The following is a 141,675-nucleotide window of genomic DNA, read 5'->3' as shown; positions in this document are numbered from 1 at the left end:
TCCACGGCCTCAGGTCGAATGCAGTGTTTTCCTGGGGGTCAGTGCCTGCCAGCACAGAAAGTCTGAAATTCTCATCAGCCAGGGTTCCAGCAGTACCCCACATGGGGTTATAATCTCTTGTACTCCTTTGGGTTTCTCCCACCTGATATTGTATGGATTGTTTTTCCATGTCCTGACAGCCAGGCTTGTTCCTCTGGGCACTCAGGGCTCTGCTGTGAACTTGTCTCTTGCAAGGACATCACCAGAAGCTGGTTTAGTGCTTCTGGAATCTCTAAAATAGAACATGAGCTGATTGAGGGGGAAAACACTTTCCCTGCAGGCTGTGAGCACAGCTCTTGGGTGGTTAAAGCAGTTCCTGTGTGGTGAGAAGATTACTGAGAGGCCTTAATGACAATTCTGGTTCCAAAGCAGCTCGTTTGGGGCCCTGTTGCCAAAGGGAAGAATGTGCAGAGATGCTGGAGGAGAGCTGCTTGAAGAGGCTGGCCTGGGAAGGGTTGCTCCAGGGAGTAATTCAGGTTGGAAGGGACATCTGGATGTCACCTCTCCCACTGCCTGCACAAAGCAGGCCCAGTTCTGGCAGGTGGCTCAGGGCCCTGTGCTGCCAAATTTACAGCTGCCTTGTGGTTTTGATGCCTTAAGTTTCATCTTTCCTATTTTCCAGATTCTGTAGTGCATTAGTATATAACTCTGAACTTCATATAAAGTGTTAGCACAGTTCAGTCACACAGAACAATCCTTTTCCAGCCCCAGAACCAAGGACACCGCTGCAGCTTCAGGCCCAAAAAGCGCAAACAACAGGGAATTGAGGAGAGCAGACTGGGAGGATGGGACTGCACAACCTGGAGCTGGAACTGGACAATTAACCCCAAAATGGAAATGGACCAAAACTTATAAAAGTGTGAAAACTCCTGACCCAGGGTCTATCTTGGGTGTAGCCTCAGCCGGGCTCTTGCACTGGCCAAGGTGAATCCTGTGAAGGCCTTTTAATAAATCCCTGCTTTATTCCTTTAACTCCGTCCAGCCTCTGTTCCAGGAGCCTCTCAAGGCATCATTTGGAAATGCTGGAATTCTCTCCTCAGGCCCTGGTGGGCCCTGGGCTGTGTGGATGGCCCATGGCTGTGTGACGTGGGACATGGAGCTGTGACCTCCCTGTGGAGCAGCCCCAGAGGGGCTGGCAGGAGCAGCCCCCTCAGCTGTCCCTTGGCCAGGCCGAATTCCTGCTGGGGCCTGTGTTCGCCCATGGAGGAGGCGGCACAGCCAGAGGCAGGTGCCTGGTGCTTTTTTCCCTGCTCGCAGCAGAGATTTTTCGGAGCCGTGCAGTGCTCCTTGGTTCTTCTGCCATCGTGTGGCTGCCAGGGGCATGCCGGCCTGTGCGCTCCGTGCGGGGCGGGCGTTTGTCCCCTCACAGCCTCATGAACCCGAGCTCTGCTAACCACGGTCGGCTGCCGGCTTCCCCCCTCGCCTCAGCCCTCCACCAGGAAAGGGATTTACAGGACTCAGGCAGCTCCCACTCCTCGCCAGCACAGAGGAACTCTGGAGAGGACCCCTCAGCTTGGGCTGGAGGCGTCTGGGAGCCTTGTCCCCACAGAGTCTGGGGTGCAGGGCACAGCCGGCCTCCAGGTGCTGTTTTCAGCCACCCCAGCCTGTGTCCAGCTCTGGGGCCCTCAGCAAAAGGCGGACATGGACCTGTCTGTGCCAATCCTAAAGGAGGCCATCAAGGTGGGGATGGAGGGAGCACTTATCCTATGGGGAAAGTCGGAGGGAGTTGGGAGTTCAGCCTGGAGGAAAGATAGGATGACCTTATTGCAGCTTTCTGGTGCCTAAAGGGGCTCCAGGAGAGCTGGAGAGGGACTTTGGACAAGGGCCTGGAGTGACAGGACAAGGGGGAATGGCCTTAAACTGAAAGAGGTAGGTTTAGACTGGATATTGGGAAGAAATTCTCCCCTGTGAGGGCGGTGAGGCCCTGGCACAGGTGCCCAGAGCAGCTGTGGCTGCCCCTGGGTCCCTGGAAGTGTCCCAGGCCAGGTTGGACAGGGCTTGGAGCAACTTGGGACAGTGGAAGGTGTCCCTGCCATGGCAGGGGTGGGACTGGATCATGTTTAAAGCCTGTTCCAACTGAAAGAGTTCCGTAATTCAGCTGTGCCCTGCCTAGCAAAGCTGAGTCCCCACTGGGATTGTTACTGAGCATTTATTAGAGGCCAAGGAAAGTGACTGGGAGATGCAGAGCAAAAAAGGCAAAGCTGTTCCCAATCTTCTGATTCTTTCCAGCAATATTAGGGTGGGAAATTGTCTCTTCACACTTTTCCCTACCTTTTCCTACTTTCCTGTTAGAAAAGGGAAACAGCAAAAAACCTCAGAGCCAGCTCCTTTCCTTCAGCAGTGATCCAGCATGACAGGACAGCTGGTATTCAGTGGGGTGCAGCTCTGAGCCCAGGTTAAACCCTAAAACCACAAGGTACAACACACAGGGAATTCATGACATTGTCCCCTACACGTGCAGAGACGTGCCTGTTTAACTTGTGCCTTCTTTTATGGTTTTCTGACAAAGCTGTGCTGCTGACAGGGCAGCACATCTCAGCAGCTGCTCAGTGACTCACACCTGGCTGTGGCTTCTTGGGGTGTCCTGTGCAGGATGAGGAGTTGGACCCAATGATCCTGACGGGTCCCCTCCAACTCAGCACATTCCATGGCTCTGGATGTCCCTTCACAGCTCGAGGCTTTCGCCTTATTCCCAACCCTCTGCCAGCCTCAGGGCAGACACAGAGCCACTCGGAGAGTACAGCACTCACTGCAGAGCTGGCTGGGAAAGCTCATTCCCCTGCCTGGCAGCCACAACTGCAAGCAATAAAAAAGATTCACGTCCTCCCCACACCTGTCATCTCACCTCCAGGACATTTCTGGATAGGTCCATTTTCCTGACAATCTCTCCCTCTTCAGAACAGGAGACACAGTCCTCCAAACCACACTCCAAACCATGAGTTTCTAAGCTCAAACATTTAAGTGTTTACACATTCAAGCACTAAAAGCTGCTTCATAACTTCTCCACTCCAGAAGGTGAAGGGCAGGGAGGTTGCAGACCATGACTTAGCTTAAAAGCAGCTGAACACTTCACTCCAAGGGCACTGCAGCTCCAGAGCCTGTGCCCAGCATTGCACAGACATCCATCCACACATCCCAGAGCTCTTGGCAGACCACATGCTCCACTGTGCTGCAGACAAAAGGCTCAGAGCATTCAGCAAATGAAGATTTCAGAGAACACTTAATTTAAAAGCTAAATATAATATCAGAATGATGCTTGACAGTGCTCCTCTAATAAAAAAAAAGCTATTTGCACAAAGATTCCTACCTTTCAAACAAGAATTTGATACCTGATGAGAACTATTTTTCAAGCACCTTGTTTTCCATTCCTAGAGTTGTCATTGTACCCACTATAAAACCCCAAATGCTGTATTGACTTGAAATAAACTGAAAACCTTTAAATGTCCGTGCCAAAGTTCAGGCCCCTGAGGCAAAACCCCAGTGCTTTTGCCCACCATCAGCATCCTTGTGGAGGCAGCAGTAATTCAGTCACTCAAGATGAGACATGATAACCCCCTCCTGTGACACGTTGAGGGACACAGAGCAGAGCTAAGGGGCTGCTCTGGGCTCTGCCCCACAACACCTCACAGAGCACTTTGTGATTCAGCTGCTCAGAGCAGGGCAGGGCAGTGCCACAGGCTGGGCTAAAGGCAAGCAGGGCTCTCCCACTGCTCTGGGTAAACTGAGCCCTCTCCCATTTGGGAGGGCACAGGGTGATGCCATTTTGGTTTCTACATTTTTTTTTCTTTTATCGATTCTCTGAACTCTTTACACATACATTTGTAGCCTATTGTATTACTGGCTTATTTTCCCAATAATTTTCCATGCCCTTTTTCTAGGCAGCAAGACAAAGCAGATTCCAAAGGCCCCTATCCCATCTTGGTTCTCCCTGGCTACCGAGGATGAAAACAGCTCCTCCAGACACATTTTCACCAACACAGTACAGCTTGTACTGAGGGGTGGCTCCAGAGAAGGGGCTTGACCTGGGGGGGAATTGCATCACCACTTGTCCTCCTAATTGGTGATTTTTGTCAATTATGTTAAATTCTTAAAACCTATCAAACTGTATTCACCTCTGTGGGAGTGGGCTTTTTTAGATATTTTTCCATAACTGCCCCTGGATGCCTTCAGTAAATATCCACTTTTATATTACCTCCTATGTTAATATTAACTCGAAAGTGTGTGTTGTTTCATTTCTAGGTTGAAAAAGGCATCAAAGGTCCAACCATCAGGGCCATCACTCCAGATGGCTTCTTTGTCCTGTCAGTCTGTCACCTTTCCTCCCTGCTGCATGGCCCTGTTGATGCCTTTTGGGGCTACCTGAAACAGAGGCCAGACAAAATTAAGACAACAAAAAGCAGTTCTGTTTATTGAAGGGCCTTCAGGTGCATTCAGGACAGATGAAGCCCCTTCAAGGGCTACACCCAAAATGGACCATGGGTCACAGGTTTTCACACTTTTATAAGTTTAGTCCGTTTGCATACTGGGGTTTATCTTCCAATTACAGCTTCAGGTAATGAAATCATTTACCCCAGTTTGCTGCCCCCAACTCACTTTTGTTTGCATTTCTCAGGGCCTGAGGCAGTGAGGTGTTCTTGATTGCCAGGTCTGGAGAGGAATTGCTGTGTCTGCCCCAAATGGGAAAGCAGCAGCTCACACTGTACATGGAGTTTGGAGTTACACACTAAAGAATTGCAGGGTTACAAATAGATGAAAATATAAAAGCCAAAATCCTAAGGCATCACGGAGTCCCCACGATGCCCACAGACTCTAAAGGGAAGCCAAGCAGACACACATCCATGAAATTTCCTCAATCTCCCACCCCAGCTGACCTCAGTAACTGCTTTGCTTTGCTTCTGAATACCTGCCTCTGTCATGGCCAAGAGAAGCCCTTGCCCTACAACAGCACATCTGGTGCCTTGTGCTGCTGCATTACACTTTGTGACATGGGTTTTGAAAGCAGCCCAAGGTTATCAGCTGTAAAAGCAGCTAATTTGACAGGGGAGGTTTATCCAAGCATTGCTCCCAGCCCTGGGACTGACAGCTCGTCAATAGGGAAGAGACACAGATCAAACAGCACATCCTTAGAGAGGAGGACAAAAATAGGAGAGCAAACCTGCTCTTTCCAAGATGCACAGCTGCCCCAGGGCACGCTCAGCAGCGCTGTCCCCAAAGCCACACAACATCCCAAGTCAAGCACAGAAGGGTGTGTGCCTCTTCCCCGCTTCCTGAGCAGTTCCTCAGCAGTGATTTTAGCAGAGAAAATACCCTGGACCAAAGAAAACCCTTCCAGAGACTCCCACGTTCCTCCTGGGGACCAGTGTTCCAAAAGGAAATGTCCCTGAGCCTCAGCAGCATTGGTATGGCACCCCAGCAGGGGAGCTGAGGGCCACAAAAAGCAGGAGGGGGTCTCTCACAGGGCACTGCCATTCCTGACAATTCCCTTCCTTCCAGAGGATGTGGAACGGAGAAGCAAAGCTCAGTTCTGCTCTGGACTTACCCAGCTCAGTGCCAAAAGTACAAGCCAAGCATGTCTGAAAACCTCAGCCAACCATTCCCATGTGCCCTTTGCTGCTGGTCTTTCCTGCTTCCTAAGATTTCCCTCATCTCCTCTTGTCCTTGCTGCTCCTGCCCAAACCTGGCTTTAGGAGCACCTCACTCTGCTGCCCACAGAGCTGGGGAGGCTGAGCAACACCTGCAGTGCCACAAAACCAGGTCTCCATGGGGTTCCCACCTGCCCCACAGGACACGTCTGCATAAACCATGCTACAAGTGTGATGCACAGACCCACAGAGGATGAGGGAGAACAGTTAATGGGTAAAAACTTCACGTTGTTTTTCAGATGAAAAAGAAGTCTGGGAATTTGGAAGGCTGTTTTTTCTCTTTTTACATTTTTTTAACTGCCTAGTATGTCGGGGGAAAAAAAGTAGAAAAGAAAAAGAGAATCAGCCTTTGCATGTGATTCATGTCTAAAAACACCCACGCAGCTCATTGCACTGACCTCAAAAGGCAGAAATGCTGCAGCAAGACACTTCCAGAGAGAGAATCCATGGGCACTAAACCATGGTGAACAAAGAGCTCATGAATTACCAGCTCCTCAGAGCTAATCTGCCAGAAAAATATTAATACAACCACTGCTGATCCCCAAGTCTCATTGTTTCCAAGTTATACAGAATTTTTTCAAGGATGGGAACTTGTCACTGCCTTCAGCAGATCTGAGCTGGGAGAGAAAAAAAACTATAAGAGAAAAACCTAATAAAGCAAGGAAATCCTTTTTTCCCTACGGTGTGAGCAAACAGCAGCTGGGCATGGCCAGGATGGCAGAAATGCTCCTGGGTGTTATTTCCATCAGGTTGCTCAGGAGCACTGCTCCCCAGCTCTCCAAAGGTGGCACTGCCAGGACTGCCAGCTCTGCTGACCCAGCCTGTCACACATCAATCTGCTCTAGATTCACTGGCAAGGGCAGGTCTGCAGGGGCTGTCAGTGCCCTGTGCTCTGGCTGCCAGCACAGTGAAACTCGTTTCTGAGGGATTTCACAGCTCAGCCCAGCGCTGGCAGGATGTTGCTGACACCCTGGAAGTGAAGAGGATCTTTATCAAGGCATGACCCAAGGCCAGGCACTGGCTCATCCCTGCAACAAATCCAAAGTAAAATCCATCCTTTTCTCATCCCAAGTGAAGCAGTAAAGGAGGAGCTCACTGTGTGGATATCTCCAGATGATTCTGCACAAACGATTACAAACTTATCTTCTGTGGTTTAGAGGGCTCTCAGATCCCAGAACTTGGTTTCCAACCCCTTTTCCCTCTGCTCCATGTGCTCTCCAGCCAGTTTCTGACTTCTCCATGAATTTTTGGACTCCTGGCAAAGCAAACCTCTCCATGGAGATGGAATCACTGGGGAGTTTGCACAGAGACCCTCGTTTGCTCAGTGCACCTCCAGGTTTGGAATTGTAGCCCTCAATGCTCACCCCAACCAATTCCCCCTCAGAAACAAGGAGCAGGCTGCAGCTCTCTGTGGTGTTGAGCACCTCTGTCCAGAGACAGTGAGAAACCTGGAACACCTTTTCCAGGAGAAATTCACAGCAAGAACATCCAAACATCAGCCACAGATTCTGCCCTTTGAAGACAGGGAAGCCTCTGCAGCCTCAGGCTAGCAGAGTCACAAGATATTCCTAACTAAAAAGAGAAATCCCTCCTGTGACAGTCTGAGCACTGAGCCTCCCAGTCCAAACCCCTCTGAAAAATTCCCTTCTTGCAGTTATTTTGGAATGAGATGACCTGGACATCAGAATAACAAGCTCTTACAATTCATTAAAGCCTTACCTGCATCCAGGACAGTTTTTCACATTGTTAAACATTGTTCTGGGAAATTCATGAGCTAAAGATGATTGTGCTTCAAAAATGTTGTATGCCTGAGGGCAGAACATCTTGTGAAAATACAGAACAATCTCAACAAGCAAACCTGACGTTTTATCCTAAAAGATGAATGAAAAACAGTTCCTAATGCTCTAACATACAGTTTAAGACTTTTACAAGAATTTGCCTTTCATTTTCCAGATAGAAATAATTTTTACAGTGAAAAAAGCTCGTTTAGTATAAAAAAAAACGTAAAAGGGCATAAAATTCTGAGTTTGAGTGATCATGAGTCACATGCCTGTACATCAGTTCCTGTGTCACTTCTTACAGAAGCTGAAAGCAAAGGCAAGGAAGGTAAAGAGCAGGACAAAGCTGAGCTACTGATTGTCTCTAACACCTCAAACCTCTTCCAGCTCCTGGGACTCTGAGCAGATGCAATCCCTCTGTCTCTCAGCAGCACTTTAGGGATGTCTTTCACAGACTGGCCATTTCCCCATATAAAGCTTTGCTACCCACGATGTCCCTATGCAGGAAGATCTCCAGATCAGCCACAGGCTGAGTGAACAACCACAGCCTTTTTCTTGCCTCCAAACTGCTCCTATCAGTTCTCTTGGGTGGCTCCAAGATGTTTGTGGTGGGAAAGAGGTCAGCAGTGAGTGCCCAGCCACTGCCTCCACTCTGCTCATGTCCTGTGTACGTGATGTGGGCAGAGGGATGAGATATTGGAGGTGCTGGAGGGTGCAGCAGAACAGATACAGGAATTGAGTACAATAATATAAAGCCTTTCCAGAGACTGATAGGTTCCCTCCCAAGTTGTCACAAGGCAAAAAAAAAAAAAAAAAAAAAAAAAAAATTCAAAGGCTTCATTGTCAACCTTTCTGCATGAATAAACAATTCTAAAATAGCAGAATTCCCTTTGATACAAAAAACCTGGCTTCTGCTAAGCGGTGCTGTTGAACAAGCAGCTTCTGTGGCACTTCTCCTCTATTGTTTCTTCCCAGAGACAAGCTCTGTGCTGTCCCCATTGCAGGTGATGCCTGTGAGTGGTGAGAGGGTGAGACAGGCACTTCAGAAGTTTCTTTTTTCACCTGTTCAGGGAAGCAGAGCTCTGAAGCTCGCAGCCATGAAGTGATTTCTTGCCATTTTCTCTCTTTGTGCTTCGCTGCAGGTTTCCACCTCTGGTCTGCAGCACCCCAGGGAAAATACATACTACTTGTAAGCTGTCAAGGCAAGGTAGCTCACTGAAGGAAGTCATAATCAGGAGGCTAAAATTAGCTGTAGAGCAGGCTGCATCTTCACTGGGAAATACTTGGATGCTGCATACTGATCGAGGTGGAAAACAGGGAGAGCAGCCCTGGATGCAGTGGTTAGCAGAGAAATGACAGAAGTAGCATTTCCCTTCTCCCTCCTCTGCCCTGAAATATTGCTTCTTTTTTAATTTCTGTACACTCTTGGTTTCTATCCATTTTAACCACAGCAGTGCAGAGGCTCTCCTTTCTCCGATGCTTTGCATTGTTTATTTTTGTTTGGATTGGTTTTTTTTTTCCTTTACCTCTCCTCATTTGCCCCTTTTCCTTCCCTCCAAAGAGCTTTCTTGCATGGAAAATGGCAGCCACCTGCTCCTATTGTGAAGCTGCTGCAAATGGGAACAGCCACTTTACTGAGCACAACTGCCTTTGGGCAGGAGCAGGCCCAGCTGGGACTAAGATCTACAAGTGGACAATTAGCAGCCAAGTAGTGGACTGAAGCTGGTTATTTTTATTGCTGCCCCGAGGAGATAGGTCAGGCAAGGCAAAACATTAGGATAACCAGCAATCTGTGAGCATCTGAAGCTCCTGCAAGCCCTGAAATGCCTCATTTCTGCTCAGCACCGGGAGCAGGGAGATGTTTTTCTCATCCTCGTGTTTGTAGCATGCAAGCTGTTGAAAAGAGGAGTTCAAGTTCAATGATAATTTTTCATGTTTTTTCATTTTTAAAAGCCAATTCTGCATTTTTTTTTCTTTGCTCATCACATCATGATCTGTCACTGCTGGCTGCCACTGGTCACTGGTGGTGTCAGAGTGGCATTTTCCACTCAGGTGTGCGTGAGGTGAGACCCTCTGTGCCAAACCCATATCTCCAGAACCAGCCCAGAGGCCAGGACAGCCTCCAATGGACCCATTTGCCCAGTCCTGCTGCCAAAGGAACCAAAAAGGAGGTGGCAGCAGTTTTGTCATCATTCTTTGTGCATCTCTGCCATCGACCAGCACTGCCCTGTGAGGGCAGGATGTGGATCAGATGTGGAGATCAGGAAAAATTTCTTCATGGAAAGGGTTGTAAAGCACTAGCACAGGCTGCTCAGAGAAATGGTGAAGTCACCATCCCTGGAAATGCTGAAAACCCATGTGGATGTGGCACTTGAGGACATGGTGGTGGTGCTGGGTTGATGGCTGGACTTGTTGATCTCAGAAGTCTTTTCCAGCCTGAGTAATTCCAAGATGGAGAAGCTGCCTAAAGCTGTGGTGTGTGCACCAGCACAAAACTGCAAAGCCTGCCAGGAATGACCTCCCTCATCACAGACATTTGGCTGGACTTTGCTTCTTTCCAATTTTCAGGTGTGTTTTATTGCAGGAAAAGCAGAGACAGAACTGAAACCTGCTTGTCTGAATCCTGCCCGTGCTGCTACGGCTGCTTTTCCAGCCACAGTGACACCCCATGTAGTGCCAACCTGGCAGCTGAGTTCCCAGAATAGCTGCACAGGACTTTTTTTAAATCTGTTATGATGTCAGAAAACTTCCCTTTTTAGCTTTTGCCTCATCTATCAGCTATAACTTGCTGGTGGCTGCTGAGCCATAAATAGAGGCAAGCAGTTAATGTAGGCTAAGGTTCACAAAATAATTTCAGGGAGTTAAAGATCATTAGGAGAGAGCCAAAATCTCCCACAGGATATTTATTGCCTTAACCTTATGGCAGGATGAGAGGCACAAAAATGGGATGAAAATGTGCAATGCTTTATTGTAATGCGGGAAAGCATTTTAACATATTTTTTATCTATCATCATGAAAGACTTAAGGCACCAGACAGATAAAAGGTTTTGTTTGACCTAAAAAAGTCAAAGGTTGAGAAGAGGGGGACAGACAGAGGGACTTGTGTTCAATTTCCAGAGCTTAATTCATCTCTCCCTGCAGTGACTGAAGGAATTATCTTCTACAAGTGGACTCTGAATGCAGCTCTGGGTGAAAATTTGGTGTGGAGACATCTGAGCACACATTAGAAGTGAAACAAGGAACCAGAGCCAGCCCATGGGTGGGTGCCTGCAGCTCCCCAGCAGCTGGGAGCAAGCACAAAACTGGTGGGCACCCACCCAGCAGGGTGAATCCAGACTTCTCTCCCCTCAGTCCTAAACCCCTCTGGGATCTTCTGAGGTTTTTCCCATTGGCAGAGCAATGATCATTATTCATCCCAGGCAGACCAAACCCCACCTCAGCTCTAACAGCTCTTCAGTCAAAGCATTGAGCATTTCTGCCACAGCCAGAGAATCAGAAACATCACAGAGTCCAAACAGCAACATGAATGTAGCTGAAAATCCACTAGAGATGGACATTTAAACCAGAAACATGTGCTGTTCTTTGTTCCTGGTTGTTTACCACAAAGCAGGAACGTGCAATGACACAACTCATGTGCATGCACTCCTTCAGGAGTTCATGAGCACACCCAGGGATCACCCACTGCTCTGGCATTTCAGAAAACCTCGCTTTGCAGTGTCACATCCTGGGAAGAGAAAGACCAAAACTTTAGGGGCAGAGTGAAACATGACAAAAACTTCTCCCCTCCAAACCAACCATGAAGCACCCTATTTTTATTATCTCCATTCACTTCCTCCTATTTCCCAGTTCACAGAGGGCAGCAGTGCTTAAATACTCAAAAAGAAAACCCTAAATGGTGAATTTTGGGAAGCAGGGAGATTGCTCCTTTAGGGAGTACAGTGTGCCTTATAAATCTCAAATGCTGCAGGACAGAAGGCTTCCTCCACTTCCTTCACTGAATTCCTCTTCTTGAACAGATGTGCCAGGACTCTGCCACCCCCCTGCTCCACTCCAGCCTCAGCCACACTTCATTCATCTCCTTCTTTCCCCTGAAACCCGAGTTATGCAATCCCAGATCATTCATTACAGCCTGGCAACCCTGAGCCAAGTGGAGCGTGACAGAAACACGGAAAAATTGGAGCCAAGGAGCGAACCTTGATGCAGCCCATGGGAAAACTCCTGCACATGGCACTCACATCCCTTCAGCACGGAGCAACAGAGCTGTGCTGCAGCACAAGGAGCAGCAAAGGTCACAGGCAGGAGGGGCTGCTATCTAAGACAGGATTTTTATTTTCTTTTAAAAACAGTTTGTCAACAGCTGAGATAATTTCCCGTTTCTTTTTTTTTCTGTTTGAGCTGGAATCTTTGCCTTTTTGTATCTCTGGTTAAGGACAGATTTACTATTCTGCCACATCTTTAGCAGCAAGACTTTTTTTTTTTTTTTTTTTTTTTTTTTTTTTTTTTTTTTTTTTTGTTTCTTCCTATTTTTTCCTCGCTGGGGTTGCCAAGGCATCACTGTCTCCTTTACCTGGGAGCCTTTTGTAAGAGCTCAGTCATGGACCAGCCACCTCAGTTACTTGCATCTACTTGTTATGAAGGTATTTCGTTGATTTTCATCAACAAACCCCTCTAACAGATAAATCAATCTGTATTGCATCAATCAGTACTTTTTTGGTGGATGGCTGAGGCAGCCATAAGAGAAGAGTGTTCAGCCCCAGAATGCCCTTTGCATGAAAACTAGGACCCCCAAATAGTATCTACAATCATGAGAAAAAGATCCCCAGACTTTGCCCCCAAACCCTGAAAGAATGGGTTTACAATTATTTTGGGAATACAGTCATAACCACTCTTTTCCATTAGTGTGGGACAAGCAGCAGGAACACCGCCCCTCTGCCTCGAATTATTTCTCCAAGAGAACTGCAGGGACGTACGGAAGATCCTACAGAGTTTAGGAAAGTATAACTCTAGGATTATTTATCTCTGTGGTAGAAGTTGAGGTCTCTGCCTGCTGACTTTCATGTTGTTTCAGATAGGGATTCTTGGAAGATTTCAATTTCAGATTTAAGATTTATGAACTTCATGTTAGTGACAGCATAGCAAGCCTGCAGGTGATCTGTCCAAAGGCAGATGGTATTTGAGGACAGCACTATTTAATCCAAAAGGGTTTCTTTTGGGGTTTAGCTAATCATGGGCAAACAGAGAAGACTTGCACCTTAGAGACGCTTAGATACCTACCCAGACTGGCAATCCAGTTAAAAACAAAGTTCAGTACAGTTGGGTATCTGTTACACTTCAGTACTGGCTCTCCTAATTGCAGATTCAGTGCTTTTCACTCAAACCAGCACAGAGCCTTCAACAGGGACAAAGAGGGAACATTCCTGTGCCCTGTGCAACTGCTGTCACTGCCAGGATTTTGCTGTCTTAAAGCTACATTTTGCCGGAGAGCCAAACACTGAGGGAGATATGGGCTGTAAAAGAAGTTTATTTTCACATGGAGATTCAGGGCTGCATTTGTGGGAAGGCACCTATTAATTTGAAATATAGTCCCAACTGAAAGACAAAACTGGTGGGGGCAAAATATTAAAGGGAGAGCAAGGGGCTATGAGATTACATCATGCAACCTTTGGGGCAGCGTTCACTTTGATTTAAACGTTCAGTTCCCAAGGCCTGCCACTAGATGGGAATAAAAACCAAAATAAGGGTCAAGAGAGGCTTGGCTTTAGCATCGCTGCCAAGTGTAGCCGCAGGAGTTTCCCAGCTCCACGCCACGGCCCCGTGAGCACAGAAGAAAGGTGATGCCTTTTGGGGCTACCTGAAACAGAGGCCAGACAAATTAGAGAATAAAAAGCAGTTCTATTTATTGAAGGGCCTTCAGGTGCATTCAGGACAGATGAAGCCCCCTCAAGGGCTACACCCAAAATGGATGACAGGTCAGGGGTTTTCATATTTCTATGTTTGCATATTGGGATTTATCTTCCAATTACAGCTTCAGGTAATGAAGTCATTTACCCCCAGTTTGCTGCCCCCAACTCACTTTTGTTTGCATTTCTCTGGGCCTGAGGCAGTGAGGTGTCCTTGATTGCCAGGTCTGGAGAGGAATTGCTGTGTCTGCCCCAAATGGGAAAGCAGCAGCTCACACTGTACATGGAGTTTGGAGTTACACACTAAAGAATCGCAGGGTTACAAATAGATGAAAATATAAAAGCCAAAATCCTAAATCATCAAAGGCTCTGTCCCTTGAACGGCCAGCAGAATGACATGATGTGACCACAGCAGCCAGCACCAGCTGGGTCTCCATTTCACAGTGGCACCTGATGGCTGCTTGGGCACAGGGCAGAGCCAGCCCGAGGCACAGTGCCCCCAGGGCCCTGGCTATGAGCCACGCTGGAGCTTTAGGCATCTCTGCTCCACATTCTTGCAGACATGCACCTTCCCAGGAGCTATCCATGGGATAGCTACACCCTACACCCTGCTCCCAACAAAGCTGGGCTTCCCTGAGTGCTGTTCAGAGAGAAAAACAATTTTTTTCCTGGGCATGTCACAGAAAAGCTTTGTGTCACATCAGTCCCTTACCAGCTTGCCTGTGGATCAGATATCCCACTCCTCCACTGCATTTAGGGTAAAGGGGAAATAAGCCATCTTCACTTTCTGATCCCAATTTATCTCAGATTGCTCAAATCTTCTGAAAAATGCTGAGTAAATCAGAGAATAATTGTAGCCTTCAGCTTGTCTGGAGCAGACACCATATGAGACATGGAGGCAGATCTGGTTGGCATCATTCTGGGGACCAGGATCACCTGGGATAGCCTGGGCTTCAGCAGAAAGGATCATTGCTAAGCTTAGGATGCCTATGGATGGCAAGGGTGTTCTAGCAAAACAGTCTCCTCCTAAACAGAGCTTTTAAAAACACCAGGGACTCATGGAAAAGTACTGGATTTGGGGTAAAAAAAACCCAGCATGAGCTCAAAGCCAGTTCAGAGCTCTTCTTTCATCATCTAGCCCCACTAAAACCAGTGCTTTAGTAGAGAAAACCAAGTGGATGCACCTGCTTCATCACTTTCCCTCAAAGATAATCTTTCCACCAGGTTAATTACCCTGTGTTATCCAAATTAGCTCAGCGTTATCTCATGTGATTCTTCCCTTCCCTTCCCTTCCCTTCCCTTCCCTTCCCTTCCCTTCCCTTCCCTTCCCTTCCCTTCCCTTCCCTTCCCTTCCCTTCCCTTCCTTCCCTTCCCTTCCCTTCCCTTCCCTCTTGGTCTGTATTTTATGAGGTGGTCACACAGCTCCAGGAGCTCAGCTTCTCCTCAGATGCAGGGTGATATTTAGATGAGATATTAGGAAAAATTCCTGCATGGAAACACTGGAACAGGCTGCCCAGGGAAGCGGTGGAGTCACCATCCCTGAGAGTGTTCAGAAAAGGTGTGGATGTGGCACACGAGGATGTGGTTTAGAGGTGAAGATTGGGTACTGCTGGGTTGATAATGGAATAGTTATGGTTGGAAAAGACCTCTGTGACAGACATAAGGAATGGGAAAGATTTCTGTGGCCAAACAGGGTCATGAACAGCATTTCCTGCAGTGAGGCAAAGCCAGGGTAACCGGGTGCCAGCTGCAGAAGGCTCCCACGAGGGGACAGTCACCTTTCCTCTCCCACAGGGACTGCCAGCTCCCTCTAGCAGGGCTGTGTGGTCTGGAGGGAGACTCAAGTAGGACATTTAGAACACTGGAATAAGCAGCACTGCTCGGAGCACCACAGCACCCCCAAGGTGTCAGGAGCTCAATTATTCCAGAAGCACCCGAGCATGTGCTGTCAGGAGCATTGCTGCTTTGGCAGAGAGGATGGACAGAACAGCCTGATGGATCCCTTCTTTCCATCCTGGCATCCCTAATTTCTCTGTTAGTGACTTGTAATTGCATCCTACGTGTCAGGACACATTTTGGTTCCTTGCTTGAGAAAGCACTGGGGCCAGTAAGATCGTTCAATTAACTGCAGAGTCCAATACCTCCCCCAGCACCAAACCCTTCCATCCCAGATCAGCTGGGATCATCTTCCTGTACCTCTGCAAGGCCCCAAGGGAGAGGGGAGCAGAGCACAGAGAAACATTCATTCCCCTCATTTAAAAATGTAAAGCACATTCAGGACTGCGTGTAATAGTGTTGTAAATCTTATTTCCATAAAGTACCTCCAGGGCTAATTCACAAGACATTAATCATATTCCAGCTTCTCCCAGCTGTTAACTCATCTGCAGGGTTTTTAATAAAAGATTTTGTGTGCATTTTCAAGAGACAAAATTGTACCAATGAGGGCTGGTCTACTTGGAGATGATATTTCCATGGTCTGGAACTGAAGCCACCTTAGAGGCTCCCAGGCTCTACCCAGAAGGTTTCACTCCCCAGCTCCAGCCAGGGTGACCTCACGCTCCATTCAATGACACCCCATGGTGAGGAAGTTTGGCTAAGGGACAGGCAATAATATGTTTCCAGGTCACTTCCTTCAAGTGAAATCTGATTTATTCCCAGCCAGTTCATCAGTGTTGTTCAGTGGCAGAACCCTTAATTACTCCTTTAAATCTCATTTTAATTTCCAAGCTCTGCTTCCTTCTAGCCTCCTGGAATTATAATCTGAGTTATGGATAAACACACTTTTTCCTTTCACCACAGGATCACAGATGCCTCCCCAGTCCACCCCTGTGCTCTTGCTCCAGGTGAGGCTGGGACAGCAGGGGAGGGATGATGGTGCCAGCCAGGCAGCAGGCCTGCCCTCAGCCCCTTCTTCCTCGAGCTCCTTTTCCATATGCAAAGGCAGATTTGGGAGGATTGCATTGTCTGACTCCATCCTCTGAATCAGCTTCTTGGCTAATCCTGTTTTAAGTGCACTCCACATTTGAGGGAGCATCACCACTTGCAGAAGCCCCTCTCGCTCCACTTAATTACACACAATAACACTAGACCCAGCCTCAAAGTACAGGAGCCTCGTTGTCACAGAGCAGATGATTTCCAAAAGCAGTTTTCTCTCCACTGTGAAGTCTATAAAAATTGAAAAGCAGGAGATACCTGCATTCATCACAAAGGGAGAAAGCTGGGCAGCTTCCCATTATCAGAAGAGCAATTTGCAATATCAGCACTCACTCAGGGTAGTATTCCTATCTGATAACTCGTTTTTTTTTTTTTCTGAGTTTCTTAACCACTTAAAAAAAGCCAATTTTTTATAAAAGCGACACTTCACACTGAAGTGTCCAGGTGTTCACATCTGCTGTTTGCCAAGGGAAGCCTTTCAACTTTTCCTTTCCTTTCCTCAGCTGAAATTTATCAGCAAATTTGCATCAGTTCCTCAGGCTGTTTCTTTAGACAAAGAAATCAGTAATACTAAATTTAGGTATTTATTTCTTTTTGAAACAGGACATGGGTAATAAAAAGCCAAAGTAAGCATAGGTGGGACTACATTAGATTTAGACAGAGCCACAATGAAAGGAGAAAGCTTATGGTGGGCAAATAAAGCCTCCATATTTCACCTTGTGCAGCTTTATCTGCATTTTTTCCTTGAAGACAACTTCAACCTCCTACTCTTACCATAATCACCTGTGCTGTCAGTGTCCTACAGTGATCTCAGATGTAGAATGGGACCAGGTTTTTGGCACCATCAATCCCAGCTGTTTTGCCAGCTTGAAGGACCCCCATGGTTGGGTTAAGGCTGACAGGAGGTCTCAAACTGCCCACAAAAAATGAGCATTCCCCACTCAGAGGTGGACTTTCAGCCAGCTGCATCACAAGGAGTGCAGAGGCAGGCAACATCTGGACAGGCCAGCAGCCAGGAGGCTGTGCCTGCACATCTGGCAGAGCTGCTCCCAGTTTGAAGCTGCTGCTGTACAGCAGAGATGGGCAGCCAGCATTTCCTGGGAATGGGGACCCGGCTCTGAGCACACAGAGCAGGGGAGGTACAACCTCACCAAAAGTCATGCAAGTGTTTGTAAAGATAAAGCAAAAAAGAAAAAACCCAACCCCCCCAAAAAAGCCCTGAGCAAACTGAAGTCAAAATGCTGATTGCTGCTGTGTTTTGGGTAGGAAAGTACAGCCTGTGCTCCTGGGGTTTGGCTGTTGACATCTACAAAACTCCTCTCCCCTGGCTCAGCACAGGCACGAATGGTCCCCTTGGGACTGCACCCTTGGTTCTTGCTCTGTCTGCAGCTCTCTGCTCAGAACATTTGTGCTGCCCTCTCCCCCCTTCTCTTTGCCTTTGATTCTGCCTTTCCAGGAGCCTTCCTTCAGAGGTGACAGTCCAATACTGCAGCTGTGCCAGATATGTCTCTCTCCAAAGAAAAGGGAACATTTTTCCTGGGATTAGGATCCTCTCTCCTGCTAATCCACTGCCCACCATGCTGCATGCAACCTCCTGTTGCATCTCAGCTGGGTCTTTAACACCGTAAGTCAGAAATACCTCGTTGAAGGCAGTAATATTTAGGAAAAACTATCAGCACTTTGACTGTGTCATGGCTACAACTACGGACACAGTCAGCAAAAAAAAACCTCAAACAACAAAAGGAACCCTACCACCACAACTCTGATTTTTTTTCTCACCTTTCCTTTGTTTTCCTTCCTAAAGAATGCTGTGTTTTTTCTAGGTTTCTGTAGGTTCCCCACTGCCCCATACAGCCAGAAAAAAGAGACTTTCCACATTGTTGCCAGACAAAATTATTCACAAACTGAATTTGCTTTGCTTCTTCCCAAGGTGAAATGCAGATTTTAATCACTGCTATCATCTACATGCTTCTTTGGAAGAGGAAAAAAAGCCAATTCCAAATATTATTACACCTCTGGGTTACCAGCAGCTACCTTCATGTTTTCCATTCTGTGGGGTGTTTGTACTTCCCTTCCCACAGCCCCCACTGAAAACCCAACTCTCCCCCCACAAAGACCCAACCCATCACACATTTTGTTGGTGGCAGTAATTATTTTGGAGTCACGCAGCTGCAACTGAGCAGAAACACCACCAGTTCTGTGAGCAGCTTAATTTGATGATCTGGATAATCTATCTGTTTTCTTAGTGTTAGGTAGTTTAGATTGATTTCGCTACTATTTTCAGCTCCATGAGAAAGAAAATACATAAATAACTTCTTTTCTTAAAACAAAATTATAACAATCATTGACTGTCAACAGAGCATCAGCAGCAGCACTGCTTTACTGCCTGTGTCCCCTCAGCAACACATCCTGAACACCAGGGGGAAATTTAAACCATCCAAATCAAACTTTCCTGTTTCAGAAGTCCCTTGTTATTTTGGCTTTTCTTACCTGATTTTTTCTTGTTCCTCCTCCTCATCAAAGTCTCAGGCAAATCTTCAGCAGCAGATCCACATCTCCAGATCCTTCACACCGAATTCCCCTGCTTCACCCAACCTCTAACCAGCAATACCACAGAGCACCCCTCACAACTTACAACAAAAAACTTCCCTCCCAACTCCACCACCAGGCTAAAAATCCTCCCAAGCCAGCCCTCTCCTGCTGGGCTTTGCCCCTTTCAGCTCTCACCCTAAACAGCTGTGGCAGGCAGGGCTGGCTGAGCTGGGGATGAGCAGCTCTGCCGTGTGTGAACACCAATTCTTCTGAGGTAATGCACTCCATAGGAATGGAGGGTAAGCAATCAAACATCACCCCTTTTCGCCCTCCAAATTTAAGATTTCAGGAAGTCAGGAAGAAGTTCCTGCCTGTTTAGAAAGTATTGTTCATATAGCAGCACTACAGGACTTGATGCTCCTCTGCAATATGTTCTGGGACAGAAAAAATGGCCTCAAGTTATCTCAGGGGCAGATTGGATTGAATACTAGGAAAAAATTCTTCGTGGAAAGGATTGTCAAACTTCAGAACAGTGAAGTGGTGGACTCACCATCCCTGGGAGTGTTCAAAGGACATGTGGATGTGGCACCTGGGGACATGGTTCAGTGGTGGTGCCAAGCTGGACTTGATGATCTTTTCCAACCTTAACAACTCCATGATTATTCTGTGATCTGCAGGTAACACAAACCAAAGCTCCTCCTGCTGCTTGCTCCCAGGATTAAAATCATGTGGGGTCTGGGACATAGTCCTAGCAACAATAGTTCCTAATTTGTGAGATGTCAAAGCTCTCTGCCATCCTATCCCTAAGGAGCAATCCACCCTCCATTTCCCCCACCCAATCTGCGATTCTGCAGCTCAGAAAACCACACATCCCTCCACAAACAGCAGCACAGCTGCACCAAGGGCAACACTTCATTTCCAGAGCAATCACATGAAGTCTTTAGCAAGGCCAAATACTTTAAATAAACACTTGAAGACATGTTCACATTCTGGGAATTCTTCAACATTAACAGGTTGATTGGTAGGTGCAGTGAATTAATCTGGGTACAATATAATCCAATGTGATACCCAAGTGATTCAAGTAAGGGAACCACATGCAATGTGGGTTTTTTTTAAAGAAAAATAATATGTTTTCTGGTCAAGGGCATCAAGACGTTCTGGTACTGACCCTCCTCCTGCATACCCTGCCCATAAAAATATGCCCTGCTATCCTTCGTGGCCAGATGGCCACAGGTTTCTCTAAGTGAGCAGCATCATTCCCACACACCCTGGATTACAATGACTCCAGGGAAGACTCCAGTGGAGAATTTCCAGTCAGGCCAGTTAAGGACAAGTGGTACAACCAGTTTTGTCCAAGCAGAGATTTGGACACCTGGCAGGGAGGAGAAGCAGCAAACACACAGGCTTAATTTTATGCCCAGTCAGGCCTTGACACCCTCTCACTCAGCTCCATAAATTAGGCTGCTCTTTTCCTAAATTTTTGCTTGGAACATCTCCTGACCTTATCCTGGAAGCTGAAAGATAAACTCTGAGGTTCCTGTATTGGGCCAGGCTGCAGCAGCCCAGCTGTCTGAAGGAATCCTCCCTGTCCCCAGGCAGACCTTTGCAGAGCTGTCTGTCCTTGGATGCCAGCCTGTCACCCTTTGTGTTTCATTTCCCTGACAGAGCAAGGAAAGTGCTGCAGGAACTGCAGGGCTGGGCTGCCCTAACCCCCTGCAGAGGGGAACGATGGCATGGTGGCAGCCAGGTGACCACTGGTGGCTTTGGCCCCTTTCTTCCTTGGCACAAGGGTCATGTTCTGGCTCGGGGCTGACCCTGACACCTCAGTTCTCCTCATTCCCAGATTTTCTCCAAACCTTCCCCTTCCTGAGTGGTTCCTGGAGTGTGGGTGGAGGTGGGACTTGCTTCACCCAAATACCTGTGTGGTTTCTCCACTTGGAGCACTGTCAGCATCCTTGCTTTTCCCTTGGTACTGTCTTTTCTTGTAGCATTTATCTCTCTTGGGAGGACAATTAATGTGTGTGATGATCAGACAGTCTGATAAAGGAAAAATGACACGTACTACACCAGAAAGAGAAATGAAAGGGCTTTTTCATGCCTCTGTGTTCATTAATAGGCTTTAATTGCCTGGATCAGCCTCATCTGGGACCCCCCCATGTCAACCATCAGTTGAAGAGCTACACTTCAGCTCTGATATGGTTTCTAGCTTTGTCCTCAACTGTTCCTGACTTAACTGGCAACATTTTTCTTTTCCTGATGGTGACACAGGCTCACCTTTTTCAATGTGGTGAGATTGGCACCCTGGCCGGTCAGGGTAGTGCTGCCACTGTGATCATTCTCTGTTCACAGCTTGGTTTTCCTTTCCTTGGCTTTCCTCTCCTGCTAGATTTCCCAGGTAGACAAGATGGGAAAGGGAGGGTGAAAGGAGAAAAACCTGCCCCCGTGCTCAGACTGTCACTACAAAGGCTGTTGGTAGTTTGCAGCGGGCAAATCTAGAAATTAAAGAAATAGGTCAGCTTTGCAGGAGGGGAATACAATGAACCACAGTTTCTATTGACCCTTGCCCAGCCCTTGAGGAAGAGGGAGACCCCACAGCTCCTGTGCTTGGCTGTGAGCAGAAGATGATCTTGTGGAGAGCTGCATTTCCAAGGTGCAGCTCAGCTCTGGTGAAAGCCTCTGGCAAACTCCTACTGCTTTGCAGGGAGAGATCCAGAAACACCAGGCTCTGCCGCTGTAACTCGATGGATTTGTCAAACACATTTCTGCATGTTTTGATGTGGTGCAGAACCATGAAGTCTTACTGTGTTTGATACAGTTTAAATGCCTTGAATTGCTCAGAATGGAAAGCTGGCCTGTCGTGTGCTGGGGCTGTCCCACGCCACGCTGGGGCAGGAGCTGTGCAGGCAGCACGTGCCAGGGCTGGGCAGGAGCAGTTTGCCATGGTGGGGCCAAGTCCTGCCTCAGGGACGTGTGGGGCATGCTGTGCTGGTGGCACTGCCACCTCTGGGAGGGTGGGAGCATCTCTGGGGCTTGCAGGTTGGCACAGGAAATGTGTGGGATCCTCAGCTTAACTGGGGGTCAGGTCCCTCTTACAGGGAATTTCTCCTATGAGCTCCCTGGTTTGGAGACTTGGTTTAAGAAACTCCCTTTCTTTCAGCCCATCTTCAGAAGAGTCCCTCTTGGAGCAATTTAAACTTTTTTCCCTTTAAGTGAGGGTTTGGCTGACGGCAGCTGCTCCACTGTCAGTGATGACAAGGGAAGGAGTGTGGAGCCAAAGGTGAAGGAGGAGCAGGAGGAGCAGCAATGGAGAGGGGCGGCACTGCAGTGGCTTGTCAGCTTTGGCAGCAGCCAAACTGGAAACGGGGACATGTGAAAAGCAGGGTCAGGGGGAAGTCAAGAGCAGAGAAGCTGCTGAACAACTCAGCTCTGTCTGGTTGCTCAGCACTTGCACTGCTGGTGCTGTTGTGAGGATATTTCAAGCTGTTATTAGTCCCGGACCCTTATAAGTCTGGCTGCAGCAGTGGAGGTGGGGTGGGAGCAGGGTTTTCCAAGACGTGGGGCTGATTCTGACTGCTGCCTTCAGGAGCTGGTGGTGCTGGGTTCTCCCTGCCTGTGGCTGAGGTTGGAGCCTGACCAAGCTCCTTTCCAGGCCATACTCAGAATCTGTGCTGTATTGCACCTCTGGTTCTCACAGATGTGACAAAATGCAAGGGCTGAGCTGGGAGTTGGGGTCTCAGCCACACCTAGAGCCCACCTGGGATAGAGCAGGGCTCTGCCTGCTTGTCAGGGAGCACGGGAGGGCTCTGCTGGACACATGTGGGGTCCATCCTCACCACCCCAGCAGAGCCTGTGGACTCCAGAGGGACATCCCCCCTGTTCCCATGGGCAGGAATTGTTAACTGGGCACAGCCAGTGGCACTCAGGGAGATGAAGTAGCTTCATTCTGGATACTCCTTTCCCATCACATCCCTCTGGCTGGTCCCAGCCAGAGTCCATCCGTGGCTTTGCTAATGCTCAGTGGAAAAGGGAGGAGGTGGAGGAGGCGTGGGTGCTCCCTGGATGGCAGCACAGGCACGGGGGGCTGTGGGAACCACTCCTGCTCACGCCCAAGGCCAGTGCAGCCTCTTGGACTCGGTGCAAAGAGCCTCAGCCATCGGCTACAGTAACAAGTGGGCTTTAATGGTCCCCAGCAGGCAGCCCTGGCCCTGCCAGGCTTCCCACAGCACGGCTGGGAAGATCAAAGCTGTCATGTGTGAGTGCCAGCCTGACTGATGGGGACACGGGCAACAAATGCCATTAAGCAGGAGGGATAAGGCCCTGCCCGGGACCTTCCTGGCAGCAGGGGCAGTTTGGAGAAGAGCTGGTGTTGATCTGATGGCCTGTCCTGGGCCGGGAGGATGAGGAGGAGGCAGGGGAGGAACTGATGCCCTGCCCAGTTTCACACAGTGCCATGTGGGACTAACTCAGCTCCTGGCTCTGCTGTTCCCAGCCCTTGCCTCTGCTCTGAGAGCACAGGGACGGCGTCTCCTCCTCCCCCAGACCCTCCCTGGGTGTCGTGGGAGGCACCTTGGCTCAGGTCTCATCCATCCTCTCCTCGGGAGCCCCAGAGGGGGATGGGGAACTGCCCTGTGCCGATCCCACTCCTGATGCTGACACTGCAACACGCACTTAGGGTGAATTAATTGTGCCTTATTAGCAGCCATTATTCATTCCTGTGATGTGTACGTACATTTGTGGTGCTGGATAAGAGGGAATTATGCCAAACAATTAAATGGCCCTCCACAGAGGAACAGCCTTGAGAGAAGGGGATGGATCCCAAAACAAGGGGGGGATTTAGTGGGGTCTGGCACCAAACCAGGTGGGGAAAGGAGGCAACAGACCTTGCAGGAGGAAAGCCAGGGCAGAAGGCAAGAAACCAGCAGAGATGTGTGAAGTACAGCTGGCTGAACAGACTATTTTTCATGTGAGTGGCTGAACCCAAAGAAAGCAGAGGGAATTTAGGTCAACCATTTTGGCAAAACGAAGTCAGGCCTAAGTGGTTGCTTCAACAGGAAGAGAAAAATATCCTTTATCATCTACTCTGGTTTTTAATGTTAGGCTAAACAAAATTTGCCTCAGTGTTGAAATTTTAAAAAAAGGCCATTTCAAAACATTTCAGCTTGACGTCAAAACTAATCCTGCATACATTTGGCTGAAGCTGTTTGTGAAATTAGACAAAAACTTGCACATAGGTTGGGTTAACTGGAAAAAGGGAAATTTACATCAATTTGGCATAGTTTTTTATATATATGGCATGGTGGGGAGGGGAGAGGAAGGAATCCCTCAGTGCTCAAGGGAGAAAAGCAGATCAACCAGCACAGCTCAGAGCTGCAGCAGGTGTGTGAAAGCTCAGAGCTGCTGCAAAGCTGGAGAGGGGAAGCTCAGGTTTTCAGAATCCATCTCAATTGACAGAGATAATTACAGGTGCCATGTTCCCAATTTCTTCTTCTGAGGACTCTCTTCTTTAATAAACTCATTCTAACAAATTGATCACAGCCTCTCTGCTACTCAGCACATATCAAAGCCATTTTTAAGATTGAAGAGAACACTTTGGGTGAAAAATAGGAACCAGTGCCAGACTTTGTAGAGATCTAAATCTACCTCAGCTGTAATACAACTGAATTAACTTGCTGTCTTCACATGCCCACTGCTTAATATGTTCATGGATGTCTGAGGGTCTGAGGTTTGGTCAGTGCTGAAGCCAGGATCCAAAGAGACCCCCGGAACTGCTCGTGGTGTTCTCTGGAGGTTGTACCCCAGCTGGGGACACCAGGTGAGGATCACACTGTGTTTTCCCAACACAGCTTGGACACCCCTGTGCTGTTTTGGGCAGACTTCAGGGAACCAGAAAATCACAGAGAGTTTTGGGTTGGAAACAACCTCGTTCCACCCCCTGCCATGGGCAGGGACACCTTCCACTATCCCAGGTTTCTCCAAGCCCTGTCCAGCCTGGCCTTGGACACTCCCAAGGATGAGCCACAGCTTCTCTGGGCACCCTGTGCCAGGGCCACCCCACCCTTGCCCAGCAGGACAAGTGCATTCATATAAACAATATAGAAATAATAAAAATAGATTCATAAATTCTGGAGGAGTTTGAGTAGACGATTGCTTGATTGGGTCTAGGTTGCTTCTCTTGGTCGTGTCCTGTTCTTTTTTCCTATATTCTCAGTGGAGTGTTTGTACCAGCAGAATTCTAGTGAAATAACTAGACAATGAGTAACTTTCTCACAGAAGCATCCAACATGCTGAAGACCTTGCTTTCTAAACCAATATAATTAAACCAATCCCCCCCAAAAATCAACAAGTGATTTAAACCCAGGCTTTTAAGTGCATTTCATCAGACACAGACAAATGCCACAAGGATGCCGTAATTCCCTTTGTTGAGTTAGTCTGAGGAAAACATCATAATTAACTCCAAAATAAATGCTTCCTAACTGTCTTAGGTTACAAATTCAAGATGTGGCTGGGGGTGTGTATTCTATTTCCATCTGTCAGAGCTGGGGCAGTTCTCTGCTGTTCCTTGGGCAGTTTTCTTTATCTCTCCCACAGCCAATCCTCCCTCCAGGAGATCTCTTCTCTTCATGGGCCATTAATTATTAATTATCTCCTGTTCGTGGCCAGTGAGTGTCCCTGCATGGCTGAGAAAATTCCATCATCCCACTGGGAGAGGCTCTGCCCAGGGGAGGAGCCAAACATTCCTACCTGGATACAATCTGACCTGGGAACACCACAGCAGCCTTTCTTCCCCACTGCATTCCCAGAGGAGCAGCTTTCTTCCCCACTGCATTCCCAGAGGAGCAGCTTTCTTCTCCACTGCATTCCCAGAGGAGCAGCTTTCTGCCCCACTGCATTCCCAGAGGAAGCCCAGGCCCATCTCCAGCAGCCCTGGAGCTCCAGAGGAAAACTCCAGCCTTGTCCAGGATCCTGCTCCAGCAGAAGCACAGCTGGCACTGCAGGAGGGCTGAGCCACCATGGAATGGCACTGCTGCCCACACCCTGACCCACAGGCTGCCAGAGCCTGCTCTCACTCTGGCAGTGCTATTTTATATTACTGCATTTTAAATTTTTTTTTCCCTAGTAAAGAACTGTTATTCCTACTCCTATATCTTTGCCTGGGAGCCCCTTAATTTCAAAATTATAGTAATTCAGAGGGAGGGTGTTTGAGTCCAGAGCATCCCTTTGGCTGCCCCAGATGCCTCCCTGGCAGGGAGCTCAGGGACCTTGGCAAGAAGTCAAAAACACCTGTGGCTTCGATTTTAGCCCATGGGAGAGGCTGCCAACTTTGTATGAGGAATTACAAGCCAAAAGGGTTCGAGTAGTGTAATAAGGGAATTGACACAGGGTGAAAAAGTAGAATTTTGGGGTTTTTAGAATGTACTTCAGGGGTGCAAGATGGAGGAATCTGGGCGTGCCCTAGCCTTTTCCTCCTTCTTCTTGTCCTCCATGTCTCGGTGTGATGGTGACACTTTTCTATTGGTCTAGGATAGGGACACCCTGTCCAACACAGATTTTAGGTATTGGTATGGGAACTGTAAACATGGTACACGTCATTTTGAGTATATAATGTGGGAGACGCCCGGGGCTCGCAGCAGACTGCCATGGCTTCTGTACTAGGTGGACCTCGGCAGGTCACAGAGAAACTGTTATAGATAAGAAAAAATAAACAGCCTTGAAAACTCGGCTTCACGCATTCCAGACTTTTCTTCGGCTACCGGGCTAGGGAAAAAAGGACTTTCACACGGTTGGGGTCTTGCCAGCAGACCCTGACAGGAGGGGGTTTACATTTTCCATTTCAAGAGAGGCTCCTGCCCTCCATAGCAGACACCTGTGTTTTCAAACCAAGACCCTGACCCAAACTGAGGGCACCATTGCTCACCCAGAGCACCAGTGCTGCCATTGTTCATGTGAATAAGCTGCAAGTTCCGTGCAGCCACGTGGAGATGCTTTGCTCTCCACAGTGACCCATTCAGCTGTTTCATCTGGCCCAAAAATCTTCCACAATCCTGATTATCAGCTGTCTACAGGGAAAAGCTTATCCAGGACTGCCCTCCTGGTGTCCAGTTGGACAGTGCTCAATCTAAGCTGGGCTTCACCTTCTGCTCTGTAAGGAAAGCAGGGGGCGAGGAAATGGTTTGCTTTCCTCAGGGAGGATGGCAAGGAGCAGCTGAGGTTGGGATTAAGAGAAACACATCCCAAGGGAGAGAGGGATGTCCAGGGCTCAGAACAGCACATTTGCTGCAGCTACAGCTGGGAATTGTCCTAGTGGCTGTGGGGAGTTTTAAGTCACTGCTCTACAAGATTCAGGAGCTTTCTGCAGCTGCTCAAATTCCCAGAGTGACGAGGACTGAATCAGAGATGCCAACCCTCCCCTTCCTGTCCCTGGTGCTCTCCCAAACCTGCATCTCTCATCTGCCCTTTCTAGCCAGGAAAGGCTTTTTCTGCACAGAAAACTGCATCATTTTATGGAACACAGAGTTACAGGCAAGACAGACACCTGCACAAAGCCTCTTTTGGTGCACCCCTTGTGCCAACTTTCAGCATCTAAAGCACCTCCTCCTGCTCCTGAGGGACAGCACTGGCAGTGCCAAGGCTTCACAGCCAGCCCCAGGACAGGGAATGGCTGCTCTGTGTCTCTGCTTCACACTCCTTGGTCAGCAGGTCACAGACACGAGTCCTGAGTGAATCTTTTTCCTTTCAGCCTTGGGGGAAGCGCTCCAGGAGCTTTCCCTGGTGTGCTCTGCCGGGTGGCCAAAGTGCCTCAATCTCTTTCTTGCCCCAGACTGACCCCAGCACTGGAGGAGTGGCCTCGCCAGTGCCCAGCCAGGGGACAGTCACTGTCCTGGTCCTGCTGGCCACGCCATGGCTGGGACAGGCCGGGTGCCATTGGCCTCTTGCCCACCTGGGCACACCTGGCTCCTGTTGAGCTGCTGTTGAGCAGCACCCCCAGGGCCTTTCCCACCAGGCACTTTCCAGCCCCTCTGCCCCAGCCTGGAGCTGCAGGGGGTTGTTGTGACCCAAGGCAGGACCTGGCAGACCTTCACACAACTGGCCTCAGCCCATGGACCCAGCCTGTGCAGATCCCTCTGCAGAGCCTTCCTGCCCTGCAGCCAACAGTGCTTTATCAGCAAGGAGCTTCTTGGGGCATCCCACTGTGAGATCAGGCCTTGGTGGAACAGCAGCTGCATTTTGCAGGGCTGGGAATGCAGAAGTGAGCGGCTGGCAGACTGCTCGTGCCCAAAGGGACTTAGCAAAGAGCTGGGTGGGTGGCTGGCAGCCTGGGAAAGGAGCCATTCAAAAGCAGAGGGAAATATTTTCCAGTACAGGTGTGGTTTCCATGTTCCATATGCATTTTTTTCAGCCCAGAAGAGGAAGAAAATTTCAGCCGGAAAAATAAGTCCTGAAAGGGACCAAAGAAGAACATTTGAGCTGCTGAAACCTTGCCCTGCTAAATTTTGTGTTTTGTTTCGCTGCTGATCACTTAAATGCCATGTATTTTGAGCTAAAAGTGGACATAAATTTATGGAAAAAAGATTGATCAAGATTGACTGACTGCTGCCAGTGTCTCTCTCGTGCCCTGCTCTCCTCCTTCCCCATCCCTGAGAGACAGGACTGGGCAGACTGGGGAGGAAACTCCCTGAGAGGCAGGACTGGGCAGACTGGGGAGGAAACTCCCTGAGAGGCAGCCAGCTCATGGCTCTGCTGAAGGCAGGCAGGCAGGACACCCAGCTGGGCCATGCCCCTCCAGCCTTGCTGTACTTTTCATTTTTGGCTGGGGATGGGGGCTGTGGGGAGCTTAATTCTGCTGCTTTACACATGCAGGCTGCTCTGCTGTGGTCATTAAAAGCTGGCTCCCAGCTTTGGTATTGTGCAGAGGGACAAGGGGACAGCTGGCAGCCCTCCAGGGAGTCCCAGGCCCTCCTCAAGTGGGGACAATTGGCCTGTTTGGATCGAGGTGAAGACTCCAGACCAAACTCCAGGTAAGGAGTGCAGCATAGTCTGGAGACAAGGGAAAGAGCAGTCCTTGAAACAGAAATAAACAGTGCAAGACCCTCAGCTGGAGGAAAAGCACATGAGCTCTCTAGAACTCCCTGGAAGGAGGTTTCAGTGTGTTGCATCGCTCTGGGGAATGGTTTTTCCACCCCCAGAGACCCCTGTAGCTGTAACCATGTTAGTTTAACCCTTCCTTCCTTTCTGGACCCAATTGGCTGGGAGCCAATTGTCCTTTCCTGGACAGGAGGGTAGAAAAGGCCATGCTCTTCCATTGTTGGCTCTCTTTCCCTCTTTCCCTCTTCCTCCCATGGAATAAACATCTTGGACCACATCGGAGGTTAGAGCCTTTTTTGGAACCTTTTGCCTTAACCCTGTAATATTTCCCCCCAAGCTCTCTCAGATCAGCCTTGTAACTCCAGGGGGCTGCGGGGGTATTTCAGCAGTGAGGGGGGTGTCAGTCTCTTCTCCCAGGTAAGCAAACGACAGGACAAGAGAAAACAGCCTCAAGTTGTGCCAGGACAGGTCTAGATTTTAGATATTAGGGAAAATTCTTTAACTGAAAGGGTTGTAAAGCACTGGAACAGGCTGCCCAGGGCAGTGGTGGAGTCACTACCCTTGATGGATGTGGCACTTGAGGACATGGTGAATATGGTGGTGGTGCTGGGTTGACAGCTGACAGCAAGAAAGGTCAAATCTGTTACATCAACTTCTATTTTGGCTGGAAAAGTATTTGCTTTCAGCACTGAAAAAAAAAAAGCTTCTCCTGGGGTTACTATTTTTGTGACATTTATGGTTAAAGCAGACCCCTGCTGTCTTGCTTTTCAGGAATATTTTTGGATTTGTCGGTGCTCCTGCGGTGTCCAAGGCTAAAAATATTATTTGAGTTTTTGTTGTTCCTGCTTCCAGAAATAAACCAAACCCAAATCCCCAAACGGAATCTCCTTAGGGGTTGTTTAAAGGTCAGTTTAAAGAGTTTTTACAAGGTGGATTATTGTGTTAAGGACACCTGGTCTGGAGCTTGACATGGGTTTGGAGAGGCACAAGCGCCCAGCAGAGCAGAGAGCAGCAGCAAGAGAAAATAACAAAATAATTTACAAACCTCAGTGCCCCCAGAGCTGCTGGTGTCCCTCTGGGGTGCTGTCAGGGCTGGCATTTGGGATCAGGATGAGCACAGGGAGAGGGAGCTGGGCAGGGAGGGAGGGGAGGAAACGCTGCAGCAGGAGCCGTGGTGGGGCACGGCGAGTTCCCCCGAACAATCTGTGCACAGAAACTCCCTGGGATGAATTCCCAGCCCCAGATTTACAGCCTCGAAACCCGCATCGTAAGGGAAAAGGTTGGGCTATTTTTTGTTTCTTTGCTCATTTTCTGAAGTGGCAGCTCGGATTAGAGCTGACACCAGGAGGATAAGCACTGAATCCCGGGCTAAATATTTCATTTCCACAGATGCTGACATCAATTTGGTTACAAAGGCACTCTTTTGCTTTTTTGCTTTTGTTTTGTTTTGTGTTGCTTGCAGGCTTTCATTTAGGGCTATTTGTTTATTCTTTTATACAAACTTCTGCTAAATTTTGGGGTGGACAAGGGAAAATACAATTCAGCTCAAAAAAAAAAAATCAACTTGGAAGCAGAATGAGGTACATTACAAGGAAAAAAAAAAGCTGAAGAAGAAAAACCACATTACCTCCTCTTTCTTACAATTTTCATGGGCTTCATGCAAAGCTCTTTGGAGATCTTTGCCCTAATTCATGGCAAAGAAGAGATTTGCTCCAGTAAATCCAGAGATGGGGTTCAAATTTGGGCAGAAGGGAGTGGGTCAGGGTAGGTGTCTCAGCTTGCTGTTCCCTGCTCCATGAGAGGCATCCCTGCTGTCAGAGAGCCCACGTGGGACACGCTGGGCTCCAGCAATCCCAAAGATGTGCTCCTCTGCCCCTCAGCACACAGGTGATGCTGCTGCTGCTGGCACAGCAAGCAAAGGGCAGCTAAACACAGGAATGATGCTGAGCAGCCACAGCTCCCTTTGCTACATTCCAGAGCATCGCTGGAAGACTTCACAAGGGAAATTATGTTTATGCTCCAATGCAGTGAGCAAAAAGCATCTCATTTCCCTGCTCTGCCATTCAGGCTAAATCCGTCTCTCCCTGACACGGGTCCATTTGGAATTCATCCACGGAACTTATTCTGGATTTCTGCAGCAGCATCTGGGAGCGGAGCATGGAACCCTATTGACTTATTTATCAAGGCTTCTGTGGGTTTGGGATTTGTTCCTGCAAGGAGGAACCTTCCTGCCCGTGGTTTATGCTGGGCTGGGGAGGCCTCGATGCCCATCCAGGGGGACAGAGCCATCGAGCGGTGACAGGGCTGTCCTGTCCTGTGGCACTGCCAGCCTCCCGTGGCACTGCCATCCTCCTGTGGCACTGCCATCCTCCTGTGGCACTGCCATCCTCCTGTGGCACTGCCATCTTCTCGTGGCACTGCCATCCTCTTGTGGCACTGCCATCTTCCCGTGGCACTGCCATCCTCCTGTGGCACTGCCATCCTCCCGTGGCACTGCCAGCCTCCTGTGGCACTGCTATCCTCCTGTGGCACTGCCATCTTCCTGTGGCACTGCCATCCTCCCGTGGCACTGCCATCCTCCTGTGGCACTGCCATCCTCCTGTGGCACTGCCATCTTCCCGTGGCACTGCCATCCTCTTGTGGCACTGCCATCTTCCCGTGGCACTGCCATCCTCCTGTGGCACTGCTATCCTCCCGTGGCACTGCCATCCTCCTGTGGCACTGCTATCCTCCTGTGGCACTGCCATCCTCCCATGGCACTGCCATCCTCCCATGGCACTGCCATCCTCCCGTGGCACTGCCATCTTCCCATGGCACTGCCATCCTCCCGTGCCACTGCCATCCTCCCATGGCACTGCCATCTTCCCATGGCACTGCCATCCTCTTGTGGCACTGCCATCTTCCCGTGGCACTGCCATCCTCCTGTGGCACTGCCATCCTCCCGTGGCACTGCTATCCTCCTGTGGCACTGCCATCTTCTCGTGGCACTGCCATCTTCCCGTGGCACTGCCATCCTCCTGTGGCACTGCCATCCTCCTGTGGCACTGCCATCCTCCCGTGGCACTGCCAGCTCCCAGAGCCCTTCCCAGGGTCTTTCCTGCCTGGGCTGCCTCTGATGTCGGCGCTGGTGCCGAGGCGAGGGAGACACGCAGGGATGAAAATAGCACAGCTATTACCAGCTCTGCTCCGAGTTCTGCTTCCATTGAAACCTTTGTCAGGAGAACAAGAGCACAAACCTTTGCTCTGAGCAGCTCTTTTACCTCCTGGCTGCAGAAACTTCTCGGTGCCAGCAATAACAGAGCCCAAGGCCTCACAACAGAGGCACTGTTTGGCTCCTGGGGATGCTCCTGAATTCTTTCCAAGCACAGCCCAGTGCTGGTGGCTCAGTTTGAAGGTTTCACTGGACAGCAGTGAGATCAGAGAGGCCAACCCCATCCTTCTGCCCCAATTATTTTGGGGTAAGGACCAGCCTAGACAAGGAGAAGTCTCATCAGCCTGCTGTGTTCAGAAGACAGTCTCTGCATCTCAGTCTCTGAGTTCCAGTCTCACCTTCTTTTTGGGGCCAGTGGCTCCCTCTCTTTTCTCCTTACCTCACTTAGGGAAACAGCCATAAATGGTCCTTCCTACTTCACAAAAAGTGTCATCTCTGAATGCAGTTTTCTCTGCTTTTCTGCAAGCTGGGATCTTATCAGGCTGGCCTTTAGGAGCTGCCATATCAGGTTTTCCCTTACAAGCACATTTAGGAGCGTGGTGCTCCAGAGCTTGGGCACATTCAGGTGAACAGCCCAGCTTCACATTGCTCTAGACCTTGAGAGTGCCCCCAGTGTCTCCTCCTCATCCCAGCTCTATCCTCCTGCCTTCCCACATTATACACACAGAATTCCCACAGAACCTGGGGTGATCCTACACTGGGTTTGTTCCCTAATCTCCCTGTGATTTCTGGAAAGTCCCTTTGCCACCCACAGCTGTTTTCAAGCAGGTGACCTGATAATGCTGCCAAGCTTTCCTTCTGTGCTTCCATTTGGGTGCTTGAAGTGGGAAAAAAAAAAATCCAGGGCTTTTAGGCAAGCATGGTTTGCTTCTCTCTGCCTCTGAGTTTTCCTTCAGGAAGACAGGTTGGAAACCCTCTCGCCCTTTAGTTTAGAGTTTGCCTCAGCACCACCTCGTTTTACAGCACTTTGAATTGAGCTGTTACCAAAAAATTCCTTCTCTGCCAGTCCAAGCACATTTCCATTAAATATCTGCCTCCTGCTCTGGGGACTGTAGGAAAGTGAGAGCTGTTTGTACCATAGTCTCTCCCCCACACCACACTGAATGTGCTTTCTTGCTCCAGCTCTTCCCACAGCTTTTTTGGCACCACCCTGAACGCATCTGCACCCCCAAAGGGAGCCAGGCCGGGGAAGCTCCAGCTGAGACACCCACCCCGGTGGAAACTGCTGCTCACAACTGCTGCTCACACGCCTGTGTGACTGGGCAGCTGTCCCCAGCAGCCCCTGGGGACAAGCCTGCAGCTCAGGTCACACCTGCAGCAGCACAGGAGGCGGCTTTTGGGCTTCCCAGTGAGGGAAACGTGCTGCAAGGACTCGCACATCAAACTCTGGCTCTTGCTTCAAGCCAGATCTCCAGCTCCTTGGGAAGCTTTTGCAGCAACAGAAAGCTCAGGCCTCGCCCAGCCTGCCCCCAAGCCTGAATTGGGGTCTGCTGGGTGGCAGCAGCGAGGGGAGAGCTGGGACTGGGTTCACTGTGAGGTACAGGGATGATGCCTTTAGGGGCTACCTAAAAACAGAGGCCAAAGAAAATGAGGAGAATAAAAAGCAGTTGTATTTATTGGAGGGCCTTCAGGTGCATTTCAGGCAGACAAAGCCCCCCCAGGGGCTACACCCAAAATGGATGACAGGTCACGAGTTTTCACACTTTTATAAGTTTAGTCCGTTTGCATACTGGGGTTTATCTTCCAATTACAGCTTCAGGTAATGAAGTCATTCACCCCCAGTTTGCTGCCCCCAACTCACTTTGTTTGCATTTCTCAGGGCCTGAGGCAGTGAGGTGTCCTCGATTGCCAGATCTGGAGAGGAATTGCTGTGTCTGCCCCAAATGGGAAAGCAGCAGCTCACACTGTACATGGAGTTTGGAGTTACACACTAAAGAATTGCAGGGCTACAAGTAGATGAAAATATAAAAGCTCAAATCCTAAGGCATCATGGACAACCACTACTGTCCCCAGCTCACATGGGCTGTGCTGACAGACAGAGCCCAGCCAAGGAGGGGAATAGGGAGAGAGACACCTGGACCTGGCTCTGGAAATGGTCCCTGTGCTCTCCCAGGGAGCCTCACCCACGGAGCCAGCCCCTGCCCCAGCTCCCTCTGGGCTCAGGGTTTGGGGGATGAGCTCCCGTGTCCCACTGTGAGGGAAGCTCTGCCTGTGGGGGAACGGGGAGAAGCTCGGGCAGTGGGAGGATAAACCATCCCAACAACAGGCAGTGCATTCCCAGCACCTCTGCTCCAACACCTGCAGGCTTCCTCACTGCCCCCTCTCTCCTCTGCCTCCTCAACGCCACGTCCCTGCACTCTCCACTAGGATCAGAAACTATTTTCCTGTCTCCTTCCCCTCCTTCTTGCTGAATTTATGAAAAAACCCATAAAAGTTGAGCGCATTTCACACGTAGCTGCCCATCTCTGGAGAGCACTGGAGCGAGAGCAGGAGCTGCATCACGGGGTGCTCTGTGGCAGAGCCCCTGGGACCCCTCCTCCCCTTCCCCGGGGATGGGGCTGCTCTGCTGACGTGCTTGGCTGGGCATGAGAAGGTTCATTAGAGGCCTCCTGCAGGCCCTGGCCATGGTGGAGGCAGCTCACCCTTCACTCGCTCCCCTCTGTGTGTCTGGGGAGGGCTTCACCTCCTCTCAACCCTGCCAGAGCCATCCCTGGGCTCCAGATGGAGGTGACACTTCCCTGTCACCCACGGCAGCCCTGCAGCACCCTGGCAGTCTGTCCTGGGAAGGGGCATTCAGGATGGACAGCCTGAGTTTCTGTTTAATTGAGGTGAGGAGCTGTGCAATGCCTGCCCTCCTCCAGCTCCTGCCGTGGAGTTTGCAGGGAATTACTGTCCCACTTCCCTCTCAGGAAGGTTTTCCAGGTCCTTTTACCCTCCTGTGACTCTCTGCACCCCTGCCCCCTGCTCATCTGCTCCTCCCTGTGCTCTGCAAACCCCTCTGACACCATTATCCAGGCTTTTGGCAGCTCTGCTCCCTGCTGGCGTCAGCTGGATGGATTTCAGCTCTGGGCCTGAGCTCTCCATCAAAAAGGAAGGGGCAACACATCACCTTGTCAACAGCCTGGGCTAGGCACAAGCACAGGGAACACTCAGCTGCTTAAAAGATGATTTCAGCAGATGGAAGTGATTCTGCCCAGCTGCCCATCACTGCTGACCACAGCTCTCTGTGAAGCAGAGCTGACAGTGTAAATTTTGGGTGGGAACAGCAACATTTGCTCATCGTGGCAGTCGATGCTTTTCTCTTTGTGGTGCTATTGCCTCGGTGCCCCTGAATCCTGATCCCACCACTGAGCTGCTCCCTGCTGGGTGCTGACAAAGCAGAGCTGGCACCAGGAGCAGGAATACTCTGGCTGGAATTGCAGCCTGGCCCCACCACCATGTTCAAGACTCTTCTCCAAACACTATTTGTGTGTGAAGAAATCTCCATTCTGATGTTTTGCATGTTGGAGGCCTTAGATTGTTCCCTTTCAGTGTTAACTCAAGAAATCCAAGTGGGATTTTCCCTTTGCAGGCACAAGAAGCATCGTGCTGATGGGGGCAGCCTCGTGGGTGTGATAATTGCTGCCCACATCTGCCTCAGGACTGCAAACCCTGCAGTTGCTGGGATGGGGGTGTGGAAAGGCTGCTGTGATATTCCTTCCGCTGCCCTCTCCAAAAAGCAGGCCTCTCCCTGGAAAAGCACCCACTGGTGAAGGAAAGGGCTGCTCTGAGTCACAATTCTTTCACCACACAAAAACAAGCTGCAAAACCAAGCAAACTCCTGAGCAACCATTTCATTCAATTAATCCCCACCAGGGGAGAGGAAAGCAGGATGATCATATCCCTTTGCAAAGGTTTGGTCCCCATCAGGAAAGGCTCCTGCTCCCCTCCCTCTCCAGCTTTGGAGGAATTGCCCACACAGGTTTTATTTGGTGTTTTCCACCTCTCTCCCTCATTTCAAATCCCTGGGGTTGCCACACCTTCTGCGCTGGAAACAAAGCCATAAAAGAAATTGGAAGAGAAAGGGAAAAGACAGCCCACTGATCCCCCAATTAGCACGGAGTGCTTAAACAGTCAGAACTTTGCATTTTAATTGTAATCAGTCCAAACACAAAAAGCTGAAGTGACAAAGCCCACAGCTAATTCCAGCTGATTAAATAACTCCCCATCCCAACGCTTGTGTGTGTTTCTGGTTTAATTCCTGGCCTCTGGACACAGCCCCACTGATAAAGGCGGTGCTTTATTTTTACTCCCCTCCACCCAAATCAGTTTGCTTCACTGAATCCTATTCCAGAGCCATGTCTGCACGTCTGAGCTCTTTGCCCTGGTCTGGACCACGTCCTCGGGTGCCAGGGGCATCCCCAGCACTGAAGCTGTGACCATCTTTGACGTTAACTTAGTTCTTCAGGTCCGTTTTGTCAAATAATGAGTAGCTCCAATTAGAGAGATCCCACTGCTGACCTGGGCCTGTGATTTGCTGGCTGACTGCTTTTGCTATGGAAATTTTCTCCTTTTCTCTAATAGAACTTCTTCTGTTGCAATTCTGCCTCCCATCTCCTTACTGTGACAATTAATTAGGAACAAATTAAATGAGAAAGCAACTACATGGACCCAAGAAGAGCTCTCAATCCTTTGTGAAAAGCAGGACACGCTGCAGAGCCTCAGCTTGGAGCACAACAGATCCAAACCAAGCCACTGTCTTGGTTTGGAAGGACAGCTGTCTGCTAAGGAAGGCAGGAGCCTCCTCTGAAATGGAAAAACATAGATCCCCCTCTCTCCGAATTGTTATAAATTTTAAATTAAGGGGGGCTCTCAGGTAAAAAAATGAGAGCAGGAATAACAGTTCTTTATTAGGGAAGAAAATAAAAAGATAAAATAAACAATGCAGTGAACCAAAACAACACTGACAGAGTCAGAATACAGCCTGACACCCTGTTAGTCAGGGTGTTGGTGGCAGTCCAATGGGAATTGTGGCTGCAGTCCTCCTGGAGTGTCAGGTGTGCTTCTGTTGGAGCAGTGATCCTCTAGGAAAGGGTGTAATCTTCCTTTGAAGACCCAGTGGAAGAGGCAGCTGTTCCTCTGGGAAATTCAGTGCAGGAAAAGCCGTGCTGGTGTTCCAGAAACTCAGGATTATACCCAGGTAGGAATGCTTGGCTCCTCCCTCTGGGCAGAGCATCTCCCAGTGGGATGTTCCAGTTCTTATCAGTCCTGCAGTGACATTCAGTAGCCCATTATCAGCAGATGTCTCCCCTGAGAGAGGATGGGCTGTGGAAGAGATAAGGGAAACTGCCCACTTACCAGAAGACAACTGCCACACAGATGGCAAATGGAAACATCTTGCCTTGCCATCTGGGACAGCCCCAAAACCAAACTTCCTGGGAGCTGAGCTCTAGGTCCAGATGTGTGGAGAGAGTTCACCAAGAGAGAAGATTCTCAAGAAGCAGCTGTCCCCAAAAGAGGGGAAAGCTTCTCTTTCCAGTATTCAGTGTGGACACTTCAGTGTTAGATTTTCTGAGAAGCTCAGTCCACTCTTCCCACACCCCGCACAATAGAATGCCACCTTTAAACCCCTGTCAAAACAGTGACTCTTCCACCAGATCAGATTGCTCAGAGCCCCATCCCACCTGGCTGTGAGCACTTCCAGGCATCCACAACTTCCCTGGCCAACAAGCTGTCAGGGGACATCACGTCTAAGAGCAGGATCAAGGTGTGAACCTCTAATTGTGAGGCTGGCAGTTCTTTTTGTAGGTCCTGACTGAGAAAGCTGGGACAGGCACTGGGAGGAAAAAGAGCTGTGAACACTGTGTGAGGCCAGCACAGAGCCCTGGAACATATTTATTAAATTAAACAGCAGAGAAGCAGGCAGGAGGTGTAAGTCTGACGCGACATTACGCAGAAAACTCCTCCTGAAGTGGAATCTGAGGGGCAGAATGCCTGGGACCCCAAAATGTTGCTTTGGGGTAATCATGAGCCTGCAGAGGAGGAGCTGGCTGCTGAAGGAGGCAGAGGAGTGAGGGTTTGATGACCTCTCTGGTGCCCATTGTCCCTGCTGCTTCCGACAGGAGCTGGAACGAAATGTCAAGTTGGTCTTTAGAGCTTAGAAGCAACAAGGTGCTGTGGCTGCTGCAGAGAACTCACACAAGGATTTTCTTTGCTTATTGTTGCTTTGTAAATTAGTTCCTCTAATCAAAGTGCTCCTTACCAAAGATCAATTCTTGGAAGCAAAAGTACAAGTGGGTGTGAGGGCTGTACTCTCCCCTAGCACACATCCCTGTCTGCTGCTGCAGCTGAGGGAGAGGCAGATTCCTGCTCTGTGCTCCTCAGGAGGACAAGGGATGCCCAATGTCACCTCGGGGCTGCCACTTCCCATCCTGCAGGTGCTCAACATCCTCAGGAATAGGCCTGGCACAGTCAAACACGCACTTCAAACACGTCCCATTTCTGGATGTGGGCTATCTGGAACTCTTCTGGTTTAGGACAATGTGTTCAAGGATATCAAAGCCCCAAACTGTGGGCAGTGCTGAACTTTCATTTCCTCCTGTAAGTAGGGCTGTGCTCACGCAAACACTCTATTTTTTGTTAGTCAAAGTGAAGAAGCAATTCTCACAGAAGGGTGGGAGATGAGGAGTGTATGGATTTACACTGAATCAGATATTTCATATAGAAGGCTTAATTCTTTTTTTAGCCCCATAGGAAGAAAAGAAATTAAGAAATGAAGTAGTCTCAGAGAACTGGGGCGGAAGGAAAAATCTTGATCCCAACACAGGCTCTGCAGTTAGTCACACTCAGCTCCCTCTTCTGCCCCAAGGGGCTGGGAGCAGCAGGTCCCACATCTCTGGGGTGGGCAGGGCACAGCAGACTGCTCCACCCCTCCATTGCCATGGCTCTCCAGTTTCCATGAGTGCCAGAATGGTCACAAGAGGCAGGGCTGCATGCCCAGAGCAAGTTCTCCAGCAGCAGGCGGGGAGTGGGTTTGACCCTGTGCCTAGGAAAAGACTGGGAAATGGTAGGAGGCAGACAGGCTCCACACCCCCTCTGCTGTCTCCAGACATTTTGGCCTCGTTCAGGGGAATTCCTCACCTCTGGGAACATCATGAGACAGCGCCGTGCACCTTATGGAAAAGTGCTGGCCAAGGGAACTTGCTGATCGAGGAGGAAAGGAGAGCACCTGCACAGCTCTCCCTTCTCCCTGTACGTGCAGTGAGGGACCAGGGTGCTCAGGAAAAGGCTCCATCTCCTGCTCAGACCTCTCCCTCCCCAGAGCAGCACAGCTCATGCGTCATGCACACTTTCACTACAAAGCCACCACACCCGGGGACAGCTCAAGCCTCTCTGCCAAGGTCCCCAGAAAGAGCTGTTATCTACAAAGAGCTGACACTTGGCAATATTGATCCCTCAGCTGCTGATCAAGCAGGAGGACAGGAGTCCCCTGGGCACAGCTGGGGTGAGGAAATCAGGCAGCCTCTGGCCACTGAAGGGAACCCACTCTGCTTGTTTCAGTCCCCTTCCTAGTCTCCTGCTCTGTATTTACAGCAATAAATCATTTCATTAATCAGCCTGAAAGGGGAAATAGAAACCCCAGTGTAGGCAATGGATTTCTAGGGACAGAAACCCAAACCCATTCCTGGAGCTCCCCATTCATTCATCTCCAATAGCAAATGCCTTTGCCTGCCATTCCAGGCCCTGGCCCCCCAGCTGCAGTGCCCGCAGGAGTCGTGTGGGGCATTTAACAAAGTCCTATTTTCCACCAGCTCCTGAGGAGGAAGGCAACAGAGCTCACCCATCTCGCCATTACCCTGTGCAAAGCTGAGCCCTGAAGTCCTGGGTACCACGGAGCACGTTTACCTCACCTGAGCAGCCCTGGAACGAGCTCATGGCTCAGCCCCTGCAGCTGAAATGGGGAGAGCTGGCGCTGAGTTCACAAGAACTTCCACACCCCAGGGACACGGAAGAGCAAAGACAAATCTCCATGGGCAAGTTTGGGGTGTGAGTACAGCACAGTATTGAAAAAATGACAGAACATTCAACAAAACAAAGGTGTTCAACCCACCGAGGACCCTGGCTCCTGTGACCTGGTTGGCTGCCATTGGTACCAAGTTCTTCCAGCTCCAGTCTTACTCCTATTTATTTATTTTCTATCCATAGCTGATAACTCTGCATGTCCTTTATTCCATCCAGGCTCTCAGGAGCATTTTCCCCTCTCACTTTTATTTCTGCTCTGTACTTTGCCTTTGTACTATGCATCCATCCTGTCTTCTCTGTTTGCCTTCTGGCTGAAACACTTATCCAGCTGAGGTTTCCCCCTCCTAAGACTTTCCCATCCTCCTGGAAAGCTTACAGAAGTGCTGAGGCTGCAAGCTCTGTGCCTCTCAAGAAGATGCATGGAGCAGGTGGGGTGGCTGTCCTGGGACTGTGGGCTGCTCTCAGGTTAATTTGTGAAATTACCTTCAGACTCAGCAGCTGCTGGGGCTGTTAGTACTTCAAGAGAGAAGAAAAATGCTGATGGGAACAGCTGCCTCTATGATTTATAAGCACACAAGAACATCTAAGCTCTGGAGAGAGCTGCATATGGAAGGGGATTTTCTTGTGAATGACCTTCTTTAAGAAAAGGTACCAGGCACAGGTTTGAGGGGAAATTGCAAAAGACTCTCTCGGTGGTGAGAATTTCATCTTCCTTTTGCCTGTCTACACATCAATCCCCTCCTTGCCATGAGGCACGATGATGAAGTGCTCATCTAATGTTCCCAATCCTCTTCTGTAAGACACAGTCCACTCACGTCTGAGGTCTGCCAAGATGCTTTTCACTATCCCAGCACCTCAGCATGAGCTGGGAACTTTGTGTAGTGGCAAGTAGGACAATGTGTGTGCAAATGTGTAGGGAGGTGAGGTGATGGTGAAACATCCTCTTCTGTTTGATCATAGAATCCCAGGATGGTTTATGTTGGAAGGGACCATCTTGTTCCACCCCCTGCCATGGCAGGGACACCTTCCACCACCCCAGGTTGCTCCAAGCCCCATCCAGCCTGGCCTTGGACACTTCCAGGGACCCAGGGGCAGCCACAGCTTCTCTGGGCACGCTGTGCCAGGGCCTCACCACCCTCACAGAGAAGAATTTCCTAAAGTTTAAACTTTAAATCCATTATCCTTCCTGACACCCTCCTGTGGACATCCTTTCCATACAATTAGGGTGACCTAAGGTGCACAACAGCTTCTGCCAGTGCAGCACTCACACTGCCTAAATTATGGGCTGTGGGAGTTTCTCCCTGACATGCCCAGCAGGTACCTTCTCCTGCCTCCAAGGAGTCCAAGGAGCTCCATGTGGACAGTAAATAATGTTGTCTCATAGGGATGACAATCCTATCTCCTCTTTTTGAACCCTTACCAGAGCAGGAGCAAACTCTTCCTGCCAGCAGGAATCTGGCTACCTTCCCCACCAAGACCACAAACACTCTGATTCTGCCATGCTCCAGTGGAACAGGATCTGCACAGGGGGTCTGCAGACCTGAGCTCTACATTTCTCTTCTTCTGTTTATGCCATCCTTGGCTGGTCACTCTTGCTCTGTCCTGAGGCATCCACGTGCTCCAGGAATGTGAATCATCTTTGCTGTTTCGGAACGTGAAGCCAGGTGGAAAATTTACCCAACAAAAATGTAAACATGAGCAGCCCTGAGCTTCTGCGCCACCCTGGCTTGTACTGCATTAATGACACTTTTTTCCTTTGTCCAGCAAAGCTGGTCAGAAATGCTGTGCTGAGAGAGTCCAAGAGGAGACAGTTATATTCTCCTGTGAGGATTTGGGGGTGGACACTTATATTTATGTTGCAGGGAAAGGGACCTCAGGAGGTTTTGGACTGGGTACAGAAATCTGTTAGACACAAATATTCAGTAGTCATGAGTTATTTGCCTTTCTGCTTCTCCAAAATCTTCTTTTTGACTTGAAACCTATTACCTCAGTAATAATCATTTAATGACAGATTCTTTTAATTTATCTTCTGGTAGCAGGCTCCAGCAGTCACTTTTATGAGAGTTTGTCTCCATGACAGAAACTTACTTTTTGTTTATAAGTGCAAACACAGCCCTGGATATATTCCCATGAATCTAAGAACATCTTGTTGTGGTTTTTTTTTGAAAAAGGACTTAGAACTAGGCTCATGATTAATTCACCAAATTAAATTAAACCAGTTGGCAACTCTGATTTAAAGCTGGCTCATTTTCACCCATCTGACTTCAAAATGGCAGAATGGATTTTGCTCAAAGTTTCAAAAAAAAAAAAAAATTTGCCTTGGGAAAAGGAGTAAAAATACGAACTAATAATAGTGTGTATCCTCCAGCGTTAAGCAGAAGCACCTTGCCAGCAGGTGCACAGCAGGTGAGGGATGTCTCTGCCAGCCCACGGAGGTGTCCAGGTGCAGATTCGAGATGCCACAGCAGTTCCTGCCCCAGCAGGAGCGAGGCCGGCGCTGCTCAGCACCGTGCCGACCTCCTGCCTGCCCTGCACAAACTGCAGCCAGCCTTTACCCCAGCCCCTGGCCGAGGCCAGCAGCAGCAGCCCCGGGGAGGGTTCCTCTGTCTCCCCATGGCAACGGGGAGAGGATTCCAGCTGAAAATGCGCTCATCCTTCCCCGGCAAAGCGCGCAGCGGGAGCGTGCACAGCCGGAGCCCGTGGGCGGGTGAGGACGGATCTGCCCCCTGGCACCAGGCATTGGTGCCTGGGCCCTTTCCAAGCTCCCAGCTCTGGATCGCAGCACCGAGAGGCTGGATTTTCTGCACGCACACAGCTCTTCCCGCAGGGCTTGTGCTGCACAGGTTTTGGACGTGGCGGGTGAAGAACAGTCTCGTGTCTGCCTTGACTGCTGGTATTTATTTCAGTGGCTTGCACTTTCTAGTTGTTCTTGCATGTTTACCTGACACCTCGCACCGCAGAGACTGCTGCAGATGAGCTCTTCTGTTGTCCCACACGTGCAAGGACAGGGGAAAGGGGTGGATGGACCTTTTTTCCACAGAGTATAGGATCCTGGCTGAAGTCATTATACCTTCCTTGACAAGGTATAATGAATTTCAAGGAGCTCTTCTAAATCCTGGTCTAGGACCTGCCCTGTAAATACACAACACACAAATGAGAATAATATTTCACATATCGGCCACAGAGGTGAAGTTTTGATCCTAGAGCTGAGATGACCATCCAAAACCGCTGCCATAAATCACATTTTTAACCAGGAACTTCTCTGGAGACTCTTTTTTCCAGCTAGAGACTTTGCTTTTATAATTTGTGCCTTCACTGTTGCAAGGCCAGACTCCTTCGCTGTGCCCAGTGTGCTGTCAAGACTTAAGCAAGCCCATTTTCCAAGGCTGGTGCAGAGCCTGACAGGATGCTTGTCAGCAATGTCTGTTGCAGGGTTGTTTGTCCCTGAGCACATTAACTTTGTTTGAAGCAGGGTTTTGGGGGATTTTGGCCACATTTTGGAGGTATTAGTTCTTCAGTTTGATGGGGAAGGAGCCTTCCTCCCTTCAGCAGACACACCCTGGGATGCTGGGTGTGTTTGGAGCCGCCTGCCCAAGCAGACCCTGGAGCCGTGGAAAAGCCCTGTCTTCCCACACAGCCTTTTGGTGTGAGAACTGGAATATCAGAGCTGGCTTTGTGGGCTCTCTCCAGGCTGCTTCTGACTGCACAGCTCTGTCTGGGGGGAAAAATCCACGACTGGGATTGGAGGTGAAATCCCCTGGCTGGTCCTGCATTTCCCCGAGTGGCAGGAACACGTGGAACTGCTAATATTTCAACTGTTGACACAGTGCCTGGTGGAGGCAGCAGCTTCAGCACCACCCTCCTTTGGAGAAATCTGTTGTCTGGGGGAAAGCTGCAGGATCCAAAGCAAACTGCCAGCATGGGAATGCCCAGGCTCCCCCAAAGCAGGCACTGGGGCTGCAGCTGGGTTGAATTTCTGTTCTCCAGGCTGAGAGTGGCTTGCAAGGAGTTTGCAGCACAGAGTCTGTCAGATGACATTTCACAAGACAACTGGCTGGATAATGTTTGCTGTTCTTTATTTCTCCCTTCAAAAATCTGCATTTTGTCAAAAAACTGTAAAAAAACATCAAGTTGTGGTGATTCAAATGAAATGCTCTTCAGCTGCATTGAAATAACAGACTTTATTTCATTTAAGTTTCAGTATCAACTCTGCTCTCAATTTGTCTCTTTCTGAATTTCCATTCTTCTGCCTTTGCCTGCCTGAAATTAGACAATGAAAATGGTGCTGATACAGATAAAAACATAATTTATTCTTGAAGACAAAATGCTCCAAAGACATACCAACAAAAAAAAAAAAAAAAAAAAAAAAAAAAAGAAATCTTTTTGACATCAAAGATTTCACATGCATTAAAGATATCACTTTTAAATTTCCAAATAACTTCTCCTTTCTTTTTAGAATCTCTCGTCTCTCCCATATTGAAGAGGCCTTGTATTTGCTTTAATGCATGGTATCTGGCAGGGCAATGCACTAAACTCTGCCTTGTTGCTCCCTTCCAAACTCTTGGAGGTTGATCTGCAGAGGCATTTCCTGCAAATGGAGTTAGGAGAGTTTGGACTGACATTCTTCCATGCTGTTATACAAAGTGATCTTGAGGATTTCTTCTTTCCAGCCTCAAGAGAATTCCCAGGATAAACCAGTCTGAATGTGCTTTAATGTGGCAAGCACATTTCTCTCTCTCTCAGGACTTTTTTATTGAGGTGCACAGAGAGAAATGAAAGAGAAAACAATTTCTATTTCTGCTCCTTGTTTTTCTCTTGTGGAATGTGTTTGGAGAATTGTTTACCCAGAGTGAGTGCTTGGTTGGACCATGGTGGATTGTTTGGTCCTGACAGCCAGTCGGATCCACCTGTGTCTGGGCTCTGGAGAACAGGGGCACGAGTTGTGAGTTAGTGAGATATGAGAGGGAAAGTAGCATCTAGTATTTAGTATCCTCTTTTATATAGCATATTAATGTATTATAACATAATTATCATAAAGAAATCATTCAGCCTTCTGAAATGGAGTTAGACATCATCATTCTTCCCATTGGGTTCGCCGACATCTACAACACTTTAATGTTTTTACAAACTCTGCATGTCACTTTGGATATTATTATTGTGCAACGTAAATGCCCAAACCATTGAAAAGCCAGAGGAACCCGGCTGCTTTAATCACTTAAGGACTTGTGAAAACATGGAGCTCTATCACTGTTTGAATATTCAATAAGTTTCCTAGCACCATTAATGATCATTAATAATTGCCTTTTGTTGGGGAGCACAGTCTCTTTAGCTTCCATCTATGCTTTTGGGGAGGATGAGACCCTCAGGAGTTTGGACACACAGGACTGAGGACCAGATGTCCAACTCCCATGTCAGGTTTCAAATAACTTCACCTTTAAGCAAGCATGGAGTCAGTGCTTCCTGCTGATCCCATATTTGCTTAAAGCTGAAGTTTTACAGGGAAGAAAGAGGCAACAAGAGAGGGCAGTGATGCTCCCAGGGCTTCCCCACTGCTGGGGCTGCAGCTGCAGCCTCTGAGCTGAGCAGGGCTTCGGGGCTTTTAGAGACAAGAATGTCCTAATGGCTGGTGAGGAGAGAGAAAAGTTGATTTGGCAGATTTGAAGAAAAGAAGGAAATGGTTTTGTTTTATATATAGACTTCAGTGAAAGAAAATTATGTCCAAAGGCAAAAAAAAAAAAACCCAAAAAAAACCCCCACAAAACCCTTCATCCCCAGTACCTGCAAATATCAGAGTTTTTTTGCTCAGTGGGTGGTGACTTCAGCCAGCGTTGGGGAGGGGAACCAGGACTGGATTTCATGTGCTGCGTGCTGAATGCAGTTCCTAGCCTGATTTTTATCCCTGACTTTCCATCCAGCAGCCACACTGGTCCCACTTGCAGTAGGTCCAAACGGGGAAGAGCTCTGGACGCTGGGATGCCCAGCTAGAGCATTTCAGGCACTGTAAATATTCCTGTTTTCCTGCCTGAGCAGAGGGAGCAGCACCTCTCTGCTGCAAGGATGGCCCTGTCAGGGGCAAGCACACTGCCAGCAGCATCCCTGGCACTGTTTTGTCTGTATTTCTAACCCTTTCATTTCTGCTCACACCACAGAGGTGCGGAGCACTCCAAGCTGGAGAACACAGCCTGGGTGGGGAATGGATTTTGGGCTGGTAACATCACTTTGCACCCCTGGGAAGTGGGGATTCAAGGCCAGCTCCCTCCTGTTCCTGCCATCGTTGCTGACCACGGTCCCACCCCTGCCAGCCTCCCCCATGTCCCCACAGTCCCCCCATGGGTGCCAACAGAGTCCACCACCCCCTGGCTGGACAGGCAGCCTGACTTGAACATCAAAAGACCTCTAGATGGCCTTTTGAACGTTCAAAAATAAATTTGGGAGCTTAAGTCTGGTCATTAAGTACCTCCATAGCTTGCTGGAAGTGCATCAGTCATTTCTGAAAATGGTCCTGACTGGTTCCCTTTGGTTCAGCATGGCAAAGCCTACAAGGGCTGGAATATTTCACTTGCTTTTGGAAATAGAACTGAAGAGCCCTCAGAAATGAAGAATTCCTGACCTTTGTTCCTCAGAGTTAGGGTAGGTCACTCACCCTGTGGTGGAAAAACAAGACTGGGAATTTATTCTGATTTTCCCCTCTGCTCTAGGCAGTCTCATGGAGCTTGAGCACATTCCAGCTCTCGGTTCAAGCCAGCAGAACGCTTGGAAACGCAGAAAACTTTGCTTGGGTCTTAGCAAAGTCCTTGGGACACACCTTTCAATGCCATTAACACAGCTGTGCTTAAAGCTCAGGACAAGTCTGAGTCCTCTCTATGGCACGGCCTAAAGACAGTGCCTTGAAAATCACAGAATCACAGACTGATGAGGTTGGAAGAGACCTCTAAAATCATCCAGTCCAACCTATGCCCTAACACCTCAACCAGACTGTAGCACCAAGTGGCACGTCCAGTCTTTTTTTAATCACCAGAGATGGTGATTCTGCCACCTCCCTGGGAAGACAATGCCAGTGCTTTATTATTCTTTCAGTGATTTTTTTTTTCCTAATATCCATGGAAATGGAAACACGGAGAACACTCAGACCAGCAGAGAAGGAGTTGATTGTTTCACCTTCAAAGGCTGTATTTTATAAGTGTTTTACTTTTGTTCTGGGTAGGAAAAAAAAAGCACAAACCCAAAAGCCCAAGAAAGATTCCTAACCAGTTCATAACCAACAGTGTTCAAGTACATTTATGTCCACATACAGCATTTGTTAAAAAAGAAATATTTTTTTGTGTTTTAACACATTTTTTCAAAAAAAAAAAAAAAAGAAAAAGAAAAAAGAAAAAAGAGAGCATAAATTAATGTAATAAATTAATGTACACGTTACATTGTTTTGGTGCTGGTATGGACCATTTTTAAAAACATTTGCTGTTAGCATTTATCATGTTTGTACAAAATTGTAAACTATTTTCAAGTTTGTTGGTTTTTTTTTTCACTTTTGTTCATCGTCACCTTCCAAAACCTGTCACTACAGGACCAGAAACACCCCAAACAAAACCCCAAAAGAAAATGTAGGCAGCTGTCCTTGCCCCTCCCCACCCTTCCCCCTGCCCTCCTGCCCACTGCCCCTACAAGAAGCTGAAGGAGACAGTTTTTGAAAGCACCTGGCAGCAGTTGGTGACCACGTCGTTCCCAGAGCCCTCCTGGCTGCCCTGGGCTGCCACGGACACAGCAGAAAGTGCCACCCACCAGTCACACCTTCCCACCTCTAGAGTAGACAAAGATGGCTCTTTAGGTCATTTTATTTTATTTCTTTGTTGGTTTTTTTTCTTTTTTTTTTTGTTGTTTTGTTATTTTTCTTACAAAAATTTCTACATCTAAATCACTTTGCTAGAAACATTATTTTCTTTCCTTTTTTTCCCTTTTTTTTTAAACATTAGTTAAAGCAGAATCTGCTTTTGTGAAAAAAGACAAGGATCAAGGTCTTATTTCATGCAGAAAATGCAAATTAAAGATCATAAAAATGGGTGGTTTGTTCTGGGTTGGTTTTTTTTTTTTTTTTTTTTTTTTTTTTTTTTTTTTTTTTTTTTTTTTTTTTTTTTTTTTTTTGTTTTGTTTTGTTTTTTGTTTTTTTATAACGCTGTACAGGATGCAACGCAGCCACTCCGAGCATGTTAAGGTGGTTCACAGCAGTCCCTTTGATAGCACACATTGACACTGACATTGATCCTCCTGCCCTCTTGTTGTTCAGCTGTTTGGATTTCAGGCCACAGCAACTGTCCCCACTCAGAGAAGACCCCGCGGCTTCTTCGTCTTTGGGAGGGAGGTGGATGGGTGCAGCTGGAGAGGATGGGCCAGAAATGGAACAGATTTTCCTGGGAAGGATGCCCCAGCCTTGTTTTCATGTCGCTTTTGGTGCAACATCCCTGTAGTGAGCACACCGTGAAGGGGTGTTTGCCCTCCAGGAACTGGGTCCTCTTTTGCCAGGGGATGTGTTTTCACACAAACACACGATATTATGACATGCCAGGCAGTAGAAAAAGAAAATAAAACAACCCACCCCACAGACCAACCACAGCCCTGCCACCAGGGTCATGTGTATTTGCCAGAGGCTGGGACATTTCTGGGTAACTCCTCAAGCTTTCCTTTATCCTGGTTTTCCATTTTCTCCTCCAGCACCTAGCTGCTCACCCTCCCAGATATTAGAAACCTCTGTGACAACTGCTGAATCTTTCGAGGGGTTTGCTCCCTCAGAATCTTCCCTTTTGGCCTGCCAAGCACACTGGCCCCAGCCCAGTGAAGCTGTCAGAGCCAGGCAGGATTTCAAGGAGATGTGCAGCTCTCAGGTCTGCTCCTGTGCTCAGACTTGAGCAAGACATGGGGCTTTGCTGGGCTGGGACTGTGTGGGTTTAATCTCTGCTTTGCCCATCCCTTTCTTGCTTCAGTGCAAGGGAAAGGGGAGAGGGGAAGGTTGCCAATCCCCTTGCTAACCTTGCTAGCCTTGGCAGGGGCTGAAACTCAGGGATTTGTGCCCAGTCTCTGCTTGTGAGAGGCTCTGGGACACATCTTCCTTCTGTCTGCCTCAAAAGTCAAGTGCCACAAGGGTGACAAGATCTCTAACAAAAGCCTGAACCTGCACTAGCAGAAGAGATATTCTTGTCCAAAACAGCCACCGTGGGTCCCCAGCTGTCCCTGAGGCAGGTAGCACAGTAGTCCCCAGACCTTCAGGTCCTGTAGGACACTGTTTGTGGAGAAAAGAGGTTAAAGCATCACCACTTATGGCAGCACCAGCTCTCTCACAAGGTGCACCTTGGGCTCCCAGCTGACATGCCACGATGTTGTGCACCAGGAGTTACCTGCTTGCCCCCACACCGAGACCCTCTGGTCTCGCTGGGAGTGGCCATTGCCGTGGCAGGGCTCCAGCACAGCCAGAGGATGGTGGTGAGGGAGAAAAGCCCGGCCAAAGGCACCATCCCCTGCAGGTGGAATGAGAGGACTCCCTTAAGGCCAGAGCCAAGACAAGCAGGTTCATCCCAGCGTGGAGCAGAGCATCTGTCAGTGCAGGGGCAGTGCCAGCTCCCTTCTCTGCAGGCAGGAGACCAGCCACAGAGAGAAGAGCCTCTGCTAACCTGAGACAGGCTGTTCCTGCTGCTGCAAACCCGGCCACTGCCCTTGCCTGAGGCCCCAAGGGCCATCAGCACCACAGCAAAGGTGAGCACAGTTTCCTTCCCTGCTGGCCAGGCTTCTCCCAGCCCATGGATCCCCAAACCCTCCCTGCAGGCTCATCAGCACCAGGGCTGGGCACCATGAGCCACGTGATGGCACATCCAGCAAAGCACACAGTGGGCAAGGCATGTCCAGAGGGCTGGGAAAGCCAAGGAAAAGATCTTTGGTCTTCGTGCCTGGACACTGTGCATCAGACACCCAGCAAGGTTCCCAAAAACACATGGACCCAGCATCTAATGAAGTGAAACAATTAACTCTGGTGCTTCCCCACATCAGAGCACTGAGAGCTGGGAGGCATTAGGCTTCACAGAAGGTGAACCACCACTGTTTAAAACACATACTAGAAGAGAAATTATCATCCCCTTCAAAAAAAAAAAAAAAAACAACGCTACTCACCGCTATACTGTTTCATCCTTTCTGGGGAAAAAGTCTGCCTGCATAAATGCCAAGCTCAGCCTGTGCAAATGATAAAATGTGTATGCCTGGATCATAAATGGGTCTATCACGTCTCCTCTCCTCACTTTGCCACACACACATTCAGTATTATTCAGTGAGTGCTTTGTGCCCCGGCGCTGGCAAGTTGTGGCTGTCTTAGATGGGAGCAGACAGCCCATGGCATGGGGCTGGGGACAGGAGCTTTGGGATGCTGAGGCTCCATTGTCTCTGTGGTGACACTCCCAGATTCTGGGAGCAAGGGGCTGCACTTTGTGGCAGAGCACAGTGCAGTGCAGGAGCTCGTGCTCACGCAAGTCCCCATTGTTTTGTCTCAGCAAAGCGCCTGCCCTTGGCTCCCCACCAGTCCTGGTGGCCTGGCCAGCAGCAGAAAGGGCTGATGGGGGCTCTGGGGCTGCCCCACACTGATGCACTCCAGCCTTTCTGCTGAAGAATGGCCTTTCCTAAGAGGACTGAGACTCCCCTTAGGTCTGCCTTCCACATATAGTGTTGGTTTGCTTTGTTTTTTCCCTTTTGGTCTTGCTGCAATAACACAGCAGGACATTTATTGACCCCACTGCAGAGAAGCCACACTTTCCGCCCCATGGAGGCAAGACTGTCCTCTGCTTTTCCAAAGCACTAAACACAAGACAGGCAGTTCCAGTTCAGGCTCCCACTGCCTTCACTCCATCTGCATTGCCCCATTTATCCAAGGGACAGCTGACACCATCCTCCCCTCCTCACTACACCTCCAGCTACAGTAAGGCATGATGCAGGCTGGCTCTGGGAAGAGACCCTGTGCACAAGAGACTGGGATTTAGCACACAGCTGGCCTCAGGGGTGTGGGATCAAACACTGAAAAGTTACTTACATACCATCACTTCCACCTCTACTGCCCACCTCTTCTGTGCTGCACTCACAGGTGGGTCAGGGAGCCAGCCCCAAGGTCACCATCCCAGCACCTCTGTGCAGGCACAGGCACAGGTCTGCCCTCCAGTCCTGTGGGAAAAGTCTGGGGAAATGGTTATAGTAGCCTGAAGGTCAGTGCTTCTTTATTATACTTGTCACCTTTCAGCTGTTCTTCACTTCTGAATGTACAGAACCATTTTTATTTGGTTTACATCAAGACATTAGAAATCAAACAACTTTTTTTTTTCTCTTAAAAAAAAAAAAAAGGAACAAAAGGAAATGAAAAATAAAACCCAGCACTATATACATCTTCTTTTCCCCAGTCTCTGCTCCCCTCCCTCCCACCTTTTCACCCTCCCTCCCTCCCTCCCAGCATCTGCGTTAGGTCCTGCTGCCAACACATTGGTTTCACATCTCTCACCCAAACCGTGCCCCCATCCCAACTTTCACATCTACTGTAAAGACATCCCGCCCTGCTTGGTAAGCCCAGTCTCCTCTCCCAGAAAGCATTTGGTAACCAGCAGGACGTTTCTTGCCTCGTTGTCTCTGGTGTGACACCAGGGCAGGGCTCGGCCGTGCCCCAGCCTGGCACAGCGGGCACTCCCCTGCACATCTCAGCCCAGCTCCTGCAACTTTGTCCGGATGCAACTGATTGTCCCTGCCCCCAGGGACTGAGCTCTGCTGATGGCCACGCACCCTGAGTCTCCCTCTTTTCCCTGCTCCTGACCTCCCTGTCCCCCAGAGAGGACAGGCTCTGCCCACCAGGGACTGCTGCCGTGGCTGGGCTTCCTGGAGTGCTGCCTGCAGCTGTACCCAGCCTGTCCGACTCAGGGATGTCCCCAGTGCTCCAGTCCCTGCAAACCTGTTGTATTGCACGTATATTTTCAAAAGCTCTCTCCTATTTGCTCTGCTTCTGAAGTTACAGCGCTCTCCTACCAACCACCTTTTCCTCGACCCATCCTCTCCATCAGGATTCCAGTAACCACCTTCCCTAAAGCCACTGTCCTTTGGTCTGCAGCTCCAGAGGCTTCTCTTCTGCCTGAAAACAGCTCAGAGATTTAAACCCCTTCCTCCTCCCCACAACAAAGAGAACAGAACCAGCTCCCTTCCCCACCCCGTATCTCCTGCTGCCAGACCCTCTGGAGCAGATCTGGTCAAACAGACTGGCCAGATCAGTTCCCTTCCTGGCTCTCTTTCTGGGAAGTGGATGTGCTGTCCATTGGACAGAGGAAGTGCCAAGCCTTGGCAGGTTCCCTACTTATTTGCAAGACAAAGGCTGCTGGCGTGGTGTCAGATGTGCATGCAAGAAAGTTGGATGCCATTAAAAACCTACAGTCCTGTTTGTTTCATGCACTGTCAACTTATCCTATATACACTACTGGCTGGTTTATGCTCGAAGCCATGAATAGAAAGGTTTACATCTTCCTTTTACCTCAGTAAGCAAAGCTTTTCTGCCACCCATGGAATAGCAGGGGTTTGCTAGCAGGGCTCGTTTCCCTCTTCTGCACTTCCTCCCGTTGTCTTTTCATTTCTCAACACTCAAGGCAAAGGGGGGATAGGAAGGGGACAGGCAGAATTACAGTCCCAAGGTCCCAGTCACTAAAGGTCCCTGAGTGACAGCACTATACAGTGTCAGAAAATGAAGCAATAGAGTTGTGTTGGCCATGTATGTCCTGAGAGAGATTTCATTTCTATTTCTGCTCCTCCTTCTCCTCTTCCTCATGCCTTCTCTAGGCTGTTACACATGGAAAAGGTGCAAAACATTCTCCCCCAGCCCGGCTCCCTCAGGCAGCCCAGAACGCCCCTGATGTTCAAATGCTGAAAAACACAACCCAGCAAGCAGCAGTCCTGCCCCAAGCTGCCAACAAACCAAGCCCTGAGCATTGCCTTCTGCACCACTGCAGCAAAAGTCAGAAGCAGCTCCACTTTGGAAAAGCACTCACAAACCCTCTTGTCCCCCTTTCCCCTCTGTGAGGAAGAGGAGGGCAGCAGTGGGCACGCCAGATGCAGCATGGAAAACCCCTCCACCTTTCTGGTAACACATGCTTGTGATGGCTTGAGACCTCTGAGCCTTGAGCATCAGTAAAATGCCTTGGTTTTCCTTCACTAGGTCCTTTCTGGGTCACTGGCCCTCGACACAAGACAGGGGTTTGTTGCCTTCCTTAGGGGTGGAGGCAGGCAGCTGTGGAGGGGGGACACGGAGGTGCCACCTCACTTTGTGAGCAGAGCATTCCTAAAGGCCTTCGGCATCCTTCCCTCACATTTCCTATTCCTCATCCCACTCCCAGGACTCTCTGTTGTTCTCCAGCACTCTGCCCCATCACCAGCAAGTGTAAGGCAGCTCCTGAACCGTGACCAGTCCTGACCACACACTCTTTGGCAAAGATTATTGTGTCGGACCCAGACGTCCAGGAGTCTGGGTGTACTGACTCTGTGAGTAACACTGACCTGGTAATACCAAGTTAGAAACATTCAAAGAGAGAAGCTAGGATGACTCCTGATAAGAAAGAGAACCCAGCCAACAGAGAACTGAGGCCACAGTACAGGAGTCTGGCTCCCAGTCCCAGCAGGTGAAGAAATCTGCTAAGCAGTGCTTTTTTTTTTCCCCTGGAAAGCTTTTGGATTGTCACCGGGCTCAATCCTGGATTGAAGCCTCAAATATTAAACACAGCCTCGCCTGATCTGCAGTTTCTGGAGGCTGTAGCTGCAGGGCACTGGTCACTCAGGACCCCACCCCGTGTAGGGCTCAGCACCCGAGAAGCACAGAGCATCAGTGGGGTTTGCATCATCTGTGCTGCTGGCTCTGCCAGCCTTTGGGGCCAGCTCAGACAGCCCTCAGGTGCCTAACTCATGCCACACATTTGTCAGGCTTTTACTACAACTGTCAGATTAGTGGAGTTCCTGAGTCATCTTCCTCAGCTTCAGAATTTCTTACCCCACAGCCATTTGTTTTCCCTCTAATCTTAATAGGCTTTTTTTAACTGCCTCTTTTTCTCCCCGGTTTTATCGTTCTGACCACCCTCTACATTGCAATCACATATATAAAGGGTACATTTTTAGATATTTTATTTAATCATCCATCACCTGGTTAGACTCCCCGTGCAAACTGGACCTGCTGATCAGCAGTCTCCATGTGGGAACTGCAGCCATGCCATGCTGCTATCCACTGGCATTATACTGCTGCTGTCATAAAGCACAACTTCATGACTTCCATTAAAGCATTTAAAAGATATTTCTGAATAGAATCACACTAGAAAGCGTAACTTTCTCCATTGGCCAAGCTTTAAATTCCTGCATATCAGCTAGACAGAACTACCTGACCCTCCAGACTCTTATTCCTATACAGACCCATACAGACCATGAACTGCAGCAATGTGGGGAAAATCCACCCCCAACAGCACTGCTCATGGATGGGGAAACCAACAGGAGACTGTTCTGCAGGGCAGGGGAGAATCTAAGTCTGATTTAACAATTGTGCTAAAACCTTGGTGAGTCCAGGGAGGCCTGGACCAGACGTGTGCATGCATGAACATGAGAGAGGGGACAGACACGTGGGGAAGGGGGGATGCCCTACTCTTATGCTTCAGATTCTGCATAAGACACATTACTGATATAAAAATAACAAGAATTACTCTGATGAGGCCTGATCCTGCTTCAGCCAAGTCCAGGCAAAACTTTCCCTGACTTCAGTGTTACTAGGCCAGGCCTGAAGTGATTCACATTTTCATAGTACTGTACAGACATAAATTAGTGAATGAAAGATGTGCATCAGGGTCATCTGAAAAACAGGAGTTTCCCTGGTCTCAGAGGATCACTGCTCTCCCAAGCAATGGGAATCAAGGAAAAGAATGCTAGCAGGAAAATAAAAGGATGGTTGGCTAAAGGGCAATGTGGGTGTCCATGGGTCTGACAGGAAAAAAACTCTATCAGGTAAGAAGAAGGTTCTCATCATTACTCCAGGAATGGCAGAATGACCCTAGTGTTAAAGTTTTGCACTTGTGAATTTAACATTTTCATGGCTTTTATTAATATTATAAGGGAGATTATCAATCATCAGTGATTGCCAAAGTGGCCAATAATTCAGTGATTTTCCTGAAAGTAACTGGCTCCTTTGGAAAAATCTGACCTTGCAGTCCAAGGCCAAGTTCCCCTCCTGTACCTTCCTCAGGAATGCCTGTGGATGGAAGCTGCTGGAGACTCGGCAGCTTCCAGAGACTTCCACCAGCACCAAGCTCAGCATTTTCACTGCAACCTTCACCCTGCCCAGCCTTTGGAGACCATCATCTTCCAGCAGGAACTCTACCTCACCCTCAGCTTCATCATCTGCAAGGAGGGGCACAGGGTGCTTTTTCCTACACTCTGTACATCTTAACAGACATGAAGTGAGGCCTGGTAGAAGCAGCACAGATCAGAGGCTGCCAGCCCACCATTCGCTCCTGAATTTCTTAGGAAAGGGGATCATTATCATTTCCCTACTTTTTTCATCCTGAAACATAACAAAGTTTAAATTATATCCAGCCTTTCCTGTGCCTTGATGCAGGCTATGGTCACTCAGAGGGCTGGAGTGTGGATCCATTGTCTGGCATAAGGAACAGGGAGGGGGGGAAAGGGTTGAATTTTTAGAGTCCTGCAAGTCCTTTTCTCTCCAGACTCAGTAAGGAAGATGCAGGGTGGGAATAACTAGGAACAGCCCCTCCTCTGAGGACTGAATCAGCTTAGTCTCCTCGAGATCAGATGGCAGCAGTGAACAGCAGCACTGCCCTGTTGCTGATCCCCAGATCCCTCTCTTCCCTCAGCAAGTGCCAATTTGCACACTCTGCCTCCCCAGCTCTGCCTCTGGAGCTGGGACCCCGACCTCCAACCTGGCGAAGCTGCAATGAGCAAACAAACCCCTGCTATTCCCTCCCCCCAAACACACTGCCAGTTAAATGTCATCTGTGTTCTCTTCCTACAAAAGATATTACAAAACCCCCCTCCCCAGCCCCCCTCCCCAGAAAACATGCTTGCACACACACATCCATGGACACACGTGCCCACACACACACACACACACACACAGATGCTCCACGCACGCACATTCACACAGGAAAAACAGCTTGCAAACTCCTGAAGGTGGAAAAAGGCATCTTGCAAATGTGCCTTGGTTTTGATAAGTTCCCTCCTCCCTCCCTCCCATAAACCCCACGTTGCCCCTTCCCTCCCAAATAATTGCCTCTTCTTCCCCCCCCTTCCCTTTCCTTCCCAGCTCTTCCAAAATAAATATTCTTTTTATTTGTTGGTTTAAAAGACTCTTTTAGGCTTGTAAGCAAGAGAGAGGGAGAGAGAAAAAAAGAAAAGAAAAATCTCATAGCGTGAGAATGAAACCCCATCATCTCATGAATCCATGAAAGAATAAACATGAAGGGGTTAAGAGCAGTGACAGAAGAAAGATTTAAAATGTATATAATAAGACTGAAAAGTGAAAGATGAAATTCAGTAGTGAAATGGAAGTGAGGATAGAGCATTAGTGAGCACAGCCAAAGATAACCTATCGCCCCAACCAGTTTTTGACTCAATTTCTTTAAATCTCCCCCCTCTTTTTTTTTTTTTTTTTTTTAACTTTTCTTGGTTTTGGGGTTTTTTTGTGTGTGTTTTTTCTTTTTTTTTTTTTTTTCTGTCTTTTTTTCTTTTTTTCTTTCTTTCCTTTTTTTTTTTGGTTTTTGTTATTTTTGTTGGTTTGGTTTTTTTTTTTTTTTACAATGGTGTAAGTCCTTCAGCAGGAAACCAAAATCAAGACAAACACATCCCTCCCTGAAACCAAGCCCCCTCCCTTACCTTTCTCTCCCCTTTACCCCACCCCACACTCCGTGGTTCTACATGTGCTGAAAAGAGAAGAGTAAGCTTAGAATAAATCTAATGAACCATAGGAATAAATGACAATGATAGTAAAGAGTAAAACCCAAACCCAAAAGACCGCAACACTCCTGTGTTGTCATTGTCTGAGTGTCTGTCCCTATTATCTCTCTCGGAGGCCGCAGGCATCAATTTACATAGTACAACCAGTAAACAAGGTTGAAGAATCCAAAAGTGATTGGAAAAATGATCCGTGACCACTTGTCAATGGTGCTGACGTCTGTCAGGTCTGGGATTTTGAGCTTCAGCTTGGACGACCGCCGGCGCAGGCGGCAGTTGGCGCGGTTGCGGGCGGCGGCGTGGTGGGTCAGCGGGACGTGGCGGTCCAGGGTGGGGTGGTGGCCAAAGCCATCCCGAGAGGCCAGCGGCTTGCGGAACTGGATTCCTGAGCCTTCGAAGGACATGACAGAGTTTCGAGAGTCGCCCACGCTGCTCATCATGTCCGTGGCCAGCAGCTCGTTGTTCATCTCCAGCGTGCTGAGGAGGATGTTACCGTAAGGGTCAACCTGGAACAGGGAACACAGACACAGAGGTACTGGCGTGTCCTGTGCACCACTAGGGGTGATTCTGAACAGATTTCTGGGGAGTAATACTGTTGGAAATGATGCAACTTATAAACTTTTAAAGTAACTTTAGTCGTGGGTTGGTTTGCCTTTGCCAAAGGCAGGTAGAAATTGAGGTTTCTCTTCAAAAGATTCTGTTCATCGAGGGTTTGAGTCTCACTGGGTGAGGCTTCAATCAACAAAAAGAAGATTCCTAGATTCTGACGGCTTAATATCTACAGGTTGGAAGTAGCCAGAAGACAGCCAGGAGATAGAGACACATTAACAGACATTAAGCCCCTGGCAGGTTCCCAGTCTGGGAAAAGATTGATAAGAGAGCCAAAGAGATTGATAAGAGAGCCAAAGAATGAGGACCAAAAATAGCATTGAAGGTGAAGGGATCAATAGCCAATAGGAGATCAAATATGAAGAATTGTGTAATGCAGAACCAAAGAATGAGAATTTCTTTGAGTTTTTTTTTTTAACATATAAATTGAAAATTTATATACATGTGAAAATTCTGGTAGTAAATAATCACATGTGGTTGGAGTAATTTCCACTGCACATCCTGGCCAGAATAAAGTAATGCCTGACTCGTTAATACGTAAAAGATGATGTTGGGGAGTTCCTTTTCTTCCCCAGAGTTTGGTGACTATACCCCTGATGGGGTCATTTGTGAGCTCTGAACGTGCTGCATTTGAGGGTTGTCCTCTGCTGCTGGGGTAGAAGGAGCAGCCACCTGTGCTTGCAGCAATTTTTTTAGTGGGGGAGGTGTGATTCTGCCAACACAGGAGGACCAAAAGCCAGAGAGGGACTTTTGGCTGCCCCACGCAAGGAGGAGGGTTCTGGTGGGACTGGATGAGGATGATCAAGGCGGAAAAATTCCCAGTAATCACCAGACAAGGGAAACGGGTTCATCTGTCACCATGAGCACAAAGGCTGTTCCACAGCTCACCCAGCGGAGAGCCTGAATTCTCCTGCCACAATGAAAGGAGAGGACAAACCTGCTCTCTCACCCTCTTCTCCTCGTAACGGTGGCGCTCGTTGTTGGCCTTGCTGACGCGCTCGCTCTGCTTCTTCTGCTGCCGGGGCCCTCGGCCGAAGAATATGTAGTTGACAAAAGCATATTCCAGGAGTGCCAGGAACACGAAGACGAAGCAGCCCATGAGATAAACATCAATAGCCTTGACGTAGGGGATCTTGGGCAGAGTCTCCCGCAGGTGGGTGTTGATGGTTGTCATGGTAAGCACCGTGGTGACCCCTGTGAGGAGAGGGCAGGTGCTCTGTTAGCCACGTGCGACGGCTTCCTGGAATGCCGTTCTCAGCTCCCACATCCCTCCTTCCAGCCGGACAGCCTCAGGAGGGGTGGGAGCAGTGCAACTGGGAAGGAAGCTGTCATTATTCTAAGCCCACATGCTCACTACAAATTGCTGCAGAAAATGATCCAGCAGCAAACAGTTGGAGAAAGTCTCCGAGCTGAGCATCATCAGCATGATGGGGATCAGCATCCCTGTTTCTTTAAGTCCCCCTGATCTTCCCTCTTTCTCTCAGTGTGGTAGGAAACATTCCGTTTTGCCTTTTTTTTACCCTCTTCTCCTCCTTTTCTTCTCCTTCGTGAACTCATGAGGCTTCATTGTGGGCTACTGAATGCCTCAGCATTCTTGGCATAATGACTTTATAAGCTGCTGTGTCTTTCCAATGCCATGAACTGGAAAAAGAGTGAAGAGATTTCCTCTCCATGGTACTCTCTTTTTTTTGCCTGCCTTGTAGGCTTCTGTCCTTGACCCCATCAGTTCCCACCTTCCTCTCACCAGCTTTACCATTCATTACATCAATTATCACTCGTACACATTCCTCCCATGGTTCTCACACTCTCCTTTTTAGGCCTCCTCACATTTCTTGCATCTTAAATAAGCGTTTTGTGAACACTTTTGTCCCCATCCACTCAGTTCCAAAAGCCTGATTCACTATGATTACTCTCACAGCTTCAGTCTTCTTCTTCAGCTTCTTCTTGGACTTTTCCCTTCTCTGGACTGTCAGCGTGGCCTCAGACCTGCCTCTTTGACAGCCTTCTGCCAGCTCCAAAGACATGACAATGAGCCTTCATACTTCTTTTGGGGGTGCTAACTCTTCCTCTTCAACCCAGTCTTCCTCTGCTTCTCTAGCTGTTCTTACTACCTTGCTGATGTTCTTTTCTCCCTTTTCCTCTTCATCTCCCTGTTGGCAACTCTAATAATCCCCAGACCTTAATTTGCTCCCGTGGTTTCAGCCCCACCTGTAGAGTGCTGGCTGTCTGTGCACCCTGGACCTCTGCTTGGCCTGCTTCCCCTCACCCTCGCTGTGTCTTTGGTGTCATTCCTGATAACAGACTGAGAGAACTATTAGCCTTCAGTTGGGTAAACAGAAGGGAGATATATTTGTATGCACACAATATGGTCTATATTTAGGCAGTAGTCTAAACATACAGAAATCTGAGGCAAGGAAGGGGAGAATAGAATGTTCTCCATGTCTCCATTGAGAAGTGGACAAATTGCAATGGAGACTTAGGGCAGAGGCGAAGAGGAGCTCTTTGACTGTGTAAGCAGGTAAATCTGGAGGTAAAATGACCAGAGGAGGCTGTGGAGTTTCTTTTTTTTGGAGCTTTTATGGATAAGTTAGGTCGAGAACTGTCAGGAACAGTTTAGGGAGAGCTGTTGCAGTTCTGCTCTACAATGTTTTTCTTCTGTCTTCTCCTTTGAGTCCAGATATCAGCAGAAATCCAACAGCTGTGCATCTCACCTCCACCTTCTTGCTTGTGCTTTCACAGTGTCTGCCATGGTCTTCTTTTCTCTCTCTGATTACATTCCTGTCAATGCAACTTACCCTTTTAATTTACCAAGTTCTTCTTCTTCCCTCCCTGTCTCCCTGCTCCAGCCTCTCCAAGCAGGCAAAGCCAAACCACCTTTTTTATACCTTTGTACAACCCACCCCTCCTCCGAGTCTTCTCAAACTCTTTCTCCTAGAGCTACTTGAACCCCCAAGCTTTGATGTAAGACCCAGCCTCTATCTGAGCTGCACTGCCTCTCCGAGCCTTGTCCCACTCAGAGATCCAACCCTGCTCCCTCCTTACCTCTCCTATTGCCTCAGAACGTTCCCTCATGTCACACAGCCCCATTCTCATACGCCAGCCATCCCCCCTTTCTCCTGTTCCTCCTTCCAAACCCTCATCTGCCATCCACCCCCACTTCCCTTCTGTTGCTAAAAAGACCTCATTTCTCCCCCCTCTTATAGGAAAACATTCCTATTTAGGGGAGCGTGTGCCAAAGAAGAACTTGGACTTTAACTACTGTCCCACATTTGCCTTGGCCTTGAAGGTCTTCTGCAGAGTGTCTGTATGGGGCCTGAGCTATCAGAAAAACATGTCGTGCCCCTTCTTTTATTTCTTTCATCTTTTAACCATTCCCATACAACTTTTTGGCCATCCAGCTCAGCAATCATCAAGCAACTGACCACTCCTGGCACATCTGTTGACAAAGAGGTGCCCAGATTTCTCTTCTTAAGAAAATCAGTGCAAAGGAACTCGGGGCATGTCAGGGTCCCACGTACCTGAGAACCAGTGACCATCTACATTTTTGTTTAGAGTTTAAACTCACACCCAGGAAATTTTTGGTAGGACTTTTACTGGTAGGACTTTTACTGATTCGTACCTCCAGTTTGGGAAGTACGAATTAAAAAAAAAAATTAAACGGGGGAAAAAAAAAAAAGGGTAAGTCTTCTGACTGAAAATTTAAAGTTTTTCTCAGAAAAAAAAAAATGTCCATTTGGGATGACAACTTTGACAGATTTGCTTATTTGCTACCTCATAAAGAAAAGGGATTTTCTTTGTTACAGCTGATCTCCCTCAAGAAAACACCTCCAAAATACAACGAAAAGGTCCATACCCAGTGCCACTCGCGCAGCAGAAGCATCATAGTTGATCCAGAAGGAGACCCAGGACAGGATGGTGATGAGGATGGATGGCATGTAGGTCTGCAGGATGAAGTAACCAATGTTCCTCTTAATCCGGAAACTCAGGGATAAGCGCAGATACGAACCTGCCAATGAGACATCAAAGGAGGATGTGGTGGGAGAGGTAGGGCAAGGCTGGATTTGTGCTAAGAGCTTAGGTTAGGGACTGAAATTTTATTTGGAAAGAGTTCTCAAGAGGCAGGAAAAATGAGAAATCTCCTGTTTTCTGCAGCTGGTTTTGCAGACTGGTCAGTTTTTGCAAGGGGTCCCTTCAGAATCTGCTCAGTTGTCCCAGAGTATTGAGAAGAAAGGAAACTCTACATAAGTCACATTATTATATCAGCCATCATGGGAGAATGGCTGTTCAGTGCTGGAATCGCTATTATGGTGCCAGCCAATATGATGGAGGCTTACACAGGAGACTTTAACCCTATATTTGGGTGCCACGAGATGATTTTCCAATGTTTCATGTGCCAGCTCTGCCTCCAAACAGCAATGAAGATCTGAATCATATTTTTCCCATGCTGTTCTAAAAATGGGTTATGGTCAGACTGGGCAAATTCATATGCAAATAGAGTACTGTTAGTTAATCTGAAGGTCTCTTTTTTATTATTTTCAAGTTGTTGCAACTTCCTCCTAATCTTTTAGCAAACCTAATGAGGATAGTGAGGACAATAAGTACTTTTTACAATCCTTCCACTGGAGCAGGCTAATTTTGACAAGGACAAAGCAGTGCCTCTTCCACTGCTGTGAGACAAAGTCCAAGTCATTCCTCCTGCCCACCTCTGTCCCTCAGGCAACACAGGAGCCTGAAATATGGGTGTGATCCTGGTTGGCAGCTGAAGTAACAAGAAAACAGCAGTTTTAAACCATCAAGGATGTAGATTGGGAAAAAGGAGGTATTATTCTCTCACCACCATGTGCCTCTTGGATGGCTTGAACACAATATTTCACCAGTCTTTTTTTGACAGGCGTGTGCTGTGCTCTTTTGGCAGTGAACTCCACCTCGGAGCAGCAACCAAAATCCAACCCCCTCCAACTTTCCAGCTGGCAGCATCTGAAACGTCCCAGGTATTCTCTCCAAACCTTTTTATTGCCATGTACAGATGGGTTTGCATCATTTCATAGCCCACTTGCTTCTCAATGGATATATTTTCTCCTTGCTATTGCACCCACATTAGCCTTGAGACCCAGATGTAAACCACATAAAAATCAGATGAAGGCTGAGAACCTTCTGAAGAGATTCTGAGCTCACTCATTATTTTGACTAGGAAATGGGAATAATTGCAGTGGGGAAAATGATCCTGAAAGTCTTTGAAGAGAAGCAGACATTCAAAAAAAAGTAAAAGAAAGAAAAGAGAAAGAAAAAAAAAAGAGAAAGGAAAGGAAAAGAGGGAAGGGAAAGGGAAAGGGAAAGGGAAAGGGAAAAGGGAAAAGGGAAAAGGGAAAAGGGAAAAGGGAAAAGGGAAAAGGAAAAGAAAAGGAAAAGGAAAAGGAAAAGGAAAAGGAAAAGGAAAAGAGCAAAGCTGGTGGGTACAGAAGTCACTTTTTTTTTGAGGAACCCCAAGGTGAAGCCTGGATCCGCAGCATCTGAATCAGAGGGATTCAGACCAGTTGACCAGCAGCAGGTTTGCCCATCCCACACATCCCTTCACCAGACTCACCAGTGGTGAAGACCACTTCCCTGCTGACCAGCCTCTGCTCGATGATGGTGAACTGGGGCAGCTCCAGCACCTCCATCCCCGTGACAGCAGAGTCATTCCCTTGCCAGAAGAAGACAATGTCATCCACCGTGTAACCATCTGCAGGGAGGAAGGAGCACACAGGGAGAGCTAAGCTGACAGGCTGGACCAGACCACGCCTCCATTTGCACTAAGGTGATCTGGAAAAGGATCCAAGAGAAAGCCCACACCAAGCCTAGCCTCTCCCTGCTGATGTACTTTCCTTCTTCAGCTGAGCTTGGCAATACAGGCCCCAGGAGAAGAGGAAAAACTGACCAGAACTCCCACTTCTGGCTAGAATTCAGAGCAAGAGGTGAGCTGTGGCCCATCCAGCCTTGACTTGCACCATGCAATCTCCATGGCTGACATGACAGCGAGCTGTGCACCACAGCCTCTGTCAAATGCACCAAACACAGCATTTTGCTGTTCAAAAACTGCCTCCTTTTACCAGGAGGGGGAGACCACACAGTACAGACTGGTGGGACTGGGTAAACAGGGCAGCTCAGTATGAAACGCTCCCAGAGAGAAGGAGATCTACAGTAGCAGTTGAAAAGAAGTTTGAAGATCAGAGCACCTCCCTTTCCTAAGTCCTCTCAGTCAAAACTCAGATCCAAGAAGTGAACAGAGTCTCTGAGGCTGGGGGCTGTTTTACCAAGTGCTGGCGGAGAAGAGCGGTAATGAGAGAAGAGAGGAAGGGGAGCCAGACTCAAATTCTCATCCCTTACATTTCAGGGCCATGGGTTTGCTACACTCAGCCAAGCTTCTTGCTTTAACCCCAAAAGATACGTGGCAGACAGGGCTGCATGGGCTGCAAAAGTGACCCCCAAGTGCTCTGGACTCGTGGGGAATGAGGGCCAGGGGACGAAACCATGAAATCCCTCACCCACCAGTGCGGCGTTCACAGCCCTGCCCCATCTTTGGAGCAAGGACTCATCACAACTTGAAAATCAACACTGCTTGTGTGTTTTGAAGCCCTTTGGCTGTAGCTGCACCAGGGTGGCCTCAGATTTTCAGTAAAGCTTCCTGGGAGCAGTAAGACATGGCCAGGCTTTGGTGCAGCTCGAGGTAAGGCTGCCCTCAGAGCGTGAGCCTCACCTGTGCCCACAGACAGCTCGTGTTCAGCACCTGCACTGCAGCACAGCAGCCTGCCCGAGCCACCCACCCTGGCAGCACAGCCATGCCAGGCTCACAGCCACTGGGGACAGTGCCACCACACCCAGCACCTGCGATCAGGGCAGTGAGGAGCTGCTGGATGTAGCACCGAGGAGAAATCCTTCTGTGGGGGTTACCCCAGATCAGAGGTGAACCTTTGAGGACAGTGTCATCCTGAAGCTGCTGAGTGGACAAAGGGCTCAGCACTCTGCTCTGATGTCACAGCTGACCCTGCTTTGAGCTGCAGGCTGGACTAGAGACACCCCGAGGTGTCTTCCCAAACGGAATTATTTGATGACTGTGCAGTCTCCAAGCCCACATCCTGAGCTCTCAGTCATTACTGCACTTATTCATGGGTGCCAAAATATAAACCCAATCTTCCAAATGCCATGCCACATCTGCTTGTGATGGAAATCAGCCAGGGCTCCACCTCCTCCCCCAGCTGGCATGTTCCTGCTCCCAGGGTGGTAAACCCTCACACCTTGGAGCCCACAGGGTTTCAGGACCCTTGGGTTATCCTCCTCACACACCAGCTCTGTGCACAGGACCTGGTGTTTGCATCACTCAGCCCCAGGGCTGGCACCAGCAGGAAACACCCAGGTCCCCCCACTCCTGATCCCAGCAGCTCCAGCGCCCTCCCAGCTCAGAAACATTGTGTACAATTTCACATCGGGATTCAGCTGCCTCAGACTCTCAGGCTCCCGTGGTTGTTCCGAATTTCTCCAGGAGGATCCCGAGCCCATTCCCCACAGTGTTCCCCCTCTGCAGAGGTGAACCCAGCCTGCAAACAATTCACCTCTCCACCTCCTTTGCAGTAAACAAACCAGGCTGATCTACTGAGGTTTCTCACTCAGTGCACAACATCTGCTCCAGCCCTTGAACCACTTTTTAGCATCTTCCCTCAACCTCTTCCGATTTCTCAGCTTCCTCCCTAAATTTTGGAACCCAAACACAGACAGAGCCTGTTTCCCCATCTCCGTGACACGTTCAGAGGCCAATCAATTCCGAGCTCTGACTCACGCTCCCCTGGTTTATGTAACAGGGCTCGCTCCAGCCCTTGCTGCCAGAGCCACAGAACCTCGGGCCGTGGTCCCTCCCTCAGCTCCCCGTGTGGCTCCAGGCCCCTGGGCATGGCCCTGCAGCCCCGCACACGGGCACAGAGCTCTGCACTCGCTGTGTTCAAAGCCCTTCCGGATGGATTCCGATTGGGAAGGGTTCAAATGCGCAGCCAGCGAAGCCCCGCACGCTGCTATCTTCATCATCCACAAATTTAACAGCAGTGACTTCAAATTTACTTCCTGATCAGCAATGAAAATGTCAAATTACGGTAACTAATTTTAGGAGATCTCACAGTTAACTAGTTCTATTCCATTTATTTTATGACCTGATGGTGTTGGGTACCAATTTTTGTATTTTTTTTTTTTTTTTTTGTTATGGCATTATGCAATATGAAATCGAGCATGTTTTTCATGAAGCCATTTTTAAAAAGTGTTTCTAAAGGGAAAGGTTGCTTGGTCTAAAAATAAATGCTTCACTTTGATTTCTAGCTTTAAAGAGAAAACCAAATTTCCATTTTACTTCTAAAAAGTAAACGAACTTTCACAAAGACGAGTCATTTCCATCTGAAATATCGAAAAGTATTGATATGACGTCTTAAAATGTCAGATTAGCAGCCTGTTTGCAGCCTGCCTCATCAGGTTTCTGTTGGATCCTGGCATGCAGATAGGCAGGGGTATACGTGGTGAGAGTTATTTTTGGGGTGAAGGGATGGGATCAACAGGCAGTGCTTATCTCCTACAGGTAAGGGCCCTGCGCTGCTGTGGGGCAGGGCACCCCATCTGCCATCTGCTGCTTCCCAAACCCTGCACCCCTGCATCAGAAAAGGGTTTTTTCTCTGAGGTTTGGGCCGGTTTTGTTTTTTAAAGTACATTGGTTTTATAATCCAGCCCTAAAAGGATTGATGTTCCAGAGTCAAGTGGAAGCAAAGAAAATGGAGCCCTGCAGATTGCGAATGTGCAAGTGTGTAAAAGACAAAAGCTCTGAGGGAGGAAACAATTGGATCTCTTCATCTCGGCCTTGGTCTCAGGAATATTGTGAGGAAATGCAGCTTTGATGAACAAATTGGCTGGACATGACCGGTTAAGAACAAAATCACAACATGGGGAACTGTGGGTAATTCCCTGCCTTCTGTTTTCTTGGTTCTACTGTAAACTGTTCCCAAACTGCTGAGGAGTGGCAGGAATGACATTCTGGCACTCGTGCCTGCAGCAGGACCTCATTTCCATCCCGGGACCCTGCACGGGCAGGATGGGGAGGGCAGCTCCCAGCCACGGCTGCTGTGGGGGCTCCCTGATGGAAGGAGCAATTCCCAGCTCCGTCCCTGATGGAAGGAGCAATTCCCAGCTCTATCCCTGATGGAAGGAGCAATTCCCAGCTCCGTCCCTTATGGAAGGAGCAATTCCCAGCTCCGTCCCTGATGGAAGGAGCAATTCCCAGCTCTATCCCTGATGGAAGGAGCAATTCCCAGCTCCGTCCCTGATGGAAGGAGCAATTCCCAGCTCTGTCCATGATGGAAGGAGCAATTCCCAGCTCCGTCCCTGATGGAAGGAGCAATTCCCAGCTCTATCCCTGATGGAAGGAGCAATTCCCAGCTCTGTCCATGACGGAAGGAGCAATTCCCAGCTCTGTCCATGATGGAAGGAGCAATTCCCAGCTCTGTCCCTGATGGAAGGAGCAATTCCCAGCTCTGTCCCTGATGGAAGGAGCAATTCCCAGCTCTATCCCTGATGGAAGGAGCAATTCCCAGCTCCGTCCCTGATGGAAGGAGCAATTCCCAGCTCTGTCCCTGATGGAAGGAGCAATTCCCAGCTCCGTCCCTGATGGAAGGAGCAATTCCCAGCTCCGTCCCTTATGGAAGGAGCAATTCCCAGCTCCGTCCCTGATGGAAGGAGCAATTCCCAGCTCTATCCCTGATGGAAGGAGCAATTCCCAGCTCCGTCCCTGATGGAAGGAGCAATTCCCAGCTCCGTCCCTGATGGAAGGAGCAATTCCCAGCTCTGTCCCTGATGGAAGGAGCAATTCCCAGCTCCGTCCCTGATGGAAGGAGCAATTCCCAGCTCTATCCCTGATGGAAGGAGCAATTCCCAGCTCTATCCCTGATGGAAGGAGCAACTCCCAGCTCCGTCCATGATGGAAGGAGCAATTCCCAGCTCTATCCCTGATGGAAGGAGCAATTCCCAGCTCCGTCCCTGATGGAAGGAGCAATTCCCAGCTCTGTCCCTGATGGAAGGAGCAATTCCCAGCTCTGTCCATGACGGAAGGAGCAATTCCCAGCTCTATCCCTGATGGAAGGAGCAATTCCCAGCTCCGTCCATGATGGAAGGAGCAATTCCCAGCTCCGTCCCTGATGGAAGGAGCAATTCCCAGCTCTGTCCCTGATGGAAGGAGCAATTCCCAGCTCTATCCCTGATGGAAGGAGCAATTCCCACCTCCGTCCCTGATGGAAGGAGCAATTCCCAGCTCTGTCCCTGATGGAAGGAGCAATTCCCAGCTCCGTCCATGATGGAAGGAGCAATTCCCAGCTCTATCCCTGATGGAAGGAGCAATTCCCAGCTCTATCCCTGATGGAAGGGGCAGTTCCCAGCTCCGTCCCTGATGGAAGGAGCAATTCCCAGCTCTGTCCCTCATGGAAGGGGCAGTTCCCAGCTCTATCCCTGATGGAAGGAGCAATTCCCAGCTCTATCCCTGATGGAAGGAGCAATTCCCAGCTCCATCCCTGATGGAAGGAGCAATTCCCAGCTAATCCTGGCCGAGGCTGCCCCGGACAGCCCTGGAGGGAACCTGCTGTGCATTTCTATGAGGGAGCCGGACCTCCTCTGCCAGCACAGCTGGAAAAGGATTTCCATGGGCATCCAGGGAACATCCAGGCAAGGATGAGGGCTTGGGTGCCACCTCCCACACGGAATGGAGCCAGCCATGAGCAAGGACAGCTTCCTTAACGCTAAAGGAGGCTTCCACCACCCTCCTGGCACTGATTTGAATGCCCAGCCTGCTGCTAGAGCTCCGATTTCCTGGGAATTTCCCCCATGGGTGAGGGAGCCTGGTGCTGTAGCAGCCCTGGGAGGCATCCCCAGGAGCAGGGAGCTGTGGCAAGGGCGGGTGGCATCAGGTGGCGCCGCGTGGCAGGGGATGTGCCCGAGGCATACGCACAGCTCTCGATCTCCAGCGTGCAGTTCTGCTGGTCCAGCGGGTACCTCCGCAGGTCCATCATGCAGGCGGCCGTGGTGGTGATCCTGAAAGGGGAACAAAAATAAAATAATAATAAAAAAAACCCCTCTTGTGTCTGCTTTTTGTCTTACCAAAAAAAAAAAAAAAAAAAAAAAAAAAAAAAAAAAAAGAAAGAAAAAGAGAAAAAGGAGAAATGAAAGGCAGAAGTGAAAGTCAGGCAGCATTTGGGGCCGCTGTTTCCCTGGAAACCAGGGAGATCCGGGGTGGGAGGTGTGCAGGGCGGGGGGCTGATGCGGCTCACCCCCAATGGCACGGCACAAACCCTCCGTGACTCACGTCAGCAAGGCAGCATCTCTGGTAACGGGGTGGGGAGGGACCTGCTGTGTTCCTGCTCTGCCTCTCCGGGAGAGAGACAAAGAACCCGGGAGTGGGCACAGCTCCGGCTTGGGGGGGAAGAGGAGAGGCTGCCAGCGCGGAACAGGGAGACAGCAGACACGTGTCCGTGAGGCCGAGGGTGGATTGATTCCATCACCCAGCAGTGACATATTGCTGACCACACTGTCACCCCCTTGCCTCACGAGCTGCCCCAAAGCCCCTAATTACAGCCCCCCATCCCCGTACCCCTCCATCGTGCCCGCTTTGGCACTGCCAAACCCAAACCCCAAAACCCCAGAGGGCTCTGGCAGAGCCCTCCCGCTCCACGGCCCCGCTAACGGAGGCACCCGTGTGCAAATGATTGTGTGGTCATCAAAGACACTTGGGGGATGTGTGTGCAGGTGTGTGCATCCCCCCAAAAAATAAATATGGGGAGAGGATGAGGGTGGGTGCTGCTTTGGGGTGTTGAGGCATGGGGAGGACACAGAGCAGCGCAGGGCCCGTGCTGAGGTTCAGCTGAGGATGCCAGGAGGGTTGTGTGTGTTGCACAGGAAGGAATATTGTGCATCTCTGAGATGGGGGATTTTGGGGTGGGATAGAGGAGGGCATGAGAGGCAGGGACAGAGTTAACTCCCCAGCATGGCAACACCACCCTGGAGTTAACAGGCTGCCCCTGTTTCTCAGATCTATTGCTCCCCTCACCCTTTGATGCAGTCTTCTCCCCGTGCGATGGATGTGTGCAGAGTGCTGGAGAGGGGGAGAGATTGCTGCATTCTCCCCCTATTTTTTCAATTAACCATCTGGAAGGCATTAATCAAGCTACACATTTTTTACTATGTAGGCATAACCAGTGAACTGTTAACTAGAAAGCTTTATCTTCTGAGCCCTGTGGCCTGGGAGAGAGAAAAGAGAGGGAAAAAAAGAAAAACAAGAAAGCAGGGAGGATGAGATGGCGAACCAGTGAAAGAGAAGAAAAAAAAAAAAAAAAGAAAGAGCAAAAAACATCAATGGTAGAAAAAGAGACCAGAAAGGGGGAGAATATGGGTGAAGCTGGACATAAAATTGGAAATGGGGAGGAAGGGGGCAGAAGGTGGGAGGATATAAGAAGGTGGAAGAGGGCTGCCCCAGTGGGGGTATGGGGGCAGGGGCTGTGGCAGGGCAGGCTGGCAGCCCTGCAGAGCTGCTGGCTCTTTAAGAAATCTCGTGTGCTAAATTTATCTTCTCTGCTGTCTGTGAAGTCTGTTTGTAGGAGATGAAGCCTTGAGGAGAGCCTTTGCCACTGCCTGCCGTGCTATAAATAGATCCAAAGAGACGAAGGGAATTTATATATATCCTCACTGGGTCTAGATACAACACTGCAACTGCCCTCTCTCCGAGCAGGGGGCCCAGGCGAGCTCTTAACCCTTTCATCTGTAATGCATTCGGGGTGGAGGAGAAAGCTCTGAGGGGGAGAAGGACAACAGGACAGGAACCACTTAAAAAAATTACCACCGCTGCCTTGCCCTTGCGTGGATTGCTTTCACAGCCTCGCAGCTTGGCAGCTCTAGGAGGGCAGCTGGGAACACAATGCCTGTCCCACCCTAATCCTGCTCTCTGCTGGGGTAACTGGGCATTGTGGTGGTGGGGGTAAACAAAAAGGGGAGCTGCAACCTTGGCAGGAAAGCCCAAGGTGGGAGGCGCAGAGTCGGCGGTGGCCGGGACCGAGGAGTGGGATGAGTCATCCCCCTGTGCTGCACACAGCATCCACTCTCCGGATTGCACTGCGCCCCTGGGACACCACGGCCACAAACGCGCTCCCCTGCTTTCCCTAGAGTGGGAGATGCAAAAAATGTATTAAATGAAAATTTTCCAGCCCATTTGTGGAGCCCCGCGGGCTAAAACCTCTGCACAGTGTCCATCCCAAAATCGCAGCCTGGCTGCAGGGTTGGCTGCAGAAAGGACATGCAGGCTGCTCTGCTCACAGAGGGACCCTCTCGCCAGGATTTGCTTATCACCTGCAGTGCTGGTTGGAAATGCAGAGCGTGACACAGTGAGATATGGCCACCACACTCCATGCACCAAACCCTGCTCACGCTGGCAGCTGGCATAAATCCACAGCCACGCCAATGATTTTTGCAAGATCACACCAATTTGTATCAGCAGAGATTTACATCAGGGCAGAATTTAGCCCCGTTGATTCACGAGGAAGGGACAGGTAGGACAGAAAGGAGAAAAACAAGATTAAGATGACATTTGTCCTCAAAAAGCCAGATAATGTCTTTCTTTGCAATTAAAGGACAGGTATATCCACACTGTGTAGCTCAGCATCCTCCAGAGATACCCCAGTTAGATGCAGATCCCAAACTCCAGAGGATCTGCCCATATAAAGATCTGCCCAAGCAGGTAAAATTGGAACCGTGTCGGGCTTTGTTGTGGTTTTTGAGCAGAGGTGGCACAGCCATCCACAGCTGTGCCAGGCTGCAGCCACCTGCTCATCCAGAGTGTTTCACCTGCAGTGCCTGGCCAGCCCGGGGACGCCAGCACCGCGGGACCACCAGGCGTGGGGACCTGGGTGGAACAAGATTCAAGAGGCAGCTGCGCTGGGGCACCAGCTCCAGGTCAGGTCCTGCCTCTGGGCTTCCTAAACCCTGATAAACCAACCCAGCCTGGGGAAAAGCAAGTGGCGTATCCCAGAGAGGATGGAGGTGTTTAAGTCTTTACACTTCGGATCTTACGAAGTATCCTGAACACCAACTGCCCTTTGATAGACCCTGCTTGAAGAGTCAACATTCACCTGCTCCTAGAGGGGCCAAGGAGAGCTTTCTGCAGCTCCTTTGGTGGCTGTGTACCCAGGGCAGGTGGGACTCATGGAGGGGTGAGAGGCTTCACGCACCTCTCGCAGTCAAAGGGGAGCATGAGCAAATCTCAGTCACCCCAGTGACATTTTGGGGTCACAGCACGTGCCACCTCTGGTCCAGAAGGCCACAGCACCAACCTTCGCCTCATTCTTTCGTGTGTATAAATGTATTACCTTGATACGCTCTGAGCTGTTGTGTGAAGAGATGGGTTTGCTTGGCACGTGGGAGACTGCATGGGGAGGACGGGATAGGGGGATGGATGGGGGCTGACACTCAGGAGCTCCTGTCTCAACAGGATTAAGAGAAAATCAAGGTGGAAGGAAAGTAAGAGGTGGAAAAATGAGGAGAGATGATGGCATGAGCACAGATAGGGAAGGCAGGAGTGGAGATGACAGAGAGGAGAGCAGAGAGTACAGGACAGACCAGCAGGGTGAGGGAAGAGAGGAGGATGACCAGGGGATGCACAGGGTAAAGCAGCCTGGAGAGGAAGAGCCGGAGGAGAATGAGAGGTTAAAAGAGGGAAAGCAGAGCAGCAGATACTCACTCGGTGAGCAGGGAGATGAGGAGACAGGGAACAAACCATCATCCTGTAAACAGCTCTAGACAGAGCACACTGCCTCCAGAAGACGTGAGCACAGTGAAAGGGAGCAGGGAGCACGGGGACCAGAGGGAACGCCAGGGAAGGATGCCACCTTCCCCGTGGCGCTAGCATGAGGCGCTGGCGCCCGGCCAGCCCGCATCTTCTCCCTCCCCCTCCTCCTCTCCCGCTTCTCTACCCACCTCCCTCCCCTTTTAAATTCAGAAATTTGTGTGGTGTGAAATTTCATCTGCTTTGACGGCGATTCACAGAGACACTGCCCGTGGAGGGAGCGGCTCTCCCGCGCCGCGCGCTCAGTGAAGCGTCCAGCGCCTTCCACACCGAGCCTGGCCACCACCACAGCACCCTCCAGCTCCCCTTCCCTCCCCCACTCCCTGCCCACCCCACAGGCCTCGGGGTCAGTCCCTCACATTCACAACTTTTACAGCTCCTTCCCCACAAAAAAAAAAAAAAAAAAGACATTCATGCCCTTGGTCCTAATTGCTTCTCCTGAGGTCTGTAGGCAGTTGTGCCATCCAAGCAGCCAAGGCCTCACTGTCCTGCTACTCCAGTGCACAGCTGGCAGGCAAACACGGTTCATCTGGGGGGAGACTGCTGTGGAGACAGCACCGTGCATCTCACCAAAAAATAAAGAGAAGAAAAAAGGAAAAAAGGGACATGGATGAGATGTTGAGCAGCTTGGGCAGGATGATGGAGATCCCCCTCTCTGCCAGCATCAAATGGATCAAGCAGAAGGCAAAGCAACATGGGTACCTCACCCTGGAGAGTGCCCTCATCTCCAGGAGAGGTAGAGACCACCTCTAGAAAAACATCCATGGAGCTCTAAGTCACACAGGGCTAGTTCTGGGTGTCTGATGAGGACACCCAGAACTCCAAAGAGGAAAGCTCTTCCCTCTTGAAGCTTGTATGGCCAGAGCAGATGCTGGCACGGGGAGGGTGGTGCAACCTCGACTGCTGCTTTGCATCGAGCCTGGCAGCAGCAGAGCATGGCCCCACCACAGCTGCAGCTCAAAAGGGAGCGCTCAGGATGCTGCAAACCATCAGTTCTCCACCAATATTTCAGTTCTCTGACATGAACACCACCAGCCATTTCATTCCCCCTCTGATCCTCCTCATCACTGTTTACTTATTAATGGCTTCTTCTGTCTTATTTAGAATGATTATATAAGGGCACAGGCATAGAGCAGCATAGAGCTCCAAGCTGCCATTAAACCCTGCTGCAGTCCAGGCTCTGCTTTCCCCCTCCTCCTTGCCCTGGTGCTGGCCACCCTCAGGGGAGCTGCCCATTCAGCTCCTGCCCCAGCCAGCTCTCCCTCTGCTGCAGGCCCTGAAAGCCCTGAGCCACCCATTCACCCTCTGCATCATCTCCAGCGTGCTGGGAGAACCGAGCTCACAGCCACAAGTGTGAGGGGTAAAAGATTACTTCCCAAAAATGTGACCTGATTGCAAAAGGAGGAAGTCCAGGCTTTCTAAGGAGGATTGAGTGGGAAAGGGGAGAAGACCATTTCCTTTGAGGCATTGCTAAAGTGAGTGGGGGGCTTTCCCCTTAAAGCTCATCCTCACAAAATAAACGTCTGCATTGTGACTGTGTCTATTCCCAGCAAATTAAAAATGCCTGGCACTGGCTTCTGTGGCCAGTGTCAACTGGCTTGGAACAGTCTTGGTCTACACTGCAATTTCTACCCCACAGAAAGGGTCTGGCTGCATGCAGAAAGCCTGCTGGGAATGCTCACCAGCCTCTGCTGGGCTCCAACTGGGGATGCCCAAGGGACTGTTTTGGACACGGAGCAAAGCCAGGAAACAAACTGCCTGTGGAGGACACTGATGTTCAGTGTCCAGGAACATTCCCCAACACCTTTGGCTTGGAAAGGATGCTGACTAAAACTCGTTATGGCTGAGATCAGGAGGGGAGCAGCACAAATCCCCCCACCACTGCCTTTCTAATTCCATGGGAGACGCAGCCAGCAAACACCTCACCCCATTTCCCAGTTCTGGATGAAGTGCCACGATGCAGGGGCTAACACAAACACTCTCACACAGCCAAAGACAAACATTTAAGTTGCTGGTTGCAACTTTCTGGATTCCAGATCTCCCGAGAAGCTAAGGATGCTGCCGTCCCCTCGGGATGCAGACTCCCAAAGCTCTCAGCAGTTTGCAGCAATAAGGAGAAGGGATGGAAGCTCAGGTTCTGCAGGACTTATTCAGGCTCGCCCCATGGGGCACGTTAGACTCCTACAGGAATTCTGGTGACTAAGAGTAGAAAGAGAGGCAAAATTACTGTTTTGCTAAACATGGGAATAAAACCAAAACCGAGTTCTTATTCTGTACATTCTCAAAGTCAGTCATAAAAAACATGCTGGCAAATGTCACCTTCTGCCTGGCAGTAAGCACAAACTTCCAAGGGCCTGGAGGGATTTATAAACCCGTGGTGAATTTTGCCATTCTTTTAACACAGTCTGATCTTTGCAAACTCCTGGAGGTCATGATTGAACCAAGAGCAAGGCAAGGATATGGAATATTTTCCCCTTGTGTCGTTTGCCTAAAACTGACTCCACAAGCCTTGGCACAATCCTGCTAAGGTCACTCTGTTTCCAGAAGCATCTGTGCTTGCACAGGCATCCTTTGATAAATAACAATGTGCACTGCACTCAGATGGGAGGAAAAGGAAGCTTTTCTAATCTAGTACTCAGGGTACCACTCCTCTTAACCAACCATTTTTCCACCCTGGGAAAGTGCAAAGCTGAGCTGCCTTGACTGCAAGGTTTTTGTGCTCCTTTATTCCGTCCCAAATGCACCATGCATTTGGCCAGCTGCCAGCTGAACTGGGAGACAAGAGAGTGGTGGAACACCTTTAAAAAGCTTCTTCTCCTACAGTTGTTTCAGATATCAGCGACTTGCACTTAACAGAATATCTCCCTTCAAGAGCATCAGGCTGGCACAAGTTGCATTACTAAAACAGCAAAACTTAAACCTATGGGAGGTGGCAAAGAACAGGAAAAGCCCAGGGACGGGCTCAAGAGTGGTGGCTGGGACAGGATATGCAGGAAGAAAGAGGAAGAGGTGCTGCCAGGGTGAGCTGGGGGCTCAGGGCACACCAGCTGCCTCAGGAGACAGTGGATGCTCCCTGACCTCTGTTCCTGCTGACAAACAACTCAGACTCATGGGAGATGTAGCACAGGCAGCAATTCCAGCCAGGATAGTGCTTGCCTTTGTTCTTGCAAAGATGCAAGGATGTTAAGGATGGAGGAGCAGCTTTGGCTTTGCTGCTTTGTCCTGTTTTAGTAAGCTCCAATTTCTTCCACATCCTCTAAGGTTATTGAGAAATGTCATATTATTAAACTTTCTTCAGGTGTTTCCTGTTAAATCCATCATCCCAACCCTAGGAGGCAAAAATGCAGGAGAGGATCTATCCTTAACCTCAACTGGGGAGCTGAGCTCTTAATTAAACCCTGATTTCCCCTCACCCACCTAATGAACTCTTCTCCAACCTCCACATCTTTGTGCTAAGGAGCTGGCCCAAGGCAGGGCTTGGGGGTGGGAGCAGGACAAGGCCCCAGGACCAGCTCTAAGGGATGGATGGATGGATGGATGGATGGATGGATGGATGGATGGATGGATGATGGATGGAGGGATGGATGGATGGATGGATGGATGGATGGATGGATGATGGATGGAGGGATGGATGGATGGATGGATGGATGGATGGATGGATGGATGATGAATGGATGGATGGATGGATGATGAATGGATGGATGGATGGATGATGGATGGATGATGGATGGATGATGGATGGATGGATGGATGATGGATGGAGGGATGGATGGATGGATGGATGGATGGATGGATGGATGGAGGGATGGATGATGGATGGATGATGGATGGATGGATGGATGATGGATGGATGGATGGATGGATGGATGGATGGATGGATGGATGGATGATGGATGGATGATGGATGGATGATGGATGGATGGATGATGGATGGATGGATGGATGGATGGATGGATGGATGGATGATGGATGGATGATGGATGGATGGATGGATGATGGATGGATGATGGATGGATGGATGATGGATGGATGGATGGATGGATGGATGGATGGATGGATGGATGGATGATGGATGGATGATGGATGGATGATGGATGGAGGGATGGATGGATGGATGGATGGATGGATGGATGGATGGATGGATGGATGGATGATGGATGAATGGATGGATGGATGGATGGATGGATGATGGATGGATGGATGGATGATGGATGGATGATGGATGGATGGATGATGGATGGATGGATGGATGGATGGATGGATGGATGGATGATGGATGGATGGATGATGGATGGATGGATGGATGGATGGATGATGGATGGATGGATGGATGATGGATGGATGGATGGATGATGGATGATGGATGATGGATGGATGATGGATGGATGGAGGGATGGATGGATGGATGGATGGATGATGGATGGATGGATGGATGGATGGATGGATGATGGATGGATGGATGATGGATGGATGGATGGATGGATGGATGGATGGATGGATGGATGATGGATGGATGGATGGATGGATGGATGGATATGAGTCCAACATTTTGCACCCCAGCTGCCATGGGTGAGATTTCTGTTGCCTTTGTCTAACCTGCAGACGGAGCAGGCAGAGCTCCCAGAGAAGGGTAGAGCCTGAATCATCTCACACATTTCCAGAGAAACCTCTCACAGGGAGGGAAAGGGAAGCAAAAATAGTGGATTTCTTCCCTGCTGGGCTGTGAGATGGGAGAAGAAAATTGCTCAGTGGTCTCAGTGCAGAAAAAAACTCCTCAGTATTAAAAACTCCTGTCTTAACCCATCAGGCCAGATTCTTGCAGAAAATCAATGAATACCCATGGAGAAAAGAAGGGCATGGCTGCAGACAGCAGCTCCAAGTGAGACAAGAGCAGAAGAAACCTTTCTATTTGCTGAAGAGCTAAATAACCCCGGGCTGGGACCTGGGGAATGCAACACTGCCAGGGCTAGATCCTGATCAAGGGGCAGGTTGGGGATGGGGGCTATGGAGAAGCCCCCAGGAGGAGCCCCAGCCGTGGGCAGCAGGCAGGGCAGGCTCTGGGGTGGCACGAGGGGCTGTGGCAGTGTCCCCAAGGCTGGATGGGGACATCAGGTGGGATGTTTGACACCACCCTGCGCTGCTCCACAGTGCCAGGTGAGCCAGAGGGATGTCCTGGCTGCTGCCTTGCCCAGCAGCGAGGTCTGGTCCCCACGTGGGTCAGCAGTGAGAGGCTGGCGGCCCCCAGGAGCAGCTGACTGGTGAGAAGTCACCACGGAGAGCAGAAACGAGGTGCTGCCAAAGCAGATACAGCCAGCATCTCTCAGCTTAAAAAAATTTGAGGTGATTGAAGCATGGCAATTCTCTCCCTCTTGCTTTAAGGGATTTTTTACACTGATGAGAGGGTTCTGCCTCCCCAGGAGAGCATTCCTTGGGCTTGGAGCCCCACGGTGCCTTGGCACCTCTGCGTGCTCCCGAACTGACTCATCCCTCAAGCACACCTCGTTACATCACCAGGGCCAGGAATAAAAACCCCCACTTCACACATGCACACGTTCCCCAGCACACCCCCACTTCGCAGGAGGAGATCCCTCCTTCCCTCCGCGCAGGATTTAGCCTCCACCACCAAATTCCTCTGCAGTTTTCCAGTTGCTCAGTTTACACTGCCTGGCCCCTCGCCAGCCAGGCATCATCCACGCTGCTCCCAACATCCCAGATTCCCCACCAGCCCAGGGATGCAGCCTGGCCTCCTCCAATCACCTGTTTTGCCAAAAATCCAGTTCTGCCTCTAATTAGAACAAAACCAAATGGCTTCAAGATTTCCCTGAAGGATGTTTTAAAGCTGGTTTCAAATACGATTCCCCAATTACCACACGAGAATTTCAGCATTGTTACAGTGGTTGCTATTTTTAGGTCTCTGAAAACAGACAGCAAAATGCTGGTGACATCAGCACTTGACAAGTGTCGACTTGTTTCACTACCAAATGGATGCTGAATGGTCTGGGCAAGGAAATAAAAATCCCAGACCAATGGATAGCTCGAATGTGTGATAATGTAAAGCTTATTGAATATTGGGGCAGGGCTCCAGACAGTGTCTGGAGGTCCAGAGAAAGCCTTGGCAATTCTGTTACTCAAACATCAATGGTGGTTGTAAAGCAGCTTGTAAGAGTGAGGGAAATATTGACCTAAGTGAAACATCAACGTTCGCTGGCACGGTTTTTCTTAAATGAAAAAAAATTCTCCCTAATTTTTTGCTCAAAATTTGAAGGAACCGATGCAATTTCAGCCAAAAAAAAAAAAAAACAACAACAACAACAACAAAAAAAACCATTAGGTGGCAAAATATATTAAATTTAGCCAGTGCTATCCAGATTTTCCTCACTGTTTTATCCACCTCCCTCCACCACCCAGCAACTGTGTCTTTGTGGGTAGCACCTTCAAGCCTCCCTTTGTGTTGCAGGATTTCCACACCATTTTTGCACTCCCCTGTTTCACACCATGGGTAAACACCCCTCCTGTGCTCCACAGGCACTCCTCACTCCAGCAAGGTGTTCAGGGGCCAGGTGAGTGCAGGCACCACCGTGCCAGGCTCCACCTCCTGCATCCTCCCATCCCGTCCGTGCTTGCAGGGCTGGGACTGCCCTCTGGGCTGGCTCAGGGCTCTGTTTGGGGTTTGTGCCATCTGGCAACTGCTTGGGGAAGGGGGTAGGAAACACCAGTCCCGCATCCCAGCATCACTGCTGCTGTTTATTCATTCCTTTTGTTGGAGACCTGGCAGCCAGCTATTAATGTGAGCCCGGTGGGAATTAATTTTGGAGTAAGCTTTTGTATGGAACGCTTCCCTGAGATGGAGCTGGATTGCACTTCCTTCAACCATTAATTTGCTAATTCCACCAAAACCGAGAGGAACATGCTTTTCTGACACCCAGCTTTCACAGTGGATTACAGGGCTTCATTTACTCGTGCAAACAAGTTATCTGGAGCCTGCTCTTGTTCTCACAGCAGTCAGCAACTCCTGATGACTTGGGTGTGCCTTAACTGGGACCCTGGGGTCTGGTCCAGGGATTGAGCCTGGTCCTGCTGGTCCCTGGAACGCTTGCTGAAGGCAGAGGCCTGCCAGGATGTCATCCTTCCCTGCTCTCTGACATCAGAGCCTGCTGGAAAAAAATGACTGTTGTGCCACAAATAGCATGATTGAGTCACTTTGCTACAGGACCAGCTCAGAGGAGGGGGAAGCGACTGGCGAGAAGGGAGAGGAGCAGGAGATGTGGGATCTTGCTCGGGGGAAAACAGGAAAACAAAGGAAAAGAATCAGGTATTGCCTCCTTTGGCCCTCTGTCATCAGGGCGACTCCATTTCATAAATTCCTCCACAAAATGCAAGGCAGGAACAGGCTTCAGAGCACAGGTTGGACCTGCACCTCTCTTCCTGTTGGCAGGGCAAGCCTGGCTGCACATTTACAGAGAGGAGGGGAGCTCAGGTGGATATTCAGGGACTGTTTTCTTGCTTGCTTACACCTGCTGTGTGTTTTTCAGGAGGATCACCTGAAAAAAAAAAAAACTGGACCTAGTTTTTTTTCCCTGTTTTCAGCAAGATTTCAGGCCCAGGAGTCAGTATAGAAGTCAGCCCCAAAGAAATCCCTTTCCTACCACTGTGAGCAAAGCCAGAGGGACTTGAAGCATTCAGGGCACCCCAGTGCTTTCAGCAAGCCATCCTGACCTGAGGTACAGCTGGGGAGCAGGAGCTGCCATTGCTCAGAGCATCACTTTTGCAATTGCCATTTTCTCCAGGGGCAAGGGAACAGCTTCCAGGAAAACCAGCCAAAAGTTAAACCAACACAGGCGGCTCTTACTGAGGCCCTGGAAATAGTGGGCAAACAGCTGTCATTTTTTTCTTTTGGCCTGGGTGCAATTTTCCTCTTCTCTCCCATTTGCACAGGTCATTCCAGGGAGCTGGAATGGGAGGGACAGTGCATGAGGAGCTGGCACAGTGTCCCAGCCCCCAAAAGCCTCCAAGGACTGGCACTGCCTGGCAGCTGTGCTGCTAGGTTCACCCTGCTCGTTCTTCGAGCTGACTAAATGGCAGCTGATAAAAATACACTTGTGCTTCTGCTGTGCAGGTGTGTGCAGAGATTGCCCACCAGCCTGGAGGAGGCAGCTCTGTGCTCAGGTGGGCTGATCAGCAGCAAAGAGCAGCCTGAGCTCAGCAGCACTCTTTGCCCCCTCCTTCCTGAATTTATACTCCTACCTGCCTCCAAGTCAAAACACCTTCTTGCCTGGCCTTCACTCCTGTTTTAATACAATGAGAAGATCCGGGGGAGTCAGCTGTGGGGCTGCTGCAGTCTCTCTGGTGGGTCAGTAAAGCCAGCTCGGGGCTCTCTGACAGTTTCAGCCAAACAACATCAGTGGCCCGAGGGAGAGAGATGGATGTACCTGTCCTGGCAAGGGAGAGGCACAGCAGGGACAAAGCTGGGTCACAAAGCTGGGTTTGTTGCACCTTTTGCTGTCTCTGGGCCTGGAGCAGAAGGCATTCATTAATTGAAGGGCAAAACCAGCCCAGATATGACCCCAGGGACCCCAGGCTGCCCCTCAGCACCAGCAGTGGCTGCTTCTCCTTTGGCTTCCCTGGGCTCTGCTGCAGGGAGAGCACAGGGCACAACCACCTTGGGCAGGATGATGTTCTGGGCAGCCTCCTGCTTTGCCATGCCTGCACCCTCCCTACCCTCCCCAAAACAGCCCTGCCACTCAGAGAGGTGTAAAATAACCCTGCAAGTCACACTTTGCCACAGAACACAACAGAGCACAAGAGCTGATACTGTAAATGGGAAGGATGGGTGTATCCTCTCTGAAGAGGAAAGGTCTTTCCTCCCCCTTTGCTCCCCCCTTCCCTCCATCTCTGGGACAAAAGCCCAGAGATGCTATCACAGATATTTGTGGAGGCAGGTCAAAAGAGCCAGCTATGAATTTTGGTAATTGAAAAGGAAAAAAAAAAACATGACAAAAATAAAAAATTCTCACCAAACAAACCTAACAACAATACAAAAAAACCCAAACAAACAAACAAACAAACAAAAAAAAACCCTGTGAATAAAGCAAATAAATACAGGATTGGAAAAATAATTTCCTGGATTTCAGCTACAGCATCCTGCAGCTGCAAATTTACCTTTTTGCCCTCTACTTCTCCATTCAGCTTTATTACCTACCCTTGCCCCTTCACATACCTGGATAACAGAGTAAGACCAACCTTTTCTCCCTCCACTTCACACAAGCACAATAATTTCAAAGGCCTTAGACTTGCCTATGTCAATTTGTTCCAGGTACCACAAAAAATGTCCTCACTGAGGACCATTCTCCTACCAGATATCAATTTTCAAGCCTCAATCCTCGATTGTTCTAGTAAACAGATGTTTTCCTTAACCTTACACAAACCTATCTTGAACACAAAAAATGACTGAAGTGGTTTGACTAAAAGCCTACAGAAATTTAGTCTTCAATATCACAGTAACAAAGGCTCATCTCCATAGCCCAAACTTGCAGAAAATTATGAGCAACTGAAAATGAGTGTTTCAAATGGAAGTGTTATGCAACATGAATGACAGTGACCTGAAACGCCCAGAGCAGACTATTCCCCTCTCCAGCATCCATCTATAGCAGCACATGAAATGTTGGAGGCCTGAAAGAAGGAGCCATTTCCAGCTTGGAGAAAGAACAGAGACACAAAGCCGTGTAGCACTTGAGTATCTTTTGGGTCCTTGCCTTACCAGAATATTTTTGGAGACGGGAGGAGTTTAAATGAGGCGTTGTTTTTGACAGCAACCATTAAAGCAAACCCTTGGACTCACCTGAGGCCGTACAGGACGGTCCCGTCAGGATGGAGCCGAATCATGCGGTTCTTCACCGTCACCCCGTGCAGAAAGGACTTCTTGTCGTTCAGGAAGTAGGTGTCAGGCAGCCACAGCTGGTCAGCCACCCGGTTGTCCAGGGTCAGGTTGAGAGGAAGGTCGTTGTAGGCCAGGCGTTTGTCCCGCCAGCTCTGCTGGAAGTACATGGTGATGGTGTAATCCTGGCAGAGAAAGGGGCACACGTCAGCCTGGGGCCACTGCAGCTCCAGCCCTTCACCACCGCCACTGCCGACACCTCCCCGAATTCCTTGGCGCCCAGTGTGTGGGTCCACACCTCCAGCACTCTTTTATTTTGTTTGTTTGTTGTGGTTTTTTTTCTTTTTTTTGTTATTTTGGAGGGGTGTGTGCTGTGATTTGTTCTGTGAAAATGGGAGCAAAACGCCATTACGTTCTGTCGCCTGTTTCCCCTGTCCTTGCCACTTATGTTTCCAATCAAGCAAAACTGCCTGCCAGTCCTGCTGTGCCAGCCTGCTGAGAGCTTGTCTCCACCACCAGCAGCAGTTCAGGCTACGGGAGCACCAAAGGGTGTCAGCCAACAGCGGCTACCCAGCAAAGACTTCCAGGGATGCTCCCCACTCCCCTCACACAAAGGTCACATAAAGGAAATCCACCCATGTCCAGGCACTGCTCGTTAGTTGGTAAAAGCCAATTTTGTTTTCAGCAGAAGCTGAGGCCGTTCCAAAGGGCACAGGGAGAGCCTCACCTCGAGGCCAAGGTTTCAAGGTCGGGCCAGGCCAGCCGTGACAAGCTCTGAGCACTTGCCTCGCTACAGGAGCTGAGTCAGGAGTTCGTGGTGGTTCTCAGGAAGGGACATATGGGGAGGAAATCTGTCGGCAGTGGAGCATGATCCACTGGTAAAGGGGCAGTTCCCTGAAACATTCCCCATAAATTTGGACATCAGGAGGAAGTTCTTCATGGAAAGGGCTGTTAACCATTGGAATGGCGTGTCTAGGGAGGTGGTGGAGTCCCCATCCCTGGAGGTATCCAAGGAACAACTGGACGTGGCACTCAAGGCCATGGTCTGGCTGACAAAGCAGGGGCCAGTCACAGGGGGAACTCAATCGTAGAGGTCTCTTCCAGCCTAAATAATTCTGTGATTCCCAAACCATCCCCAGCTAGCACAATGCCATACAAGCCTCCTGCTCCCCTCCTGTCCAACAGAGAAAAGCTGACACTTAAAACTGTTGCTAACACACGAATTGTATGGAAGGGAGCAGGAGCTGTTGGTGGCTGTAGCTCTGCAGAAACCAAACCCGTTGCTGGGCACATCCAGAGGCCTGGGATCAGCCTGTTCAGAGGCACAGTATGGCGCCACAAAATAGAACAGTTTCTTCTCCTCAGGTAAACAAGCAGTACAGCGAGGAGTCTTGTACACACCAATGACAGGAAACACTCTCAGGAAACATTCTCACAGCAGGTCTTAAATAGGCTGGGGGACAAGATTTTTGGGGTAAACCAGATAGCATTAGAATAATAGGCTGTTAGTTAGGAAGTGGGCACAAGTCCTGTTGACAGTGACCTTACAGAAATCAGAGATTTTCCCCCAAGCCCTTAAATAAAAAGCATTTTTGCTTTTTATTATTATCTAGAACCATTGGGATCACAGACATATTGTCTCTTCTCAAGCAGTCCCTAGAGTGCCACAGGAATCCCCTTGACCACATGAATTTGCAGGATGAGCCCTTCTGCTCTGCAAATCCCCGTTCTGTGCGAGGAGCTGGTGAGGAGCTTGCTCATGCACCAACATCTGGGCTGAGCACTGAGGCATCTGCCTGCCTGTCTTCTCCCACAGACTTCATTCAAAGCCAGGTTTGATTAACACCTCTGAAAACAAGCTCAAATAATCCCACATCACGGATAATGCCAGCTTTTGGGTATCTAACTATGATTCAGAAATCCGGACCCACATGCACATCGGAAAGGTCACGGTGTAAATGTGCGGAGTACGCCAGAGACAGAGCTATATCTGTCACTTTCTGTGCTGCCTTGAGAGGAGCAAAGACGCAGTGACAGCTTTCTGGCCAAGGAACTGTTTTGCTCTGCTTTCTAAAGGCCTGTAAACTCCTGCCTCAGAGGCCTCACAGTCCATCTCTCTGAGGCACAAACATTCTCATTCTGGGCAGGACCCTGCAAAGGAAGAATCCCTCCCAGGGTGCTTGGGGCTGCACTGCAGTGAGAGCACAGAGGAGCAGAGCACCCAAATTCCTGAAGCCTCTTACTCCTGTTGGTAACAGACTCATCCCCTGCCTGTGGGACACTTGGCTAGAGAGGCATCCTTCCCATTCCCCCCTCTGAGAACCCCACCCGCACATCTTGGCAAGCTCCTTCACTGACCTGCATTTTTCTAATCCTTGACAGAGCCCTGCAACACCTCACCCCTAACCAGGCCACCCTGCTGTCACTGCAGGCTCCTGCCAGCCTTCAAGAAGCAGCAGGCAAGAGGTGGCACTGATCTCCAGAAGACAAAAAGGGCAAGCTGCTTAGAGAGTGAACAATGCACCTTCTAAAACACATCCTCTGTGTTCCCAGGGCTGATGGGAACAAGCTCAGAGGGGTGCTGGCAGCAAAGCCTACGCCCTAGCCATCAGCTAGATGATGTTCTTCAGGTGCAGAGAGCTTCCTGGGGAAGAACAGCCAGCCCAGGGCTGAGCTCTGATCTCCAACCTTCCTGGGCTCCTTGGCACAACAGATTTCTCTGGGCAGCACTTGATAGCCGTGTCATGATAACCACGCTTCATGCAGTGCCTCAGGTTTCCTTCAGCCTCTCTCTCTGCTGATTCCTGTGCTCCACTTCTTGTTCCACTGCTCTCATCACATTGCTGAACAGGATTTCAGCAGGCAGGATTTCTGGGCAGAGGGAAGAGCAGGTGTCCACCCCACAGTGGTCAGCCCTCCCCGGAGGGACAAGGGGCACTGAAATGGGATGGACAGAACCAAGCTATGGGGAAGAGGGACAGGGCAGGCACAGCTGGGGGCTGGAGGCAGCCCTGGCAGGGCCCCTCCAGCAAGTGAGAGGGCAGAATCCAGGAGAGGAAGCAGCGAGCTTGCCTTCCCCTTCATCCCCCATTTCCTGGCCAGGCAGTTATGAAGTACCCATGTGCCACCCTAACATCACATCCTGGCCAGGCTCCAGCGCTGCTGGGACCTTAATCACAGCCTTCCTTCCAGAGCACACACAGTGATGGCCAGGGGTGAATTGTTCTGCAGAAGCAGAATGGCCAGATGGAGCCAAGGCATGCAGGGGTTCATAGGTTCAGGAATCAGAAGTCATGAGCCCGATTTTCCTCCAAGCCTTGGATGACGATGCCTTTGTTGTGGGGTTTTATCTGTCACTGGGCTAATATGAGGCTTTCCCAAACCTCCCACTAATCCATGACACTCACGAGCCTGCTGATGCCACAGATAGTACACGAGCTGGGGTTCCCAGAATCACCAGCTGACAGCAGTTGGCCAATTTACCAGGTTCAGTGAGGAACTTTGAATCCAAACACACCTGGAGCCCACACACCCCTCCAGCTCCTCCTTCCACCTCACCACTGAGGCACTTTGGTGGGACAACACAGCTGGAGCTCCCTGCTGCCTGTGCAAGGGCTAAGTGAGGGGTTTTCCCTCTGCACACACACCCAGGGAGCAGAGTTCTCCACTGGTGCTGCGGGAGGAGCAAACGAGAGGCGCAGGAAAATCTGACTTTCCCCTTGTCTCTAAACTGGCAGCCTAGACCCTCTCCACCCTGCACCAGTGCAGCTCCAGCAGCAACAAAAATGCTTCCAAATGATGGATCTCCCTGGGTCTTTGTGGGGGACCATAAAATGCTCAGGCAGGGCCAGAGTCTGGCCATGGCCATCACAGCTGGGGCAAGGATGGGAGAGCTTTGTGGGGAGCTCCCAGCTCGCCCTGCCAAGCTAATCAGCACTGGGACAGAAGGCAGGACCCCCACATGTGCCAGGCCACCCTGTGCAACCTCCTGCTTCATCTGGTGCCTGCTGGGGGAGAAGAGGTGAGGCTGGAAGCAGGGAGATACCACTCCTCACCAGAAACTCCCTGCAGGTTGCACGGCACTTTGGAAAGTGTTCAGCGTGAACCTGGAATTCATTGTTTAAAAAACAAATGCTGGGACAGGACAAAGGGGGCTTTTGAAGAGTGGATATGAGCAGACATTGCATGCCTCCCCTTGCTCTCCCTTTTTCCATCCCAAGGAAAAGCAAGCTTTGCAAAGACACCTGCAAACTCTGTCCAGCTGGGCTTTGCTACCAGAGCTGAACTGGCCATGTCAGGCTGCCCTGCCCTGCCCCGCATCCCACTGTGGGAGCTGAGATGGCAGAATCAACAGCTCTGGCCAGGGGGAAGCTGTTTCAGCCCTGCTGAGGCTCACTGACCTAAAAAGCACATGCCTCTTTGCTAAAATGGCTCAAAACAAGCCTCTCTTCCTTCTGTGCCAGCCCAGCAGGGGCCAGATCCCTTGGTTTGTCCCCAGAGTCTGGTACCCAGCGATCCCAGCTCCAGCACCACTCCCAGATTCACACAGAATCACAGAGTCACCGGGTTGGAAGAGACCTCCAAGATCATCGAGTCCACCCCAGCCCCAACACCTGAACTGAACCCTGGCACCCAGTGCCACAGCCAGGCTTTGTTAAACACCTCCAGGGATGGGGACTCCACCACCTCCCTGGGCAGCCATTCCAGAGCTTTAACACTCCTTCTGTGAAAAACTTCAACTGCCTGCAGCAGCAGCAGCAGCAGCAGCAGCAGCAGCAGCATCCCTGAGCTGCCCTCCTGGTCCAGCCATGTGTGGGACGGCTCTGGGCACCACAGCTCCCCCCCCGCAGCTCGATGGCACCTGAGCCTGCTGGAAAGCTGGGGATCTGCTGAGCCTGGCCTCCCTGAGGGATCCCTGCACATGCCTGGCTCTGCTGAGCAGCTCCGTGCCAGCTGCCAGCCCCCCATTCCCCTGCTCCCAAGTTTTCCAAGGTTTTTTTTCTCTCTCCTCCTTCCTGCTCCGTGAGGCACACAAGGCAGAGGTGAGAGCTGGCGGACACTCGTAGTGCAGAGGTGCTCCCCTGTGAGCAGAGTTCACCTAGAGGGACACAAAAAATACTGCAAAAGGAAGGGGAGGTTACCTGGGGGCCCCATGTGCTGGGATGATGGGGTGTCCTACCAGCTGCTGAGGACAGGAGTGCTAAAATCCATCTCCAGATGAAAGGACACGGATAATTCCAGCCTTTCCTGAAGCTCAGCTGAGCCCCCAAAACCAAAGATGGTGTACACCGTGAGTGGCTGGAGTGTTGACACGGCAGGGGCATGAATGGAGGAAGGTGTTTCCTGCAGAACCCCAGAGGCAACAAACTCAGCCAAGCATGCACAGGGATTCCCCAGACTCTCAGAGGACAGGGCAGAGAAGTCTGAGGGAACAGCAGCTGAGTCACAGCAAGAAGGGAAATAAGCTGGCACTATTGGTATGAATTCAAGAATGAATTTCCACTGGCTCATTTTCCAAACACCTTTATTAACATCTATCCTATAAGCTGCTTCTCCCCCTCCGCCTCACAGAGCCCCTTTTGGGAGTGAAATGCTCCTTGGGAAGCAAACCTGGACTGGCCCTGGACCCCTCCCCACCGGCGGTGGCTCTGTGCAGCCCGGGAGCAGCACTGTCACACGACACCGAAGCTGCCTCCTGGGAAGTGTCCCGGGTTAAGATGCCAGATCTGAGTGGAGGAACAAACATGCTTGTGCAGAGGAAGGCAAAGTCTGGGGGGACCGAGGCAGTGAGAGGATCTGTGAACCAGGGAAGGGGACTGATGCAGGAGAGGAGCCACTGCTGCCATGGGCAGCACAGGCTGGGTGCTGCTGAAGATGTAACACCCTGGAAGGCAGGAGGAAGCTGAAGCTGGAGGTAGCAGATGTTATCTGAAGCCACCATAACTCAGTGGGGACACAGAACAGCTGCTGGTGGGCCAGCCATGGCTGTTAAATGGCGTGCAGGGATGTGCCCAGACCACCAAGGGACACAGCCCTTCAGGGAGTCAGCTCAGACCAGGAACTGAACTGCCTTGTCCACAGAACAAGGAACAGCAAGTTAAGGGACCACAGGGCATCGTGCCCATTTCTGTCACTGCTGTGACAGGATGGGTACAAAATGAAGGAGCCTCTCTCCTCCTGCAGTCCTGTGTCAGTTTGCAGGACACAAGCATGCTCTGAGCCCAAGTGGAGTTCTTACAAATGTGTTTGTGCTGGTTTTGGAGACACAGGTGTACTGTGTCAGACCAAAAGCCTTTATACAGTCATAGCCTGTCTTCAGTAACAGGAAAGAGAATGGCAGGGAGGAATAGAAGTTTAAAAGGGTCTTTGTTGTGATACTTAATTCTGCAGCTATTTGGACTTAAGGATCTCCTCAGTCAGAGCTGGTACCTCCTTAAGTGAAAATGCTCATTTTCTCTTATGAGATCTTGTCTTATTTCTCAAAATATTCAACCTTTGGCATCTGCAATCTTGTGGCCATGAGTTCCACAGCTGAGTTCTTCACTGAGTGCACATCACTTTAAACAGGTACAAGTCAGGTTTTCTCTTTTCCAGCTCCCTGTAGTGCTTGTATTAAGCTGGTAAACAACCACAGCCTTGTGCTCTCAGGCTCGGTGTCCCACCTCCTTTTAGACACTTCAGGGTTACTCATCAGAGCACAAATAACTCCAAACACTCTCAGAACTACTTGAGAGGCTCTGACAGAGGCAGGAGGCAGCAAGGCAGGGAGAACTGTTGCAGGGGTTAAGCACAGAGCAGAGCTCTGGCAGAGTCTGACGTTCAGCAATGGGTTGTTGCACAAGAATAGACTGAAGACAAGGTAATGGAAATAACTTTCCACAGAGCCTGTGCAATTAGATGTTACAAAAGCATGAAGTCAGGAGCATAAGAGTATTTTGGAAGGTCTAAGCATTAATATGGAAAATAAATTCAAGTTGTTATGGAAAGGAACTCACGGGGAGGAATAGCTCAAGGATGCTGAGCCTGCTGCTGCAAGGCTCCATCTTCCAACTGCTTCCATGTTTGAACAGAACTCCCAGCAGCTGCTCCCTAAATCCCCAGCACAGCTCCTAAGAGACACACCTCGTGGGCAGGCTGGGTCAGATCATTTTCCTTCGTGCTGTGACCTAGAGAAGCCTCAGCACTGAACTAGTCCAGGGGCAGAAGTGTGCAGGCTCATTAGGGGCTCCACTAGACTCAGGCACCAGGACCAGAAATTGAAATAATGTGTGTGGAGAGGTCAAATATTTGCTCAGAATACAGCAATTCTGGCAGCACAGATATTGCTGTATTGTGCCTGGTCCATTTTTGTGGATGGCAGATGAGGGGGGTACCTTTCAGTGGGGCTTTGGAAATGAAGGTGACTGTTCCAGGATGCTTCACCAAGCACTTGTAAGGCACTGGGAACAAGAACTTTTCTGCAGGGGAGAGAGTGCACTGCTCCCTGCTGCTGCAGGGCTCTGGGCATGAGGGATAAAGGAGGTTTTGCAACTCACCTCTAGCTCTGGCTGTACCACTTGACTTTTCCCCCCCCCGACTTTGATAAAGAACCTCCTTTTGGAGAAGCAACCAAATAAAAGTCCTTCCCTATATAAGCAAATGACATATGGTCTCCTTGTCCAAGATCACAAAAGAACATTAGGAAAGCCAAGATGCTCCAGAAAGAGGGAGAAAAATGGAACATCTGACTTAGTAAAAACCAAGCTGCCACTGCCAGAGACTAATGAACAGTTTGCTGGCTTCAACTTCTTTGATGATTAAACACCAGCTCCTGTTCCCGTCATTCCTGGGAAAGAAATTAAAGGACAAAGTAGTCCTCAAGTATGTTTCATTTGAAGGAGGGGAAAGGGGAAATAAGAGGAATTGTTTTGAAGGGGAGAAGACAGGATCTGCCTGCAGTCAGCTACAGGGAATTGGAACGGTGTAAAATGTACAGGATTGTACAGGAATGTACAGGAATATACAGGAATGTACAGGAATGTACAGGAATGTACAGGAATATACAGGAATGTACAGGAAGGACTGAGCACAATGGCCACAGCCCTCCCTCAGCAAGCTCATCAGAGAGGGCATTGTCCATCTCCAAACAGATAAATCAAGGCATCCCAGACCTCAACGTGCACCAGTTCACCTGCCATCAGGAAATACCTGGCAGCAGCCTTTCCAGCCCTGAGACAGCACAGAGTCACTTCAGACTCTCACCTTTGCTTGAGGCAGGAGGCAGCAGCTTTTGTACTTACTGTACTTTTCACGGGGGGAGCATCCTGCCAAAGTGCTGCTTTTAATTTCTGTTTTGGTGCAAGTGCCAGTGCCCAGCTTACAAGTCTGAAGTTGTGCATGACAGTTGTTGTACATAAAGTGACAAATATTTCGGGCACTGCCCTTCTCCCTGCACTTCAGCCTAGCAGGCAGGAAAGACACAATCTTTTCCCACCTTCCTTTTTGAATAGCCAGATGTCAGCAGTGACTTGGGAATCAGGAAGAGCACTCTTCCAGCAGTGCAAGGAGGGGTTGGCTTCTAGGATATACTCTATGCCCTTCTGTGCTGCAGGTCTGTGTGCTCTTGAACTCATTTCCTTCAAGACCTGAGAAGTACTTTGCATGGATATGTTCCCCTCACTAATCTGATCTACTTTTGTAGTAATTTGCATGTGTTTAATTGCCGAATGCATGACCAGAAACTGGGACAGGTGTAATATCCTCAACATCTCAGGGTGTGTGGGGAAAGTGTGGCTTTGTTGCCCTATTTCTCTCCTGCCTGGCCCTATCCCTGCAGCACCTGCAATGGTGCTGGCCCTGCAGGTGTCAGCTAGAGGACATAGCTGGGTCCTGAGCCAACGGGATCTGCTGTGGCAAGACCTTCAGAGTCCTGAGCCTGCACCTCAGTGCCCTGTCTGAGCAGGAGGCAGCACCACGTGGCACCTGCTGGACTGCCCCAGTCCTGCTGGGAGCAGAGATCAAGAGGAAAGAGGCAGAACTGAGGGGCACAGGGACGAGCATCACCTGCTCTGGGAGCCCAGGCAGAACAGCAACCTTGCTCAGAGTTACAGGCAGCAATCCCAAAATCACCACCTGCAGCACATCTTGCTCAGGCAAGCGCTTTGGAAGCAACGCCAGGCACTTTGTACCCCTGAGCCATGAAATGTGGGAGCTGATGCACACCCCGTTCCTGCTGGGCTGCTCTCCTCACTCTGGCCCCCAGGTGCCAGCAGCCAGGCCAAAGCCAGAGCCCTTTCTGCCCTCAGGTGTCCTGTTTCTGCCCCACCGTCTGGAGTGCTCCCAAAACTCACCACAACTTGAGAAACTGCCTTTTCCAGAGAGTGGCCACTTAATGGGGACACATTTTTGTTTCCTGCAGCTTGCCATGGCAAACCAGCACAGAAGGGCACGCTTTGGCCAGATACCCACCTAAGGGCAGAGAAGCAAGGCAATAGACACACATTTTGGGCAAGGCACTACATGAATTTGGCCATTTTGGGGGATGCTGTTGCACAATCTTCGAATCCCAGATGGGCTGGGAACTGATAGGGAACTCACATTTATGTTTTGCTAGAGCATCAAATGTCTCCAAAAGGCTGCTCCAAGCCTTCCCAAGTCCCTTCTCTCCCTTAGCATATTTACTTTATGCAAAATCTTAACTCAGCCCCTTTTGTTAACTCCCTTAACCTCTCCCCAGGCATGCACAAGGCCACCCACGCCCACAGGGTGGGACACACAAGCGTTAATGCCCTGTTTCTCTGGAGTCCCAGAGAAGAATTGTGACCAGGCATTGCAGAGCTGGGAAAGGGAATCCAAGAACTTGCTTTTATTGCAAGGTGCTTTTTGGTGTGAAGTGCTTGGTGATTTAAAACAGATGATGAAAACCCTGGTGCTTTCCAAGGCCACCTTCACCTTCCACTGCTGACCTGCACTAATCCAGCCCTCTACCCCACTGCCTTCCACAGTGCTGGTGCCTGAATCCCACCTCTCTCCTCTCCTCTCCTCTCCTCTCCTCTCCTCTCCTCTCCTCTCCTCTCCTCTCCTCTCCTCTCCTCTCCTCTCCTCTCCTCTCCTCTCTCCTCTCCTCTCCTCTCCTCTCCTCTCCTCTCCTCTCCTCGCTCCCCTTTCCTCTCCTTCCTGCCTTACAGCCTGTGCTGCCAGCGTCCTCCTGTACACACATATTGGCATATCTAATATACAGCCATGAAAGCTCAAAAATGCTTTTAATAATTACTTGGTATTTAATTAAACATGCAACAACCAGCCTATTAGAGTAAATTAAATGAGTGAGACGTTTGAACAGTGAAGATATCAGTTTCTAAAGCTCTCAGAAGGATGGAGGAAGAAAACTGGATTATGTCAAGGGAAAGTTGATGCTGGAAGATGAGTGATGCTTCCTAAACCTTTCCCCCACATCTCTGGGCAAGTGCTAAATGTGTAAACACAGAAATTATTTTTTTCCTCCCTGAGGGAAAAAAAATAGACAGAGCTTGTAATTCCCTGTGCTGTCAAGACCTCCAGTGCAGTTTGGGGCTGCAGAGGTAGGAATTCATGTTATAAATAAAACAATATTATTACTTTACATGGCAAAATAAAATGCAGCATATCCAGCTCTGAGCATTGAAACCACAAGACTCTGCAACAATATCAAGGCACACAGGGCTTTGAAGACATTTTTTTAACTTAAGGAAGGAAGGTTTTCTGTTTCAGGTTCTGAAAATTGCCAGAAAGATGTCATTTCCCAGGAGTTAGCCAGAGGCAAACAAATCCTTTAAATAATTTCAGACAACTAGCACCTCCTGGGTGAAAGCATCACCTCAGCTAGGCTGGCACAGATTGGCTTGACCAAAAACTTAGACTGGTGTTTGTTTCCTGTAGAAAGCAAAGTTTGATCATGTGGGAAGGATGAAGCAGATGGTGAAGAGCAGAAGATGATGAAGATGAAGTAGATGGTGAAGAGCAGAACACACTTCTGGCAGGGGGGTTCAGTTAGGTCAGGCATGGTCTCAGCACCATGAGGATGGCATCCTTTTCAACAGGAACAAGCAAACTGGCTGCAAACCATTTCCCCTGCAAACCCTCAGACTCCTGCTCCCAGAGCCCTGGCTCTGTATCTTTCTGCACATGAATATTCTGCAGAGCTGCATCTGTGACAAGCTCAATGGTGCTAGAGAAAAGGGCCAGCAATCAGCTTTACCAGCTGTGCTGTGGACAGAGCACTGCCCAGCCATGCTGGGACAGCTGGAAGGGGCAGGGGCATCCATGGATTTGTTCTAGGAAAGCATTTCTACTGGCAGGGCTATTGGAAGTAGCAAGCATGATGGGTGGATGATGGATCCCTCCTCCTCCAGCATGGCTTAGTCTGCCTGTGGTTATTCCAGGCTCAAGCCAAGGGAACCAGCCCAGGCTGGGGCCAGCAGCAGTGCCCACCATACTGACCACGCTGGCCCTCTCCCACTTCATCCACCCCAATCCTGACTGTGGGATCACAGACCTGATGGGTGGGTGCTGGTAGCACTGAAAACAGCATTCACTCTGCAGCTGTAGGGAACACTCCTGATTCTGCTGAACAAGTCAAGCTTATTGCAGGATGCATGAATGGGAAAAAAAAAAAAAAAAAAAAGAGGTTTCAGCAGGCTGTGGAGGTCCACAAGCAGAGCAGACTTTGACTTCACAGCCAACTGGATGGGGAGAACAAGCTGCAGTCCCTGTCCACACTGAGTGAGTGCTTGCTGCAGCACCAGGACCAACAGTCCTGGAGCCAAGGAGCTTTATTTGCAGAGCTGGCAGGGAGCCCATGTGAGCTCAGTAAATAAAGTATCCAGATAATAAAAATACCCAAAAGAACGGTTTAATTTTATTTTATTTTTTTTTTCTGAGGGATCTGCTACAGAGAGAAGCGTAGGGCAAACCCATCCCTCCAGAAGAGTGGAGCACACAGAACCTGGAAGGTCTGATGGCTCACAGCTGGTACAGCTGAATACCTGGCACTCCTTTTTGGGGCAAGCAGCTGGGACTTGGGATAATGAGGCTCAGACAGGAGCTCCTGTATTGTAAAACCTCACACCCTCTGCAAGCCTAGCTACAAACTCTTGATGGATAAAAGGGTCAATGCTTTGCGTATCAGTGACCTGGGAAAGCATCAAAGGAGGTGCTCAGGGACACAGAAGGCACAGGCTGCCTTCCCCTGCAGTCACACTGGGGATACAGGAGATGCTGGGGTAGCAGAGGAAAAGGAGGTGAGATCCAGCCTGTAAGCAGTGAGCATGTCTTGGGTTTGCTCCCCTCCTCATCAGAGCCTCAGCTGGGAGGTCAGCACACCCTGGAAAATGCAGGCAGGGGTGTATGAGATGGCATGCTCAGCCTGGGGACCCAGCACACCCCGGAGCAGGCAGCAGGAGAGCAGCTGTGCACACCTGGCAAGCAGTGGCGTGGGAGGGGCCAGTGCATCTTGCCTTTCACTCCCTCCTCTGCCATTTTTTTCTGGCTGGGGTTGGCCTGAGATTCTGTTTGTGCCACTACCCACAGCTCGTCCCACATGCATGCATGCCCTCCTTCCCCAAAACGATCCTTGCATCTGACTAGAGGACCTCTCTGGATCTCCAAGCAGCTCAGCAGACCCTCTTCCTTCTACCATCCCTTTTCCTTGAATGTTCCTTTTTCTCTGTAGCCTAGCAACTCAGCACAGACTCAGAATATTAACAGCTCCTGTCCCCACACACGATCTTCTCCAGAGGCCTGAAAAATGTGATAGCAGAGAGGCTGAGAGGGGTAGGAGCAACCATGAGAGATGTGGGGAGCGTGCAGGGAGCCTCTCCCAGCATTCAGAAACAGCAGAGCCATTCAGCTGTCGGATCTGCCACCTTCACTTAACATGTACATTACATATAGAGCTATTTATAGCCCCATTTATTTACATATTCAAATAGCAGCATGACACGCAAGCACTTGTATTTGGATTCAGGTTCTATATTGAGGTACTGGCACTCTTGCACAAAATACATTCTCTGTTGCTGGGTGCTTTAAATGTATATATGACAGGATGTCAGAAGGTCAGATTCCCAAGGTCTAATTTGGTTTTCAATCAAATCAGATGAAGCTTTCACTTGGGGGGAGAGCTACTTTAGCATTCTGCAGTAATCCTCTCCAATGCTGCAACATTGCTATTGAAACAGGTGGCAGTTTGGAACATTGCTCTCAAATAGAGCCAGCTTTTTAATACATGTATATCTATAAAATATATATATAGGCTGGGGAAGTTTTGCCCATGTGAAAACATGAATAAAAATTTAAGCAAGGCGGGGGGCGGGAGGAAATTATCCCAGGCAGTTTTTCTGCAGTAGGAATTCTAACTACTACAGGAATGCTGGGGTGCAAGCTGAAGTGGTTCATACCAGCACCGTACAACACTGACATGTTCAGAGCTAAAGATAACTCGGCTGGTGGAGGAACAGATGGAGCACTGCAATGCATAGCCCTGTTGAGCTGAAGGCACGCTGCAAAGCATCCAGCCACAGCCTCTCCTCCTCCCCAGCACGGCTCCTCTCCTGGCGCGGGGCGCAGTCACCTCCCAAGTGCTCAGCGAACTCGGCCTTTTCCGAGTGCACCGAAACGGCCCCGTGTGGGAAACTGCCTGGCGAGCAGAACATGGGAGCTCTCTTCTGAGCACTGCAGCAGGCTCCACTCGGCCCTCCCGAGGCTCAGACTTGGACTGGAGGACTCGCAGAGCTGCTCCTCAGCGAGGGCAGCACCCTGGAAAGACTCACACCGGGGGATCACTCTTACTAGCGTTGCCACCATGCTGCAAACCCCAAGGTCTGGGCTGGGAATCGGCCAGTTCAGCTTTGCCATAACCCAGAATTTCCCGTTATGCAGACAAAGAGCATTCTGCAAATTCTCCCATTGAGATATTAAGTGAATGCTGAAAGATCCCCAGGCAGAAAGAAGCAGAGTAGAATAGAAGGGTTTAGGAGCAAAAGAGAGGATCATTCCCTTGTCCAGCAGTTCAGTCTTTCCTCAACCGAGAGCTTGCTCCAGCAAGGTCCCCACAACTTCACCTCCTACTTATGGCCAAATCATGCCATTTGGCCAACAAAAATATTAATTCGAGGTCATCATTAATGCTGAAAAATTCACAGCCCATCAGCACAAGCACAGGGGAACCCTTTTTGGGGAAGCAGTGGAGCTGTCCCCTCACAGGAGGAGAGCCTCAGGCTGTCTGGTGGCTGCTCCACCAGGCTGCTCCCTGCTCCACAAGCACCGAGTCCTTGAGACCTCTGTCTCCAAAGGAATTCCTGGGGCTTTGTGCAGATCCAGCTTCCAGCTGGCCACGGCATTTGGAGAGACTGCATGGTGATCTTTGGCTTGTTACTTAGCAACTGAACTCGAAGTAGTAGTGAATTTAGTGGGCTGTCACTGCAGCCGCAGCAATACCGGAGCAAGGGCACGGGGAGAGCTCTGTCATGGGAATGGGATAACTTGTGAAGTATTATGGAAGGCAGGCGAGATTTTTCCCTTCTACAAGTTGCCATAAATGCAGTAAATATTGACATATGAGTCACACTGACCTATTTTCTAGCTTTTAAGCCGGGACAATCTCTTTGCAACTGATTTCAGAAGCAGTGAATAGGGAGCACTTCAGGCTCCTTCATGAGTTCACTTTATTCTTGACTATTTTATTCAACCCCTTTGGAAGAACCATCCCCATCTTTCAGGCAGACAGGGGACCACTCCTTGTTTAAACTTGAGCACCCAATCCCCTCCCCGCCACCCTGCAGAGCACCCCTGAGGCCAGGTGCTTTCCTTGTCCTCACACACTACCTCAGTCCAAGGGATGTTTCAGCACAACCAGTGGGAATTCTGTTTAAGAAGGCATTGTGTGATGTGAGCAGGTGTCCACATCTGATCTTTGGCTTTTTAGGCAGTGTCAGTGCTGGTGAAAGTCACCCCAAGTCTCAGCAGTCACAGGATATTGCTGCTGCAAGGATAAAAGCATCCTAACCGCAAATCTAATGATGGCAAGTGAGGTGGGTCCCTGACATCAGCTTTGCAAAGGTGTTTCTGGAGATCAGTGGATTTCTACTCCTGCTCTCTCTCCAGACGAGCCACAGAGCAGGCAGTTGTGCCTCCTGCATGCAAACAAGAGCATCTCAAAGCTGCCAAGTCCAGAGAGCTTTGGAGGTTACTCTCCACCCTGCCACAGCCATCTTTTATTGCTCCAAACATCCCTCCAGCAGCAGGAAAAAGCATCAACATGCTGCTGCTTTCCCTCAGCCAGCCAAGTGTCGTGTGTCACCCACTTCCTACTGCTGGAGAAGCAAAGTGAGCAGGTCCCCAGGGTGCCTGTGTGACTGATGGCAGTGTGCACATGGACCTTTGCCTCCCCTGGTAACTGTCCCCTTCAGGAAATGCTGGTTCACCTGCACAGGAGCAGCACTGGTTGATTTCCCAGCCGTCCCATGCACTGCAGCCCCATACAGCAGGAGCTGAAGGGACAAGAGCGGTGTGACCCCAGCAGAGGAAGGCACAGGCCCTTCCAGCCCTGAAGAAACCTCCCATCCCAGCTGCCTGCTGCAATACCCTGGTTTAGATCCCACAGAAGCCCCTTGTGTATAAGAAAAGCACATAACCCCCTCCTGCCCATGCCTGCAGGGATAGCCCAGCCCAAGTCAGAGCTCTGCCATCCTCACCGTGAGCAGATCAAGGCTCGTTGACTCAACCAGGTTGGAAAAGACCCCCAAGGTCATCAGGTCCAACCTTTGACCAAACACCCCCATGGCCACTAAACCATACCACAAACTGCCAGGTCTGCTCGGTTTTTGAGCACTGCCAGGGATGGTGACTTTACCACTTCCCTGGGGAGCCTGTTCAAATTCTTAACCACTCATTCAGTGAAGAAATTTTTCCTGATATCCAACACGAATCCCCCCAGAATATTTCTCCACTACCAAGGCCCCACAGCACCCTGTGCTACCTGCAACACTTCCATCCCAGGAGCCTCCAGCAATCCAACAGGACTATATTCCCTGTAGCACCATGACAGGGCACCCTCTGCAGCTCAGCACCAACCTCCTAGTTTTCTTCTCGTATTTTGGCAGTCCTAAATATTCAGCAGCCTTGACTACCAAGATGCAATGTATACACACACACAGAGTTTAGACACCACAGTGTCACAGGGCTGGGGATACCCAAGGCTACAGAGAAACATTTGCAGCACTGGAGTGTCATGTCATACTTGTATCTCACAGCATATGACTCCAGAAAACTCTGACTGTAGGATTTAAATGCTTTAACCTTTGCTTTAAAAAAAACATTTGGATACCCAAGGACATAGAGACTGAGAAGTATCTGTATGTCATTTCTCCATTGAAAAGAGACAGCAACAAAACAGAACGTTTTCAATTAAGAGTAATGAAAACATTGACAAATTGAAGAGAGTAGATGGTACTAAAAAGCACTGCATAATAGTAGAACTTTCTTGTTTAAAATCTTGGTTTTTAAAGCTCAAGGCATCGACACCAATGGAAAATCCTTTTCAAGGGCACATTGCAGCAAAGTTGGGTTTGTCCAGTATTGCAGGTGTACATATATTCCAATGAAAACAGAACTGCAAAGCCTGCTCAGGACAGATCCCACCACAGAGTCTATTTCAAGCACGCCCAAAAGATGGAAAATTTGATGTAATGAGGAGAGTGACGCCCCACTGATGATGGTGTAACAGGTTGTAGGATGAACTGTCCTGGTCAAGAACATTCTTACACAAAACCTGGGCCCACTTCATTTTGAGTTAAAAGCCAGTTGAAAACCCTTGCAGCTCATGGTTGCCTTGAGACATGCTTTACATCTCTTGAGCAGGGAAATCTGCCAAACCAGACAGCTTGTTTTTGAAGCAAGCTTCGAGAAGTTGGGAAATAACAGCCACGATGCTTCCTGCCATAACCTCCAAGAGATCCAGTGCCAGCACCAGAGCAGTCACTCCAACGAGGCACAGCCTGGCAGCAGGGGCACAGGGCTGGGAAGCAGTGAGCCATTGGAAGAGGTTGCCCAGAGAGGCTGTGGCAGCCCCTGGGTGTATCCAAGGCCAGGTCGGATGGGGCTTGGAACAAGCTGGGGTAGTGGAAAGTGTCCTGGTTTGGAACGAGATGAGCTATAAATCCCTTCCCACCCAGACCATTCTGGGATTCTCTGAAGCAGCACATCAGGGTCAGCTTTGCCAAGCACCATGCCCTGACCCCTAACCCCTCCCCACTGCAGGCTGTCCCCCAGCAAAAGGAATTGGCAATCCCACAGGCATCCTTCCTTTCACACCCCTATTCCTGCAAATGTTTTTGTCTGGAAGCCTTGTTTCCTACACTAGCCCTCTGCAACAATCCTCTTGTAACTTTTCAACTTGTCACCAGGTTTATAAAACTTTAAAGCTGGTGCTATAACAAACTGAAATGATGTTATTGCAGATGTAGGAGAGCATCTTGGGATGAATAAATTATAGGAGCCACAAAGAAATCATGACTATAATGGCTGGATGCTCCGAGCTGTCTACGGTGTGCAGACACAGGAGGGAGCAGGTTTAGGACTGCACAGATCATAGGGCAGGAAAACTGAAGCGTTATGAAGGGTAACCTCCTCTTATTTCAAATGCATACAAAACTTCTGGTAGTTTTCCTTATTGAAATAGTTCATTAATACTTCAAGGGAGTCTGAACTGTCTGGTGCTAGAAAAATATGTCCCCAGAGATTGCCTAGAGAGGGAAAAGGCTGCATTGGAAGGATTAGTCCTTGTCTAGTCCCACCGTGCAGGAACATACAGCACACCCTGAACAGGCCAGTCCTCAGCTGGATGGAAGGACATCCAGCAGTGGGAGGAGACCTGCAGCTCTTTCTGAAGCCACTGGTGCTGGACACCATCAGAACTGCACCCCCAGGGCAAGTTGGCTGAACCACACCCTTCAGGTGAGTGACTCTGGGCAGCATTCCGGCCACGAGGCACAAGGACAGACACCCACAGCCTGCTCCAGCTGGGTGTGACATGAGCTCCACACTTCCAGAGCTCTTCATTCCCCAGCTCAGAGATGCTGCTGGACTCCTCAGTAACCTGGCACCACACCAGGAGACCTGAAAGTGTCACTGCCCCAGTGCCACTGCACACCAACAAGAGTATAAACACCTGCAGGCTGTTCCCTTGATGCCTTAAGCTTTAGCTTTTATGTTTTTTCAGGTCCTGTACTGCATTAGTGTGAAGCTCTGAACTCCACACAGAGTGTTGGGAAGCTCTCTTCACAGTTTGGTCAGACAAAACAGTCCTGAGAGCCAAGGCCACCATCACAACCTCAGGCCTGAGAAGTAGCAACAAAAGTAAACTGGGGGGAAGCAAACTGAGGCAATGTGACTTCATTACCTGAAGCTGTAATTGGAAAATGAACCTCTGATGTGCAAATAGACCAAACTTATATCTGCCCAAAAATCTCCTGACCACCGTGCATCCTGGGTGTAGCCTCTGCCAGGCTCCTGCACTGCCCAAGGTGAACCTGTTAAAGGCCTTTAATAAATGCCCACTTTATTGTTTTAACTCTGTCTGGCCTCTGCTCTGGGTAGCCACTCCAGGCATCACCCTGCTCACTGCAACTCAATCCCAGGTCACCCCAAAGGAGATGGGCTGGGTGAGTTCTCCAGGAGATACCATCCTTCTGTCCTTCACGGGTCACCTGAGCTACTCAACAGCAGCAGCAGGAAGACATTCCTCCTCTCAGCCTGCCTTCAAATCCCCAACTTGCAGATGTGTACAGGAGATGAAAAGACTCCAGTGAGGCTTTCATCTTCATGGATCAGCACTTCCCAGAGGGTCTGCCACTCAAATGTGCCCCCCCCAATACCTATTTGGCCTGGCCCCTGGCATCCTTCCCCAGACATTTCAATTGATGTCACTGATCTTGGCTCAGCAAATAATCCTTCTAATCACTGACAAGAACAGAGGCTGCAGCTCAGCGTTGCTTAGCCGTGCTGAGGGGGGTACACAGCGAGAAAGCATCACTCTAGAAAGTGAGCTTGAAAATACGGCTGACCACACACAGGCAGCAGCTGCCGTGAACCGGGAGGGGACACTTTTTTAAAATAAGGGCTGTGGCTTTGATCTCTCGTGACTGGGAGATGGTTGCCACCGTACCTGTGAACACCTTGCGGTCTGGCATGGCACAGGGGCTGGGAATGGCCCTCGGGGAGCTGGAGGTGCATCAGCTTTGGCTGTCAGAGCACACATGGCATCTACAGACAGCTGCAGAGCGTTCTGTGTGCCAGAGTGTCTGGGAACATCCAGCAGAAGGACATCACTGTGCTGCCTTCTCAGAGAGCCCTGTGTCCTCCAGGACGGGAACGTCACCACGTCTTCATTTTGGGAACACGGTTCCCCTGGGAGTGAGGGCAGGGAGTGCTCGGGGATGGAGCTGGATTGCTCCACAGCACCACAACCAGCTGGACTCCTGTGGAAAGCAGCTTTTGGAAGCATGCAATGTCTGGTCACTGAGAGCACTTGTTCCCCACCACCAGGCAGCCAGCAGGCGCCAGGAGTCCCAGGGAAAGGCAGAGAGAGCCGGGGGCTCTCCTCAGCCTGCCCAGTCCCAGCACCAGGGCCATTGTTCCCAAAAGGATGTCTGAGGATTAATTAATTATCCTACAAGGGGTAGTAAGTAATAACACTCCTTGTGGAACAATAGAAGCTATTTGGTCACCATGACAACCCAGCTTCACTTGTGTGCCTTTAATTTATTCATTGCACAGTTCCTTTCCCAAGCACACATGATGCCAAAAAAATGCCTTGTTTTTCTTGCCAGTATCCATGTCCAGAGCAGGGGTAAAACACAGCCCTTTCCCCGGGGCATCTGTCACGCAGAAGAATGATGCACATAAAATCCCTTCAGCCTGGAAACTTACATCACAAGAGAACTCTTCTGCTCCCTAAACGTTTGTTCTTTAAGATGATTCTGATTCTTATCCCCTTTTTGAAGCTGCCTCACCACGGTGCTCAGAGATCTTGATCTTGAATAAATTCTCACCTACAGCCACTTCATCTTCCATCCCCAAACCTTTCCACACCCTCTCCCCCTGCCCCGGTCTGTGTAGGGAAGATGAGCAGGACATTTTTTCTTGTCAGAGAGCCAGGGGGGATAATCAAAAGCCTAGAAGTGACATTCCTTCACATCCACGGGAGTGTGGCATGGACAGTGGTGCCCAGCCTGACCACAGCCACGCCACCACCATCAAAGCACTCCGTGTCCATCGCTGTCCTGCTCAAATTCTGCAGCATCCAGAGCAGCACGTGGATGAAGGTCTATGCCAGGAAATCTGGGCATCACAGAGGGATCATTGTTGCTGTTCCTCCCCCAGTTGTGTGCCAGAGGGGAGCAGGGGCTCGCTGCAGAGGGGAGAGCACCACATTTACACGGCAAGGGTTGGAAAGTGCTGCTGGGACAATGGCTCCTGCGTGCCTGGCCAAGCTGCTCTCACCTGTAGCCCAGGGACACCTCTCCAGCAGGAGGTTCATCAGCCTCTGCAGGGCTCAGCTGCCTTCACAGAATGGTTGGATTGCAAAGGACCTTAAAGATCATCTTGTTCCAGCCCTCTGCCACGGGCAGGGACACCTTTCACTATCCCAGGCTGCTCAGAGCTCCACCCAGCCTGGCTTCAGACACTTCCAGGGATGGGACAGCCACAGCTTCTCTGGGCACCCTGTGCCAGGGCCTGCCCACCCTCACAGGGAAGAATTTTTTCCTAAGATCCAATGTGAATCCACTCTCCTAGTCTGAATCCGTTCCCCCTTGTCCTGTCACTCCAGCCCTTGTAAAAAGTTTCACTCCACCTTTCTTGTGGGCTCCCTTCAGGTGCTGGAAGGCCACCCCTAAGCTGGCTTTTTTTCCAGGCTGAGCAATCCCAGCTCTCCCAGCCTTTCCTCGCAGCAGAGCTGCTCCATCCCTCTGATCACCCTGGTGCCTGCTCTGGACTCACTGCAGCAGGTCCCTGTCCTTCTGTGCTGGGGACAGAGCTGCTCACGCTCGCAGGGGCAGTTGCTACAGCTGAGAACCAACGCCTCACCCCCTCCCAGTTATGTTTGAGCAAGTCTTGGTCTCAAGGCACAAGGCCAGAGCCCAGACTGTCCATCGTGGCTCTAGCAGCAGGGTGAGATTTGCTCCAGCACCCCAGAACAGCCAGGTCCAAGTTGAGCCTAGGAGGGGAGACAACTCAAAGCTGAGTTGTGGCCTGACAGGCAAGATAGGTGGAGCTAGGTTAAGCCATCTGGCCCTAAACTCAAGCACAGCTACCCAGTGCCTCTGTACCCAAATCTAGGGCCACACCCACTGCCCAGTGTCACTGGACTGAGGTGTCACAGGTCATGCAGAGAGTTCAGGTGATGGTGGGATGGTAGCAGAGGAACTTTCACACAGGAACGTAAAGGTTCATGGCTGGCTCTCCCCCCTGGCTCATTCCAACACGTATTCAGGCTTTTCAGGCAGTTTGGAAACAAAACCAACTGGTCAGGTTGTGCCACCCCCCTCCTCGGAAGAGCAGGTGGGCCAGGGAAACAGGGCAGGAGAGGCCAGAGACAGAGAAATGGGCCAGGAGCAGGGGGAGACCGAGATTTTAATGGACCTGAACTGCAAGAGCTCTGAACTGGCCCAGGATTGTCCTGCACGGGCCAGGAAGGGAGGAACTGGACAGGAGCTGTCAGGAGGCTCCCACCAGCCTCCCCCTCCACTCAGCCCCTGGGAAAGGAGCAGAGTGTGGAGGAAAAGCCTCTGGACAGGAGGGGGAAAGGCAAGCTTAGGCAATTACAACACAATCCATGTCCTCTGCTGGGTGCTGAGGGCTTCTGAAGGACAGTCCTGGCTGTGAACCTAGACCATGACCAAAGTAACCAACAAATCTCACAGATTTCACCCCAAACCATTGACACCTGAGCAGATTATTGTTGTTGTTGTTGTTCACAGAGGTATGAAAAGCTCCAATCTATCAATGCCACCCAAAACCAGATTTCCATTAGATGCCTCTCTTTCCAGCACAGTTCTGCAAGGAAATGTTGAATTGCCATCAGCAAATGAAAACTCACTGTTTTGAACTTGGCAGGGACAGACTAACCATAAAGCCACATTTGCATCAACCAAAAAAAAAAAATAAAACTCACATCTACTTTTTTAAGGCATAAGCTTTTCTGACTTGGGGAGGTGTCTGTGCAACCAGCATAGAAGGGATAAGAATCTACTCTGGATGAGATGAGATGCCACAAGCTCCAGAGGTGCCAGCAGAGATCCAGATGCCTCCAAGAAACCACTGCCTTGGAAGTAAATCTCAGCCAGAAAATAGAAGAACAGTTTATAGCTGTTTTTTTTTTTTTTTTTCTCCTTCTCTCTTTTTTTCTTTTTCTCTCTCTTTCCAAACTTACCATGTTGACTTCAGAGATCTGGTCAATGCTGGAGATGTGGATGCTCATTCCCACTGTGACAGGGTTGCCTGAAACACAAATAGGCTGGGTTAGGACCACATTCAAGTCCTCCTCTCTTATCTGCAAGATAAGAATTGCCTAGGAAATGCATGGATTTGATTTTCAGCAGCCCCATATTCCCTGAGTATCATGGAATTGAATGTGCTCAAGTGATTAGATTTCTCTCACTCCCAGACTTACAGACTCACCCCAAGGAGTAGTGCAGCCTAAGCTTGATTTTTTTTTTAATTCCTGGAAGTTAATTACCCCCTAGTAACACAATTATCTCTAGTTATTCCAAATAATCCCTTCAGAGACCATCAGCAGGCTCCTAGTGGGCTCGCACAAGGTGGTCCTGATTGACCATACAAAGAACTCAGCACCCAAGCCCATGCAAGCCTCGGGCAGGAAACATGCTCCAGCTCACTCCTCCATCACTCTCAGTACTCAGTCTGAAAATCCCAAGTGAGTTATAACACCCAAGGCACCAGACAAGTACAGGAAACAGATCTATGAAGTGAAAAAGCAGCATTTGTAAGGTGGCTTTTCAGAGCAGAGCTGGGATTAGAGAACAGGACAGTCCTTACTGTGGGGTTTAAGCCAGGTAAAACAATTTAAAATGAGGTAAGCACTCACTACCAAACCCAGCAAAAGCCTTCCTGTATCTGGAAATGGGGTTTTGCATGTTACCCCTCCCCTGCTCAGGCCCACAACCCCAAAGACAGAGCACAAACCCAATCCCACCCCAAGAAAAGCCCCTTTCCCAAGGTGGAAAGGTGGAAAGTGATCCCGTGCAATGCAGCACTGGAAAGGGAAAGGCAAGCAGTTGTGCCACTCAAGGTATTAACTCTTCCATGCACTCATTAGTAGATCTAAGTGCTGAAATATTTACAGATAATCATGAAATGGCTTAGAAAGTAATTAGGAGATTGGGGGAGAGGGGAGAACCACACAACTGGAAATGGAGTGATTTTTTAATTATGTGTTACCAGAAGTAGGGAAGCAGTGTCATTAGGGGTGCCTTGTGATTGGGTGTGCTGTTCACCGAGACCCTCTGCTGCAAATTAAGCAGCATTATCCTTTAATGGAATATGAACAACACTGAAAACATCAGAATCAACCACTGTAATTAGGCCCTGCTATGCAAATCTCCTTAAAGAGGCAGTGCAGGCTCCTGCACCCCGGGCTGGCTGACAGGGTGCCCGAGGCAGGGGTGCTCAGGAGACCTCGTGGAGACTCTGAAGATCCCATCACAGACACACTCCCAGACACATCTTAGCTGTGCTTGTGCCTTCATCCTTCACAAGGGAGCCAGGTGGGAAAATAACCAACAGTCACGCCAGGGAGACACGATTCTCCGCAGCCTCTTTGAGCCAGAGGCTGACACAGGCACAGCAAAGCTTTTAAGGAAGTCTCACTTTGATAGTTTGTCTTTTTTTTTTTCCCTGAAATCAGGGCCTTGTGATAGAAGCCATAGCAGGAGGAGGAAGTCAGCGCTGCCCTGAGGATCTTGCAGGCTAATTGGTTACAGGAGGAGAGTCAGGGCCACGCACAGAGCTGCAGCAGGGCCTGGGAGAAGCCACATTCCCATTGCAGAGCCTTTCTGCCATGCAGTGCTGCTCCCTCCAAGAGTGGCCCACCGCCTGCTTGGCTTCCAGCCTGTCCCCAGCAGCGCTCGTGTCACCGTGGCTGTGCATCCCCTCCCTCCCCAGCACCAGGCAGGGCTCTTCGAAGGCAGCGGGCTGGTGGTGAGAGCAGGGGAGCACTGGCAGTGGGGATCCACAAATCTCTGTCAGCCCAGAGCCTGTGCAGCCCGTTCCATCCATCCAGACAGTTGTGCTGTGTTCATCACCGAGTGTGTGTGCGGCATCCCAGCGCCCGGGGTCACGCAGTGACTCAGAGCCAGGGACGAGCTCCAGAGCTCCCCTCTCCCAGCTCCAGGAGCAGCTCTGGGGTAGAGGGATCAGCTCCCTGCAGAGTCAGCAGGGCCCCTCTTGGCACTGCTGACTCCTCCACATCCCATCTACCGGCGAATTTGGGAGGCTCCGCTGCCCACCTGCGAGCCCTGGGGCGTGCAGCCCACGGGCTCCTGTGTGCGACTGTCCTACAAACAACGCAATGAAGTCCTGCCTTTACTGCACAGCTAGATGCCAGGGAAGCCATTTCACCTTCTCCAGCCCTGCTGGCTCCCAGTCTGCTCAGGACAGGCATTCAGGAGCGTGGACACGGCCAACACAAAAATATGTCCTGACTCTCAGTGCAACCCAATGGAAAACCAGGCCAGCTGGTGCCCGACACTCAGACTTTAAGTAGTACAGAAAAATAAACAAAGGACATCAATTCTGCCAATGTTAATAGCTTCAGGCAAGAGGGATACAAAAGTAGGATATTTCAAATATGGGATAACGTCATCTGTAGATTTGTCCAGAAGAGACAGAACTCCGCATTTATGGATCCAAGACAGGGCAAAAGAAGTAAACCTGATATTAAAGGCCCATGCTTTTATCTGTGCCTTGCCAGTGGGTACAAAGAACTAAACTTCCTCTCCTTAAAGAAAAAGCTTCTGCCTGCAAAGGCAAGATCACGAGTGAGGGAGTGTGAGAAATTCTGCCACTTTTGCCAGTGAATGGCACCCTCACACATCCCTGTTTCTCACCACCACTGGAGAGTTCACCAATATTTTGTCCTGAAAGTAGTTTGATGCCTGAGAATAATGCACTCAGGAAGTTGGAAGGGAAGCACACAAAAGACTTATAATAAAACCGGTCCTTTTTCTGCAAGTGATACTTGTCAAATATAAACACAGTGAAGGTAGAGAACAAGTTGTGCTAATCTGCAATATTTTCCCAGCAACCAGTTATTACTTTCATATTTTATTTTATAATGCATCAAACCCCAGCACCTGGAGTCACGTTGCTAACAGAAATAACTCGACACAAGTGTAGAGGAAAGGTTGTGTTTCCAAGGCTGTGTCCTGTGCTCCAGCAGAGGTGATGGCAGCCTGGACTGGGACATCTCTCCCAGAACTCAGCCTGGTTTTGAGCCCACAGAGCTCACTGAAGATAAAAGCACAACATTCAGTGAAGAGGGGGGTGATTACTCAGGCAGCTGCCCGGAGCTGAGGCCCAAGCTGTCCCTCTTCACTCCTACCCAGGGAAGTCAACACTTGGGTTCCTCTGCCTTCAGATCTCCAACTGCAACACAGACACAGCCAAGGAGACTCCAGACCAGTGGGCAGGTGAACACAGCTCCATTTATGGTCCACTGAAGCCACATCATTTTTATGAACTGCAGCCAGTGCTTCAAGGTTCCTGGTTCCTGCATTCCTGGCCACGTGGACTTGGCACTGCTGGCAGAGCCGAGGTTTGCAGCTGCTGAGGGACAGGGATCAGCCTGAAAATTACCCTTTAGTCTCAACTACAGGAACAAAGGGTGTCAGAAATTTCACAGCTTCCCTGAACAATACCTTCCTGCATTTCACTGCACTGAAGGCTTTTCCTAGGTATCCAAACTAAATCTTCTCTGCAGTTTAAATGTAGTTTGGTCTCATCATCCCCCCCCCCCGCCACCTTCCACAACAGTGAAAGAATAAATCAATCATCCTTCCTTAACAACAGCTTTTATGCTCTGAGAAACCATGACATCCCCCTCCCTCCCCCACTCATACTGCCTTGTCTAGATTAAATGCACCTGATTTCTTCAACCTCTCCTCAAAGGTCATGTTTTCTAAAGCTCTGACAATTAGTGCTGCTCTCCTCTGGCCTTTTGCCAGTTTGTCTACATCTCTATTTTAAAGCCTGGTATCCACAAACCAGCCACTGAAGCAACAACACACTCGTACAGACAAAAGAAAAAGCAACCTCCCCTGTACAGAATCCTCCTAAAACCACAGAAACATCTCCAAGGCCGCTGCAGCCGTCCTGGGAGCTGCTGGCTCTGTGTAGGAGGTTCAGGTGGCAAAGGGGCAGCTGAGCTCCTGCCATTGGAGTGCATCACGCGTGCAGCAGGAGGGAGCACAGCCCTGTCTCTTCTGGACAAGAGGAGGAATTATTCAAGACAGCTTTGTGCATGAGCCTCAGCATTCCCTGCTTGCACCCTGCCTGTGGCATCACCAGTCTCTGAGATCCCTGCAGCAGCAGAAAAGCTGCTTTTAGGTCTTCTGCTGAGTAAACAAAGCCAGCCAGAGAAAATTAGAGGCTTCGGTTACTAAACCTACAAATAGAACAGGTCTGTGCCTTACCCTTCAATGGTAAGCACCCATAGGCACGAGATTCCATCCAGGCAAAAGCCTGCTCCTCACTCCAAGCCCTCCAGAAGCTGAAGGGCAGCCCCAAAGCAGCCAGTCCCAGACAAGGTAGCCCTGCACTGTCTGGTGGAAGTGTTTCTGCACAGACAGGCTGGTGCAGGCAGGAGGAGGAGGGCCAGGTTTGCTGATGAAGGACCACAGCACCACATGGCCTCTCGTGCATTTTCAGTGACCCCCCACCCAACAGGACCAGCACTTGGGGCAGTGTCAGTCTCACCACAGGCACGACAACCCCACAGCCTGTCACTCCACTGCCAGGACTTTTCCCTCCACTCTTCACTCCACGCTCCTCAACAAGGCAGGGGCGTTCAGCATCCGCTCGTTCTTTCTGCAGAAAATGGCTCGCCCAGGCCGCTGCCTCCGCTTTGTTCCCAGCACTGAACCTTGGGGCAGCCTGGCTTTGTGTTTACAGCTCAGAGCCCGGGCCCACGTCACGGCTACGTGCAGCCATGCCTTGGTTACACAAGGCCTGACAGACGTGGTTAGTTGGGAGCCAAGAGCTTCCAGGTAATTGGAGGTGCAGAAGGCAGCACATCCAGCACCGGGCTTGTCGCTGGCTGAGGAGCTGCTGCCAGGATGAAAACATTCATCCTCTTCATAAATCTCCCTCTGGCCCTCCCAGAGCAGATAGCCTTGAATCATCTTCGGCCGATGGACTAATTAGTCCTGGGCTGTAGTTTTTTGAAACCACCCAAAAGATAACTCAGAGGCCAGCCTGTTGTCAGGACACTCAAATTTACTACACTCCAGTGCAGGAGGAATGGAAATGCTCCTGGGTTTTCAGCACACAGGAAGATTGCAAGAGGAGTTCACAAATTGCTGTCTGCATAACAGCTGAGCTTACAGATCTCAGGACCGAGGCTCTGCTACAGCAGTGAGAGAACATCTGAAAGATGCCAGCCCAGCAGGCTACACAAGCCAAATCACAAAGAAGTTTCCCAACACTGGTTTTCCTGTTCCTTTCCTTTTATTTTAGCTTATGTACAGCATCAAGCACAAACTCAGTTTAGTGTTAACATTGCTTGAGGAACAAGAAAAGCTGACCATGTATCATGAAAGCAGAAATGTTCTGGGAACCACTTTCATCCAGCACCTCTGATTTGCAGTGACATCTAGAAGCACCGAGTTCAGCAGGGTCCCTTAAGAACCTACTCAAACTTTTCCAATAAAATCTAGGTTTAAACATCCACTTAAACACTTTCCAATCCTTTTCTGACTTTTTTTTTTTTTCTTTTCACTCTTATTTCCATGATCTGTGACCCACACCCACAGCCAGTGCTGTGTATTTCTTTTGCCAGGTTTAGCACAACAGCCAGAAACATCAAACACATTCAGAGGCTGATACTGGAGCTCTCCCTCTACTGCCAGCAGGTCACCCCATGGAATCCCTTGGATTTAAAAGGGCAAAGCCCTCCATGGCCTTACACTGTTATACATTACCAGGAGGAGAGATGGTCTCAAGGCAAGTTAGCAAACCTGGCATTGGCGTTTTGGCTGAAGGGGACAGGTTTTATGAGGGACTTGTCACTGCTGAGAAATCTCTTAGCAGGATTTTGGAGCTAAAAGACAGGGCCATGGCCTCCAGGATGTGTGGGGATGTCAATGCCTGCTCTTTCCCCATGGATTCACGGCTCTGCAGGGGCAGGAAGGATATCTACCACCACTAGTTCCCATGGAGATTGCAGCTGCTCTCCAAGTAGGTCTGGCAGAAAACATTTTCTTGGGTATTTCTTTAGGTTTCCTTGGTATTTCTTAGGTTTCCTACATTTTCCCATACTCCTTTAGGGGGTGCTTGGCCCTTTTTACACCACTGGGCCCATGCACAGAGTGAGATTTTGCCTAACCCTGGTGTGGTTTCCATCCATCCACAGCACACCAGGCTCAGCAGCACCCTGTGCAAGGGGGATAATGAGGATTTCCAGCCTGTGCCAATCTCCTTTCTTGGCATCCTGGCACTGTCACCTCATCCAGTCAGACAACTGCATTTGAAATATTTACTTAAGAAAGGGGAATCGTTGGGACTTCCCAAGGAAAATGCCACGTTGGAGGAAGCTCTCACCAGGATATCAAGGATGGCACAAAGGTAGAATGGAACATTTAAGGAAGGGTACCACGGAAGCACAGCACAGCTCCTGAGACTTCTGGAATATCCAAACAGGAACATGGTGCAAGCAATGAGGCTCAGTGAGGAGCCAGGAGCCACAGCCCTCGCAGAGCAGGCAGAGCTGACCTCTGTTCCTGCCAGCACTGCTCCCTGAGACCCTCTTGGCAAACACAAGCTTAACCGGGGTAACAGCAGCCACAGTCCCAGCCTCTTGTCGCATGAAGCCTCCCCATGGACCTGAACAGCCACAGAACATTTTCTCAAGCAAACTGTGCCCGCTCCTGAGCCAGTGCTGAGGGATCCTTCTGGAGGAACAGTGCAGATGCAGCACCCATTCTGTGACTGTTCCAGGGGAAGCAGAGAGTTAAGGTGCACAGTCTGTGAGGCACAGTGGATTGCCTAATCTATCTCATGGGTATTTTTAATGGATTAGTGGGTATTAGAGTGGGATATTGCAAATATCCCATGGAAATTTGGAAGTGAGAGAGAACAATCAGCTGGCTGCAAAAACAATGTAAAGGTTGTCCCAGAGGGATCGAAGGATTACAGAGGAAGCTAAATCAAGGCTGATTTTAAAAGATGTTGGTAGACAGCTACCCAAGCTGAATAAAAACAAGGTCTCAAATGTACAGGCTTTAAAATGGAACAAGAGAGTAGACACCAAGCCTGACAGCAGCTGGACTGCCAGTGGATCCAGTCCAGCAGAGCACCTGTACACACACACAGGGCTCTCAGCATTAAAAAGCAGTCACTGACTACTCAGAACATCCTCTGCTCTTGGTAGAGGCCTAGGTCAATATTCAGGAGATAGATTTTTAAGGCTGTTTCATCCTCAGTGATGAAAACAGTCTTCCAACAGCTTCTGCTTGAGAATCTCTTGCCCAGGTGACGCACATCTGGTAAGGTTACAGCAAAGCGAGAGGAAAATAAGTTCTCAGGTTTGTCAAGCTCTAATTTAGAGAGACACAACTGCATCATCTCACCAGAACTCACCATCATCAACCTGGCATTGACCAGTGGCTCCAGCAATCAACTCTTTAAGAAAAACTTAACCAAGAGGACTGAGTGCCAGCTCCCATCCATCCCTTAAAGCTGGCAGTGCCCAGCTGAGACAACGGCCAGCTTGCTTTGCAAGGCTGTCACTGCCGTTGGAGTCTTTGCTGGAGCAAGGACATGGCAGAAGGTGGATCCACACCTCACCCTTGGCAGATGAAGGCCGTGCTCCTGGAGGAGAGGTCACCTGCCCTCCCCGTGTCCCCAGGGCACCCACACGGACCAGCTCTGAGGCTCTGCAGCCTGCAGGGCACACACTTGGTGTTCCTCTGTTGGATCCCTCTCTGCAGAGCTGGCACTATGAAATACCACATTTCCCTGTGTTTACACCAAGCAAATCCCAGGAAAGCAGAGACACCGGGCATCCCAGGTCCCTCCAGCTCTCCTCCACCAAGAGTAGTAGCAGGAGGACAGTGGGGCTTGCCAAGCAAGTGCCTGTCGCAGACTGACAGCAAAGCAACACAAGCCAGGCTTCTTCTCCCCAGCAGCAGCGTGAAGCATTGTGCCCACGCTCATCAGCCACCCCCACACCGCTCCACCTGAGAAGACTTCCCTCCTACCTCTGTCAGGATCCTGGCAGGCAACTGCATCTCTCCAGGGGCCCTGCCAGAGCAGCCCTGGGGCACAGCTCTGCCTGCCTGGGAAGCTCTGGTGGACTCAGGAACAGCCCAGTCCTTTTGCTTTTACTCAGGCCCTCAGAGCGTGTGTCTGCCCCATCTCCTAGAGCCAGCCAGGGCACTGTCCCAGATTCTGCTCCTCCAGCTGGGGCAGGCTCAGAAGTCTTTGGCACCCTCCTGCTCCTCCTTTCCCAGCCCAGCACCTGTTACCCTGCTTTTGAAGGGGGCAGCTCTTCAGAAAGGATTGCACACAGACACGAGATATTTTGAACCCCTGGGTGTGAAAGTCAGCAGGTACTTAACCATGTACCAGAACACACTCACCACAGGCAGCTGCCCCAAATCCAGCTCACTGGGTTAGTCTTTGAGCAGGCCAGCCCCCAGGGCTCATCACAGCCTCAAAAACACTCTTTACAATGCCAAATGTTCAATTTCTGTACCAGTTCTGGTGCTACAAGGTCCACAGAGGCACACAGGTTTTAAAGCAGGTTTAGGGCTGAATCCCAAGCACTGGGATCCCTCCCCCAGCATCATAACACTCCTTGCAGAGCCAGGAGGTAGGAGTGCAGCAAAATACCTGGAAAAGCACAACACCACCCTCCTCCTCACAGCCAAACCACCCCCAATGGCAGGGGTGGTGCTGCTATGTGTGGGACTCCCTATCCTATCCTATCCTATCCTATCCTATCCTATCCTATCCTATCCTATCCTATCCTATCCTATCCTATCCTATCCTATCCTATCCTATCCTATCCTATCCTATCCTATCCTATCCTATCCCATCCCATCCCATCCCATCCCACAGGATCCAGCCACTCCCTCCCTCCCCAGGCCACTCCACCCCTCAGGTGGGGTTGCCAGGATGGCTCACAGGTGAGGTCACTTAGCAGTTTTCCCTGCCTGGCAGCTGTGGAATTTTCTCCCGAGTTGCCCATTGCAATGTCTCATTTCTCACCTGCCCACTCAGGGCACAAAGGTGCTGACCCAACCTTTCAGTGCTGGGGCTTTCCTGGCACGTGAGCAAGAAATGTTTTCTCCATGGAGGAGCCTCTCTCTTGTGTGCACTGGAAATATTCTCCCCCAAAGCACCTGCAGGCCTGGCCTGGACTATGGGATGTGACCTGTCTGGGAAAACACTCTCTCACATTACCAAAGCCTGAGCCACCTAATCCCCTTAGCTGCAAATGAGCTGAGCCAAATTAATTTAAATGGGTTAACACAAGCTCCTCTGTTCACATCAAATCCCTTTCTCTGTCTTAGAAGTGTTTGTAACAACAACAAAATACCTGGACTTGTCATTTTTATCAAAGTGACAACAACAAGGTGTTTTCTCTTTTTTCCTCCCTGTTTTCATTTTTTTTTTTTATGAGCTAGTCACACATCCTCATCTCTGTTTACAGATTCTTGTCTTTAAAGGATGTAACTCCTGGATTGGATCCAGCTGGACATCCCCAGCATGTGGGGAAAAACCAAAAGGAACAAGATGGCCAGGTTGGTTCCTGGTGCTAAACTTGCACCATGCCCAAGGTTTATACTTAGGGACAGCCAGGACAGTTTACAGGGCAAGTATTGAAAAAATGGAGTGAGTCAGGTCTGAAAATATCCTTACATTCACATTAAATTCCTATCTCAGTTAGGAATCACGAGAAACAAAGCACACACATAAAACCAAGCCTCCCCCTTTCCAAATGTCATCCATGGGATGACAAGTTTTTGTCCCTCAGTTTCTGAGGCTCTTGGATGTGCTTTGTCCACAGTCCTGCCCTTTCTCCACAGTCTGAAACAGGGAAGATCTTACAAAAGTCAGTGGCAACCAAGAATTGAAAGAGTTTAGTAGAAAAAAGGATTCCAGGATGTTCACTTTTGAAAGGTTGCCCCCTGTGCTGGCGTTTCCATTATTTCACTAAGACTTGATTTGCAATAATGTCCAGAACAAAAGTTGCCTTTTAGCCCAGAATCTCTTTATTAAGACATAAAACTAAGTCCCATTTGCTCACCAAAATAATTGCTTTCACTCAGGATGCATGGATGAGTGAATCTTGCAGAGCTTTTACATATATATTCATCTCCAGCAATTCATCAACACAATAAGCACACATTATTAACTTGAGTACTCATCAATTTCTTTTTTCTGGAGCTTCAAATACTAGCAAGGAGCTAGTGTGCAATAGGGAAGAAAAACATGCAGGGAACTTGTGATAAATGTTCTATTTTTGCTGTGAAAGGAGGATAAGAAGAAGATTTCAGCTCATAGCCTACCCTCTCCCTCACTTCCAAAAATTTCCTGCCAAGCTGAGATGCTTCTCCAGAGGCCAGGAGAGTGAGCTTTCCTGCAGACCTTCTCCAGGTGATATCTGTGACCTGGGCAGCCTTCTCTCCTGGCCTGACATCTTCTGATCTTACACCCAGAGCTTTGCCACTGCCATGAGCATCCCCTTTTTTGTGCATCACCCACTGAACAGCCCAGTGCAGCCCTTGGACATGGCTCTTCCCCTGGAGCAAGGCTCCCCTGGCCTGGAGATGTCACCTGCTGTGACACCAGCACCAAGCTCCTTAAAGGGAGCAGGGAATTGTCTCGCAGAGTGAAGAGTAAGAACTACTCCAGGTAGCTGAGGGGATGTGTTTGGAGAGATCTGCTGGCCAGAAAGCCCATCCTAGCTCTGCAGCACAGAGCTGTGGAAGAGGAAGGGGCACTTTGGTGCTCTCCCAGCTCAGCTGACTGTCCCAAATGTGAGTGTGGGGTGACAAAGTGTCCCAGGAACCAAGGCACTCGCCCTATTTCTTCCCCTGCTCTTGGGCTGTGTCACAGATAAAAGCCCACCATGGCTTTCAGTGCTGGAATGGCTCTGCAGGCTCAGAGTGGAGCCTCACATGGGGACAGGGAAGGCTCTGTGTCCCCTCCTTGCTGACAGCCCCTGGGGACTCGCTGCAGAAGCACAGGAGTGAAAGCTGAAAGCAGTGCAGGACACCCTTCCCGGTTTTCCTACTCCACGACATGATCATACACAGTAAATATATTTTCTACCATATGCAGTGGTTTTTTTAACATTTTTCCAATGATGAAATCTACAAAATTCCATTTTTCTCTGACGAGGTGTTGAGGAAAGTCCTTCTGCTTCAGAAGGGGAACCATTTGTGAATGAGATTAATGCCCATTAATTAAGAGCCTTTCCTATGGCTGTACCATGACATTTCTCCACAGCAAGAAGTGGGCTCACCTGCCTGTTCCCTGTGGGGATTCCACAGGACACCACAGCGGAAGGAAAGGTCACAGTTTGGTGACCAAGCAATGGCCCAGAGCTCAGGAGCTGCTTAGGTCTGTTCTCACAAATGACAAGAATAGCAGGAGGCAGAGCTTCCCAGTGCCATTCCTGGTGCTGCTGTGGGTTTTCACCATCATCCCCCAAAAACTGCCCCCTTTTGGTGTCCCCAAGGTGTAAAATGGTCCCAGAGGTGGCCCATCCTCCCCCAGCTGGTGGGGAAGATCTGTTAGTCAACATTTCCACAGCACAGGAGCCTTGCTGATATCTGTCACACAGAGCCCCTAATACCACCTCAGAACAAATTCTATTTGTGCACACTCAACATCACATCCAGCTCAGCCCTGACTTGAGAATCCTTTTTGGTGAGTGATGATGTCCAGGGCAGAGAGAGCACAGCTTGATTTCCAGAGCCCAGGCTGAGCTGGCAGAGCTGGCAGGTAGAAATATCTTGTTTTGACTGGTAAACTGAGCAAGTTTGACATGGAAACCACTGAGGGAGAATAAATATGGAACAACAAGATGTAATTTTGCAGAGTCTCTCTTCCAACTAGAACTGCACACGGAGTTATCCCACAGTTGAACTAAGAGGTCCTGAGGTCTAGGGAGGGGAATTCTGGACATGGTGGGGTTGGGCTGAGGCTCACCCCTGTCACAAACACAAATATTTAACAGCACAATTCCTGCAGGACTGCAAAGAACAGCAGAAACAGGAAGGGGAGGGGGGAAAGATCAGAGGGGGAAAAAAAGAGTTTTTAGCTTGACACAGAAGCAGGGATAAATGCCACAACCAGAAAAACAGCCTATAGGAACGGTGTGATCAGTGCTGCCCAACCCAGCCTGAAATTCCTGCTCTGCTCAAAGCAAACAGCAGAGCTCCCATATCCCAGTGGGAAGGGACAAGAGCTCTGCTTCCTTCCATTTCATGAGAACAGGATCAATCCCTGGGTCTCCAGAAAACCTGCTTTACTGACCATTCTGTTCATCCTACAGGGCTCCACCACCCAACTTTGCCCCTTCTCACCCATGAGATGTGAATCCCTCTGAAAGACCTCGTGCCTTCTTCAAACACATCTTTTGTCTTGTCCACATTTCTGGTCACGCTTTAACAACTGCATGATATTTCACATGAAATATCAAGACATAAAAACCTCCAGCAAGGGCTCTCTGCAAGAACAGATTTCACAGACCAGACACTGTCAGTACCACCGAAAAACCCTCTTACATCCAGCCAGCCTGACACTGTAGCAGCCTCCAAGTCTTTTTCTTTGAACCAGACATAGGTGAGAAAAGTGACATGCACACACAGAGTGTCTTTCACACAGCAGTACAACTGCAGCACTTGGCTTTTCTATTTCGTGTTACATGGATTAAAAATACTTCTCTGCCTAACTGGGATACTGGGAGTCTTAGGAGCTGAACAATGCAGGTATGTAAAGCTGCTCTGATGAACAGCTCCGGGGCAGTGAGAATATATTTTGAGTAATCAAAAGGACTTCTACTAATGGATTTTACACTCCTTTCACATTGTGCTTTCAGAGGCAGTCCCTCGAAGGCAAGTTTACTGGCAGGAATAATCTCAGAAATGGGGAGTGTTACGTAGATGTTTGTCAAGGAGGAACATGGGTCCAGGTGATGTGGCAAATCTGGCTACAAACAACACTCTGCTTTTAGTCAGTTAATTAATTAAGAAGTATTGGAATTATTCTGCTAATTAGTAACTCGAATGCATTGCATTTTGATGTAAAAAAATCTATGACTAAGGGTGGAGGCAAAATTCCTGCAATAAAAGCGCAGTTAAAATGATGATGACGACGTCTTGGTTTTAAGAGAGATCTCTGAGGGGTCCTTGCCAGCCCAGTGCCCTGCCATGGGCTGGAAGAGCAGCTGTGCCAGGGCCTGAGCAGAGCTGCAGGGGGAGGCTGCACCAGCCAAGGGGGAAAAGGAAGGAGAAGGGCAACCAGGTGCATTTATCCCCCACAGGCTTGGGCATAAGCGTGAGAATCAACACCTCCTCCAGTTCCGGGGGAAGTACACTGGAATGGATTACAGCAAAACTTTATGTTCCTCACTGGGCACCACATCCTGAAAGGCAGGCACAGCTCTGTGGCAGGCACACAGCTTGCTCAGAAACCCAAGGCCAGTTTTGGGCTGAGGCTCAGGAGCTCATCTCCATTGCTGTCTTCTCCCAAAACTGCCTCCACTGCTCTGTGCCAGAGATTCCTGTCTCGAAAGGAGGATAATAAGTGTGGCCACATTTGAATGCACAAGGGTGTTCAATGTGCAGCAGGAGGTTCACAAGCTCTGTCACACTGGAGGAAGGGACTGGTCTAATATCCTAAAATATTATTGCCCTCAGAACAAAATCATGAGGAAAACAAAATGGATGAAGGTTAGGTGGAAGGATGCCCGCTGCTGAATGGATGTTATGGAGCCAGTTCTTAATTAAACTGTCCGCAGCATCCTTGCTCATTCCTTTTCCTTGATTGATAGAGGATGGATGTGCAGGAGGGCAGCGCTGACAGTGGGGTCCCTGCCTGCCCTGCAGTGAGTGAGGGGGCAGCCCACAGGAAAGGGAAGGTGTTTTTGTGGCTGTGTCACAGGGTGCCTGTGTGCTCTGTCCTGCCCCAGTCACCTGGAGCTCCCGGGTTTCGGTGAACTCCGTGTGTCTCTCTCGGGGCACTGGGGCTGAGCGCTCACAGCTGTGGCTGAAATCAAGAGGAGCTGTGCTCCAAACAGGCAGTGCCTGCCTCCAGTGCTGCCGAGCATCCTGGAAAATCACACCCTCACTGGGCACCCCTCAGCAGGGGATACCTTTGGCTTCTCGGGGGAGAGGTGTGAACGCGCTCCTGCTGTACTGCTGTGCTTGACAGCAGTCATAGAAACAGCTCATGCTGTGTGGAGAGCGGGTCTGAGCACAAAGCAGCCAGGAAAGCACAAGTCCCAGATGGACTTTGGGTGCTCAGTCCCAGGCTTTGCACCAGACAATCACCTCAACCCACCCTAATCACCTGCTGTGGCCACCTCAGCTGTCCCCAGTGCCATGGCCCCAGCCTGTCCCCCTCTGGGTGAAGGGAACGAGAAAAATCAGCTCCATGTGTAAATGGCATCTTGGTGAGCTCTCAGGAGGGGGCAACTCTTGGACCTTGCCTCCTGATGCACCCTCACAAGGGGACCAAACACCAATCCTGCCTTTTTCTGGAGAAACCCCAATCCTGCCTTTTTCTGAAGTCTTCTGTGTCTGACTTTACAGTCTCCAAGTCCTTTATACAAATGTATTTAGTATAAAAAGAGCAAAGTGAAAAAAATAGAAATTCCATCATGTGGCAATGTGTTAACATCCACATATGTCCCAAAAAGGACGGGAACCTTTCATTTCCTGCCACTTCAGTTAATGAAGTAAGACACAACAGCAGGAGGTTGTCATCTTCCTTCTGGATTAGCCCTAGAGAGGATGTGACCCACGGTCTGGAGCCAGAAGTCACATAAACTGGGAAGGAAGTGAGGGCTGCACAGCTGCAGCCAGTTTTACTGACCGAGAATGGCCTTTTCTTAATGCTCTTTATTCAGGAAGGAAAGTGGGACTACTGACAGCCCTAGTAGGTGTTCACCTTTCCTTTGGCCTTGAGTGGCACTGGGGTTCACAGACTTTCCAGACAGCTTCTGTCTCTCCTTCCTCAATTAACTCCTTTCCCCAGCCTGATCCATAATCACCCCTCTGCTTTCAAACCCAGGGCTGCTCTTCTGCCCAGCCACGGTATGGGGGCAGAAGGGTGAGGTTTCCTGGTGGAGTCAGGCTCTGTGAGGTGCAGCATTTCACATTCACCCCGTGCCCAGCTCTGGGCAAGTCCTCCTGCGAGCAGGGAAGGAGCTGTCCCTGGTGGGACGAGAGCCTTCCTGCCAAATCTCAGTTCCCTGCTCCAAAAGGGCTAGCTCAAGGCATCTCAGAAGAAAAAGGAAAATTGAATCTGGCTGCTCTGAGATTTAAACATTTTTGGTCACAGAAGAGGAGGGAAAAGCTGAGAACTAAAGCCTAGAAAGACAGGAGAGCAGCTCCTGTGGCCCCCCAGACAGGCAGCCCAGGACCAGCACCCATTGCCCTCTTCTAGCCCCACACCCTGGTCCTCCTGCAGCAGCATCACTGCTCTGAGGTGCTGCCCTGGCACCAGAGGCAGTGGGGACACAGCCCTTGTGCCAGCCAGGGACCCGCCTGCTCCCCATGCACAGGGGCCAGCCCTGCAGCAGGTGCCGCCGGTTTCATCGCCCAACGTTTTAGGACAGGGAAAAAAAAACAGCATGTGCACACTTTGGCTTGTTCTCAGAAATTTCTGAATCATTTTTCCTAAAATTCCACACACACACCCCCCCCTTCAAAAATCCAAAGCAAGCTATCTGCCTGGAAAAAGCCACCACCTGACACACAGTGGAAAACAGGGACCTTTTTGGGAAGGCTTGAACAGTACCGCCAGCCTTGACCACAGAAAACAACAAATTCCCATTCCTTCCAGCGCAGGACCACTGAGAGCAGCAGTTTGCCAGGCACACAGGGCTGGTGGGCCAGGGAAATAACACAAACACCCCATCCCTGCTGCTGCAGCCGTGCCAGCAGCCGCTCAGCCCTGCCAGTTCTGGAGCCCTGAACCACCGACGATGCTTCACTGCAACACTTTATGCATCAGCAATCATTTATTTTTACAATTCTGCCTTTCAAGTGATGCTGTTACACAGGGAAAGGTTGAGGCTTTCACCCCCAGCTCCACTGCATCTGGAGTGGCCATGGAAGAAGGAATACTGGGGAATAAACGGGACGTGGGAGCAGGGCTGGGTGCCCAGCAGGGTGGAGGTGTGATGGAGCAGAGAGGAGCTGAGAGCAGGAGGGGCAGGGCACAGGAAGGAGGAAGGCCAAGATATTGCAGCAAAGAGGGGTTTGGATATCCCAAATGAGGGTGACCAGAGCTGGGAAGCCTCATCCATGACACAAAGCAGATGAGGAGCAGGATGCTGGCTCATTTCAACCCAAGACCCCTTAAGTGCTAATTTTTCTTAGGGAAGTTAGAATTTAAAATGGAGCAGGGAAATCTGCTGGATCCACAGGCATGAAGACCCAGGATTTACTGTACAATCCCGAGGGCTTCTCGGTCATTCTGTTTTCACCAGGCATTTCCAGACACCTGCATTCCTCCCAGGAGAAACACCAGGAACCCTGCACTCCAGGAGGGCTGGCAGCAAGGAGCAGAGAGTGCCCTCACCTTGCTTTTGGCTACCAAGACCTGCAAATGATGCTGGAAAACCATCAAGAGCCATCTGCTTGGAAGTCTTGCAAAGTTTTGGGCTGGAAACATTGCACCAACAGAGAGCAGCTGAGTCACCGAGCTCAAGTGGGATCTTCCTGCCATTCCTTCACTGCCTTCTCTACCCTGGGGCAATATGATTTTCGTTTGCTTTCTTTTCCTTTTTTTTCTTTTTTTTTTTTTTCCCTTTTTTTCTCCTATGGAGCTAATGCTTCTGAAAGTGAGTGCCTAAGAGCACTTACAAGAGCCAGGGTGCTGCTCTGAGATGATTCCCAGACATTATCTGCAGCACCCCCTGCTCACCCAGTCCTAAATCATGAGCATCCTGCTCGCCTCGTGGTGCCATTTGTGTGCTATATAAATCACCCCCAGGCTGTCCATGCCTCAGGGCCAGCTGCATGGCACCCACCTGTGATTTGATGCCCAAAACCCTCTCTCTGCATTGTAGCTGGTCTTGCAGTACCAGGACAAAGATCTCCCTCTTGGAGGCCTGGCTGCATCTTGCTCCTCCCTGCACACCCCTCCTGAAGGCTGCTCCAGATCCCTGCCACAACCCTGGCCAGACCCTTTGGACTTGTTTGCCATCACCCCCCTCGTGTCTCCTCAGTCCCAGGCCCTCTCCTGTACCAGCCCTGGCCCTGTCCCACATCTCTCCAGCTTGGGGTGACACTCCGGGGCTCGGGGACTGCAGCTGAAAACACGAGAGGGGACTGTCCCTCAGGCTGCCCCCACCCAGCCACGGTGGCTTTCTGGCAGAGTTGCTCCCAGATTTTTCCATCATCTCCACACGGCTCCAGCTGTCCCCTTTGAGTCCCCCACTCAGCCCAGCTCCCCAGGTGAGCACATGGCACTCATTGCCACGGCTCACCCCTGAGAGCTGACCCGCTCATCGGCCTAATGGGTTTCCAAGGGGGTGGGGGAGAGGGAGGAGAGCGAGTGGCTGATGCTTCTCAGCCACTCAGCTCGGCCCAGAGCTAACGAGGCATCTCAAAATTAAAAAGTGAACTGCAATCCCCAGCAGGCCTGTCCTCCTTTTGGCATTAGGCGGAGTTCTCTTTCTCTTTTTCAAAAAAATAATGAAAAAAAAAAAGAGGACTGGGGAGCCACGAGTTGTGTTTGGAGCTGTGGAAGCACCACATCCTGGGCAGGGTGGGGGTGCTGGGATGAGCCTGGGGGCTCTCTTAGAAAGACCGTGAGGGGCAAGAACTGCCTCACCGTGGCAGGTGGTACATGGGAACAGGTCCTTCCACGTGCCTTCACATCCAAAGGATCCCAGTTGCTCCTGCTCTACAGGCAGGAGGGAATGGAGGAGGCACCCCAGGACGTGGAGGTGGGACACTGTCCCCAGGGCTGAGAGGGTGGGGACAGGGCAGGGTGACTGCCATTGATGGGGGGGCAGGACAGCAAGAAGGAAACAACTCTGCTGCAGGAGGAAAACACGGGGAAAGCAGGCAGGAAAGAGCAGGGGAGGGAGGAAGGGAAGCCAGACTGGTTCATTGCATTGGTGGGTTGCATTCCTCATGTGGGAATCTGTCTGGGAAGGACCTGGCTGTGCCCACACCTTTGGGGCACTGGCTGCTGGGACCTTCCTGCCCCCAGTGCCTCATCCTTGAGCCACAGAGAGCTGAAGGCTCTGGCTTTAGGGGCACAGCTCAGCCTGCTCCATGGGCAGCTGGGTGGCAGCCGCTTTGCTCCGCTCCTCTCCACGTGGGCAGGCAGCTGCCTGTCCTGCCAGACCCCTGGTCACTCTTGGCCAGCCCTGAGACAGCTCCATGACATCCCTTTGGGGCACAGGGCTCCCAGCAGGACCTGCCACCCCTCCGAGGGGCCACCTGGGTCATTCCCAGCTCACCCTGCCTGGTGCTCCCAGGATGGGAGCACAGGGGGTGGTGGGATCACCTCCCCCCACACAGGGGGCTTACACCCCACCTGCCCAGCTGGAAGGCAGAGGGGGGGGGGTGGCAGGACAGCCCAGGTGGAGCCCAGGGCAGTCCTGGAGAACAGTCCAGTGCTCAGGATGCTGGAACTGCAGCTCAGTCCAGTCCCACACGGCCCTGGGAGACAGCAGGGCTGCACACACACAGGTCCCAGGGCTTTGCCCAAACTGTGCCTTCTCCACAGAATCACAGCACACCCAGAGCAGGAGGGCACCCACAAGGATCATCCAGTCCAAGCCCTGACCCTGTCCAGACACCCCAACAGCCCCTGCCTGGGCCTGAGAGCATGGTACAAACACTCCTGGAGCTCAGGCAGCCCTGGGGACATGACCATTCCCTGGGGAGCCTATTCCACGTTCCAGTCACCCTCTGGGGAGAGAACCTTCTCCTAATATCCAACCTGAGCCTCCCCTGGCACAGCTCCATGCTGCTCCTGTGGGTCCTGTGGCTGTGCCACCTGCACACAACTCACTGGGGAGAATTCAGCCTCTCCACAACAGGACTGTGGATGGACTGGGAGCCACACAGGGTCAGACACCTCCTGGCATGGTCCCACTGGATTCCACCTAGAAATGGGTTTGATCCAAAAGCCCAGAGAACTGGTGAGCTCTGGGTGCAGCAGTGGTACGAGGAAACTTCCACCCCTTTCCCTGCCTTTGCAACACCAGCAGTCTCCAGCTTCCCAACTGTTGTGTCAGCCCAGCTGGAAATGCTGCAGGAAGTTTGCCTGGATGAGCTTGTCCCGGGGTGGGAGCCAGGCATGCTGATAGTTTGGGCATCCCTGCACCACGAGCACCGAGGCGCTCCCCACCAGGACCTTGCAAAGGGAAGGGCAAGAAAGGGCGAAGGGCAGCAGTGAGGCAATTACAGGGAAGGAGGTTATGGTCACAATTCTATTTGTTTGCTTGAGCGAGGAGAAATGCAGCTTGCACTTTGGGAATGCAGAGTGAAATGGAATGAAATGCCAGGGCTGCCCAGCCCCATCCATCCCGCAGCCCGGGAGGACACAGTGCCTGCCCAGCCCAGCCCCAGCACCGCACAGACCGGGCAGGGTCAGCAGAGCCCTGCGCTCAGGAAGGGCTGGGCCCTGTCCTGGCTGCCCTGGGGGCTGGAATCAGGGAACAAACCCTGCTGGGCCCACCCGTGTCTCCCTGTGCTCCCGACTGTGCACAGCCAGCTCACCTCCTGCTGCACTGGATCACAGTCCCCCCCTGGCTTTACACCCTGCTCCTCTTCCAGTTTTGTCTCATCTCCACGGCTCTCCCTGCCATAAAATGTGACTGCACCAATTCCTGTGGTCAGGCCTGTGGCAAGCACATTTCTCTCTCTCTCAGGATTTTTTATTGAGGTGCACAGAGAGAAATGAAAGAGAAAACAATTTCTGTTTCTGCTCCTTGTTTTTCTCTTGTGGAATGTGTTTGGAGAATTGTTTACCCTGAGTGAGTGCTTGGTTGGATCATGGTGGATTGTTTGGGCCTGATGGATCCACCTGTGTCTGGGCTCTGGAGAACAGGGGCACGAGTTGTGGGTTAGTGAGATATGATAGTCAGAGCAAGTAGCATGTAGTATTTAGTATCCTCTTTTATATAGCATATTAATGTCTTATAACATAATTATAATAAAGAAATCATTCAGCCTTCTGAAATGGAGTTAGACATCATCATTCTTCCCACTGGGTTCACTGACATCTACAACACAGGCCTGGCCAGGTAATAGGGACATTTGGTGTTTGCTGGGCAGAGCCTTTAAATGAAAGCCAGCCTATCCTATGTTCAGAGGAGAGAGGGAAGATTTGGAACCCCTGTTTGCCTGCAGGATGCTGCATCCAGAGTGTCTCCCCAGTGCACTGCTGACCTCCCAGGTGCCCCTGAGCACTATGGAGGGATGGGCATCATCTCCCCAGCCAGAGCCCTCCCTGAGGCCAGGGCCCAGCAGCGCCCGGTGCTGCCTCCTGAAAGCCCTGCTGCACCACGGGGGGATGAGGTGCTGGGGATGGTGTTTGTGGGGGTGGAAGGGACTCTGCTGAAGGGTACGGGGTGGTCAGTGCATGGGGCAGGTCTGGGTGAGGAGCAGGGAAACCAGAGGCTTCAAGGAGAGATGGGTTTGGTCGTGGGGCACGGCAGTACACTGGGTGCCTTCAAACCCTGCTGAAATCAGCGCGGGTGTTCCTTCACTCCCAGCTTCTAGGCACTATGGGCCAGCCCTGTTGGGAGAAAACTGCTCCCTTGAGCCACTAAATAATTGTGCCTGGCCTCTCTTCCCCCTGAGAGCACAGGCATGAGCCCCTTGCCCATCAGCCCTGTGGAGAGGGACACCTTGACGTGTAGCTGTCCTCTCATGGGCTGAGCATCCCCCACCCCTCACATCTCCTCGCCAGGGGGAAATAGCGTTGCCCAGAAAAGACTTAAAACAGCCAAGCTTGCCAGGCTGAGTCCAGAAGCCCTCAAATCCCCCTCCCTGTGCTTTTCCAGTGCCTGCTCCTCTCCAAGAAATGGACCTCAACTGGACCCGGGAACACGACAGTGCCCAGAGGTTTTCCATATTTCATCCCCACCAGGCCCTTGTGGTTCTCCTGGTTGCTCACAGGAGCCAAGGGAGGAATTGAAGATCCTTGCCCCTCCTACTGAGTGGCAGCCAGGCCACCAGCTCCCCAGGGAGTATTTTATACCTCACTGTTGCTGAGGGAGCAGCTTTGCAGGCCAACCAGCAGCCCCACCAGCAATCACCTCAACCCTCTGCAGGGAAAAGAGCCAAAATATCTGGCACTGGAGCAGAAATGGAGGAGGGATGACTTGCTGTCCATGACGGAGGAAAGCTTGGAGCAGAGGAAAAGCTGAGTGTCTCTGTTGGGGCAAAATATCCCCAGAAACATCTCAGCATGGACAGCGCAGCTGTCTGCAGAGATGGGGGATGCTGGAGCGAGAGGAGAAGCAAAAGCAGGAGGGGTGACAGAAATGTGAGGGAGAAGGCTGTAGGGCCGTGAGGGCTGGGGTTGGAGGTGTCAGAGGGGAGCACTGCCCGCGGTGTGTGAGTGGCCAAGGGGCCAGCACAGCCCCAGCCCTGCCCCTGCCCCTGCCCCACCGTACCTCCGAAGTCGGGCCTGAGGCGGACGTCATAGCCCTTCAGCAGTTTGTCCACGATCTCTTTCACCACAGAAATATTTCCAGTGGAGGGGCTGAAAGACAAAAGAAGAGAGTTCTCGTCATCCCGTGTGGCACCAGGGGTCCTGGCCAGGTACCTCAGCATCCTTCACACCCCAGGGCACCAGAACACCTCAGCCAAGAGCAGAGCCTCTCTGTGTTCTCTCTCACTCGTCTCTTCTGTCCTTGGCACAGCTCCCAGCCCCCCACCTGCCCACAAGCCCCACAGGGCCCCTAAGCCATCCTGGGAGGTGGCTCACAAGTCTCAGCAGTGTTTTGGCTCCTCTTCTGCAGCTCAGCCTGACTCCAGGGCACCCCAAGCTCTGTCCCTCTGGTGTAGGCACCCCAGGGGTCCTGCTGCTGCTGCACCCCTCAATGAGCACCCCGGCCACTGGCCCACACACCTGGGGGGCCTCCCTGTCCCTGCCCACAGAGGGGTGCACAGACACAGGGGCAGAAATCGTCCTGTCCGTGCCCCAGGCTGTGCGTGGGGCAGCTGCAGCCCCTCCCTGGCAGGTCTCACTCCCCTTCCTCAGCCCAGCCGGGCTCTTGCTCCAGGTCTTACATCACCCAGCACAGACTTGGCACGTCCCAAGGTCCCCACGACACGAGTGGCCCCCAGCAGGCACCCTGCCCTGTCACACAGCCCAGAGCAGCCTCTGCCTCCCGCTGCACCCAGGGGTTTCTTCAGGCTGTTGAAACAATGAAGATATCGAAGAAAACAAGGCTCCTTCTTCTCCTACGGCCTCAATGTACAGCTGATCTTTGCCATGCAAAAATTCAGTGTCTGTCACTCAGCATCACCGTGACTTCTTAGCAACGCAGATCAAGAGGCAGAGGCAGGGAAGGAGAGTCCATCTTCCCCTCTGTGTGCCAGAGCAGCAATCCTTTCCCTCGCAGCCCTTTAACTGCACACAGAGGGGCAGATGCCCTCCCTAGCACCCATCCAGCCGTTACAGCAAGAAAGGAGTTCCTTCTAAAATCCGCCCAAGGGCCAAACCAAAACTGAAGGTGGGAAACCAGAAAGCAGGGGATGCTAAAAATACCGGACCTATGGGGTGCTGCGGGGCGTATCGGGTTTTGTGCCTGAATCCCCAGCCTCTGTGCCACCCGCGTCCCCTGCTTTGCATGAGAATAGAGACCCTGCCGGTGACAACTGCTGCTCTTTGCAGTCACCCACCACAACAGCATGTCTCCCTGTCAACACCGCCTCCCACATCCATCCCAGTCAACCTGGAAAGCTGCACCAGGCACTGCCTCTGCCTGCCAGCCCCGTGCCAGGGGCTGCCGCTGGCATGTCCCTGTGTCTGCACACACAGACAGACAGACAGACAGACAGACAGGTGTGCTCTCCTGGCTGCACGGACGGGGTAGGGACTCCCAGCCCGTGCACACAGACACACAGGCACAGGGGAGCACTGGCTGAGGCTACAGAACGTGCCCAGAGGTGTGTGCATGTGTGTGACCACATCCCAGCCAGGGGCTGGAGGTGACAGTGGGTGCAGACCTTGCTCTGCTGGCGTGTGATGAGAGACACGATTTATGAGGAACACAGAAGCTGGCATTTGTGGGTCTGGTGATCCAGACTCTCCCTAGGGCTGTGGGTGGAGGCACGTAGGACCACCTGGGAGCCCGGGCAGCTCACAGGGCTCCGGATGTGCAGGAATTTCTCAGCAGGACAGGGATGTGCAAATGTGAGGCAGCACCCAGCTCTGGTGCATGCACAACCAACGAGCCCTTGTGCTCTCAGGGGAAGGGGTCTGAGCTCCACTCCTGAGCGTGCTCCTGAGAGGGGCACAGCTCTTCCTTGCACGCTTTAATCGCGGCGAAAAGGCCGGAGAGGTGTGTGCAGGTGGGCACTTTCACAACACCGTGCCCAGGCTTGCAAGGTCCACTTGCACCTGTGGATTTCTCTGCAGGTGTGTGAGGTTTTGCAGCATGCAAAACTGTCCTGTCACTGAGCATTGAGAGCGTGCAGCAGCATTTGTTCATCTCTAGACAGCCATCCCTAGGTACACAGATTCCCATATTCATAATATGCACACTGTGCAGTTCTCAAGGGATTTGGACACCTCTGCTTGGCTTCCTACAGTTCATAAACTCAGGAATCAGTGTTTACCTCATTAATATAAGGAGGGAAGTCGAGGTAGAGACAGTAAACAATGTGCCAGGGGCCCTGCAGAAAGGGGCAGAGTGGGAAGAGGGCCATGGGGACTCTTTCCTCCTCACCAGCCTAGTGAGGTGGCCTAGTGAGGGAATAAACCATCATGATTAAGGACAAGGTCTTTTGCCTCCCAGTGCTCCCTCTGATCCAAAAAGCCACATCCCTCCCACTGAGGAGGCAAGTCGTGCATTTGCCCAGCTGTGGGCGAGCAGCTGCACGCCAGTGCTATTCCTGGCGAATGTGGGTCTGCATCCGCTCGGGAGCACACACAGCCAGCCTGTGATCTGAATTCCAGAGTGCTGTGCCCCTGATTCTGTGTCAGTGGGCATGTGCTCTGCATAGCCACGTACCCCTGCAGCCAAACATCTCCATACCAGCACCCCGTGCTGCTGCCTGGGCTGTGTAGGAGTAGCTGGAGGCTTGTGCACATGGAGAGTGTTTTGTCTCCGAGCTGTGCACAGACACACACGCAGACTACGGCTGGGAATCGGTGCTGGACATACAAACACACATGCAAGGACACACGTCTGAGCAAAGGGGCTTGCTGTGGGCTTTAGATGTCACACATTTGCTTGGACAGTGCTGCCTGCGTGTGTGTCCCCACACAGCGGGACCACGCATGAATGGTGCGGGCAAGGTGGGCGCGCGCCTGCGCCTGTGCGTGTTTATAACGACGGGAACACAAATCTGGGCACCCACAGCCCCGCAAGGACTGTGTGTGTGCGTGTTAATAATGATGGGAACACAAATCTGGGCACCCACAGCCCCGCAAGGACTGTGTGTGTGCGTGTTAATAATGATGGGAACACAAATCTGGGCACCCACAGCCCCGCAAGGACTGTGTGTGTGCGTGTTAATAATGATGGGAACACAAATCTGGGCAAATCTGGGCACCCAGAGCCCTGCAAGGACCTGTGTGTACATGTCTATAACAACAGGAATACAAATCTGGGCACCCAGAGCTCTGCAAGGACCTCTGTGTGTGTGTGTTTATAATGACAGGAACACAAATTTGGGCACCCAGAGCCCTGCAAGGACCTCTGTGTGTGTGTGTTTATAACGACAGGAACACAAATTCGGGCACCCAGAGCCCCGCAAGGACCTGTGTGTGCGCCGGGAGCTCGCTGCTCCCCGTGCCTGGCTGAGCAGGGAGATGCCACAGCTCCCCCCCGGCAGCGCGCAGGGACAAACGCACCTGCCCGCAGGTGTGCGAGGGAGGGACGGAGGGAGGGGGAGTAGCAGCAGGCAGCGCTACCCCCGTGCGGGAAGGCAGCGGATGAGCGAGCAAACAGGTGCGCTCCGCACACCTTGGCCAGGCTGGATGGGCGCCTGCCCCTCCGGAGCGCTGCGAGTGCTGCGGGCATAGCCCGGGAACAGCTGCAGCCTGAGCGGGCAGGGGATGCTCAGCTCTGCCCGGTGCCCCGCAGGGCAGGTGAAGCTGCGGGCGGGAGGTGTGGGGTGGCACGGATGGCTGCGCACACGCAGGGACGGATCCGGATGGATGGCACCCACAGAGGAGGTGTTGCATGCCATGAATCCGCGCGGAGGCACGGCCGTGGGCATCGCCCCCGGAGCTCCGCAGAGCCGGGGCTGTGGCACAGCGCAGCTCGCACGGCTGCGAGCGTGGCTGCGTGTGCAGCTCAGGCATGGCCAAGGCAGCCTGTGCCGGCTGCGTAGCGCAGGCTCCGGGGCTCCGGCGGCTCCTGCGGGCACCATGTTCCCCAGCAAACCCCTTCGTTTGGCCATTTTCCCCCGCGCTGGGGAGGGGGACACGCACACACGCTCTGCGAGGTGGGCTCCGTCCGCAGAGTCCGCTCCACATCTCATGTGCGAGCATCCCTCCTCCCCCAGAACGGCGCGGGCTGGGGAATAACAATAGCGGACGGCAGGGGAAGCGATTTGGGGAAAGAACCCCCTCCTCTTCCCCGCAACCAGCTCGACGGAGAAAACCCCAAGCAAGACAAACAAGCCCTGTGCCAGCCCCCCTGTCCCTGCAGCCTGGGATCGCAGTCCTTACCTTTGCGCACAGCAGGCGACACAAAGAGCTGCTAAAGCAGAGACAATTCCACTCAATCTGTCTGCCTGAAATGTCCACATTTCCACAAAGACGAAGGAGAAAAAAAAAAATCTTTGGAGGGGAGGGGAAAGAAAGATGGATCTTCTGAAATCCCCCTCCAAAAAAAGGGGGGGAGGGAAAAAAGAAACCAACCCCCCCCCAGTTAATGATTTCCGAGAGAAAAAGAATAATGAAAAAAACCTAAAAAATGAGGGGGAAAAATACCCCCCCGCTCCTTCAGTGCCAGTCAAAGAATTCGTTTCTTCTTCCTTTCAGCATCCTCTCAACAAGAGACATCCTCTGGCAATGGAGAAAATCCCAAGAGAAAGAAAAATAAAATGCCCCAAAATGGGCTCAGCAAAATGTGAAATGGAATCTCACAGGTACGCGGCAGAAGAAGAAGAAGGGAAAAAAAAAATTTAAAAAAGGGAAAAAGAAAAAAAAAAACCAACTCAGTGTCCCCTGAGCACTCCACTTGGATTATTTTTCCTCCTGCTCTTTTGCCATCCGGTTCTGCAGATGTTGCATGGCTCCTGCTACCCACCTTCAGAGAGGAGGAGGAGGAGAAAGAGCGTGTGTGTGTGTGTGTGTGTGTATGTGTGTGTGTGTGAGAGAGAGAGAGAGAGAGAGAGAGGGGAGGACGTGTGAGTTTTCGAGCAATATGATTTTATTCTGGATTTTACCTATTTGCTCCCCCTTTCCTCTTTATTTTCCGAGGGGGGAAGAGGAAGCCACCCAACCCCACTGTGCAGTTATTTTATTTTAGGGAAATCTCAGGCTCGTCACTTGGGTGGTTTGGGGCTTTTGTGAAAAAGCTTAAAAAAAAAAAAAAAAAAAAAAAAAAGGAAAAGCAAATGCAGCCCGGTAAATAAAAAAAATACATATATGCAAGTGTAGAAATAGATAAATCCCTGTCTGCAGAAGGGCTGCTCTCGCGGGGAGGGTGGATGTCTCCCTAGTGCTGTTGCCGCAGCTCCTGTGGAGTTTTGCTGCTCATTGCAAAGTCACAAGAGGAGGGGAGGAGAGAGGGAGTTTGTGGTTGGGGAGGGGGACTCTCCGGACAAATTGGGATCCTGACGTCATGGCTGACAGCATTAACCCCTGCTGGCTTGCAGAGGGGATGGATGAGCATTTTTGCTGAGGTGGATTTTGGGGTTTTTTCCCCGGGGAGGTGGGCACAGGGAAGATGATGGGGAAGGTGATGGCATTTTGGCAAGAGGGGGGCAGTGCCTGGGCAAGAGTGGCTCAGCTGCGAGCGCTGATGGGTGCTGTGGTTGCCTGAAACACTGTCATCAGCACAGGCTGAGCTTCCTCCTGCAGCCACAGAGATGGAAAAGAAGGTGATTTACTCAGAATGTCTCCATGCCACAGAGCCCAGTGGCCTGGTGGCCTCCTCCAGGGGCACTGGGGGAGATCTGGAGGCTCTGGTGGGGCTGGAGATCCCCCCAGGCTGGGGAAACCCAGTTCAGGAGGGATGCTCAGCTCTCCCTCAAGAATGTTGCTATGCATACAATGGAGTTTGTGGGAAAAGGGAGTCTGAACTTCCAGAAATGCTGCTGGGGATCAGCTCCTGGTGCTGGGGCTTTGCCTGCTGATAAAGCCATTGAAATCATCACGGTCTCCTGTGCACCTGCCTCTGATCTTTGTCTTTAAAAATAATATAATGAAGGAACTCTACGTCAGGCATGCAGCAATGTACTACCAGGAAGGATTTTTTTTTTTTTTTTTCCCTAGGAGAAAGAAGAGATCCAGCAGCACTTTGAATGCAGAGCAGAAGCCATGGCTCGAGGAGGAAACATCTGAGCTCTCACCACCCTGGATGGGATCTCCTCTGCACCTGCCTGGCAGCTCACAGCAGCCCTTCTGTGCAGGTACGTCCTGGTTTGCACCTGTGTGTAGAAGATGGTCTCCAAAGCCCTCTGGGACAAGGGGCAGAGCAGATGTGTCACTGCAGCTGGCAGGACCAGCTCCAAAATGCCTCTGAAGGGGCACAGGGCAATGTCCAGTGGCCACTGGGCAGTGTCCTGCCCTTCCCTGCAGGGAGATCTGGCCAGCAGGAGCAGGGAGCTCATCCTTGCCCTGTGCTCAGCACTGGTGAGGGCACAGCTCAAGTGCTGTGTCCAGCCCTGGCCCCTCAGCTTGGGAAGGACTTTGAGACACTCGAGGGCATCCAGAGGAGGCAACGAGGCTGGAGAGGAGCTGGGAACACAAACCCTGTGAGGAACGGCTGAGGGAGCTGGGGGTGCTCAGCCTGGGGGAAAGGAGACTCAGGGTGACCTCAGCACTCTCCACAGCTCCTGAAAGGTGCCTGTGCTCAGCTGGGCTTGGGCTCTTTCTCCAGGAACTGACAGAACCAGAGCACACAGCCTCAAGCTGCACCAAGGGAAATACAGGTTGGATATCAGGAAAAAGCTTTTCATGGAAAGAGTGATAAAGTTCTGGAATGGCTGCCTGGGGAGGTGGTGGAGTCCCCACCCCTGGGGGTGTTTAACAAAGCCTGGATGTGGCACTGGGTGCCAGGGTTCAGTTCAGGTGTTGGGGCTGGGTTGTACTCCATGATCTTGGAGGTCTCTTCCAACCCAGTCATTCTGTGATTCTGTGTGAATCTGGGAGCATCCTTGCCTCTGGGGTTCCTAATGCTCCTTTCCCTCATGCTTGGCTTGGCTCTATATGGCTTCTTCATCAGAGACAGGCCACAGATCCTGTGCTCCCAATCTCCTTCTCCCAAAAAGCGTGGTGGGGAGTGACCTTTCTGAAGAGCTTCCCCCTGGCAGGCCAGACTGGGCTCTTGCAATGCAGACACCAAAGGAAGGAACAGCTGAGTGCTGTGCTGTGCTGGCCTGATGTCACTGGGGGCAGTGAATGTGTGGGGTTTGTGGGGAAAAGGAAGGCTCGGGGGAGGTTTAACATCTACAGTGAGGCTGTGTGAGAATGGGAGGGGAAAAGCTCTTCTCACTTACTGCTGAGGCTGGTGGAAAACGTTCTCTTGGTTTAGTGCCCAGGCCACCCCTGCTTGTCCAGACTTAGGCAAATTAAGCTGGGATCAGTGATCTCCACTGCCTTCTCAAAGACCAAGGCAGGTAAGTGACACTTGTCACATGCCAGTCGATGTGCCTGCCCCTGTGGAGTCAGGGCCGTGCTGCCCATGGCTTTCACTGCAGGCCACTCCCTGTGGCCTCCACAGGGAGTACAGGCTGCAGGGACCTCCCCAGGATGCCCAGCTGGTGATATTTCACTGCATGGTAGCCCAGGGCAAGGCTGTGTGCCTGGGCTCCCCGTGCTGGCCGAGCACTGTGCCCTCAGGATGCTCCTGGGCTCCCACACGCCCGGTGTCAGAAGCACTTCATGCTTTGTCACCACCCCCAGGAGCTCGTGGCTCCCTGCTCCTGTGGCTGAGGGGTCCACGGGAGATGGCCAAACCTATAGGGTTTCTCCACAACTCTGCTGAAGGAGAGGAGCCAGCCCAGCAGATCTGGTCCTGCAAGATGTCCCCACGTGCCCAGGATGAGCTGCCTGGTGCCGTCAGGTGCTGGCTGCTGTACAGGTACAGAATTACCTCCTCTGCTGCTGCCAGCACACAGAGCTCCTGACAGCAGTGACTTTCAGAAGCATTTATTCTGATTTAAGCTGCTGGGCACCAGGGAGGAGCTCCTGGGGAGATGAGAAGCATTTGCCTCCTGGCACCAGAGGCCCCATTAAGCCCTGCCTGGTCCCTTCCCTTCTGCCCCCTTTGCTCTGCTCCCTCCCATCAGCCATGATTACAAGTTACTGGCAGGAAAGGTAAGTGAAAAGCAAATGTCAGAGGCATACATGAAGAGGAAAAATTATGCTCACAAATGGTGACATTTGTGCTTGCAAGTTCACCAAGTCGGGAGCAGAAACCGTGTCACATGAATTATCTGACCACTCAGCCACAACGGGAAACTTTGGAAAGCCCTGCTTGGCAGGGAATGCTTCCAAAGGAGGTGCTGTGTGCTCCTGAGCAACCTACCTGGAGCCACGTTCCGGGATAAAGCACTGCTCTGGAGTTAGTGCCCATCTCTGCTGGCTCTCCTGAAGGCTGATGCAGAGTACAACGAGCCCGTGCTCACTGAGCGGTTTGCTCCTTGCCCTCCAGAAGATGGGCATCCTCGAGCCTCTCCCAGAGCCCCAGATGCTGTGCCTCCCTCCTCTGCTGGGCTCTCTGCTCTCCAGCGGGGGCCCAGTGATGGGTTTTTCTGAGGTTCACATTCTGATCCTGCCAGTGTCTGTGAGAGGCTGCTGGAGATGCCATGCTGTGGCTGTAACCACCCTGCAGAGGCCACAGAGCATCGTGTTTGTGGCCATTTGCTGTCCTCCACTATTAAATCACTCATTTCCACTCTTCTCTTATTTGCTGCCCTGCTGAAATCTCCACACCCTGGCCCCTCTTCTTCCCCAGAGGCCACTGCCAACTCCAAGCCCCAAGTGCTGCTTTTCCCAAGGGCTTGCCATCAAGGTGAAAAATCTCCCTCATCCCCTCTCCCAGCCAGCTGGAGAGCTGGCTCTTCTGTCCAGCCAACAATTCCCAGAAGAAGATGGTTATTCTCCTAAAGCAGAACGAGGACAAGAGCTGAGAAAGCAAAAGAACTTTTATAAAACCAGAAATTTCATGGAAGTCCTGCAGAAAAGGAGAAAATACAGTCTTACAGCTGGCATTTCTGTGCAGAAGGTAGAAAACAACCTGAAAGTAAATGAAGTGAACCTCATGAGGTGGAACTAGAGACAAGCAGAGGCAGAGGAGAGTTTTCCCACCCTGTGTAGAACACAGCCTCTGTCTCCTGCTGCAGCTGCATCCAGGACTGAGCTCACTAAACCAAAGAGCCTTTGCAATTCCTGTTCCAGGTTCCTGCAGGAAAGGCTTCCCTCAAGCTATCCTACAGGACAAAGGCTCCATCACCCCCCCAGTGCCATCTAAACATCCTCAGGTGCTGGCAAGGAAAGACCACAAGTCACAGCCCCCTGGACTGGTGGGGCTGACAGCTACCAGCAACTGCTCGGGCAGCTGTGACTCCTGTTTTAGTAACCCTGCATCCTCTGATTCACAAGTGCCTCCTCATGTGTTAGCCCAGCAGCCTCTCTGCTTGGACACACCATGTGCTAGATGTTATATATTCCTGAGGAAATGCCTCAGAGTGCATCCACGGGGTTCCCCTGCTTTGCTGGGTTAAAGACCCTTCACCACTTTGCAAGGTGGTCCAGAGTACGTGGAAATGTTGACCATTCTTAGGCACTGCGAGTGGAGGGATTGATGAGCAGAGCTTGCCTGCAGTCCTCTATGTCCTGTGCGCTCAAATGTCTCCAAGTAGAGCTTGGAAAGTGTGCTGGCAAGGGAGAAAGGATTGTCCTTGGAGGTGGGTTCATGCACCACCTCCCATTCCAGCCTGTCTTTGAGCTTAGGAGGCTGCAGACAACGTTTAGTTTGGGCTTTCCTTCACTCAGGAAATGGTCTGGCCGAGCAAAGGTCCTTTGGTTAGGAGAGTGCAGAAGTGCTGTGCTGGCTGTGCTTGTTGATAGCTGTGCTTGTTGAGGTTTAGCTCTCGTGTCTACAACAAAAGAACACTGCTCCCAACACCACAGCCTCCTCCTGCCATGCACAGACAGCCTGCAGGGTGACAGTGACATTGTCCTGAGCCTGTGGCACAAGGACAACCTGCTCCAGCCACAGCCAAGGTGGGTGATGGGGAAGGCAGGTGAGTCAGGTGTGCAGCCTCAGGGCTGACACACATCCCCAGCAGAGCTGTGCTGCCAGGGGAGTGTGAATCCATCTCTCCTCACGTGTTGAGGGATGCAGAGCCCCAGTCCTGTGGATCTGTGTCTGTCTGTAGGTCCCCTGGCTGATTTTCTCTTTGCATTTCCATGATGGTGCTCAGGAGGAGAAGTGATGCCCCTTGGGACTGGCATTTCTGATCGTGTTGGGACTGGCAGTGTGAAGGGCACTAGGCAAGGAAAAGGCCCTTCAGCTCCTGCAGAGAGTTAAGAAGTGCCCCAAAATGCCTCCCTGTCGCTGTTGAGGCAGGATGGGAATGAAAATGACTCCAAGTTCAGAAGGCAATGAAGAAGAAGTTTATTAACAAGTACATTGCTCTTTTATAGAGAACTTCATTGGTCCTAGAGTAAACACATCTCACACCAGTGGTGCACTATGAATAGCACACGGTGGCAGAACGTATCTATAAACAATATGAACAGAAAGAGAGATAATAAATTGTTTACATTCCTCCCGGACTTTTTCCCAGGCTTAGCCTGGCAGAAATCTCTGCTTTTCTCTCTGACTGAGCTGAGAATATCCATACCTCCCTGCTCATTATTGTTAGTGATGGAATCTGTTCTGAGGGCTGGGCCCATGTCCCCCTTAGGCCTTCCCATTTCAGAGGGTGTCACACTTCTCACTCCCAGGGATGCTCCTTCCCACCTGTGCCAGCAGAGGAGTCCCCTTCTGAGTCAAAGCTCCTGGTCTGAGTCATGGAGCTACGGCAAAAACATCTGGAAGCAGCAGTGATCTAAGCAGAAAATTCCACTCCTGACCGCCACATGGAGGTGTGGATGGTTCCATCTCCTTTTTCCCCCTCTGGCCCTGCAGCTTGCCTGTTCTAGGGCTCAGCACCGGTGCCCAGGAGGAAAGGGGAGCTGAGAAACCCAGCTGCTGGTCCCTGCTGGCTGCAGGGACAATGTGTTCCCAGAGCAGGTGCCACCTGCCTCCGCCTAAAGCCGTGCAGCCTCCAGCACCTGCGCTGAGGGGACACAGCAAAGGTGACAAGAGAGGGTTCCCGGGGACACCTGCACTCCATTCAGCCCCAGGGGCTCAGGCCCAGATCTCCTAGAGTCCTCCTCTGCGTTTATCCCGTGACAAAGCTCGTGGCGTGTCCTCCACAGGCAATGCCCCTTCCTCAGGTCATGGCTGAATTCAGCTGAACAGGACTGGGCCCAGCAGTGACTCCTGGGGAGCAGCACCAGTTACAGGCCTCCAGCTGGACTCTGGGCCACCACCAGAACGCCCTGAGCTCTGCCAGTTCTCCAGCCACTGTCCAATCTCTCAGCCTCCCACCCGCACTAGGAGGATGTTGTGGGACAGTGCCAAGGACTCTGCTGAAGCCAGGGCTGACAGGAACCACTGCTCTCCCCTCACCTACCCACACAGTCATTCCATCCCCAAAGCCTATCACACTGGTGGAGCATGATTTCCCCTTGCTGAACCCATGCTGACTGCACCTGGAGACCTTCTCCTCCCCACGTGTGGAGATGACACTCAGGATGAGCTGTTCCATGACCTTTCCAGGGATGGAGCTGAGGCTGACTGGCCTGCACTTCCCTGGCTCCTCCTTCGTGCCCTTTTTGAGCTCTGGAGTGACTTGGCTTTTCTCCAGGCCTCAAGTAGCTCTCCTGTTCCCCATGACCTGTAACTGTGATGAGATTATGGCTCTGTGACCACACAGAGATCTCTAAATCTTCTTGTTTATGCCCCATGCCGTGTGCATTGCTGCACAGGCATTTCAGAGAGCTAATGGAGCCTGAAAGTTCCCAACAAAGGGTGCAAGAGGATCCCCTTAGCTGTCAGCCTACACCTTTCCAGTGTCACACCGTGCCAGGGAGCTGCTCTGCTCAGTTCCTTCCCTGGAGCAGATCAGGACCCCCTTAACCACGTTCTGGTCTCCACTGTAGTGCTCCATTCCCAGCTGGGAGGTTTCTGACTTCCCACATTTAGTCTCTCTCAGTTTTGACCAGACACCTAAAGCAGCTAGCAGGCTTCTTCCTCTGATGGAAGGGCTGGACACTTTCTGTGATGGAAGGACTGGAACTCTTCCTGTGATGGAAGGACTGGAACTCTTCCTGTGATGGAAGGACTGGAACTCTTCCTATGAGGAAGGACTGGAACTCTTCCTGTGATGGAAGGACTGGAACTCTTCCTGTGATGGAAGGACTGGAACTCTTTCTGTGATGGAAGGACTGGACACTCTTTCTGTGATGGAAGGACTGGAACTCTTTCTGTGATGGAAGGACTGGAACTCTTTCTGTGATGGAAGGACTGGAACTCTTTCTGTGATGGAAGGACTGGAACTCTTCCTGTGATGGAAGGACTGGAACTCTTTCTGTGATGGAAGGACTGGAACTCTTTCTGTGATGGAAGGACTGGAACTCTTTCTGTGATGGAAGGACAGGAACTTTTTCTGTGATGGAAGCTGGACACTGCCAAGTCCAGCTGCCAGTGTGGAAATGCAGGAGGACACATGCAAAATGTGCTTTCTGAAGGCACATCCTGCTTTGGGAGAGATGTGCTTCCTTCCTCTAGCACTCCTCCTGCCTGTGACAGGGCATTTGCAACACATTCCCCCTGGGAACAGGATGTGTGCTCCTCTCTGGCTCAGCATTTCATGTGGGATAAGCCATGTGTGCTTTTCCATGCTGCTCAACCCCTGCAGTGGTTGCAGCAGGCTTTGGCTGACAGCTCTAATCAGGTGGCTGAGTGCTGAGTGACTTTTATGACCTGAAATGGTGATAATTGTGCCAAAATTAGCTCTCAGGAGTGTTATATGGCTGTCAGGAAACACGATTTGTACATTATGGGTTGGGAGACAGTGAGACGTGTGTCCTGCCCCTGAGATGGATCTGACAGTCCATCAGCCCGCTGACAGCAAGCAACCTCGGGCCGTGCCTCAACTTCTGGAGCCATTTCAGCCTTTGGACTTGTGAAAACAAAACTCCTGGGTAATTCCTGGGTAGCCCTGGGCAGTCTGAGGGTGGGACAGCTGTTAAACAATTCCCTGAGGGAGACAAGGATCACAGCAGGGTTTCCCACCACTCCAAGTGGGGCTGTGCCCGGAGGGAGCCCCACAAACCACCAAACAAACCTTCCAACAAAACCCAGTGTGCGCCTTGCCAGGTGCCAAGGTGGCAGATGGGGAGGCAAAGCGAGGAGCTGCAGCAAAGCCAGCATCCACCAGTGACCACTGGAGACCCCTCAGGGCTGCCAGGGCGGCAGGTGAGGTCCCTCTCTGGAAGAGCAGGAGAAGAATGCCCTGTGTCTGCAATTTGTTTGGGAGTGAAAGCCATGTGATGCTGCGTTGCCTGGCAACAGGCCGAGAGTGATGGAGCACAGGGCAGGTCCTCTCCAGGCTGGGGAGCAGCAGCTCCAGCCACGGGGCTGCCGTGCCTGTGCAGGGAGAGAGGCCCTCGGAGTGAAAACACAGCCACAAAAACCTGTGAAGAACCAAGAGGGAGATAAAAGTCTAACTGAGGGTAAGGAGAAAGACAGAAGTCAGGGGAAAGGGAGAGGAGAACCCAGAGAAGACATCTGGCCACTCAAGGAGCCGCAAAGGCTCCTGGCTGTCACCTCCCAGGGACAGCTGCTCTGCTCAGACAGAAGAACTGCAGGAAAATGCAGTTTTCCTTTGAGCAGCTGTAGTGATTCTTCACCTCTGAGGGACATCCAGAGTGCTGCTGGCCTCACAGCCTCAGAGAAGTTTTGAAGCTGATTACGCTGGTTTGGGCTGAGGGAGCTGTTCTGAGCAGTGATCATCCACTCCAGGTGACACTGGGGATGGCACCAGCTCTCAGAGAAATCCCCGGGAGGCTTCCACGGCCAGATAAACTGTTCCCAGGGGGCTCAGGGCGAAAGGAGAGGAGAGGAGAGGAGAGGAGAGGAGAAGGAAAAGGAAAAGGAAAAGGAAAAGGAAAAGGAAAAGGAAAAGGAAAAGGAAAAGGAAAAGGAAAAGGAAAAGGAAAAGGAAAAGGAAAAGGAAAAGGAAAAGGAAAAGGAAAAGGAAAAGGAAAAGGAAAAGGAAAAGGAAAAGGAAAAGGAAAAGGAAAAGGAAAAGGAAAAGGAAAAGGAAAAGGAAAAGGAAAAGGAAAAGGAAAAGGATGAGGAAAGCAAGTGGTTTCCATCCATACCAAATGCTTTTGGTCTCCAAAATCCTTCTCAAAACCACAGTTCTCCCTGTACATCTGTCCTTGCATTTGCATCCAGAGCCGAGGGGACCCCCTGCCAGACACTCCCAAGCAATGTGTTGCAGTGCTGTTCTGTCCCACACGTGAGGTTTGCCCAGCTCTCCCTGCTCATTTCAGCCCATTTGCACCACTGGGTCAGGATGGAGGCTGAGCTCAGCCCCCCACACCACTCCCCTGACACCAACAGTGCCCCTGCACAGAGCACATTGCAAAAAATGACACCCCCATCCCTTTGGCCACCCTCTGGCTTCCCCTTTTGCTGTTTTAGCCTACCCACACCATCCCACAGTGTCCTCAGGAGGAGGAATCCATCCATGTTTCCTCTGGGACACATAAAACAAGGTATTTTGCTCACACTCACATGGTGAGGGAGCAGTAGGGTTGTTGATGGGTTGTGATTTCCCTCTTCTCAGCTCTAGACTCTTAATAATTAAAACTTTTACCTCAGTACTTTCCATTTTGGTGGTTTTTACCCAGTCTGACTATAAGCAGTGCTGTAACAGGACTTTGACCTGGCAGGAAATTCCAAACCCAGCAGTTAATTTATCCCAATTTGAAAAGATGAGCAAAAATACTTTATCTAAGTACAGCTGCTTCTGAAATGCCAGGATAAAATTTTGGTTTTAGCCATACCTTTCTTGTCATTTATAATAGGAGGCAATACTAAATTTACCCTGATAAGTACTGCAACACTCATCAGAAGAACGCCTATTACAATTTTCTATCATGAGCATGGAGGGGAAAAAATCATTCTCTCTCCACAGAACATCTCCACTTTGTACCGTGTTTTCTGAGAAAATTAATCCTCTTGCTCTCTCTTCAAAAATT

At 50.5% G+C, this 141,675-nt stretch overlaps 2 protein-coding genes across 11 annotated transcripts; both read right to left on the bottom strand.

Moving 5' to 3' along the window:
- Positions 1–57,046: 57,046 nt before the first annotated feature.
- LOC128795126 (gamma-aminobutyric acid receptor subunit beta-4) lies at positions 57,047–131,387 on the bottom strand. 2 transcript variants are annotated; one of them, XM_053955651.1, is made up of 9 exons: positions 130,846–131,387; positions 126,611–126,699; positions 104,918–104,985; positions 82,438–82,658; positions 68,721–68,803; positions 63,303–63,440; positions 61,572–61,724; positions 58,668–58,912; positions 57,047–57,615 (listed from the first exon to the last, which is right to left on the bottom strand). In XM_053955651.1, exons 1-9 carry the CDS (start codon positions 130,923–130,925, stop codon positions 57,238–57,240), a joined length of 1,455 nt encoding a protein of 484 aa, XP_053811626.1. In that variant the 5' UTR covers positions 130,926–131,387; the 3' UTR covers positions 57,047–57,237. The 2 variants fall into 2 exon arrangements, with proteins under 2 accessions (XP_053811626.1, XP_053811625.1); XM_053955650.1 differs by having other exon boundaries at positions 58,656–58,912; positions 130,846–131,386.
- Positions 131,388–136,945: 5,558 nt separating this feature from the next.
- Positions 136,946–141,244, bottom strand: LOC128795098 (uncharacterized). Of its 9 annotated transcripts, none has more exons than XM_053955582.1 (6): positions 140,791–141,244; positions 139,752–140,100; positions 138,930–139,387; positions 138,036–138,823; positions 137,199–137,317; positions 136,946–137,075 (listed from the first exon to the last, which is right to left on the bottom strand). In XM_053955582.1, the coding sequence occupies exons 1-4, from the start codon at positions 140,860–140,862 to the stop codon at positions 138,641–138,643; spliced, it is 1,062 nt and encodes a 353-aa protein (XP_053811557.1). In that variant the 5' UTR covers positions 140,863–141,244; the 3' UTR covers positions 136,946–137,075; positions 137,199–137,317; positions 138,036–138,640. The 9 variants fall into 9 exon arrangements, with proteins under 9 accessions (XP_053811557.1, XP_053811556.1, XP_053811555.1 ...); XM_053955581.1 differs by having other exon boundaries at positions 138,115–138,823; XM_053955580.1 differs by having other exon boundaries at positions 137,199–138,305; positions 138,632–138,823.
- Positions 141,245–141,675: the final 431 nt, after the last annotated feature.

The sequence above is a fragment of the Vidua chalybeata genome, chromosome 14 (genome assembly GCF_026979565.1).
Source record: "Vidua chalybeata isolate OUT-0048 chromosome 14, bVidCha1 merged haplotype, whole genome shotgun sequence".
Classification (NCBI taxonomy): Eukaryota; Metazoa; Chordata; class Aves; order Passeriformes; family Viduidae; genus Vidua; species Vidua chalybeata.
Note: the sequence above shows the minus strand (reverse complement) of the source record. Positions and strands in the feature narration are given on the sequence as shown.

What these genes read in the sequence shown, in the direction of transcription:
- LOC128795126 (XM_053955650.1), bottom strand. Translation starts at nt 130,925, where the DNA reads ATGTGGACATTTCAGGCAGACAGATTGAGTGGAATTGTCTCTGCTTTA. An exon ending in ACCGTCCTGTACGGCCTCAG is followed by an intron (nt 68,804 to 82,437) that starts GTGAGTCCAAGG and finishes TTCCCCTTTCAG; the next exon opens with GATCACCACCACGGCCGCCT. An exon ending in GGAAGTGGTCTTCACCACTG is followed by an intron (nt 61,725 to 63,302) that starts GTGAGTCTGGTG and finishes TCTCATTGGCAG; the next exon opens with GTTCGTATCTGCGCTTATCC.
- LOC128795098 (XM_053955578.1), bottom strand. Translation starts at nt 140,862, where the DNA reads ATGCAAATGCAAGGACAGATGTACAGGGAGAACTGTGGTTTTGAGAAG. An exon ending in TTGGAGACCAAAAGCATTTG is followed by an intron (nt 140,101 to 140,790) that starts GTATGGATGGAA and finishes GGTTCTTCACAG; the next exon opens with GTTTTTGTGGCTGTGTTTTC. An exon ending in ACACTGGGTTTTGTTGGAAG is followed by an intron (nt 139,388 to 139,751) that starts GTTTGTTTGGTG and finishes TCACCATTTCAG; the next exon opens with GTCATAAAAGTCACTCAGCA.